Source organism: Monodon monoceros, unplaced genomic scaffold (assembly GCF_005190385.1).
Source record: "Monodon monoceros isolate NGI ecotype Baffin Bay Population unplaced genomic scaffold, NGI_Narwhal_1 Super_Scaffold_3, whole genome shotgun sequence".
Lineage (NCBI taxonomy): Eukaryota > Metazoa > Chordata > Mammalia > Artiodactyla > Monodontidae > Monodon > Monodon monoceros.
In genome coordinates this window covers 6154141-6276419 of record NW_021703780.1, presented here as the reverse complement: position 1 = coordinate 6276419, position 122279 = coordinate 6154141, and the positions used below count along the sequence as shown (strand labels likewise).

Below are 122279 nucleotides of genomic sequence, written 5' to 3'. Positions count from 1 at the left end.
AAGAAAGAAAGAAAGAAAGAAAGAAAGAAAGAAAGAAAGAAAGAAAGGAAGGAAGAAAGAAAGAAAGAAAGGGCATAAAAGAAAATAAAGTAAGATAAAATAAAAAGTTATTAAAATAAAAAATAATTATTAAGAAAAAAAAGATTTTTAAGTAAAAAAAAAACCCGGATAGAACCCTAGGACAAATGGTGAAAGCAAAGCTATACAGACAAAATCTCACACAGAAGCATACACATACACACTCACAAAAAGAGGAAAAGTGGAAAAAATCATAAATCTTGCTCTCAAAGCCCACCTCCTCAATTTGGGATGATTCGTTGTCTATTCAGGTATTCCACAGATGCAGGTACATCAAGTTGATTGTGGAGCTTTAATCCGCTGCTCCTGAGGCTGCTGGGAGAGATTTCCCTTTCTCTTTGTTCGCACAGCTCCCAGGGGTTCAGCTTTGGATCTGGCCCCGCCTCTGCGTGTAGGTCGCTGGAGGGCGTCTGTTCTTCGCTCAGACAGGACGGGGTTAAAGGAGCCGCTGATTCTGGGGCTCTGGCTCAGTCAGGGCGCGGGGGCGGGAGGGGCGCGGAGTGCAGGTCGAGCCTGCAGCGTCAGAGGCCGGCGTGACGTTGCACCAGCCTGAGGCGCGCCGTGCGTTCTCCCGGGGGAGTTGTCCCTGGATCCCGGGACCCTGGCAGTGGCGGGCTGCACAGGCTCCCGGGAGGGAGGTATGGACAGTGACCTGTGCTCGCACACAGGCTTCTTGGTGGCGGCAGCAGCAGGCTTAGCATCTCATGCCCGTCTCTGGGGTCCGCGCTGTTAGCCGCGGCTCGCGCCCGTCGTCTCTGGAGCTCCTTTAAGCAGCGCTCTTAATCCCCTCTCCTCGCGTACCAGGAAACAAAGAGGGAAGAAAAAGCCTCTTGCCTCTACGGCAGGTCCAGACTTTTCCCCGGACTCCCTCCCAGCTAGCCGTGGCGCACTAACCTAGAAAACTCTTTTGAAGAGGTTCACCACCAAGGAGTGCAAAGAAGTGGGGTGGTAACTAGAGAGAGGTCTAGTGTTAATGTAAGGTATTTGGTTTTTCCTTGGTTTTGTTTTGTTTTAAGATGGATGATAAATGACTTAATAGAGAGAGAAGAAATGACAATGCCAGACAGAGGGAACTATTCCCAACACTGTCTCTGGGTGAGTGAGAGAGGAGAGTTTCAGCGCATAGCAAGAGGCAGTATTCTTATTTTGAGCACAGAATAATTCCTCTCCTGCAACAGCGGAGATGCCTGGGAGTTTCTTTTCAACTTTTTACCATAAGGTGGCAGTAGACAGCTTCGTATAAACCCAACGAGCCTTAAAGAACACCTCTAGGAAAATGGCAAAAGTCGAAGCCAATTAAAAAAATAAAAAGTAAGACTCCCTCTGAAGGAGCACACTGCCCTCCAGCCTTCCAGCTTCTTCTTAAATAGCATCTTCTCTGGTCAGTCCTTCCCTGTCCAATCTCGCCCTAAGTAGGTCCGCAAGGCTTTCTGGAGGAGGTGATACCCAATCAGACCCAAAGGATGTGCGGTGCTCTCCGGGAAAGAGCATGGGGAAGGGTAAGTGCCAGGCAGTTACTCAGGCAACTACAACTGGAACTGATCTGAGAAGCAGGCTGAGGGCAGAAAGAGTAGGATGGTGGCAGGAATCTAGCCAAGAGATGCTTGCCCACCCTCCCCCCCACCCCTGGGACTACAGCAGGGCGGTAAATATAGAAAGGACAGGAGGGCTTAACACATACTTAGGAGGTAATAGGAAAGGGACACCCGGAGACTGGCTCTCAGGTCTCTATTGTAGGTGAACAGGAGGACGCTGGCGTGAAAAGGATGCAGACGACCAGAACGGGGGAGGCAGAGCCAATTTTGAGGAAAGGTGACGAGCATGGTTTGGGACAGTGGGGTCTGAAATATGTGGAGAGTTTTCAGGGAAGATGCGCAATTTTACACATAAACATGGTGCCTGGAAGAGAGGGCTAGGCGGAACTCAGTAATTATTGTGAACATTAGTTAAAATACAAGAGAACTGGTTACTGTCAACATAGTTAAAACCTAAGTATAAGTGACATCTGTTGGGCAGAGCCTATGTAATAAGAAGGAACATCAACACTGAGAACCATCAATACTTAAGGATGAGCAGAGGATGAAACACTCTCCAGAAGGAGAGTGTGGAGTGGGGATCCAGGCCGTAGTGAGTTTCAGAAAGGGAGGCTGTATTCATCTGCTAGGGCCGCCATAACAAGGTCCCACACACTGGGTGGCTGAAACGATAGAAATTTATTTTCTCATGTTTCTGGAAGCTAGAAGTCCAAAATCAAGTGGGTGGCAGAGTTGGTTTCATCTGAGGCCTCCTTGGCTTGTAGACGGCCGCCTTCTCCCTATGTCTTTACATGGTCTTCCCTCTGTGTCTGCGTCCTAATTTCCTTTTCTTATAAAGACACCAGTCATCTTGGGTTGGGGCTCACTTTCATGACCCCCTTTCTTTTAATTTTAAAAAAAATTCTATTGGAGTATAGTTGATTTACAAGGTTGTGTTATTTTCTGGTGTACAGTAAAGTGAATCAGTTATACATACACATATATCCACTTTTTGAAATGCCTCTTAAAAGTTCTTGTCTCCAAATAAATAAGTCACCATCTGAAGCACTAAGGGTTAGTACTTCAGTATATGAATTTGGGGGGACACAATTCAGACCGTCACAGTGGGTATGATAGAGTCAAACACAGCACAGAGACCCAGTAATTTAAAGATGCATAGTGTCCTTTGGGTTTGGTGATGCAGAAATCATGGTTGACCTCAGTGGTGCTTGCTAAAACCAGATGACAGTGGGTTATGGGAAGTTCTTCAATGGAAACAAATACTCTTTGGAGAAAAGTGGATAAAGGCATATCCCTAGAGAGTTTGGAAGAGGAATTATTAATATCTCTGCCTACTTCTTTCATTTGGGAAACAAGGTATTGATATAAGGATATTGGGTACCAAATAATTGAAATATTATGAATACTATGATCTCTAGAGTAGAATAATTTCATTTATTGAGCACTTACTATGTGCTAGAAAAATTCATTTTAATCCTCTCAACAAATCTGTGAGGTTGTGTTTGTTACCTTCATTAACAAGTTGAGGAACTGAGGCTCTGGGAGTTTAAGCAATTTGCCCATGAGGACACCACTTCAGATGGCCTAGCTGGGTCTCAAAGCTGTCTGAAAGCTCCAAAACCCTCGTCCTTACCCACTTCGTTATGTTGACTGTATTTAAAATAGACGGCAAATTTGAGACAGGTTATTTACTAAAAGTTTGTAAGTCATTTGCTTAGATCTTAGAATACATTTTCCCATGGAAATGTGATTGGTAGTGACTGGGTTCCCACCAGCCCACAAATGTATGTTTAAAGTATAATGTATGAAAAGATGCTTTTTATAAACTACCAACAAAAGAAACATCTATGGCTTTCTGCCATACTAATGATTAAATAAAACAGCAAAACAAGAGTATCACTGAGTAAGAAGTTTTTAAAAATTACCTTAAGTGGTAGGACTTGAAAATGTCAATTAGGAAGTAAGTAGGAGAAGGTTCTGGAGCGTTTTGTCTTTGAACATTTGGATTTGAAACCCAGTTTATCTTTATCGTGTCCAATTTACTTCAAACATATGGTTTCCCTCCACTTTCCTGAATTCAAGTCATTCATTGGCCACGATTGGGGAGTTTCTTAACCAATAAATGTAATTTTAAGATGGTTAGAAATTTTTCTTGAAAATTAGTTCATATTTGTAAAATTTAGAATAGTGCCTGGCACAAAGTAATTAGGTTATAAGTGCCGAGTACTCTTCTAGGTTCTTTGAATGTACTATATTAACTCATTTAATCCTTATTAACAATGCTACTGTTGTCCCTGGCTTATATTGGGGGAAATGGGGCCCCAGAGGCTAACGTATCCATTTGTTTGGTCAAACACCAGTTGAGATGTTGCCATAAAGGGTTTTTGTCTTTTTTTCTTAGATGTGACTTACATTTAAATTAGTAGACTTTGGGGAATTCCCTGGCGGTCCAGTGGTTAGGACTCACGCTTTCACTGCAGTGGCCCGGGTTCAATCCCTGGTCAGGGAACTAAAATCCTGCAAGCCATGTGGCACAGCCAAAAAAAAAAAAAATTACACCAGTAGACTTTGGATAAAGCAGATCACCCTCCATAATGTGGGTGGGGCTCTTCTGACCAGTTGAAGGCCATGAGAGCAAAGACTGAGGTTCCCTAGAAGCTGCCTCTAGACTGCAACAGAGAAATTCTACCTGAGTTTCCAGCCTTCAGACTCAAGACCGCATCCACTCTTGTGCATTTCCAGCCGGCCTGCCCAGCAGCTTTCAGACTTGCTAGCACCAAAAACCTGTAGAAGCCAATTCCTTAAAATAAATAAATCTCTCTCTCTCACATTATACCTCCCTCCTAGTGGTCTGTTTCTCTGTTATCTAGCCTGAGCACCCTGACGGCACACAGGTCATAAATATTGCCCAAGGTCAGCAATAAAGCTGTGAGAGTGAGAGGCAGACACAAAAGGGAAAGCTCAGCATGTGCGGCTCCCCTGCCTCAGGGGAGGACTCACGCGGAAGGGCTCCCACTGGCTCACTTGGACCCAGACAGCCTGGCTTCCGCAATGATGGCTTCTCTTGTTGCAGAGCACAGGCTTCAGTAGTGGCACGTGGGCTCAGTAGTTGCAGCACACGGGCTCTAGAGAGCACGCTCGGTAGTTGTGGCACGTGGGCTCAGTAGTTGTGGCTCGCGAGCTCTAAAGCACAGGCTCAGTAGTTGTGGCACACGGGCTTAGTTGCTCCGCAGCATGTGAGATCTTCCCGGACCAGGGCTCGAACCCGTGTCCTCTGAATTGGCACGCGGATTCTTAACCACTGCGCCGCCAGGGAAGCCCCTACTTTCATCTTTATTTCTTCCTCTCTCATGATTTTTGTCAGCTTCTTTGAGATATAATTTCTATACAATAAAATTCATCAATTTTAAGTATCCAGTGTGATGAGGTTTGACAACTGTACACAGTCATGGTACCAATCACCAAGCTCATGCCACAGAACGTTTCCAGCTCTCCCAAAAGCTCCCTCGTGCCCCTTTGCAGTCAATCCCCACCCCACTCCTGGCAAGCACTCTGCTTTCTGTTACTGTAGTTTTGCTTTGTGGAGAATTTCATATAGTGGAATCATACAGTACGTACTCTTTTCCACCTAAGCTGCTTTCACTTAGCATTATTCGTTTGAGCTTCATCCGTGGTTGCTTGTATCAATACTTCATTCAGTTTGCTGAGTGCTCTTCCAATGTCTAGATATACTAAATTTGGGTGCCATTTACCAGTGGCACATTTGGATTGATTCCAATTTTTGTCTATTGGCGTAAAGTTACTATGAGCAGTCAAGTACAGGCCTTGGTCTGGACATAACGTTTTCAGTCTTCTGGGTAAATACCTTAGAAGTGGGATTGCTGGATCATGTGGTAAGCGTATATTTAACTTTGTAAGAAACCACCAGACTGTGTTTCCAAAGTGGCTGTATATGATTTTTAACTTACGAGGGGAAGGGGGAAAAGAAGAGATATATCTTGCTATTGTTTAGGAAAGATCAAGCCCCCCAAAAGGCTTTAAAGGAGGAAAAGCAGTTTGGGATTAACAGTGGGGTCTTCTATGTGCTATTCCTTCCCAGGGATCACAAAATCCAGAGCTGACTGTACCTTGATTTCTGCAAATTAACATAACGCGAGATGGAATGACTACACTCAGACCTCAAATTCAAGTACACCAGAGAAAACGGATTCTGAAGTCTTTCTTTAGATCAAATTCATTTCGACTTGGTGCCCACATTCCCTGGGCTGGAGGAGAACTTGACCTCTATCCCTAGTAGGGCGCTCTTCCTGTCTACAGGGAAGTGAAAAGGTGGCAGGTCTTCGCTGGACCAAGGCAATGGGATGGGTCCTGCAGTGCTTGGTCACCAGCACCTCTGGGACAGCGAGTGACCAGTCCTCAGGTCACTTGACTGCACTGGAGAGTCACTAGGCTATTTTTGCTAATCTTAGAGGACTGATGACAGGAAGCCCCTGTTGGTCTAAGCAGATTCCAAATGTCAAGCGCCCTAATGCGCCTACGAAATTCTTGGGGCACGGGGACATTTGACAAGGCTGGGGATACTGTACCCTGCTCCCCTCTGAGACGTTGCCGCCCCTGAGAGCAGGACACAGTTCCCAAAGAGGTTTGTAAATGAAAAGCAGAAAGAAAATTTCTGGGCGATCAGGTCTCCTTTCCACCCAAGTAACCTCTAGCTACTTGGAGAGGAGAAAGAAAGCCACAAGGAAGGAAAACAAATACTACAAAACATCCTGCCAGAGTATCGTTTGTTAACATGGTTCATAGTAATTCCTGTTTTTAAAAGATGACAAGATGAACACACAAAACTACTAGAAATACTGCTGCCAAATGAAAAAGGATTAACCTTTTTCTCACATTCCGCCTTCGAGACGAAGACACGTTTTAGGAGACGCCCCGCCCCGCCCCGCCGAGTGGCCTTCAAATCGCTCCCCCAGAATCAGCCAGCTTCCTCAACCAGGCCTGGTGGAAGCCGAGGGGGGAGGCGAAGGCAGGCAGCCCCTCCTCAGAGCGGGGTGGCGTCATGTCCACGGCCACAGCAGACCGGGTGGGGCTACGGGGCTTCTCTCAATAGACTCGTCCTTTTAATCTCAGATGTTCAGCTTTTTCATGCAACAGAGAGTAGAAGCCAGACTCAGACGGAGACGATGACGAAACTACAGGTACCAGGATGGCGAGGCTGTGTCGTGCGGTGCAGGAGGCCAATCCAACTCCACGCTCACGGTGATGACTGGGACTCATGCTGGTGAGACTATCTCAACGGACAGTCACTACGTATCTCTGCCAACCATTGTGGATGGACGGCAGTGGGACCTCCCCTGGCCAAAGCGCTGGGTGTCATTCGCTGGAGCATCTGACTCCACTCAAACTGCTCGTGGTGAGGGAACCATCACCTCCATTTTGCCACATCCAGTGACAGTGCCCAGAGCGCGCCCCCCCAGAATCATCCAGGGACTCACCAGCTCGTCCCAGCAGATGCGTCCTTCCTCCTGGCACACCCTCTTCTCCTGGCTTCGTAATATGACCTGGTTTTCTGCCTTGTCTCTGGCCACTCTTCTCCCTTGCTGGCTCCCACCCCTACCAGACCTCTCAGTGGTGGCGTCTGTCAAGCTCAGCCCTCCCCGTCCACTGTCCTGACAGTCTCGTGTGTAGGTCACCTGCTGGAGGCACCGTCCCCTCCTGAGCAGCCTCTCTTCTGCCGCTCTACAGTTTGGATATCACCTGTATGATCTGTCCGGGTCTCACGTGCTCATTCCTCCCAGATACTGTTTCTGGGAGGGCGGAGTTAGGCGTTGCTGGGCAATAGGCCAGAGCTGCTCAGCTGTGTCTTGGATACTCATTTCTTACCTCGATTAACAGTCAGCTCTTTCCTTTGTTTATTGCAGCTGGGGATTTTTGCAGACTCTTATTATCCTTTGGTTGTTCACACTACTAGGTTTTAGAGGAAGGTTTTAAGATTGATTGAAATCGACAGAGGGAAGTCCAAAGGTCAGAAATCCAATGAACGTTTTTTTTGTTTTGTTTTAAAATCTCATTAGAAGAAGTATATGTTTCTGTTGTATCACGACAAGCCTAGCTATAATTTTCCTTTCCAGTCCTTATCACAGCTTATATTTATTATATGTATGTATTTGGGAAGTTATGTTTTAATTTCTTCTCCATCAGAAACTCCATCAAGGACCTACTACTGTACAGCACAGGGAACTATACTCGGTATTTTGTAATAGCCTGTAAGGGAAAAGAATCTGAAAAAGAATATATATGTATATAACTGAATCGCTGTGCTGTACACCGGGAATTAACACGACACTGTATATCAACTCTACGTCAATTAAAAAAAAAACAAAAAACTCCGTGAAGGCAAGTACTATATCTGCCTTGTGGCCTCAGTCATTATCAAACTGCCTGACATACGACAGGAGCGCATAAAGTATCTGCTGGGTGAATGAATTATTTCATCAGCCAATCAGTCAGGCAATCAATCTCCGACTTGGGCCAGGTTATCCCTTCTCACGCACAGTAGCAGTCAGTCACGCCCCTACTCTGACTCTGGGGAGTCTGTGTAAAGTTAGCCTTGACGGGCCTATTTGAATAGTAAGTACTTATGGTAGGCTGGATACTCTGCCACAGGCCAAGGTGAATGGATTTAAAGTTTGAATCCTTCACGGCTTTCTGTCCCCATGCAGCTTATAAACTAAGCGACAGCAGCTAATAAGTGCTAGATTAAAAATTTAGGCCGAAATATACTGTAGTACCCACAGAGAATGGGGTACGATTTGGCCTTAGAAAGGAAAGGAATTCCAACAGATGCCACAACACAGAGGAACCTTGAGGACGTTATGCTAAATGAGCCAGACCCGAGGGATAAACACTGTATGTTTCCACTTAAATTAGGGACCCAGAGTAGTCAAATTCAAAGACAGAAAGTAGAATGGTGGTTGTCAGGGGGTGAGGGGAGGGGGGCACGGGGAGTTATTTTTAACGGGTATAGAGTTTCAGTCTTGCAAGATGAAAACTGTGCTGAAGATGGATGGCGGTATGGTTGCCCAGCAATGTGAATACACTTATGCCACTGCACGGTACACTTAAAACTGGTTAAAACAGTAACACTTATACTTTACCACAATTAATCAAAAAACTTTAAAAAGCATAGCCCAAATGCTGTGGGAGCTCAGAGGAAAGGCTTCCGTGCCTCCCAAGAGGGTTCTGATGCCAGGTGCTAAGCCTAGTAGAGTCTTAACTAAGATCACGTGGGGGAGGGGGGCTTATGAGATTAATGAAAGATGGCGTAAAACGAGAAGGAAAATGTCTTCAAGTGTTTTTCGTGTGAAAGGACGTTTGGAAGCTCTCCCCGAGCAGGCTTCCAGTTTCTGAACGGCAATCTCAAATCTGCTCTTGTGTCTGGGCCACCACCTCCATTTCAACGGGGATCCCAGGACTCCTCAGTTGTCAAGGGATTCACCAGGCAGGACAGATCTGTTCAATTACGTTAGCTGCTTCCAAATCATGGGGTGCGGATTTTTCCCCCCATTTTTAAAAAGCAAATTTCATATTACTGCCAATTCCAATCAGCACTTAACCACACAATGATCTCAAATATCCCAACTGTTCCAAAAGGATGGAAACATTGACCCTGTACGTAGTTACGCGGCTCTGAGGCAAATGGGAAACACCAAATAAGGGATGCGTCAAGGGGAGTGATGGAGGCCTTGTGGGTCCCTTTATGAGAGCCAGGCTGTGGTGGGAAGCGTTATTTAAAGTCATCTCCGCGGACCCTGATAAACGCCGCTCTTACCTATCATCTCTTTTTGGCTTCCTCTCTCCCCCACCCGGCATGGGCCGTGGTTAGTTCCACCAAGATGGTGCTGGGTTTCCACAGCCGCAGGAGTTGGAGTGCCCTGGTTAAAGGGGCTGCCCCACTGGCGTGAACCACCAACACAGCTCGGTCACTCTGGACACTTCTCACAGCGAGGGAGCCGAAAGCCATCAGCGCCGATGGCTGCATCTGATTCCACAGCGCTCCAATGACGGGATTCCCTTTTAGCTCGTTTTTAGCGTTCAATGCCTCAAAAATACAATAAAAATTTCCTTCTAAAGCACTCAGTCCTATTAAGAAGCACAAAAGAAGTCACAGATTTACAACCTGATCAATTTCTTTAGATATAAAATCAACGTTATCATCTTTACTGACCTGGAAGTCTCTTTTTTCTCCTTTTTTAATACATCTAGGATAAAATCTGAGCACTTACCACTTTTCGTAACGGAGCAAAGGCTCCCTGTCTGACTTGCATAAAAGCCAACACTATGGCACCGGCTCTTGAGAAAAGAGCCTTCTTGTAAGCTTGGCCGACAAAGCCCTTAAATCCGTCCCCGTGACCCAGCGCTTGGGGCGAAATTTAAGGAGATAGGGGAATTTCAAACTTGGAAGCTGATTGGTTAGTTTTCAATCATTCCATATAAGGTACTCATGCTGTTGGAAGCCAGGTTTTCCTTATTGAAGGACCCCTTGCTTTGTAAAGGGCTCCAGTGGCAACGCTTCTTTCCTTTGAGTTCCAGGGACTGAAGGTTCTTGGTTCCTGAGTTCCCGTTTTGCACATGTGCAGTGCTGTCTCTAAAATAACTCAAGGTTTGATTAATCAACCTATTTAAGGAGCCAAGAACAGTTTAAGCTGGGCAATGTTTTACATGTTGTTTCACTTTTACATGGGAAAAAGCTTTTTTAAAAAAATTTATTTTATTGAAGTATAGTTGATTTACAGTGTTGTGTTAATTTCTACTATAAAGCAACGTGATTCAGTTATACATATATATTCATCTTTTATCAAATGAAAAAAGCTGGAAGGTTTGTTTCCCTCCTGTCTTTCCTTTGCCATTTGTGGCGCAGCAATCTTGGAGGTGCTGGGATCAGGGAGATAAGAAGGCAGCAGGCAGAGAAGAACCAAGCCTTCTAAGACTCTGCTGGTGATTGGCCTGTTTTTAAATAATTAGGAGACAGATTACTCTTCCCACAAACCGATCTCAGTATTGCCGAAAATAGCCAACCATTACCGTTCTTGATTAATGACTATTTCATCAGCCAAATATGGTACAGCACTCTTAAGTGGGCGAGCAGCCCGCCATGGTTCATTGAAAATATGTTTTTAAAATAGGTGATCCCTGTTTCATTTGATGCTGGATCAGTGGATGAGGAATTGAAGTACCACGAGTTACCACACAGCCAATGGGTACCCCAGAAGTTCGCACAACCTGAGCTGCCCCAAAGACTGTTGTGTTCTACAGCTCCCCAGCCAGCCTGGCAGGATGTCTGGGCATTGGAAGAAATGAGTGTACATTAATTTGTCCAAATCCCGTTGTTTTTAACAAATGCTTTTATCTGTGCATATGGGAATTCCGTTGTTCTAATAACCCAGGAACTTCTGAAAGCATACCTGGGTCAGGTGACTGAGCAACTCCAACTCTTGTGAGTTTCAGCTGCTCCTTGGAGATCTTTTCCTTCAAGTATCAATGCCTCCACCACTAATGTCTGCTGCTCCTAGACACCCAGATCCTTGCTTACTCTTAGCATAGCTGAGACAGGATGGTAAGAAATTTTTAAAAGATTACAATACAACATAGGGTCAAACAAAAGAGAACGTATAATTAGCAGAAAAACAGTTCAGCTTCAGGTAGAAAAACAGAGAGTGGAGTGAAGGTTACCAAGGGCGAGGGGGTGGGGGAAATGGGGGGATATTGGTCAAAGGGTACAAGCTTCCAGTTATAAGATTAACAGGTTCTGGGGATCTAATATGCAGCCTCGTGATTATAGCTAATAACACTGAAATACGGTTGAAATTTGCTAAAAGAGTAAATCTTAAATGCTCTCACTACAGAAACGAAATAGTAATTATTTGAGGGGATGGAGGTATGAGCCAGCGCTATGGTGGTATCCTTTTGCAATACATAAATGTATCAAATCAACACACTGTACACCTTAAACTTACACAACGTTATATGTCAATTATACCTCAATAGAGCTGGTAAAATATTTTTTTAATTTTTAAATTAAAAAAAATTTTAATGTTGGGTTAACCAAAAAGTTCATTCGGGGGCTTCCCTGGTGGCGCAGTGGTTGAGAGTCCGCCTGCCGATGCAGGGGACGCGGGTTCGTGCCCCGGTCCGGGAAGATCCCAGATGCCGCGGAGCGGCTGGGCCCGTGAGCCATGGCCGCTGAGCCTGCGCGTCCGGAGCCTGTGCTCCGCAGCGGGAGAGGCCACAACAGTGAGAGGCCCGCGTACCGCAAAAAAAAAAAAAAGTTCATTCGGGTTTTTCCATAACATCTTATAGAGGTAAGGACATTTTATCTCACGTATTAAGAAGTCCAGGTGTGGGGCTCTCCCAGGGTTAGTTTATTCAGTCTCAACAACGTCATCAGGAACCAAAGTTCTCCCCACCCTGCAGTCTTCAGCCTGTTGGTTCCTCTTCTTCTGTTGATTCCACTCGTGATCAGAAATGGTTACCAGAGCCAAGCATCACACTTCACACAGCCATGTGTTGAGGTAAAAAGTGCATTTTTCCCCCCCAAGATATCTCGTTTTAGAAGCAAGGAAAGCCTTTCCCAGGAAGCCCCCAGAGGACTGACTCTCATGTACCGTTGGCCAGAACCTGTGTCACATTTTCAGTCCTAAACCAATCACTAGAAAGAGGGATGAGATCACATGACTAGCTTAGACCAATGAGGATTTACCTCTGAGCTCAGGGAGGCCCTATCCCTGAGCACATGGGCTCTGTAAGCAAGAGAGAAAGGGTAAGGGATGGATTTAGATATGCAACAAATGGTGTCTGCTAAGCGACCTTAATGATCTCTAAGGGTCTTTGCAGCTCCAACACCCAGTCACTATGTGAAAAGGCAACATGAAATCCTGGCTAAGTAGTGCTCCTTATTTCTAATGTAATATGTCAGAGGACTTCTCTCTTTACACAAGGCTCAGATCTTCCACCAAGAATTTCAAAGTCATCAGATTCATTCAGGAGCCCAGCCCAGGACTGGTACTTAGCTCTATACTAAAAAAGGACACAGAGTCACTAACTAGGGTAACCGAGGATGGGCTGTGGTGACAAATTAATCCTGAACTATCAGTAACTTAACATAATGGAAATTTAGTTCTTCCTCACGGGGCACATCCAATGTGGTTCAGTAGAAGTCTCTGCAGTCACTCAGGAACCCAGGCTGACGGAGGCTGTACCATCTTGTGGTGCCACCATATTAACATAGCTTCAGCGTTTAATGGGACATGGAATATTCACACCTGCTCATAAGTGCCTCTGGTTGGAAGTGACACTTGTTCCCTCTGTTTACAGCCCATTGGCCAGAACTGGTGATATGGCGCTAGCAAAACTGTGAGCTATCGGGGAAGTCTTCCCACATGCCCAGGAAGTAGAGGAAAATCCTGTATGATGAGCACAGCCATCACACACACTTTCTATCGTGTACACTTTCCTTCTCTAATCGTCAGAATCTGGACACTCTACCTGAGCATTTCTAGGTTCTAGTTCTACACTGACAACTGAATTGCCTTTCAGCTTTTTTTTGCCAATCAGCCTTTCAGCTAAGGTCAAGTGTCTACATTGAGATCTGCCATTTGAATTATCAATGATTTTGTATTTATACCTGATGACTTAATACTTTTTAAAGCAAAAAGAAAGAAAAGAAACAAGAAAGAATGAATGAATGAAAGAACTCCTTCAGTTTTATTTGCATGTTGTTTTTTTCAAGTCACGAACATACCATGTGAGTAGATGACCAAAATAAATGGGCAGCAAACTGTGAAGCTGCAGTATCCATGAACAGAGTCTAGGACTGTAGTCAAATAATTGTATATTAAATAAGTCTAAGTTGACATATTCAAATACAATTAGTATTCGGCTCCATAGTAATAAGGCATAAAGGGTGGGCAGTCCATATAATTATAACTCATATTAATTCTAGGCAAACAGGGTTCTGAAACCAAGTCTCTGACACCATCTGGGTGTCCTGCAGCACAGTTCTGACGCTGACTACCTGGGGTGAGCATCGTACTCCACAGGCGTCAGGGCTGAGTCCACAATACAACCCTCACTTCAGACTCCAGCCACAAGTGGGGTCCCCAGGCCACCCGCACATCTGATCGATCAGCTATATGCATTTGGGGGGTTCCCACAACCCCCTCAGTCTCAATAATTTGCTAGAATGACTCACAGAGATCATTTAAAACTTTATTGTGATTACAGTATATTATAATATAAAGGATAAAATTCAGAAAGGGCCGAATGAAGAGATGCACAGGGCAGGGTCTGTGGGGTCTGGGGGAAAGCAGAGCTTCCATGGCGCCTCCTCGTGGAATCTGGTCATACCACCCTCCCAGCCACATGAGAGTGTTCACCAACCAGGAAGCTCCACCAAAACCGGTCTCCAAAGCTTTTATTGGAGCCTCATTACTATGCATGATTGATTAAGTCAATGGCCACATGACTGAACTCAATCTCTACCCCATCCCCACTCCCTGGAGGTCAGGCTGGCCCAAAGTTCCAACCTTCTAATCATGTGGTCTTTCTGGCGGCCAGTCGCCATCCTGAAGCTTTCTAGGGGCCCACCTTGCGTCGCCTCATTAGCATATCAAAGACACTCTTGTCTCAGGAAATTCCAAGCATTTTTGAGGCTTTGCCAGAAACTGAGGACAAAAACCAGGTATATGCTTTATTACAGCACACAAACAAAACTATATCTTCAATTTTTCTCTTCATGCTCTGTTAATTTTACAGTATTTCTAATCAGTGGTGACAATGATTGTTTTCCTAAGAGGATCAGAGACCCAAGACACATTATTGGGAAGGATCTTAGAAAGTCCCTTTTTTTAAACAGATAAGGAAACTAAGACTCAAGTTACATTACTTGCCTAAAGCCACAGCTGGTTGGTGAAAGAGTTGCGATTAAATCTTGAGTCTTCTTTTTTGAAATGTGGGCTTCACAGTCAACCATAACATCGCTCTCTTTTCTTTGGCCGAGCCACGCGGCTTGTGGGACCTTAGTTCCCCGACCTGCGATCAAACCAGGGCCCACGGCAGTGAAAGGGCCAAGCCCTAACCACTGGACCACCAGGGAAGTCCCAACCATAACATCTCTTAATGCCATGTAGCGAACACACATTTTTTGAGGGGTTCAACTCCTCCAATCCAGAGTTCCCTAGAAACCTACCTCCAGAGCCCAAAGTTAAGCTTCTCTTGGTCACATTTGGTACCAGCCCTCCATCCTCCAGCCCTAACTGGCCTGCAAGCCAAGGAAGGCACTCTCCCCACCCTCAGGCACAGGGTGGGGAAAAGATCCAGGCTCAGCTTCAGGGAGGATAGAAGGTTGGATTCACAGCGGTTTCCTAAAGCTGCGGAATCATGGTGGAGGGAGGGGACCTCCGTGCTCAGGTAGGGCAAGTACCAGGTCCCAGCTGGCTCTGAGAAGAGCTCTTTACTTCCTGATGTTCCAGCCCCCAACTTCCCATCCCCGTCTTTTCATGGAGGCAGAGAGATGACTGACAGAAGAAACCTCAGTCCCTGCTCCAGCCCTAGAATGACAAAGCAGGCTCAGAGCCAGACTAAACAAGGGTAGTATGATTACTGGGATATCAGAAAATCCCCCTCAAAAAAAAAGAAAAAACAACCTTCCCCCTCATCTGCATTCTGAGACTTTCAATTCCTTTAAGGTAAACAAATCCTTTCACTCTACGAGAGATACTTTCAAAATTTCAAAACCCAGCAGAGGGAATATATTTACGCAAACTCTCATTGGAGTGACTGACTGCTGCTATCCGATTTGGGGTTTTGTTTGCATTTCATTTTAAAGTCAGAGAGCATTAACAACCACAAGGGCACTGAGTACATTCAGTGCATCCCCAAATTATACATCGAGCAGATCACAGCAGCACTGCATGTGCTCGTACTTCATTGCTAATCCCTTGCTCCTGCTTATGGAGGAGATGTTTAGGAGAGCGGAGCGGGCTCTGGGGGGAGAGGCAGGAAATGTATATCAACTGTAAATTGACTAATAAGGTCTTGAATTGCCTAATAATCAAGAAGGATTTCCCAACTGCCTAATAATCAAGAATAACCAAGAATCCTCATATATCGTTGCCTTCTTCCCTGCAAGACCAAGGAATAAAGGAAGATATGAACTTCTAACATAAGAGTAAAACTCAATATCAAAATTATTCAGAAATGAACTCATCTAAACATGTTTTTAAAAGCAGAAACCTACCATTTTATTCACGTAGGTCTTTCATCAAAAGAAATCCTTTCTACTCATTATATACCCCTTCCCCTCTAAGAAATAAATGAAATAAAATTTCTTCTAGACAATTCCAGCCTCATGTTCCCCAAACCACTGATCAAACAATTGCCTCAAAGATCAGAATTTCTTAAGACCCTTGAAGGAGGATGAAATGTATTCAACCCTGACTGCGTTAAGCCAATGGATCGGGCGGGAGTTCTCCAAGGCTATGAACTAGGACCAGGCCGGCTTCATCAGAATCACCTGGGGGCTCCGTGACAATGAGAGTGGGGGGGCCTAGTATCTACATGTATAAATGTGCTGTGCTCCTGTTTGGGGCACTCCATTTGATCTGTAATATATCAAAATTGTTATTAAAAAACAATTGCCCTTCAAGGGATGCATAGCTTGTCTCAGCAAAACTGACTTTTTAAAAATTTTATGCATTTTTTCCTCAGAATAGTACATTCATCTAACACTTGGCCATCCTTAAATGGAAAGACCATAAAAAGAAACATTCACTAAGTATCTGTAATATGGCTAAACTCTGCACCAAACGGAAAATTCATAACTTTTGACCATGTTAGCCTTTAATTCCGGAACGAATGCCTTGTTTCCTTGCCAAATAGATATTAAAGAATGTTAGTACATCAAAAGAGTGATTATCTTAAAATGCTAATACTGGGAGTGAAAATAAAAGAGCAAAGACAAGTGCCATCTATCTCCCTTTTTATGTGCTAACAACACTCTCTAATGCAGACAAATAGATCCGTATAGTTATTCAATAAAACCACCAGGCTATGGGTCAGAAGAGCAGAGCAGCTACATAATTCACAGGGCCCTGAACAAAATAAAAATGCAGGGCCCCTTATTCAAAAAGCAGGAAAACAAAAAAGGCTTTTCCTTTCTTCCATGATCTCTCCTGACCTGTCATGGTGGGTTTTATTTGTTTTTAATGTCACGCTTCGACAGGCATGAGGATGGTCACAGATGGAGTGTCGGACACCCACCGGACACCCCCTCCCCTGGGGTAAATGTGCCCAAGCTCCCCCCGCCGAGCAGGGACGAGGAGTGGGGACTAACGACCATCCCTGGGAGGTGGGAGGTGGGAGGGGGAGATGCTTCGCCCCGTCACGTGCTCCATTATCCCATCTGACTGCACTCCCAAGACACAAATTCAAAGATAAATCATTAAGAATTCCAAGACGGCAAAAGCAGAGCATTGGATCCCAAGCCCAGGCTCCCTTCTGAGCACAGACCTGAGTGTGACATGTGAGAAGCGCCCCATAAGAGCCCCCAGGTTATAGGACTATGCTGCATGGTACTAGGACATCCAAAAATTTGTCAAAATAAAAGCTGCAGGATGCTGTCACTCATCTTAAAATACACACACGATTTATCATTCTTTTAGAAAAGAGAACAAAACCGAGGCTTTCTGATCGGGGGTGGGCAAATTATTTTACGTAAAGTGGCAGACAGTACACATTTTAGGCTTTGGAGGCCACAGCATCTCAGCCGCAACTACTCAGCTCTGCCCTTGTAGCTCCAACCCGGTCACAGACAATATGTAAACAAATGGGCATGACTGTGCTCTAAGAAACATTTTTTATAAGTGCTCAAACTTGGATTTGATATGATTTTCATGTGTCATGAAATATTATTCTTCTTTTGATTTTTTTTTTTTTTTTTGCCCAACCATTTAAAAATGTAAAAACCATTCTTAACTCAGCAGCTGAGCAAAAACAGGTGGCCAGCTGGACTTGACCTGTGGACTGTAGCTTGCCAACCCCTGCTTTAGAGTATAGTAGATTCAGTATGGAAAACTAAAGAAGCCTCTAATACTCCCTCAAATCTGTAAGTGTGTCATTTCAATAGCAGGGTCAAGAGAAGCAATATTTATGAGTATTCAGAAAAGGGATTGGGAATAAGAGTTAGGAAGCTTGGATTCTAGACCAGGTTCTGCTATGCACCAGCTAGTGCTATGGATTGAATTGTGTCCTTTCCAAAATGCATATGTTGAAACCCTAGCCCCCAGTGTGACTGTGTTTGGAGATAAGGCCTATAAGGAGGTAATTAAGGATAAATGAGGTCATAAGGGTGGGGCTCTGATCTGATAGGATTAGTGTCCTTATAAGAAGAGGCATACATAGAGGTGGTGTTTTAAGGTTTCCATAAAAAGTGAGAGCTGTAGTAACCAGGGAAGATTTCCAGGTGGGACTGAAAGGATGAACATGATTTCCTTTAAAGGAAAGAAGAAATTTAAGTCAGGAGGAAATGAATCGAATGTATTGGTGAAAAAGTCAAGAGGCCGGGGCTTCCCTGGTGGCGCAGTGGTTGAGAATCTGCCTGCCAATGCAGGGAACACGGGTTCGATCCCTGGTCCGGGAAGAACCCACATGCCGTGAAGCAACTAAGCCCGTGTGCCACAACTACTGAACCTGCGCTCTAGAGCCCACAAGCCACAGCTACTGAGCCCGCGTGCCACAACTACTGAAGCCCGCGCACCTAGAGCCCGTGCTCCGCAACAAGAGAAGCCACCGCAATGAGAAGCCCGCACACCGCAACGAAGAGTAGCCCCTGCTCGCCACAATTAGAGAGAAAGCCCACGTGCAGCAGCCAAGACCCAACACAGCCAAAAATAAAAATAAAAAATAAATTTAAAAAAAAACCAAAAAACCCACACACAGGTGCTTTAAACTGCCTTACAGAGTCAAAGAAGAACCCAGAGTCCTTCCAGATGGAAAAAAGTGAGACAGGAAAGCCTGCCATGACTTGTTAATAGGAAAGCCTCAGTGTTAGGTTCCTTCCCTGAAGGAAACTGGAATTGCTGTTAATTTTCTTAACGGTGTCTTTTGAGGAGCAAAAGTTTAATTTGATAAAATCCAACCGAGGGATTTTCTCTTTTATGGTTTATGCTTTCTGTGTCCTATTTAAGAAATTTTTGCCTAACCCAAGGTCACAGAGAATTTCTGCTATGTTCTCTCTTAGAAATTTTATACTTTAGCTCTTACATGTAAGTTTAGGGTTCACTTCAGGCTGTTTGTATATCGCTGAAGGTAGAATCCAAGGCTCACTGTGCTCCATGTGGATGTCCTGTTGTCCCAGCACCGTTTGCTGGTAGAACTACCCTTTCCTCATTCAATTACCTCAGTGGCTTGTCGAAAACCAACTGATCACATATCTGTGTATCTGTTTCTAGATTTTTTTTTTTTCTGTTCTATTCATCGACATGGCTACCCTGGTGCCAGTACCACTCGGTCTTAGTTACTGTAACTTTGTAATAAATCTTGAAATCAAGTAGTATAAGTGTTCCAACTTTATTCTTTTTCCTCCCTAAACTGTTCTCTTTCAGATCCACTGCATGTCCATATAAATTTTTAAGTCAATTTCTATCAAAAAAAAATACTGCTGGCATACTACAACATTGGGTGAACTTTGAGGTGAAGCGTGCCAGCTAAAAATTGGCACTTGCCGTCTGCCTCTACAAAAGCAACTACAGCCACTGACCTTCAACACGCCCTGGAAGGAGCTCAGGGTGGAGATCAGGAATGAGGCCCTCTGTGCTCCGAGAAAAACTGGCAGAACACGCCTTCAGATAGATATTTTCAGGAGAAGATTTCATGAGCCCACTTCTTGCATTTCCTCATATTTGGAAAAGCACTGAAGTCATTCATGGTGACATCTGCTCCTCGTGACCAGCAGCCAGCATCTGCCAGAGTCCCCTTCACTGAAATCACATATAACGCTGACCTCTCCCCCTACCTCTTTGGAGCAGTTTCTCAGAGCTATCTGAGATGCTCTCAGGCTATAGTCTTCATTTTGCCCCGAATAAAACTTAACGCACAACTCTCATGAGATTTTTTTGTTGACAAATAAGCCAAACACAAAAGGACAAACATTGCATGGTTCCACTTATGTGAGGTCCCTGGAATAGTCAGATTCATAGCGAGGGAAAGGAGAATGATAGTTGCCAGGGGCTGGGATGGGGCGGGATGGGGAGTGTTTAATGGAGACAGAGTCTCAGTTTGGGAAGCTGGAAAAGTTCTAGTGATGGACGGAGGTGACGGTTGTACAACAATGTGAATGTACTTACGGTCACTGAACTGTGCACTTAACACTGTTTAAAATGATATATTTTATGTTATGTATATTTTATCAGTTTTTAAAATGCATTATGCTTTCAAGAAAGAAAAAAAAAAAAGCCTGCTGGGAATGTACCGCAATTGCATTGAAACTTGTTCAATCTAGAGAGAACGGGTACCTTAAACATGTTATCTTCTCATCTGTGAGCATGGTGCTGTTACCAGACCAGGTTTGTTTGCCCGACACGCAGCCAGCCAAACGCTGAGATGCTGAGGTCTGCAGTGGAGAAGAGGTTTATTCACGAGGGGCCGGGAGAACAATTCAAATCCACCTCCCCGAAGGCCAGGGCTTGGGATACTTACAGGAGAAAGCTGAGGCATGGGGAGCGTGGGAAAGGTGACTGGCAAGAAAAAGGTGAGGTCATCGTGGTTATGCGCAGGCGCCACTAAGCTACAGGCTTCTCCATGGGACTCACACTCAGAAAACTGCAGCATCTACACGCTCTGAGCGTGGAGTTTTCAGCTCTCTGACGTCAAAAGGTCACCGATTGGACATTCACCCAAGTCCAGCTGGAGGGTCTCAAGGGTCCCAACCCATCTTAACCAGCTCGAACTTGAATTGGACGCAGCTGACACCAAGTTCCTGAAAACCAACTCGGGCAGACATCTTACTGTCCAGGCTACTTGATGCTTGGAAGGCAGGGAGTTTTTCTTAAAACCAGCTTGATCAGTGAAGGCAGTTACAGTTCATTATTTATTAAGCAAGCTACAGTTTAATGGGTCTAACTGATGAGCACCCTCAGTTTCAGCACCTCTTCATTTATGTCTTTAATTTCTCTCAGGAAGATTTGTGGTTTTCAGCATGCAGGTCTCACACACACTTTATTAAATTTCTTCCTATGTATTTTATGCTTATTGATGCTATTTCCAATTTTCATTACTAGCATATAAAAGTTATAATAGATTTTTATGAATTGACCTTGCTAAATTTATGAGTTCTAGTAGGGTTTTTTTTGGGTAAATCTCTACATAGGTGATTATGTCATCTGTGAATTAAGACAATTATTACTTCATCCTTTCCAATCTATACACATTTTCTTTCTTTCTATTGCATTATTGTACCAGTTAGGACCTCAGTACAATGTTGAATAGAAGTGGCAAGAGCAGACATCTTTGCCTTGCACCCAGTCATAGGAAAAATTATTCAATCCTTCACTTTAAAACATCTACAATGTTTTGTAGATGACCCTTTGCAAGGTGAGGCAGTTCCCTTCCCTTTCTAGTTTGCCGAGAGTGTCTTGTGTTTTTTAAGCCCTAAATAGGTATTAAACTTTATCATGTTTTCTCTGCATCTATGGAGGATCATATGGTTTTTCTTTAGCACATCAATATGGTAAATTACATTGACCGAGGTATGTTTCTTCTTGAGTAAACTTAGGTAATTTGTGTATTTCAAGGAATTTACCCATTTCATCTAAATTGTTGAATTTACTGGCATAATATTCCCTATCATTTTTAAAGTCTGTAGAATCTTTAGCAACACCTCCACAGTCATTCTTGATACTAATTTCTTTTTTTCCTCCTGGCTAGAGTCATCTGCCTAGAGGCTTATCAAGTTTATTCACCTTTCTGAAAAACTAGTTTTTGGTTTCTTTCACTCTATTGCTTTCCAGTTTCCTATTTCACTGATTTATGTTCTTTATTGTTTTCTTCCTTCTGCTTAATGTGGGCTTAACTCAATCTCTTTTTCTATCTAAGTTTACTCAAGAAGAAACAGATACCTTGAAATAGATTCAGTATATTAAATTCATAGATAAAAACCTTCCCACAAAGAACACTCCAGTCCCAGATGGCTTCACTGGTAAATTCTACCAAATACCTTTTAAAAAGGAATAGTATCAATTATTCACAATTCCAGATAAAAAAAGAGGAAGGAAACTTTCCCAGCCATCATTATCTTGATACCAAAACCCAGACAGACATTACAAGTAAACTACAGACCGATATACCTCATGAACGGAGACACCTTAACAAAAATTTGGCAAATTTTTGCAAACAAGTGAATCTAGCAAGACATTAAAGAAACACTATCCTATTTTCCCCCGATCCCACCACCCTATTCCTTTCCCCTTCTCTCTCTCCTACTAAAAGCCCACGTCCATCTTCTAGTTAGTAAAGTCATTGAAATCATAATGAAAAACAATATTATAAATTAAGTTATACTATATGAAACTGCTGATCATTCAAATGGATTTGACCTACAAAAGCAGCAATGTCATACGGCTCAACATTATGGTAACTCCAAAGTCCTTGTTTTTAAGACTTTTCAATCTGAATTTTATATACTTAGAAATTAAGTACAACGGCACTAATAGGGCTTCATACTGGCAAGCGACCCGTTGATTCTCACCTTATAAATTGGAGAGCTTCTTCCACACCTGAACCTAGCAGCCAATCTGATCTAAAACCAGTCAACCTTTCTGGCATTGTCAGTTACTTACTCACATAATCAAGGTTTCCTTTCTATTTGGAACCCACCTTGGAATCCTTAACCTGGGTTTCGCAGATACTGCTCTTCAGACATGAGATGTTTAACATTTAATGCCAAAGTTTCAACTGAACAATCTGGCATACAATAGACTATACTATACTACTAGCAACGAGAAGGAACAGACTACTGACACACACAACATGGATCAGTCTGTGAAGAGGCAAGTACTGTGTTGTAGCATTCCACTTACATGAATTCTAGAAAAGATGTATCTAATCAACAGTAACAAAAAGAAGATCTGTGGTTGTTTAGGGCTGGTGGTAGATAAACTGATTGGGACAAGGGGTATAAGGGAACTTCTGAGGGAGACGGAAATGTTCCCTATCTTGACTGAGATGAAGGATACATGGTGGGGGGGGGGGTGTAAGTTTGTCAAAACTCAATGAAATGTACACTTAAAATGAATGTATTTTACTGTATGTAAACAGTACCTCAATCAAATTTATTTACAAAAAACAAAACGACAGTATATTTTTAATTAACAAGTGAAACACAAATACTATCTTATTTTTAAAAAATTAATGCATAATGGATAAAGCTAAAGTTCCCTCTGACCACCCTCCCAATCCTGGTTTCCATCCTTTCTCTCTCCCATTTATACCTCCTCCCTCAAATAATCACTGTTGGGAGTTTGGGATGAGTTCTTCTGAACCTTTAAAAATATATTTACATACATATACAGCCAGAGAAGATGTACAGTATTGTTTTGTACACAGATATAACTTGTACATATGTTTCTGAAACTTGTTTATTTTCATTTAGCATGTCTCTGAGATCTATTCATGATAATACAGTTTATTTCTTTAAATCCAATATAGTAGTCTATCATGTGACTATACCACATTTTATTTAGCCAGGCCTTTCTGCTTCTGATGAATATTTGGGTTGTTTTTCCCTTTTACAGTTCACCCGTGGTTACCCCCTGGGGTGGCCACAGGGATCACAGGTGGTGCTCCAAGCGTTCTTTAGCCTTATCTGTAAGGTTTAATTTTTCTTTTTTATTTGCGGTTCGCGGGCCTCTCACTGTTGTGGCCTCTCCTGTTGCGGAGCACAGGCTCCGGACGCGCAGGCTCAGCGGCCATGGCTCACGGGCCCAGCCGCTCCGCGGCATGTGGGATCCTCCCGGACCGGGGCACGAACCCGTGTCCCCTGCATCGGCAGGTGGACTCTCAACCACTGCGCCACCAGGGAAGCCCAAGGTTAAATTTTTTACAGTAAGAATGCATTTATGTATTAGTTATGTAGTGTAAATATTCACTTTAATTAAACAATTTTCTGATACATAAATTATCAAAAAAAGAATGAGACAAAATCAGTAATAGGAGGCAATCATCCATTAAAATATAAGGAAAACAAATTTCTCGGGCATAATCAATGTACTCATGGTTTGAGATGTAAGTATTGGTTGAAAAATAATGATCTGAGCACTGAACAGTTCATATAAGCACATTCTCCTACTCAAAGCAATTATGATAAAAACATCAGCATACTGGTTACCATGGCATAAGCATAATTAATACACACACAAATACTTCGTTTATATTTTTTGCTTTCTTCTTTTATGACTATGATGTCTTTCCCCATCCCTGAAATGAAAGGGGTGAAAAAAAAAATTATAAATGACAGGCACTTTAATATCAAAGCTTTAAAATAATAATTCACAGTAATATACTGACATCAGATATAAACCAGAACAAGTTAAAACATGCCCTTAAAACTGATCAGTGACTTTTTTTAGGAGTAGATATAAAAAATGCATCATTAGAACTACAGGACAAAATTGAGACGGGGATAAGGAAAGCGGATTCTTTACCTGCGCTCTGCAGTTACACTTTAAAATTAACTCTGACTATATGTACCCGGTCGATGACCTGAGAGTTCATTGCAAACAGGATGCTGGAGTCATAGGAGGAGTTCAGATGTCTGATCTACTCACCCTGGCCCCCATCTCAACTCCCACAATTCATTCCCTCTCAAGGGTGGCCCTCAAAGACTAGCCTAGTGAGAAGTGTTTCCTGCTAATACTCAGTTTATCCTCTCTAAAGGAAGATTACTCATGTTTAGATTTTGAGGTTATCTAACATATGTAAGTCAATAGGGACTGACTGGACATGTCAAAAATTACTTAAGTGGAAGAAGCACTGACAACCAGAAGAAGTGAGACAGCACAATTTCTGATAGCTAATCAAGAGTTAACGTGTGCAGGGGCTTCCCTGGTGGTACAGTGGTCAAGAATCCGCCTGCCAATGCAGGGCACATGGGTTCGAGCCCTGGTCCGGGAAGATCCCACATGCCGCGGAGCAGCTACACCTGTGTGCCACAACTACTGAGCCTGTGCTCTAGAGCCCGCGAGCCACAACTACTGAGCCCGCACAACTACTAAAGCCCGTGCGCCTGGAGCCCGTGTTCTACAACAAGCCACCGCAGTGAGAAGCCTGCGCGCCGCAACGAAGAGTAGCCCCCGCTCGCTGCAACTAGAGGAAGCCTGCTCGCAGCAACAAAGACGCAATGCAGCCAAAAATAAATAAATAAAATATATTAAAAAAAAAGTTAACGTGTGCATAATTATCACAGATTATCATGCATTAAATGAATCAAAAGGGTTTACTAAGCAAATATTTCATTTTTATAAGAGAAGGACTAAATCATAGCTAGCTTTAACTCTATGAACTGAGTGATAATAAGATGAGCAAAATTTTTGAACCAGTAAGTCTTACTAATATCCTGATCGCCACTGGCCCTGGAGAGGTGTCACTTAAAAGCCTATTGCTAGGGCTTCCCTGGTGGCGCAGTGGTTGAGAGTCCGCCTGCCGATGCAAGGGACACGGGTTCGTGCCCCGGTCTGGGAAGATCCCACATGCCGCGGAGCGGCTGGGCCCGTGAGCCATGGTCGCTGAGCCTGCGCGTCCGGAGCCTGTGCTCCGCAACGGGAGAGGCCACAACAGTGAGAGGCCTGCGTACCGCAAAAAAAAAAAAGCCTATTGCTAGACAAGCACTGTGCAAATAATACTAAACAAGACATGGACCTGCTTTCAACGAGCTGAGTCTAGTAGAGAGAGAAATAACTTACGTTCAATAAAAAGTAGGTGCTGGGTAGAGTGGTAACAAAATGGGAAAGATCAGCTCTGTCTGAATGAGTGAAAAAGGCTTCATGGACATGACTAAGCTGGGTCTTAAAGGATGAGTTTACCGAAGGCTTAAAGGACTCCCCAGTGGCACAGTGGGTAAGACTCCGCGCTCCCAATGCAGGGGGGCCCCGGTTCGGTCCCTGGTCAGGGAACTAGATCCCATGTGCATGCCGCCACTAAGAGTTCGAATGGCAGCGAGCTGCAACTAAGGAGCCCACATGCCGAAACTAAGACTCAGTGCTACCAAACAAATAAATAAATAAATATTCAACAACAACAACAACCAGGCAGCAGGACACCAGGTGGAAAGGCACGGACGAGGCCCAGTGCGGATGGGAAGTTGTGAGGAGTCCGGGCTGGCCAGAGCAGAAGTTGTGTGGTTCACGGGGCAGGGGCAAATACAAGGTAGGTAGGCAGGCGCCCTGCTCCTGGAGGTGTCGAGAGCTGTTCCGAAGAACGTGAACTCTACCACTGAGGAGTTTTAAGAGATGCAAGTCCACTCTGGCAGTGGGGCGGGGATGGGTCCACGTGGGACAAGCCTACAGAGAGAACAATGAGGAACACAGCCATCGTTTTCCAGATGACAGCCTTAAGGACAGAGAGAGGAGGCGCATGTGAGGCATCTTCACACAAAACTGACGACTAGGACCAGACGGTAAGGAGTAAAAGGGAGCATGAGTCCTCGACTGCTGGCTTAGGTGAACAGATGATGGCCGTCCATGAACCAGGACAGGAGTACTGGCGGAAGAGGAGCAGACCAAGAAAAAGTCAAGTTCAGGCGTAGACCTGACAAATTTGAGATCCACGTAGACGCCCAGTAAGCAGCTGGATACAGGAACAGACCTCGGTCGATCTGAATTCACTATTTCAGTATTACTTTATATCTCCGCAGCTTTCAGAATTTTATCAGGAATACCAACAAGGGCAAAACTGACTGCCATTAAAGCTTAGACCTTCTCTCTGACTTTATAACATCCTTTATCTGATGAATTAGCAAGAGAAAGAAAGGATGAGAAAGAGAAACAAGAAAGGGAGGGAGGGACACAGAAAGGACTGAAGAAAGATCTAGGCAAACACCTTTTTAACATGGTTAACTTTCTACCTAGACATTACTTTCCCATCTCCTGGTGAGGAAACAAGTAATAAAAAAGGGAAACCGTACCGATCAGGCAGGTAGAGCTGTGGATATCTGAACTGAGACAGGATGAATGTTAAGAATCGTCATCAATTGTTTACTCTCCTCACCTTAATTTACTTACAAGCCATGTCCTCAGCATGGCCTATGACAGAAGGGCCTTTTGTTTCTCAAGCATCAACAATTCGACAGCGAATGACGCAGTGCCGGGCTTACCTCTCTTTCCTTCTTCTTGAGTCCCAGTGTTTGTCCTTCTCTTTGTTTCTTTTGCGTTTATGCGGGCTCCTACTCCGATCCCTTCTATGTCGTGAACACTCCGCCTCCAGGTAGCTTCCCCCAGACTGCCGTGAGTCTACTGAAGCCGACCGCCCTTCTTCATTCCTGAAACAGAAAGAACAGTAAACAGTTTTAACTATGGTCTCCAGTACAGACCAGCCTAAAGCTCAATATTCTGTATCAGACCAGTGACAGACAGAGACTAAATACGTATAACCCTGCACTCCAGATAAGAGGGCAGGCAAAGAAACTTAGCTCTTAATGGCATGTTTCACAACTGTGGTAAAATCAAGAACAGTAAGCGTTCTGATGAATTACGGCGTGCTACTAATGGTCTTGGAGGTGCTAAAATTCAGTTGAACAATTACAGGTGACAGAATAAAAACAGAACTATTTTCACCAACTGACGCACTGACATACTTCTCCGCATCATCGTCTGCATTCTCCTGCTCCTCCCGCCACTGGCTGCCGAGTTCCTCCATGTGCACGTTGATCACATCCCGAATCACCTACAGAGTTAAGTACCGAATTTCAGATAAGAGACCTGCTCAGGGACTTCGCTGGTGGCACCGTGGTTAAGAATCCGCCTGCCAATGCAGGGGAAACGGGTTCGAGCCCTGGTCCGGGAAAGTCCCACATGCCGTGGAGCAACTAAGCCCGTGCACCACAACTACTGAGCCTGTGCTCTAGAGCTCGCGAGCCACAACTATTGAGCCCATGTGCCACAATTACTGAAGCCCATGCACCTAGAGCCCATGCTCTGCAACAAGAGAAGCCACCGCAGTGAGAAGCCCTGTGCACCGCAACGAAGAGTAGCCCCCGCTCGCTGCAACCAGAGAAAGCCCGTGCGCAGCTACGAAGACCCAACGCAGCCAAAAATTAAATAAATAAATAAATTTATTAAAAAAAAAAAAAGTTAACCATAAAATTGTAAAGACCACTTAGTAACGACACTTATACTTGAGTTCAAGGTCATGAGACCAGAGAAGAAACAAGTGTTGAACCACCAAGGATTTGAGGGACTGTAAGACTCACTAGGGCGATGCCCAAGTAAGGTAAGTCTAAAACATGTACTTTAATTGTAAAAAGCACAGCATAAAACCAAGTGCTAAGCTGTCGGTACAGAGCATGAGTGCAGTAAGCCAGCAGATGGCTCAGAGCCATCAACACCTCATGGAAACAGTGAGTGGGCATCAAGTTTCTAAACAGCAAAACAAAAGGCACCGCAGATGAGACAGCATGTATTAGGATACTGAGGTAAGAATAAATACGTGTGATCAGATACACTTTAACAGACATGCTTGACTAAAGCAAAAGAAAACGCTTGGTAAAATGAGGCCAGATTATGGAAGGTCTCTAAAATCATAAAAGGAAGGAAGAAATAACATGGGAACAATTAGAGATTCAATGAGGAAATTATTTACAGTGTTTAGGCAAGGTGATTCATGTACCAAAAATTCATCAACTCTACCCACTAAATGACATCTGAAAATAAGTCTAGATATACATCAAGAGGTTAATGTACTTAAATTTTATAATATACATAAAATTATTTTATAATATAAATTACAAATAATTTATACCAAGACATTTCTTAAGCCCAAATGTTTAGTAAAGTACATGAACGCACACTAAAATTTCTGCCAAAAAAGATATTCACTGAACAATTTCTTTGTCCATAAGCATTATTTCAATTACTTCTCACAATAACCCTGCAGTCTGTATTACTGTAAAATGAAAACATCTGAATCTTGAAAAGCTCAAATAATTTGCCCAAGTCAAAGAGCCAATGATAAACTGCAGAATCAAAACTCAAGCCCAGGTCTGTCTAAAGCCAAAATCTATGTCCTCATCGTGATGTAATACCACTTTCTCAAAAGCAGTGTTTTTGTAAGACTGCACAACCTTTTTTTTTTTTTTTTTTTTTTTTTTTGCGGTACACAGGCCTCCTACTGTTGTGGCCTCTCCCGTTGCGGAGCACAGGCTCCGGACGCGCAGGCTCAGCGGCCATGGTTCACGGGCCCAGCCCCTCTGTGGCATGTGGGATCCTCCCAGACTGGGACATGAACCCTTGTCCCCTGCATCAGCAGGCGGACTCTCAACCACTGCGCCACCAGGGAAGCCCTGCACAGCCTCTTCATAGAAGGGCTTTGTACCCTGAAAAGCCTTTGTCTGGTAAAGGATGGGTCTGAGAGTGATGGAGCAAATACAAAGCAGGTGTGGCCACTGTGGAGCCACTTCCGCTCAGAAAACCTCTAAGGAACTGTGGAAATCCATGGGACAGAGGACAAGTATCTAAGGGAAATCTCTGTGTTCAACAAAGCTCCATACAATTATGCAAAACATACCTCAGTATATGATTTCTTGGTTATGTGAACATTCTTAGCTCTATAGGACTGGCGTCTTCTTTTATAATCTCTCACTTCTGCCAGGATTTCAAGGTAAGATTTTGGACTTTTTCGACTATTATCTAATAAAAGAACAAAATAAAATTATTACATCCTCAGAAGCTATAAATTCTTATGAATTAGTGGGAAGGAACACCATAATCATCCGATATTCCAACATGCTTTAATGTATTGTAATAATACAGCACTCAAAAATATTCTGAAAATTCTGTTATATAAGTGGACTAAGTTTTATATCGCTCCTTTTCTCTAACCATTAATGGAACATAACAGTGCTTAGGTACAGAGATTAAAGTAACAGCCCAGCTCAAGGAACATTCTTACAGAAGTAAGGTATGCTTAATGTAACAATCAGAGAGCAAAATTTCAAGTACTAAGTAAACATCTTAATATATACGTGAATGACAGATGATACAAAACCATCCTATTCCAAGTCAAAGTGGCCTGACAAGTCATCTTAATAACACTCAAAGGATGGAATGACAATTAAGAAATAGAAAACGATGATATTCGTCTCAAACCTTGATTGACTTTGGCAGCCAAGTCTACAAAGAGATCGCTGTCATTTTCAATAATTTGAGAATCTGACCGTTTTTTCTTTGTCTCCTCGATTACAAAATCATAGAGGGCAAGACGATCGGCTTGGGTTAGATCACAAACAAACCGTTTGTGATTCAGAGGAACTTCAACAGGCAATGAAGAATACATCCCTAGAGTAAAAATAAAATCACAAGGACAAACAATACATGAAGCTTTGTGGATTTATGATCTACTATACTTATCTTTAAACATGCGCTGTAATAATGCAACATTAAATTAACACAAGCAATCTGTTTTCATAGTAATCCCTAAACATACAAAACATCAATCTGTGTGATAACGGTCAACATTGACTCTATCCCGAATGCTACATCCACAGAATGTTTGCTGTTGTGGATGTTTGCTATTCTTTCCAACAACGTTAAGACAGATCCCATGAAGGCAGGCAGTAATAACCATGAGACAATTTGCTAAGAAAAAAAACTTTTAAAAGGCTACCCATACTGTAAAGGTAGATATTAACTTTCTTTCTGTCTGTATGCTTTTCCCCATAAAAGCTGGGGAAAAAATGTTTTTAATAGGTAATACACATTACAGTCCCTTTGAAGATAAATTATAGAAATATGGAAAATGTGTAAAAAATATCATTTTTTATGAGAGACATCAAGCTAGATGTTCCATAGTCAAAATACATCCCATTTGTGCAATGACTTGGAGCTAGGGACCAAGAAACAGTTAAGTAGCAGAAATCCCAAGAAAGACCAGAGAAAGACAGACTGAGACTAACCCTGATTTAATTTTCGGAAGCAGCAGCATATTGACTTCACCAAATTAAGTGAAAAACGTTAACAATACCCCCCCACCACCAAGGTCATAGAACTTTCTAAAATCTGCTCATTAATGAAAAAAAGTAAATACAATACCTTGATATGATGTATTAAACATTGAAGAAAATTTGTTTTGAGATTCAAATTTTCTCAAAGAAACAAAAAAATTACTGTAACTGTAAATAAAGCAATTTAAAATGATTCTTTCTAGACTTCATTATTCACAAATGCAAACAAAGAACATGAGCTACTAAAGGAAAGGAATCCTTTTAATGTTTGCTAGGTACCCTAAAGTAATAACTTAGGTTCACAGAACAATGTAAAATCAGTAGCTCTTCTCAAATACTTATATTTGATAAAGTTTAATCTCACTGACTTCCTAGGTAAAGAGGCAAAACAAAAATTCAAATGAGAGCACCCTATGAACTAAGCATTACAGCACAAGAAAAGAGATGACTTTACATTTGTCTACAAATTAAGAGGAGAGCTACACTGAATCTGAGTCCGTGGGGTAACAGCTACAGATAAGCACCTGTACTAGCAGAAGGCTTCTGAATTAGTGCGGAAGGAGGGTTCCCTCCTTTTCAATCAATCTTACTCTAATTCTGGTAGACGCTAGGGAAAGCCAGATGTTAAAACATTTAATTTTATAATATAAAAATGAGATGGCTTTGATAAACTGAATTTATCTGAATATAGGTTATATATTCTAGGAGAAAAATACAAAAGATTAGAAAACACTGATGTATTATAAACAAGCTCCATATAAACCTCTCTCTGCTCTTTTTAAACAAAGAAGTATAATTTCCTCCTTAAAATATTCTGGAGTTTTCTTTATTCATCTTAAATTTCTGTATGGTCAAGACTGATATTTAAATTCTTTGAAATTCAACTAAAATTCCAAATCAAGACTATAATATTGTGACAGTGATTAAGATAAAGTTTAGAAATTTGAGTGATACTTTTAAAAGGATATCATTTGCAAAAAGGATACTGCATATCTTTAAATAAGGAGTACATTCAGGTTCCTAATTCCTCTTTATACTCACCCCAATTACTGAAAAAGAAAAAGTACAGGAAAAGTTAAACAAGCTGCATTCAAATCATTCAGAACATAGATATTTCCGACAAAAAAAAAAAAATAAACACACTTTAATAAGCTTACATTTCCACAAAATGTAAAAGTTCAAACGCAAGTTTCTATACAATTTAGAGGTATATCTGAATGAGCTGTAATCATACTAATTCTGTGACCCTCTATCTACCTTTTTTATAGTAGTTTTTAAAAACTGTGGTAAAATATACACATGAAATTTACCATTTTAACCATTTTCGGGTGTACAGTTCAGTAGCACTTAGTACGTTCATACTGTCGTGCAACCATCATGTCTATCCGTCTCCAGAACTTTCTCATCATCCCAAACTGAAACTCTAATCTACTTTTTCAGTAACTTGAACTCTCTTTCTTCTGTGTTGGTCCTTTCTGCCAACACAGGGCATCTCAAGAAAATGTGTGAGATACAATATTAAATATTAATAATAAACATTAATATTAAATAATAATATATTTAACAATATTAAACATTAACTCGTGTTAAAGGTACAAATTCAGAATTTTGCGAAGAATTCATACAGAGTCAATTTCCTAACGCTGGAGATGAAGAAATGAGGTCCTTGGAAGTAAAACGATTTGCCAACATCGCACAAGTGGTAGGAACAGATCAGGTCTAGAGCCATAATCTCCTGTCTCTTTGGGGTTCTTTACCATAGTACACTGATGTTCAAATCATGGCCGCCACCCAAACAGATGCCATGAAATTGAAGCAGAGCAACTTGAATTTTTAATATTGAAGGAAAAAGATAAACCACCAACTATATAAAATGATTGTTTATGACTGAAATTAGTATCTTGGTTATAAAATTAACCAAAGTAACTATATCCGAAAATAAATAAGTAGATCTAATGGCTGTTCAAGCTTTGACAAAGATTAACGAATTGAGAACTCTGTACCTTGAGTTTAGACCTGACGTGACTGATGAAATGAAAACATAAAAAACTGACAATTTAGTACATAACAAACAAAACATTAATGAAATGGAAAATGTGAAACTATTAATGTTAGTTATTCTTCCTTCAAAGTAAACATCAATAAGAAAGTATTAAAGAGATTTTTGTCCTGGGGTGAAAAATTTTAGATGTGTAAGACATAAGTGCGCCACAAAAATTAATCTCTGTTGAGAAATTGCAGAACTCTACACAGATGAAAAAAAGTTTTAAAAAGAGGGTTACAGATCATATAACATGTTATTCTTAACAATGAAGTCTTAATTTAAGATAATACAAAAATTCAAAATCAAATAGAAGTTCCTCTTAACTATCTATTGAAAGAACTATTCATTCAAAGTAATTATTTGCTTTTGTAAAGAATTAAACTCAATGTGCAAATCTGCAAAATTCAGAACTTGGCTCTCAATCCAGCTTTCCTATATCATAGCAAAGGGGTGTTAATTCACTTCTGTGTGCCTCTATTTCTTCATCTAATATGAAAGAGCAAATACTTGTTCAACCTATCACAAGTTTGTTGTCAAAGGGAAATGAAATGAATAAGAGAGCTTTGAAAAATAAAAAAACTCTCTTCTCAAATATAAAAGCACTGAGAACCTTTAGAACAAGCACCCCAGAACTTTATCATCTCTATCAGACAGGATTTGTTTCCTGATCTGTAAAAAGCAGAAGCTGGATTAGATTATCTCCAAGTTCTCTTTCAACTCTAAAATAAATTCAGTAAATCTATCTAACTAGCTAAGGTCAAAAAAAGTCCTTTAACAAATAACCCCTCCAAAAAAAAAAAACAAAACCAAAATCCTTTACTTTTTTAATTGGTTCACTAACTGAACAGGGGTCAAAAAAGGCTTGACTGACTATAGCTCAGTAATCTCTTCAAATAAGATGAGAGTCAAATGTCTCCCTCAAAGAATAAAACCTGCAGTTTAGCACAAAAAGTACTAAATGGGATCTTCAAAACAGGAAATACAAGCAATATGCTTCTGGCTGTTCCGAGGAACCAATCTAATGCAGACTAAGAAGACTTCTTCCTTCTGCAGCCACAGGGCAACTGAGGGAGAAATGAAGCCCAGATACTGGCTTAGAACAACGGGATTAAGACCCTGAACATCAACACAGGAGAAAAGAAATCCTAACTATGGGCTAGTGAGTATCATTCAGCTAAAAAGAAGAGTGAGGGAGAAAAAGGTAAGATGTCCAGAGAAAGCTACCTTCAGGAGGCTTAAAGAAGTCAACTGAGAATTCTTATCAGAGCCAGTCAGCTTTGGCTGGATGGTCTACCTAGAGTCAGAAATCTGTTAACTCCATTTACTTGTTTTCTTCTATGATTTTGAAGGATTAAGGTTTCTTTCAATTTCCTAGAAGCTCAAACTTAAAAATTCTAACCTAGTCTCTGCTGAAGTTAAGTCCCAGGCAGAAACTCTTAAGCCAGCCTGGGCATGCAGGGATCCACAAACCCTCTGAAATTGTATATAAAACCGTTGTTTGTGCTTCACCGAGGAGTAGCTGTGGGGACAGATTAGCCCGAGCCTTTCCTCTTACGTTGCATTTCGACATTCCTACATTTAACACTGGGCTAATTCTCAAGAGAGAGGGGAAACGTCAGGGTGAGACAGTCTACTCAATGGGATTTATTTACTAAATAATCATAATTAAAAAAAAATTATCTACGAGGCAATCTCACCTATTAGGTAATTCCAAAGCATGAATCCCTAGCTAAAACAGTGTTCTGGTGAGATTGGTGTATCTCAGTGGAATATATCTAACAAACGAAGCTGACACCAAGCACTGAGTCTAATGTCAAATGTAAAACTTAGCCTTTCTCATAACTGTTCTCGTAAGATTTCTCTTGAAAATTAGTAACATGTGCTATGGAAGAAAAACAGTTTTATTAATTAGTTCAAACTTTGATGCCACTTACTTTGATTATAATAATCACCATCGTTTCCAACTGCATCTCTAGCTTGTTTAATTATCTGGAATTGTGAGTCCTTATCTGTCAAAAAAATCCATAAATACAATATGAATCGTCAGTGTCCACAATGAAATTAACTGGGTTCCAATCCAAGCTCCTTGGGCACATTGAGAAACCTTCCAGAATCTTAACACCCACAGTGCTGCCAAGGTACTCTGAATGCAGAATTCTTTCAGATCTACCTAGAATCCAGTAAGTAACCAGACTTCAAGCAATTCAGAAAACACGATAATCAAGCATGCAGCAGTAGCTGCTACAAATTTTATCAACCAGCATAATATCTAACACTTCGTGAATCCCAGCTAAGTGTCAGGCAGTATTCTAACCATATGACATATATCATTACATCATTTAATCCTCACAAGGGTGCCATTATCAGCATCCGCATTTTATAAAGAAATTCAGGCAACTAACAGGTTAATTACCTTACTGAAAGTCACACAACTATTAGTGACAAAATTACTTGACTCAGGGCATTCTGATTCCAAAGTCCAAGATTTTAACCTCTATGTATGCTGTGAACACTTGGAACACATTTCCATCCTCAGTTCTATCGTCAAATTACGTGTGTGGCCAGATTTTTGTTACAATCAAGAAGGAAGGCATCTGTCCTATTGTACAAAGCTTTGGAGGATTTTCATTGCCTATTATAAGCCTGGTCTCTAAATTTCAGATTGAGCAAACTAGTGTCACTATAGGAAATATCCTTCTTGGGACTTTCCTGGCAGTCCAGTGGTTAAGACTTCGCCTTCCAATACAGGGGGTGCGGGTTCGATTCCTGGTTGGGGAGCTAAGATCCCACATGCCTCGCAGCCAAAAAAATCAAGAGAACATAAAACAGAAGCAATATTGTAACAAATTCAATAAAGACTTTAAAAAACGTTCCACATCAAAAAAAAAAAAAATCTTAAAAAAAAAAAAAGAAAACCCTTCTTAATCAACCATAAGTATACTTATAAAGTCCATTCTTTTGATAATTCAAAAATGAAACATTAGGACTTCCCTGGTGGCACAGCATTTAAGAATCCGCATGCCAATGCAGGGCACACGGGTTCGGTCCCTAGACTGGGAAGATCCCACATGACAAGGAGCAACTAAGCCCGTGCGCCACAACTACAGAGCGCTCTAGAACCCACGAGCCGCAACTACTGAAGCCCACGCGCGTAGAGCCCGTGCTCCACAACTAGATAAGCCACTGCGACGAGAAGCCCGTGCACCGCAATGAAGAGCAGCCCCCGCTCGCCACAACTAGAGAAGGCCCGCGCACAGCAACGAAGACCCAATGCAGCCAAAAATAAATAAAAATAAATTAATTAAAAAAAAGAAATATCAATACCTATACAGGTACAGCTACACTAAGATATTTTTAAATTATATTAATACTTACTCAAGGTAACTGAAGGTATCTTCGCATTCTCATAGAAAAAGTCAGAATTATACATTTTACCCTAAACAATAAAAAAAACAAAATCTTAGTGTTTTTCAGTATCATATGACTATTTTAAGATTTGAGATAAACCAACAATAGATTAATATCATTTAAACATTTCTTGCAATAATTTGAAAAATGAGGCAAGTACCATTGCACCCCTCAAATGACTATCATTCTGTCAGAAAACATCACACTGTACCTTCCAAATACTGTGAATTTATTAAGGCATGAATTACACAACATACACATAACAGGTGTATGGTACCTCTTCTCCTTTGGTATAGCCCAGTTTCCTCAACCTACAAGATACCACGTGCTTTGCTAGAGACGACTTAGCCATGCGATGATTGGAATCATACGGGCATATGGCAACTTCATCCTGTAAAGATCAAACAGAAGCAAAGAAAAAAGGTACATAATTTTTAAGGAAATAATTATACCATCAAATGTTTTTATATCCTCTTCCGTAGGCCTCTCCCAACGCCCCTGTGTGAGTGTACACAGAAAAACAGAAAAAAAAAAAACCCTCCCTCATTCCCTCTCCCCCTTACAGTCTCTGCCCCTCTTCAACCCACCAAAGCCCAACTCTTGAAAGATGTGTTTACACTCACTGCCTGGACAACCTCACCTACCAATCAGCTAGTCTTTTTTCCTCCTAACGAACTCTGAAATCCTTCCACGTAATCCATGCCCACTGCCATGTCCCCATGCAGGAGATCATCACCTCCCTCCTGGGTTACAACGGCCACTGCCTAACTGCTCCCTCCACTTCCGGTCTGGCTGTTCTCCATTCTCCACACTGCAGCTAGCTTGAATCCCAGGCCTGCCACTTACTGACTGTATGAACTTAGTCAAGGTACTGAGCCTTACTTAGCCTCAGTTTCCTCATCTATAAAAGGGGTGTAACAGCAGGACCTCTCTCACAGAGCTATGAGTTTATACACATAAAGCAATTTGGACTGGACCTGGTAAATAGTAAGCATTCAATAAATATAAGCAATTATTATTTTATTAAAAGGCAAGTATAATCATGATATGCCTTGGCTTAAAATACTTCCATGCGGGGCTTCCCTGGTGGCGCAGTGGTTAAGAATCCTCCTGCCAATGCAGGGGACGCGGGTTCGAGCCCTGGTCCGGGAAGATCCCACATGCCGCGGAGCAACTAAGCCCGTGTGCCACAACTACTGAGCCTGCGCTCTAGAGCCCACGTGCAGCAAATACTGAGCCCACGAGCCACAACTACTGAAGCCCATGCACCTAGAGCCCGTGCTCCGCAACAAGAGAAGCCACCGCAATGAGAAGCCCACGCACAGCAACGAAGAGTAGCCCCTGCACGCCACAACTAGAGAAAGCCCATGTGGAGCAACAGAGACCCGACGCAATCAGAAATAAATAAATTAAAGAAAAAAACAAAAACTTCCATGCCTCCCCCACTGTTCTCATTAAGAAAAAAAAAAAAAATCCAGATTCTTTAACGCGGCTGACACAAGGATCTTTAAGGTCTGGCCCCTACTGACCATCATTCCCCTCCTTCCCCATAGCCTATGCTCTTAGCTATCCTTAACTACCGCAGGTTTCCTGATCTGCTCACCACACCCTTGTCTCTGGATTTCTACACATGCTGTTGATGCTTTCTCTGTGCTTCACTAGCTAATTCAGCTCACTTTCATTTATCAGCTTAGAATTCACTTTACCCAGGAAGTCCTGGCCATCCACTCACAGCCTACAATAACCGGCACTACAGCAATTCCAACCCAGCCTTCACAGACTTTATCACATTACAATGTAGCGGCTGATCTCTCTGTACTCCCCCTCATCACCACCACCAGCCGCTGAGCTCTGTGAGGAGGAACTGTGACGCTGTTCACTCAACTTCAGTATGAAAACACTCCAGCAGAAAAGTGAAGATTCACTGCCTATCTGGACTGCACCTGGTCTAGGAAGTATGAATGTCACTTACCAGGATGTTTAAGCCAGTTCCTCTCCTGAATATCAGACACTGGTTTTGCAAAGGTCAGATACACACCCACAGCCGATTGCCCGAATTTGGGAATTTCAGAGAGGAGTTTTAGAGCGGCAGCATACCAATTAAGCACAGGGACTCTCAGAGCAGAATGCCTGGGGGTTCAAATCCTAACTGCCACCTCTCAGCAATGTGTCCTGGGACAAAGTATCACCTCTTCTGGTTTGTTTCCTCATCTGTAAAAAGTGGCTAACGGTACCTACCTCATAGGGTAACTATGAATATTAAAGGAGGTAATTATAGTAAGTGGCATATACAAAGCTCTATTTAACTGTTACTAAAAGAAATCTAAATTTACTAAATCGCTGGGTAAACAGTGGTGTGGAAAGGCTTGGAAGGCCCCACTCAATGGAATTCACAGCTTCAAATATACCTCTAAACAAATAATAAAAGTGTTGCTGCTGTTTTCTCCTCTGGCCGGGCAGCACGCGGGATCTTAGTTCCCAGGCCTGGGGTTGAATTGAACCCGGGCCCCCTGCAGCGGAAGCGCGGAATCCTAACCACTGGACCGCCAGGGAATTCCCAAAAGTGTTTTTTCAAAATGGTAAACCCAGAAAGAATAGTCGACCGCATGAATAATGATGCCACACTGGAGCACTTCCCTTCCTCCCATCCCATTAAAAAGAAAAAAAAAAAAAAATCAGGATTGTTCACCCCAATACTCTTCCTAACGTCCAGGAGAGCTGCTAGTACCGACTCTAGGTTGACATCCTTTAATAATCGTGGAATCGGTGCACAGCCTGGAGGCTGAGAAAGATGACCTGCACTCCCAAGCCCTCCCGACACCGAGTCTGGTGCAAGTGCGGAATCCACGCGACAGATGACAGGGCAAGCCGCCGCCGCCTCCGCGAGCAGCACCCCGAGACCCGCCCGCTTATCTCCCAGTCACACCCCAGGCCGGCTATCCGCTCCGCTCTGCACCCGCCGCGATCCCTCGGCTCCTTAGGGCGAGGTTCCGCAGGGGTGCGCAGCCCGGGGGTGGGTGCGAGCAACCCGGGGGCGTCGGGCGCTGCAGGCCGGATCCCGCGCCTCCCACGGCCCTGCAGACGCGGGGCCGCGCCCGCCGCCAGGGGCTCCGCAGGCTGAGGGCCCCCGGGAGGCCCCCGCGCCCCTCACCTCGGCCGCCTCCTCCTCCCCGGGGTCCAGCCGGTCCAGGCTCCAGCCCAGGGACGCCGTCACCTCCTCCAGCGTCCGGCAGCAGCTCTCCACGAACTCGCTCAGCTCCTCCCGCAGCCGCCGCCGCTCCTCCACCGGGGGAGGATCGCCATCCATGGCCGCGGCACGACCACTTACCCGCCTGCCGGCCCGGAAGGAGTGGCCCAACTGCCGGCGGCGCGCGCGGGCCTCTGGGAGCTGTGGGCGGGGCCACGTAGCCACGTGACTGGATCCGCCAACAGGGAAGGGCCCCGGGAAGGGCGGAAGCTGTTCTGAGAAGTCTCTTCCGTCCCTTCCCGACGTCGCTTACCTTCGTAAGGCTCGCGGATGCCTTTGCACTTGGCCTTCCCTGAACGGCGTTCCCCGCCCCAATCTTTAAAAAAAAAAACAAAAACGCTTATATCTACAGAAAAGTTTAAAGAGTAGTACAATGAGCATTCGCATAGCCGTCCTCCAGTTCATTAACTGCTTAACATTTGGCCTCTCTTCCACCGTCTCCATACACACAGCCCCGCACACTTATTTTTGACGAATTATTTGAAAGTTGCGGATACTTCACCCCCACAGACGTCTGTATGCATCTCCCAAGAATAAGGCATAGCCCGACATAAGCATAATATATGATCAAACCTAGAAAATTAATGATTTCATAGTATCATCTAACATAATTCGTATTCAAATTTCCCGAGCTGCCTCCGAAATTCCTTTGATAGCCGTTTTATTATTTTTTTCAACCCATGAGCTATAATCGGCTCTTTTAATGCAGAACAGTCTCCTCCACTCTCCTCTGTAACTTGTCATTGAATTTTGTCCCGACTCCCCGCCAGTTGTCTGGTAGAATGTTCCTCCTTCTGGACGTGTTAGATCTTCCCCTTACGACTAGATTCAGTGTAAGCATTTTTTTGCAAGACGTGTGTACCTCTTTATCACACCTCATAGAGGACACATATCTTAGATTCTCCTGCTGTCAGTAATGCTAAATTTGATCACTCGGTAAAGACAGTGACTGCATGGCTCCATTGTAACTGTACATTTTCCTCTTGGTATTTGGTAAGTAATCTGAGGGATGCTACTTTGAGGCCATGTGAACGTCCCGTTCCCAGCAAACTCACACAATCCTTCACTGAATCTGTGATTACATTACTGATTACGTACCCGATGATTCTGTAACTCTGTCATGCTCCCACGTTTATTAGCTGCCATTCTTACCACGCCTTCATTTTTTCTATTGTTTGTTTCACTATGGAATCACGGTTTGGTTTTTTAAAAATCATTATTAAAGGTTTTTAAATTCGTTATTACATACTCCAATACCATCATAATTCTTGTTTTATAAGCAGAAAATGTTTGCAGAAATTATAAAGTGAATACAAAATACTGATATTTTTGAGAAAATTGAATTGGATCAAATCAATAATAAAAATTTTTCCATCGTTCCATGGACTTCTGAATAGTAAGATCACTGGTATTTGACATAGCCTAAATGATGCTGTCAACACAAAGTGAACAATGCAAGAGGCATTTACTAAAGACTATGAGTATTTGTTATATGGATTCAGCCCATTAATAATCAATGTCCATTTCCATCCTGTATCTTGGACTTAATTTTTTTTTAACCATCATAATTCTTGTTGATGCTCAAATGGTCCCAAGTTTGACCAGTGGAAACCACTATAACCACCTGTGTCTCTCTGACACATCCCTGTCAGTCCTCAAGTACTTCCCTGCTTTGATTAACCCAAGTTTACTCTGTACATTTCCTACCCAGGACCTGGAACCAGCCCTTTTGGTTTCCCCAAATGGTTTTAACTACCAGAATCTAATCCCTCTTATGTTTTTTTTTTTTTTCAAGCCTGATGCCAAATCTTTGCTTTCCTTTGCACTTGCTTCCATCAGGCAGTATACAGTGGAGTATACTTTTGTGAACTATTCTCAAAGGCAAATCGCACAGTTCTCACACACACACACAAATAAAGGTGATAATATGGAAACAGGCCAGTAGCTACAAGTGGATGTGTGGCGAGAAGCAGTCTATTCATACTCTGCCCACAGCATCCTTACTTTTTGTTTGCCATTACATAGTTTGCCAAGCCTCCTGGAAAATGTGAGTCTATTTTTGGGTGTGAAGTGATGACTGTTGTTGAAAATTTACATATACAGTTCCCTTTTCTGTGGACGTACAGTATACGTGAACCAGATCAAAACTCAGCCCAGGTCAAGTATGCCCTCTCTCCAGGATCCAGCTCTCTCATTTCTCAATTAATGACAACTGTGGCAGCAGCTTGGAGGGGGTGTACCATATCAACCTGAAGAACTCCTTTCCATTGATTCATGTTAATCTGTCCAATCACCATTTTCCTAAAGAGGTCTCCTGACCCCCGTTCTAGGTTAGGCTTCCATTCTGGGCTGAATTCTGTCCCCTCCAAAATTCAAAGTCCAAACCCCCAATGTGACTGTATTTGGAGAGGTAATTAAGGTTAAATGAGGTCATAAGGGTGGGGCCCTCATGTGACAGAACTAGTGTCCTTCTAAGTTGAGGAAGAGATGCCAGAGCTCCTTCACTGCCTGTTAGCCCGGAAGAGAGCTCTCACCAGAAACCAACCCTGGTGGCATCTACCTTGACCTTGGACTTCTGACCTCCAGAACTATAAGAAAATCAGTGTTTGTTTAAGCCACCGGGTCTGTGCTATCTCGTCACAGCAGCCCGAGCTAATGCAGCCTCCCAGCTCTGGCGTAAGGATCCTCCTTCATTTCCTTCAACATAGCATTTCCCAGGCACTTTCCTTCCTTTTAAACTACACGGGCTATTTTTGTACCAGGTACTTCTCCCATTAGATCCACAGCTTCTGGACCATGTGTGGCACACAGAACTCAATATTCAGTGAATGAAATTAATAACAAATCCTCCAAATTGGGAGGGGGCCAAGAGGAAGAAAAAGAGAGGCGAGGTAAGGAAGAAACGAGTGCTGTTTTCACCCTAAGTGCCAAAAGCCCCCCCCACCAATAAGTTAAGGATTATCTAGAGGATGATCGTTTTTGTTCTACACAATTAGCATTTCAGTTGTCTTCCTAGTTTCTACTGTACCATCAAATGTGTCTGATTGTATTAATATATGCTTCTATGAAAGTTGTCCCAGTCATTGTTTTACATGTGTCTTCTGTACCCATCCAGACTGTACGTGCCTTGAAGTCAGGGTCTTATAAACTCTACTGAATCCTCATTGCACCCAGCCCAATACTAGACATACCAGGCATTCAGTAAAGTACTATTAATTTAATAACAAATGTCCGAATTTCAAAAGTTTTCTTTGATCCAAAGAATAGGCTTATAGTTCGTTGTCCTTCAACAGAGAACCAAGAACTCTTCAGGAATCAGTTTCATAGATTCAAGGTCAATTCCCTTCTCTTTGGGGACAAAAATGCAACCATGTAGTTTAAGGCTACCCAAAATGGAATCTTAGCCACTTCATGTTTTTTAAAGGGTATGACAGTGACTTCTCCCCATGCTATTCACTGTCCAGAATAAGCCAGAAGTGGGTATTGACCTCTTGCCTGGCCTCCTTACACAGGCTTCTTTCAAGGACTCTACCCAGTACATAAATGTTGAAAAAACTACCTTCAGGAGACCAACTTCTAACAAGAACTCAGAACTAGAACAGTTTTTTAACGGTCTTCCTTAATAGATGTTTAGTAAACAGTTTCAGACCCATTTTACAATAAAAAGCTTCTGCTAAATGCCCTTGTGTGTAGGAACATATTATTAAATCAAAACGCAAAAACTTCAAACGTCTAAAACTTTATTGCCAGAATAGCAAACTTCATAAAGACACCTTTGAAAGTACATAGAAAATGACAAGCAAAATGAACAGAAGACTTTGACTAAAGGACAGCAAAGATTGCTACTATCATGCACGTACAGTCAAATTAATACCAAACCAAACAGGTACACTTAAGAGTATATGGGTCATGCAATCCAAGGAGACGCGTTCCAAAATGCTTGGGTTTGAGGGGGATTCTTTTTGTGGGGGGGGGGGAGCGGGGGGATAGGGTAATTTTCTCCTCATACAGAAAATGGAAATATTTAGATGAGATGCAGACTGATGACTACAAGGTCAATTTCATTTTTATCTCCAAGAACAGAAATCTGGGTTATAGGCCATAAGAAGTTCAAGAAGCATCACTCAAAAATCTAAAGACAGAAGAGAAGAAACAAACTCTAGATTCAATTTGTGTTTTCCTTACAACTGATTACTACTTCCTATACGCTACATCCAGTGTATGACATTGGTTCAGGTAAGCTAAGAAGATAAAAAGCCAGAACAGCCTTTACCATTTGATTCCCCCCGTGGCTACGTTTTCTTAAGCCTAGAAAGTTCTATCACTATCCTACAAGCACAAGGTTTTCTTTCTCTATTATTTAGTAAAGTGAAAATTCATATAAATGAAAGCCAAGGTCTAGCAACCATTTCCAACCGACTACTAGTGCCCAATAGAGCTGTTGCTAATGGAGTAGGAGTAGGTGTGGGAAGAATTCCCTGTTGCATCGAAGCTTCCTCTCCGGGACCCACTGCGGGAACCGGACCGGGAGCCAGAGCGGGAGCCGGAGCGGGAGCCTGGGGCAGAAGACATGTTATAAGGGCTGGGCAGGCCCTTGGAGGAGACCGAGGCGGCCTCCAGAAGGTGCAGGCCGGTGATGTCTTCCACCATGGAGCGATTCATGGCATCCTTATAGGATATTTTCAACTTGGTTTTGGGGCAGGTCAGGATCTTGCCGTAGTTGCTGGGGTCTTGCAGCCTCTGCGCTGCCCGGCCGTCGATGTACCCCTTTCTGATGGCTTCTTCCATGCTTATCCTCCCTTGCACCTCGGGGTCAACCAGGCCCCCCGTGAGGTACTGGAACTCCAGGAAGCGCTGGCCGGCCTCATAGGGGAGCCACTTTTCTTTCACTGCCTCTGCTGCCGACATCTTCTTCTTTCCCTTCACTCCTTCAAAGCCGAGGAAGGCTTTCTGAGCAGGTTTCAGCCTGGTGGCCATATCCTGGTCGATCAGGCCCTGGGAGACGGCATCCTGGAGGGGCAGCTTCTGCCCAGTGGTTGGGTGGATGATGCCGCCCGTGCAGGCCTGAGCCTCCAGAAGCCTCTGCCCAGTGATGCTGTCAACAATGCCCCGCTCTATCCCTTCCGTAATGGAGATCTTCTCCAGGTTTTCCGTGTCGAAGATGGCTGCAATGGGGCTTGATTCTTCCAGGGGTTCGGACAGAGACCTGCTCTTTATGGTTAAATTCCTGACGCTGGATACGGTGGAAATCTTGCTTAAGGACTCGTGTCGTGAGCTGCTGAAGACATCATCGCTGACGCCACTCCCGGTGCCACTGCTGTTGCCGACACCATTCTTCAAGGAGATCATATCAGCAAACTGAGTGAGGCTGAGGCTGCCGGACTTGTACTGGTCAAAGAACTTCCTGTCAATGAGGCCCCTGTCAATCGCATCTTGAACGTCATACTGACTGCCCGTCTTCCTGTCTACCAGGAGCACCCGGGTGGAGCCGTCTGATCCAGTGATGGTTATTTCTTCCCACTCGCACTCCTGCTCACACAGTTCTTTGAAGGTTTCGTAATCTATGAGGCCCTTCTTGTAGGCCTCCTGGACAGACATCTCCTTGTTGGTTTCCGGGTCAACTATGACCACTCTGCGCTTCCTGAGGGTATTCTTTTGGGATGTCTGCACCTGTTTCTTCTTTTCTTTCAGGGGCAGAAGACACAGCCCCGTTTCCTCATCCTTAATGCACCTTTCTTTCAGTTGCAGATACGTAAGGTTTTCTTCAGTGTTTGGGTCAAAGAATCCTTTTGTATCATCACTTGGATCCGAGAGAATCTCATTGAGCTCCTGATTGAAGTAGCCCCTCTTGTACGCTATGTCAACGGGCAGGCGGTGGCTTTCCTTCGGGTCGATGATCCCACCGGTTGCAATCTGTGCTTCCAACAAGCGAATGCCATGGCCCTTTTCGATGAGTTCCTTGTTCATGGCTTGGAACAAGGAGATGGTGTTTCCTGTTTCAGGGTCGTTGTAGCCGGTGACAGCTCGTTCCGCAGACAGGAGCTTCTCCTTGAACTCGATGCCCACCAGACCTCTTTTGTAGGCTTCCTCCACCGGTAACCTCAAGTTGCTAACAGGATCCACGATGAAGCCAGTAGCTGCTTGCGCTTCCAGGAGCTCCAGGGCAGTACCAGGTCGGACCAAGCCAATTTTCATGGCCTCGTAAATGCCAAGCTTCTGTTTTGTGGTCTCACTGTAGATGCCTGCGATGCAGCTTGAACCCTGAAGGAAATCCTTAATTCTCTCACCAACCTCATCATAAGAAATCTGACCTGATTCCAGTTCATTGACAGTGGACGGTCTCAATATACCGGAATCAACCAGCTCAGAGATGGGCACGGGTTGTCTGATTCCCTGGAAGGACATACTTCTCTTCTGTACTGACAGCAGCAGCAGACCAGTGTGTGGTTCGATTCTGCACCTTTCCCTCAGCTGCATGTAACTGACCTTCTTTTTGGTGACCGGATCCATGAAGTTCTTCTGACTATCTCGGGGATCGTTCAGGGACCGATACAGATCTCTGTCAATCAGCCCACGAGCCAAGGCTATATCTTTCGGCAAAAAGACGCTGTTCACAGGGTCCACCACACCCCCTGAAGCAATCTGGGCTTCCAGCAGACGCATTCCGATTTCCCGATCGAGCAAATTTTTCTTGATGGCTTCGGACACAGATACCGTCTTGCCTGAAAATGGGTCATCAAACCCAGTGACGGCTTTCTCTGCTGTGTATATCTGCTGGCGGTCATCGAAGTCGATGAGGTCCCGAGCTATGGCACTGTCAACAGTCAGCTTCTCGTTCCTGTGGGGATCAATTATACCACCAGTGGCTGCCTGGGCCTCCAGAAGCATGACTGTGGATTCTGGGGTGATCAATTTCTTTCTCTTGGCCTCTACCAAAGAGTATTTCTCCTTAAGGGAAGTGGAAACTCCAGCGATAGCGCCCGCTGCCCGAAGGAAAGGCTGGATCTCAGAAGCAACTTCTTCCACTGACTTTTTCCCCTTCAGCAGTTTGTCCAGGGTTGTTTTGTCAATCAGCTGGCACTCGTACAGCTGCAGCGCCGTCACCTTCTTCCTCAGTCCGTCAAACACCAGCTTCGAGGAGTCAACGGACCACTCGTACTCAGTCTGGGTCTCGCGGTGGGACCCATACGGGCGCTGCTTGAGTTTGTCGATCTCCCTCTGAAGCCGGGAGCGCTCTGTCTCCAGCTGGGACTGGGTCTCCCTGCTGGAATCCTCCAGCTTCCGCTGGCACCTCTCCTCGATCCTCTTGATCTCCGCCTGGAGTCTTTCAATCTCACTCCTAAGGCTATTCTTCTCTCTCTCGCTCTTTTCTCTTTCGGACTCTATCTTCCTAACAGTCTCCTCTTTGCGGGAACACTGCGTTTTCCACTGGTTCAGGTCGTTCTGGATCTGCTGTTTCTCACACTCCAGGCGCTGTTTCACCCTGCTTTCTGCCTCGAGGGTCACTTTGGCGTGATTCAGCTCATCCTCCAGCCTCTGCAGCCTGGCCTTGTCTTGCTCCAGAGCTTTGATTTTCACCAGGAGGCTCTCTCTCTCCTGCACCACCTGAGAGCACTGATTCTTGGATTCCTGAATCCTATTAGATGCCTAGAATGCAAAAAAAAGAAAGAAATGGGGAAAAATAATGATGTGATCATATCACAGGACCATTATCATTTAACTTCTTTTCCTATATTTTTTAAAAAAGTATATTTACTTATCGGCCCTTTTCTTTTCCTTGAGCATACTGTTAATTTTGTTATCTTACAAGTTCCTGAAAAAAATTCTGTAGATACATGTTGCCACTTTGATAAATGGCTTCTGTACTTTCTATATTTTTCCACAGAAGGAAATAGGAGCAGCTGTAGACCTGGCTTACCCTTAATAGTAATTACGGTTTGAACAGATATGGGGAGTTTTATTCCAGGTTATCCCACCTGCCGTACCCACATTTCACCTGTTACAGCTATACTCACATGTTTAATAAAGCAATACAAATCTACAGACATACGCACACCCCTCACCCAGCCCCACACAAATATTGTCTAAAGAAGTCAAACGTATTAGAAGTTAAAGAGGTTGAGTGTTTTAATTAGGGGTTAAAAGAAGAAAAGTCAAACAAAAAGAAACATATTAGGGCCACGATGAAAAGAGCAGAGAATAACGCATGCAGAAAAATCACATAAGCAAGCAAGAAAGCGATTTAAAAACTGCACAGAAAACCCATTTAATGTGGCTTTTATTTAGGAAAACTTCAATTACAAACGTTATGTCACAGCTCACAAAGAGCCACCTTCTAGAAAACAGAGTGGAACACTGAGAGGACGTGAGCTCAGATGTTACACCCCAGCCAAAGTTGGAAGAGCAGAGCCAAGTGCGGGTTACACAGGGACGGGCACTCGTTGTGGGAGTAGAAGAGGAGGGCAAATGGCACTGAAATTACCCTGAAGCAGCGTCTGGATTAGGACAGACAGCAGCACAGCATCAAAAAGAAAAGCGAAACGTATGCAAGCATCCAGCCCAGCAGCAAGAGCACAGCCCAGCTGGGAGGACCGTGGAGGGAATTAGTTGAGAGGAAGTGAAGCGGCGATCAAATATTTGTGAATACCTCTAATGCCTGCTTTTGGAATTTCTCAATTTCCTGTCTCAAATTTTCCCTCTCTCTCTGTAAATTATTAATCAGGCCCTGCAGCTCCAGGGTCCGGGTGTTGCTGATCTGCAGCTGGCTCCGGAGCTCCGAGATGGTGGCGTCTTTGTCGTGCTCAGCCCCGCTGCGGCCCTGCTGGAGGTCATCGTACTCCAGCCGGAGGTTCCGCAGTTCCCCCTCAAGCAGCAGGTGCTCCTTGGTGAGGTTCTCGGTCAGCGACTGCAGCCTCTCGATTTCAAGCCTGCTCTCGTTCAGGCTCCTGCTCTTGTCCTCAACGGCCTTCTGGAAATGCTCGCTCCGCCCCTGCGCCTGCCTGGCGTCCTCCCGCTCCTGCTGCAGCTGCCGCCGCAGGGCCTCGACCTGGGAGGCCAGCCCGCGCAGCTCGTCCTCGCTCCTCTGCTTCTCCCGCAGGTGGCCGTCCAGAGCGTCCCGCTGCTGCCGCAGCTCGTCCTCGCTCCTCTGTTTGACGATGGACGCCTGCTCCAGCTGCTGGGTCAGGCTGGTGACCTGGATCGCCTGCTCCTTCAGGGACCCCCGCAGGGTCTCCAGCTCCTCCTCTAGCTTCTTCCTCCTGCAGGAGTCCTCGGAGGCCGCCCGCTTCAGCCACACCAGCTCCTCCTCTGCCTTCTGCTTCTGCAGCTGCAGCTCCTTCAGGGAGCTCTGGCAGCGGGCGATGTCCTGGTCCCTGACGGCCCTCTCCTGGGACACCCGCTCGTAGTCCGTCCTCAGGCATATCAGCTCCTGTTCCTGCACCCTCAGTTTGCTGACCGTCTCCGTGGCACTGCTGCAGGCCTTCTGCAGCTCACACTGTGCCCTCTGCCACTTGGCCTTCTCATCCTCCAGACACTTCCGCTGCTTTGCTTCCGTCTCTGTCAGCTGCTTTAGCCTCTCTATCTCCTTGTTTTTATCCTGGATCGTCTTGGCGGCATCATCCAGAGACTGCCGGTACCGTGTGCTCTCTTCCATCCGCAACTGCGTGACCTGCTTCAGCTCCACCTCCAGCTGCTGTTTCCGCTGCGACATTTCCGAGCCCGCGGCCTTTTGCTGCTGGACGTTCTCTTCGACCCTCCTGAGGTTCTCCGTGGTCTGGGCTAGAGCGTTCTTCAGCTTTGTTACTTCTTCCGAGAGGCTCCGGTTTTCCTTGGTGAGGTTGTCTATCTGGGCTCGGTAGCCGCTGGTGTCCTCCTCCTTCTTCAGGGTGAGCTGGTGGATGGTCGTCTTGGTGATGTTGATCTCCGTCTCGAACTGGTTCTTTAAGCTAATGATTTCCTCATCATAATTGCTCCTTACCTTAGCCAGTTCATTCTCATATTCCCGACGGTGCTTGGCCTCCTCCTGAAACTCAGCTTTGAGTCTTTCGATCTCCTTGTTTTTGTCCTGGATGGTCTTGGCAGCCTCCTCCAGGGACTGCTTGTGCCTGGCGCTGTCCTCGGAGCGCTGCTGGATGACCTGCTTCAGCTCCATCTCCAGATGCTGCTTCTTCTGCAGCATCTCGGAGCCACAGGCCTTCTGCTGCAGGGCATCCTCTTCTGCCCGCCTCCGCTGCTCCGTGGTCTGCAGGATGCTGTCGGTGAGCCGGACAATCTCATCCTTCAGATCTCGATTCTCCTTCATGCATCTATCGAGCTTGTTTTGGAAGTTTTTGGAATCATCCTCTTTTTGCATGGATATCTCCTTGATGGTAGTCTTTGTGATGTTAATCTCTGTTTCGTACTTGTTCCTTAAATTACTCATCTCCTCATTATAGTGGTTTCTTACCTTTGCCAGCTCATTTTCATATTCTCGCTTCCGGGTACCCTCCTCCTGCAGAAGAACCCTCAACCTCTCTATCTCGAACTCCTTCTCCTTGATGGCTTTCTCAGACTCTATTTTCTGCCAGCCAAGGCTCTCCTTCTCGCTCTGCCTCGCTTTCTGCAGCTGGTCATAGTCGTTCTTCTGTTGATCAAACCTGTCTTCCATGGTTTTCCTGCTTCGCTTTTCATGCTCAATCTCGTAAGTCAGCCGGGTGATCTTCTCATTGAGCTCTTTGATTTGGCTGTAGCACTTGTCTAGATTTTGTTTGGCTGACTTGCCATCCAGCTCAGCCTGTCTCTTCAGCTCCTCCAGGCTCACGAGCTTTGCTTTGAACTGGGAACACTCCGCCTGGTATTTCTGCAGGTTCTGATCCAGGAATTTGTTCTTACTGCAGTTTTCAGAGTTGGCGTCTCGGGCCAGCCTGAGCTCCTCTTCCAAAACTTCAATCTTGGTATTTTTCAGCTGTGGAAGGGAAATCAGAAAGCGTGTTGAAAGAAAGATGCCTCACATCATAAGAAAGAAGTGGTACTTCCTCCCCCCAAGACCAACGTGCTTTCTCATTTCCTGTTACACACCTGCACACACACAGACAAGCACGCACACACGAGCACACATGTAGACACTGATACAAGGCAAGAGCTACTAGACAAAAAATTCAAGACATCTGTATTCTTGTCATAATTCTTCCGTCAACTGCTTGCGCGATCTTAGTAAGGGATCTACCCTCTCTGAGTTTCAGCTTCCTCATCCGTGAATGAGGGAATTTCTTCCAAGACCAAAAGCTTATGATCTCCTAAATTATGTTTCCTTTATTTCCAGGTATCAAGTAAGTTTCCATATAAACTCAATTCGAATACTAGAAATGAGGATTAAGTTAAACAACCATTCGACATGGAAAATTCAAATCCAGCTAGCCCTGGACGTTCTTCTTGATTTAACACAAAGAGAGAAAGAAAGCAAATTCCTTGACCAAACATTAAATGAAATTACTGGGGGTTATGGCAAGGTAAAATAGCTATAATTTTGAAAATACTACCTGAGTGCATTCCGAGCAGTGTACTGGAGAATAGGACTGACACCTGATTTATGAATAAACTATATCATACTAACTGTTTAGAGGAAATACAGTTTTGCCAATGAGTATGTCCAAATTCATGTTATAACGAGGCAGTAATAATTAAGTTCCATTCTATTTTCTTTTTTGATCCTCCAAGGAAATAAAGTAAGTTACCTTCAGATCTTCCAAACTCTTCAGCATCTCACTTAAGAATCTGTAATAGTCTCCAGACCTTGTGAGAAGTTCTATGTACCGAACATGCATATTTGCAGCCTTGGAGAAAAGAAGTGCAAGGAAAAATCAAAGGTCCTGCGTTCAAAAGAAGTCCTACGCAAGCTGACCAACTCTGTTTTCTAAAACGATCCAGTAGTGAAATTATATTTTAAAGAGTGAATTCCCTTCTTTCACCTGTGCTAATTCCAAAACCCAATAAAAGAATAAAGTACAATAAAACAAAGGGCCCAAAACCTTACACTTCATCCTCATCACTCCAGGGTGTTCCCCCTAAACCATCTGATGGGTGATGTTCTCTGACACCTTTGAGAAGAAGTTGTCTTTTAGAAATCAACTGGATATTTTCCACTCTTTAAATGTCCCCCTCACTAAACCCAGAATTTAAGCCCAGTTTCTGCAAAGATTCTAATGTATGAGCAATAGACCCAGACTTCTCACTGATCATTCCCTAAAATGCATTATGCTGATGACTTACACTAGAGAGAGGATAACCTATTAAACCTTTTTGAATGGATACCCTATGGCAAGAGATGAATTCAGGGAGGGTAGGAAAGACAGGGAAAAGAGAAGATGCAGAGGGAGGGGCGAGCTCTAAGAGATGGGTAATGACATATCTACCTCTTGCAGAATCATCCCAGAAGGAGACTGAACGATGGTTCTCTTGATAGGTATGTTCAGTAGAGTTTCCAGTCCTGAGGTGTATGACGCCAGCTGCAGTTCATAATCCTGCAGAATAATAATGTTTCAGAAAAACATACTTAATTGACTTAAAAGGAGTCACTGATGGCTACAGTTCCCAAGCTTTAAATCACCAAGCTGTACTTCTAACGTCCAACCCCAAAGGCCATCACGTGCTGCTAGTGTCCAAGCAACATATGACATTATTAAACCAAGCAGCACCACTTTATATGCAAAATGGAGATCTCTGCACACGCCACCAGTCTAAAGGATGAAGACCGGCCCATTCCCGTAGATACTGCCAATGTATAATCAATTCAAGCTAATGGATAACAGCATTTACAGTTTGTTCACGAGAGATTATATAAAAACCATAACCGTTGTCCTCAAGAAGTCTGTAATCTTTAAAGTGAATCAGAAAATAATGTAGCTAATAACATTCTTTTATTAAAAAAAGTATGGAACACTTCATGAATTTGCATGTCATCCCTGCACAAGGGCAGGCTAATAATCTCTGTATCGTTCGTTTTAATATATGTGCTGCCGAAGCAAACATGGTTAATAATATTCTTGATGAAACACCAACATTCTTTGTGAAACGTACAGACCTTAATTGAATTTGCACAAAGTTCGGCAAGTTTTTGTACTTCTTCTGATTTGTCTCGTTTGCCACTTATATCACTGTGCAAGTTCTATACAGAAAAGGAAATATTTACAAATGTTAAAATGTAGACATATTTAAAATAAATGTTTTTTTCATTCTTTAACCACTGTTACTTGTTTTTTTTTTTCCCTCAGTTTATGACTACACGTTCAGACCCCATAGTCTCACAGTTAAACCTTAGGAGATGAGCATGTTTTCTATTCAGAAAATAGAAGAAAGATCTTCAAGTTCTTATGATCTAAGAGGTTACTATCTGGCTGGCACTCTCTTCTGGTCCTATCACCTCAATTTATAAAGATACTTTACTATGACGGTCGTTACATTATTTCCATGTTCACAACTGCATTTCTTTGTAAATTTCTCAATTGCTTTTCCTCTGGACACTATTTAAGCATTCATAAAATGGACTAGTAATAGTAATTATTTATCATTTCATGAAAAGATACATGCATCCCCATGTTCACAGTGGCAGTATTTACAATAGCCAAGAAATGGAAACAACCTAAATGTCCATTGACAGATGAATGGATAAAGAAGATGTGGTATATAGACACAGCTGGAATACTACTCAGCCATAAAAAAGAGTGAAATAATGCCATTCGCAGCAACATAGATGGACCTAGAGATTATCATACTAGGGGCAGTAAGTCAGAAAGACAAAGACAAATACCATATAATATCACTTATCTGTGGAATCTAAAATATGACACAAACGAACTTATTTATGAAGCAGAAACAGACTCACAGACAGCAAGAACAGACTTGTGGTAGCCAAGGGTGGCAGGGGGAAAGGATGGACTGGGGGTTTGGGGTTAGCAGACGGAAACTATTATACACAGAATGGACAAACAACAAGGTCCTAGTGTGTAGCACAGGGAACTATATTCAATATCCTGTGATAAACCATAATGGAAAAGAATATGAGAAAGAATGTATATATATGTATAACTGAATCACCGTGCTGTACACCTGAAACTAACACAACACTGTAAATCAACTACACTTCAATAAAGTTTTTAAAAAACTTATCATTTTAAACCTAAGTACTGCTACGAAAACCAGAGGAAAACACAGGTTACACCCAGTGACATCTATGCAATGACAAATTGCCTTATACCTTCTGCTCATTCAAAAATTGCATGACCATGCTGGAATCTCCAAACTTCATGGATTCTAAGTTATCCTGGCAGCGTTTGGCATCACAGAGCCATTTGCAGAAAGTCTGATAGTTATCACGGTAATTCCTCAGTTGCTTGATTTGTTTCTCCAGGTCCCATAATCTGGGGCAAACAGAGATAATAAAATTATTAAATATCGCTATTGCTCTGCAAAAGTATTTAACGCAGAGTTACCCCATGACCCGGCAATTCCACCTGGCACATACTCAAGAGAACTGAAAACAGACATCCACACAAAAAATTATACATGAATGTTTGTAGCAACACTTTTCACGATAGCCAAAAACTGGGAGCAGCCCAAATGTCCATCAGTTGATGAAAGAATAAACACAATGTGGTCTAGCCATACAATGGAATATTATACAGTCATGAAAAGAAGTGAAGTACCGACACGTGCTACACCATGGAGCCATACAATGGAATATTATACAGTCATAAAAAGAAATGAAGTACTGACACGTGCTACACCATGGATAAACCTGGAAAACATTACGTTAAGTGAAAACAAATTCACAAAGGACCACATATTGTATCTTTCTATTCATAGGAAATGTCCAGAATAATTCACAAATCTATAGAGACAGCAAGTAGAATGGTGGTGGTTTGGGGCTGGACGGTTGGGAGGAAATGGGGAGGGACTGCCAGTGGATATGGGGTTTTTTTTTTAGGGTGATGAAAATGTTCTAAACTTAGACTGTGGTGATGGTTACACATTCTGAATATACTAAAAACCAGTGACTTGGACACTTTTGGTGGGTGGGTTATACGGCATGTGAATTATATATCAATAGAGATGTTTTTAAGAAGCACTGCTTGTAAAATAAACGATAAGCAAGATTCAGGAGATATTTTTAAACCCTCATTTGCAGTAAGGCATTTCTTTTGTGTAAGATTTAATTTTCACAAACTTTTGGAAAATGCTCCATCAAAGGAGCTACTCCTTCCAACAGTCATAATAGGAGTTTACAGGGCACAAAAGAACTTGATCAATGGCTTCCATTATTTCCCTAAGAACCTGAAGGGCCTCTGACACAGGTTGGTTCAAGCTCGGCTACTGGATGTACTCTCTTCCTGTTGTCAACAAAGGTGCCCACAGCCAGTGCGTGAAGAGAGCTCCCAGGATGCTGAACTTACACACAAAACAAAACCACTGTTTTTTACAGTGATGACTTCAAGCGACATTATCTTGGGAACAACCAAATGGGAAGAAAGTACGGAAGGAGGTTGGCACACCTGTAGTCTATCTGTTTATCGATTCTTTGCCAGCGATCTGTCAGCTGTGTGACTTTTTCACTGAACTTGCCCAGGTCCAGGTCGTACATTGGATACTGCTGTGAAGTCTGGGAGTAGATCTGCTGGGCTTTCTGCAATTCTGTCTTCATGGTGGCCAACAAGGACTTCTTCAAGTTCAAGTCGTTTTTAATTTTCTGTCACAGGAGGAAAAAAAAGTACAAATTAACCGCATTCCCGCTTGATGCTACACCGCAAGGAAAATATATCTACTGATTGCATATCCTATATTTGTGCCAGTGACCTAGTTCCTTGTGCCAACTCGGTTAAAAAAAAAAAAAAGGATTCGATGTGTAAATTAGTTTGAGAAATGCTACATATCACACTCCATTCCGTTCCTGAAAAATTATAAAATCTATTAACCTATTAAAGGTCCTGAGAAGTACTACAGTACCAGCTTAACTGTGGTTAACTCGCGTTCCCCAGACTAATCTCACCACAAACGGACTTTCTCACGTAGGTCCTGCCAACACGCTCTGGACAACAGTGCTCTAGAGATAACGGCTGATGTCAACCACGTGTGGCCAACGAAATCCAGTAATCCTCCAAACCCATGAAGACTTAGTGAGGCTCTACCACCGGGGGCTGAGTAGTCCTGTATTCTTTCCCATAAGCCGGTCCGCTCTCTGTTCAACCCTTCTCCTTACCTTCAGTCCGCAGCGGTAAGCTTCCACTTTATCCAGATCTAGGCAAACAGTCTCATCTTCAGTAAGCTTGGCTTCGTAAACCTTCAGCATGTCTTCCGTCTGGAGGATGGCCTGCAGGAGTGCTCTCACCACGCACAAGCTGTCGAGTGCCGAAGAGGCAAAAATAAAATTGCCGGCGACATAATTAGACTTGGAAACTCTCTCGGGCTCTCGCCACTCTTCGTAAAAGGGAACAATATGAAAGCAGATAAAAATTTACTCTGCTTATTTTATAAGTTACGGAGCAGTACATTTTTTCCCTCTTTTTTTTTTTTTCTTTCTTTCTTTTTTTTTTTTTTGCGGTACGTGGGCCTCTCACCATTGTGGCCCCTCCCGCTGCGGAGCACAGGCTCTGGACGCGCAGGCCCAGCGGCCACGGCTCACGGGCCCAGCCGCTCCGCGGCACGCGGGATCCTCCCTGACCGGGACACGAACCTGCGTCCCCTGCATCGGCAGGCGGACTCTCAACCACTACGCCACCAGGGAAGCCCTCATTTTTTCCCTCTTTCATGACTCAGAACACCATCTTGCATCAATGGAAGAATTCTAAGTTCTGGTCTTTAGAGGATGCCTTGGCTGGAAGAGACAGTGGAGTTCAGAACAATGGGATTGGCACCCTAGGCTGGAGGACCCTCTCTCAAAAGCACAGAAGAATGTGAGTGAGGCTCCAATGAAAAGAGAACCCATAAGGCAAGAGCTCCAGCAACCACCACATAATGCAAATGAAGTCTCAGAAAACGAAGCTTGAGAAAAGCCAAATATCTGAGATCAGTGTCAGTCGCGTTTACCTATTTAAGTAGCCGTCTGTGACGCCATTGATATTTTCCAGTTTCTGAAACAATCCGAATACCTCATTCTGCAAATAGCAATATTTTTCCGAACCTCTGAAGTTAGCCATCATGTCCTTCAGCTGGTTGAGAACTTGAGCAATTGCTTGAGAATCATTCTGTAAGCCCTGTCCGAAAAGAAGGGAAGCGCTTCTGATTTAGCTGTATGCTTCTCACCGTCATTCATGTCCTCAAAAGGCCCACGAAATGTGAACGACTCAAGTGAGAGTTGACCTTTCATGTCCTTCATCAGGGAGGCCTTACCAGCACTGGGTAAATGTGACCCTCTTCCTTAGAATATATACCTCGTAGATTCCAGCGCAGCGCCCGGGCCTGGCTGAGCGGAAGAGATCGCTGAGCTTGACACTGAAACACCTGGGCTGCAGTCCCAGCTCGGCCGATGCCTTGCAGCTCTTACCCCACCCCCTACTGTCTACAAGTAAGATCATTCTACCTGTCTAGCCCACATCATAGGCTGTTTCAGGCAGAAGCCAAATTAATGTTTGTGAAAACTTTCGAAATCTACAAAGCACTACATTGCAGAAAAGGAAAAACATTGCAGCCGGACTGAGTGGCCCACAAACTAACAGCAAAGGCGGTTTAATCCCCAGCCTGGTATCTTTCCACAGATTCGGCAGCATGGGAAAGAACAAAGGAAATTGTGCCAGAAGCCTCTTTTTTTGAAAATGAAGGTTTCTTGCCTATAAATATTTAAACCAGGAGGTCTTTTTTTACTACTTCACAGTTAAATATAAATATACCTAGAATCAAGCAAAACATTAATGGATACCTACCTTTAGCTCGTTTATTTTCACTGTGATGTGGTGCAAAGACCCTTGATCTGCCAGAAGGATGTTTTTAAGGGTCATTTTGCTCTCACAGAGCTCCATCTGCCTGCGAATCTTCTGGAGCTCCATCAGCAAGCACGTTTCCTGCTTGTCATTTTCTCTGTTGGTTTCAGTTACTTTATTATGGTTGACAGCTTGGCAGGAACCAAGATGAGTGATTTCAGTTGTGGTTACTGTAAAAATGTTAGGACCACAAAAATCAGAGACTTCTTGGCTAGAAGGGCGCAAGGCCTCAAGAAAACATCCATGCTGCATGAAAGTGTCGCTACTTCTTTTGATTTGGTTCTGAAAACCTAGCATCTCAATGACTTTTGATATACGATCTTTCAAAGAAGTGGTTCTGCAACTAGTTTTTGGCAAACTACGTACTTTCTTTTGAAAACGGCATGTATGGTGGTTACAAAGAAGGACTGGCTCTAAACCAACCTGTCTGTTGCTGCGGGTAGCCGGGGAGCTGTATGACCAGGGTCTGGTAGTGTTTCTGGGCATCCGTGAACTGGGTCTGTATTTTCCTCTTGTCATCATCTCCAAACATCTCTGAGCCTTGGCTGTCTCTGATGAAGTCTTGGTAGCGTAACTCAAGGTCAGATATTGTCTTCATGTAATCTTCCTGCCGCATCGTTTTCAGCTGGAAATAAACCAGGCGGGGAGTGTTTCTTGGCCCCAGAGCGTGGCCAAGAAAGCTTCCTGGGAAATGCACTACTACTCTAGTGGCGCTTGAGGCAACGCCCCTCAAAGACCCATTAAGGCAGAAAAGGTCTTTGATGATTTAGAGCTTGCGCCTAAGAACCAAAGCAGTGGGTTGTCAATTTTCTTCTTCCTATGGAATTTTCTTCCTCAAAGGAAATAGGACTCAGAAGCCCCAAATGTCAAGCAGATCACAGCAAAGCTGCTCCGACTGAAAAGAGTTAAAGGGGTAAAGGGAAGCCCCCAACTTACCCATTCCCTGCCCCTCTCCTCCCTGCTGTCCCTGTCATCCCAAAGGACTCCCTCACCTGGATTCTTGGGCCACTACCTGAAAACCACTGATCTAGGGTAACTAATGCTTCCAAGAATTCAACCCCACCTTTTACTTCTGTGCTATCCAGTCAATACCTATGCCCTCACTTTCCATTACATCTAAGGAGAGTGGGACCCTGAGTACCACAGGACCTCATGCCTTTCCCACAGGGGCTTCTGGCTTGTCCGGTAACTTTAATTAGTACTTCTGTTTGTCTCCTAACCGGCCGGGTGCGAATCCCTCCCATCCTGTGTTGGACGGACTAGGACCTCTAAGGAAGGCTCAGCCGACTCTCGTGTTGACACACAAAAGCATCAGCCACACAGCTAGGTTTGCCTGGTAGAAACCGCACGTCAGGGAGCAGCTGGGGGGCCCCTCCAGGCAGCGGGTGGTTCTGAGGACGTACCTTGGCGATGGTCATGGTCTTGATCTTCTCAATGTCGATCATGCAGTAGTGCCAGGACACCAGGCTCTTCATGTTGATGTAGAGCTGGTTCCACAGGGCCAGGATGGCTTCGTAGTACTGCTCGATCCTAGGAGGTGCAGAGGGAAAAAGCACACTAGCCCGGCTCTCCAAGTTCATCCCAAACGGGAAACCTGGCCACGCTCCCCCAATGGCACAGAAAACTCAAAGGAGAACTAACAGAGCAATGGGTGAATGGAGCATTTGCAAAACATTCAACATTTCAATGGATTTAGACTAATACCCAAAAGTACATTCTCCATGACCGACATGGGTTTCGATACATTGGAATCATTTCGGTCAAAACAGGCAGTACAATTTGTGGTCGTTGGCTTGTTTGTCAACAACTTTTTAATTAACGGAGGTCTGGCGCCGTGCAGGCAACAGTGAGAAATGGGTCTCGGGTCACAGAACGCCTGCTGGAGCTTGGACACGGGCTCACTGGGCTACTCTCACCCCACCCTGAGCGGGCTGAAGACTTCCATCATAAAAGGTTTGGAAAAATGTGCCCTAGACAATCTGTCAAATGAATGCGCCACCTACTGGTGGCCAAATACTGATGCCAAGTGCATTTTCTATTTGTGGCTACCGGCCAAACTACTGATGGTCTAAAAGGCAAAAGAATTTCAAAACAACGTCTTTAAAGTGCATGGCCAGAATGAGCTCCTCTACTGTCAGATATTCTTTTTCATCTTCCCAAGATAACCACAGTATCTGCAACAGAAAACCTCAAGACAAGGCAAAGGGACCTTCACCGGGTCCCCCTCTGGGGGGAGGTGACAGCAATAAGAAGCGGTACGTCTCGTATCAGCGTCTGCCCTATTTCTCCCCACCCGCCTTCATGTCACGGCCAGAAGGAAGTTCAAGACGTACTTGCTTGAGAGGTCCACGGCCAGAGTGTTGGGTGGAGGAATGATGAGGCCCACGGAGGGCACGACCATGTCCACGCCCCCCGGGCCAGTCACGTGCCACTTGCTCCGTTCGTTATTGTCCTTCAGGATACACTCGTCCCCTTTGTGGACGATTTTCTGCAAGGCAAGCAGCACCGTGTTTTGGCTTTATCCACGAGCCCACGTTTTTATCTTTTTGCTCAAGAACAGAAGCAGCAGCAGTGGTGATGTGCTGTTTCAGCTTTGCTCTTAGTATTTTTTGCCTCAATTGAAGCTGATCTTGACACAACCCAACATGACTGATGCTTTAAATAAGACAGGTGAGCCTACAAGGTGTGTCTGAAGGGAATTAGGTAGAGTGACTTTCCAGGGGACAGCCAGGGGAGTCCCCCGGTGAAGTGAGCCATCCTTCTGTAAAGCAAAAACTCACCCCCTGGCTTTTCTATTTTTGTGAGTTTGTGTTTTATATCGTAGATTTCAGTGCATGGGAGTCACTTGTCTCATTCATTTGCTCTTAAAATTGTTAAATAAAAACAAAAAAATTTTGGTATCAGGTCCCCAGAAAAATAACTTCCTAAATTAACTCCAGCATCTAAATAGCTTCTTTTCTAAATTAACTCTATATAGCTTCTTAAAATGGGTATTTAAAATATGCCAACTAAAATCTTAAATACTAAAATGTAACAAGTTTGACATGGAGGTATCTCAATCTCCCTTTAGATTTCTTACTTCTCTCCACCCAAGTTCTAAAACCATTTCTGCATGGTAGAATAAACTCCATTGTTTTATAATGTCCATCTCACCAACTCATCACATTTTTGATTTCTTAAGTCCTCCATAATTTTTATAAGAAAATAGAGCTGTGGGAATTACATAGCTAATGACTATAACCAAGTCACCTTCCTATAGAAATGTTTGTATTTACCACTGAGCGTACAGAACTGATGTGGCTCATTTAATGCATAAAATCCGCAATGACATTCCCTTTACATGCAGCATAATGGCCACGTCTCTCTTTTTTTTTTTTTAATTTCAGAAATTTAAAGAGGGATCACAGATGCTAATTGCATATTGGAAGAAAAGAAGGCTTCAGCCTTAAAACAGAATTAGAATAGTTTAAAAATAACTATTGTCCTACTTATTTGCAACTATCATGCAACTCAGAACAAAAACCACTGCATTTTTTTCAACAGCTTTTGCCACTTTGTATACAAAAGAAAGACATTTACTAGGGTGCTCACCGAAACCTAAATTAAATTCTGCCCTGGACAAAAATCCATCCGTGAAGAAAGGGAAAACTCTGGCAGCATTCTGACTAGCCGAGTACACACCTGGTCCTGTTTGTAGTCACAGAGAGCCCTGACGATAATGGGTTTATTGCTTCTGTAGTCCGGGTTCCGAGGTTTCAGCTGTACAATCCTCTTGGACTTGTTTACCAAGCTCTGCACCTGGCGCTTGTTTTCAAGGATTTTCTCCCATTCTTTCTGCAATTGCAAATAAAATCATACTCGAACACAGATACTCTCTGAAAGGGAGATAAGACCTTCAAATGGCATTACTATAGCTATCGTGACGTTACAAATTAGATACCGCTGTAGCCGCATTAGCTGTAACAAACCACCCATTCATCTGTCTGCAGGGGCCACAGGTACCTTTCATAAGAAGCCACTAGAGAGGCAACAGAGCCATGAATTCGGTGGGCGGGAAAGAACATCACTCTGCAAAAAGGCTATGCTGACAACATGTGAAGTACGCTCTTCCGAAGGGATTTTCACATTAAGTCGTCAGTGCTCTCTCCGGTTTTGTTCTGAGCACCCGTAACTACTGAAGCAGAAGTAACGTGCCACAGCAGCTGATCGGGCAAAGAAATGTATTTTGAGAAAAGCCCCTGACAATGAAGGCAACGCTTGCTTGAGCTTTGGGCACTCGTTGCTCTATAGAGCAATACAGATGCAGATAATCTGAATTGAGTCGGTGGGCGCATTTGTTTTATTCCCGGGTAAGGGCCGGGGTCTGAGACAGTACCTCTAGCACCTTGATCTGCTCCAGCAGACGCTGCAGGGGCATGGTCTTGTCACACAGGTACTTCTTCCTGACGCACTCTTGGAGGCCCTTCAGGTAGGCTTCCGTCGACTGGGCCTCTTCAAAAAACTGTTAAGGATGCGGGTCACCCCGTGTCAATTAAAAGCAACTCAACACGCAGCATCACCTACTATTTCAACTTCAAGGATTATCTTCCCTACGAGTCTATCTGATAGGTGGTTAAAGGAAAGAATTTGAGCAGAAAGTATATTAACTTATCTGAGAGCAAGAGGCTACTTGAATGATTGGTGACCAATCTGTGTTCCTCTAAACTAAAAACCAATAAATAGTTTTCACGCCAGAGTGTGAAGATTGTTTTCAGTGCTTTTTCAAACACATTCGGAAGAGAAGCTGTGAAGACCCAAAAGACAGTTAAATGATTACTAGGTATAAAAACCTGAAAGTAGGCAGCATTTTCTTTGAGATGAACATCAATGCATTTGGTGATCTGAAGAATCCAGCTCCACTGTGTCTGGAGAGTATCCATATATGCCTGAAACAAGAAAACAGCGGCTGTCTCTCCACCGTTCAGCCATAGAGAGGCCTCCATTATTTCATAGATAGGTGAGCCTGAATGAAAACCATGAAGCATTTTTTATCTAATTCCAAATCAAGCAAACTTTTTTCTAAAAATTGAAACCAGAATTTCCCAACAGGGCACTCTTGGTATGGTAGAAATTAAATTTTAAAACCAATTTTGGGAACTCCCTGGTGGTCCAGTGGTTAGGACTCAGCACTTTCACTGCCGTGGCCCCAGGTTCAATCCCTGGTCGGGGAACCAAGGTCCTGCTAGCTGGGTGGCCAAAAAACCCCAAAAAACAGCTTTAACAAATGGATATAATTAGGAGTATTAGTCAAAATATTCATCCAAATGGCATGGCTACTGACCAATCAAAACAGACCAGTCAGAACAGGGATAGCACTGGGGCATCAAGCCCTGTTCCTGTACCGCTGCTAGATCATGCGGAGGTCCAAGGTGAAACAGAGCAGGACACAATGGTCCTTGCCTCCCATGTCCTCAACCTGTCTTTTGTCTGTGAAAAAACTTTAGCCAAAGAATAAGTTTAATCAGAGAAGTGAGAAAATGCAGAAACAAAGGAACAGTCCAACAAGACTAAATAACAATAGTTTATTCATTAAACTTAGTCAAGGACCTTTAGTTCCTCCTCAAGGGCTATAGATAATATTCTGAACAATATCCTGTGAGCTGTCTAATAGATACTGAAACCCACACCAGGTGGAAGAAGTGAACTACATGATGACCAGACTGTACCCATGACATAAGCTGCCACAGTTCTAAGAACTGGCTTCAAAGAAATGGGGACAAACCGATCCTGGAACTAAAGACTAACTGCACTTAAAACAATCAAGGTGACGCTGATCAGACCACGGCATGACAAATTTTAAGATGACTGTCGGAGCTGACTGTGCTGTTTCGACAGGTAGCCCCCTACCCGCATCGATAAAAGCTCTTGGCCCCTGATTGTTAAATGGGGGGAGGTGGCCTTTGGACAGGTTGCCGGCATCCAAAATGAAGGACACTTTCCTTTCCACCAACCTTGCCTCTTTCTTAGCTTTTTTTTTTTTTTTTTTTTTTTTGCGGTACGCGGGCCTCTCACTGTTGTGGCCTGTCCTGTTGCGGAGCACAGGCTCCGGACGCGCAGGCTCAGCAGCCATGGCTCACGGGCCCAGCCGCTCCGCGGCATGTGGGATCTTCCCGGACCGGGGCACGAACCCGTGTCCCCTGCATCGGCAGGCGGACCCCCAACCACTGCGCCACCAGGGAAGACCTTCTGTTAGCTTTTGAGCAGCAAACAGCTGGACCGCCCCTACTTTCAGTTACAAAGGTACCTGCCATGAAGAGGGCCTGTGGGGGACGAAGGCGGTGATGCTTACCAACTGATACGGAAATATCTGGATTTTTTTAAACAATCAAAATGGTTATACCAGTGCTACCAGCTAATGTCAGCCTTGAGCACAGCCCAGAGATGGCAGTCTAGGGCAGAGGTCAGCAAACTACAGCCCAAGGGCCACATCCGGGCCACCACCGGCATTTATAAATAAAGTTTCACTGGCGCACGGCCACAACCATTCATCTACATGTTGCTATGGTTGCTTTCACACTACAATGGCAGAGTTAATTTCAACAGAGACCAAATGGCCTGCCAGTCTAAAATATTTATTATTTGGTCCTTTCCAGAAAAAGCTTGCCAACCCCCGGTCTAGGGTATTGATAAAATCAACTTGTCACGGCTTTATGCTGGGTCAGAACCACTCATCTGTATAGTCTTATTTTTTGAAAAGGGTCCCCTATTTTCCCCTGATAAGAATATAAATCTCACGAAGCCCACCTCAATTTTGTCTGAAGCTGGATGCTGACTGAGGACAAGTTGGTCACTTTCTTGTTTAAGCTTATTGAGCTCTTTTTCCTTAACTTCCAGCTGACTCATGCGTATCTGCGAATAAAAGAAAAACAAGTCCCGTAGAACAAGTCACCGGCAGCCTTCCATCCCTCCCGCCATTGTTAAAGGAAGTCAAACACGAAACTGCATTTTGGAAATGAACAATGTCAAAGAACTGCATTATGTGTTCCTCCAGAATCTTAGCATTTTTAAGACCAGAAAGGAGGTCTGAGATCATCCAGTAAGCAGCTGAGGCCGGACTGGTGACACGGCTTGTCTGAATTCACCCAGGTGAAGGGACAGAGCTACAACACACGGTGAGATTTTCTAATTCTCGGTTCTAAGCCACCACACTCTGCGGTACACACGCTCGAGGATGTCTGACCGAACCAATCTCACCCCGTCTGCTGTCTTCTGAGATGCTAAACCCTGCACTGCCTCTCTTAGGTCACAGAGAAGCCTTCAGAAAGGAATGGTTTTTCACGACCACCCCACTGAGACTGCATCACAGGTGGCCGATTAAAGGATCACAAGTGCTTTCAGCACCGCACGACTCCCGGGGCTTACAGAGAAGGCCTCCTGCTTCTGAGCGATGTCGGTGTTCCTGTCGCTCCAGTCGTACAGCAGTTCCTCCTCTTCACAATCATTGATCCACATGATCTCTTGGGACGTGGCCTGAATGATGTTCTGCAGCTGTCGCAGGTGGTCCATCCTCTCAAAGGATATTTTCTGCACAGGAAGGTCAAAGCAGCGTTAGGACAACAATATGCAAATGAATGATGCTCCCTGCAGACCCTCGGTGATCCCTTTTACCAACAAAAATCCCAAGAATCGGTCAAATGTTCATCTTTTGCATTCACTGATCAGCTGGCAGGTGAAAAGGACCCACCCAAACGCAGGATGAGTAAGGGGTCAATTTTAGATTCAAAGAAATAGCCTAATCCAGAAGGGTCTTGATTCAGACACTGGTGTTTGGCTTCAATAATTAGTTTTAGATTATACAGGGAAAATAGATTATTAAAAAAGATAAATCAAGCTTTTTCTGCCCTCTCCCACATCCCCAAAATTCAAGGTGCCATCACCTTGGAAAATAGCTGTGTCACCACTAGCCATGTTATTTAAATAGTATCACTGCCAACAAGGAAGTACTGGAAAAGTGAAGACAGGGTGACACAAATAGGCAGAAGAATGGAAATATCTCTTCTTATGAGTCAAGTAATTGATTCAGTCTGTCATAAAATGGTGATGATAGTCTGATAAACCTCTCTCTAAGGAAAACAAGTCTTACTTTTGCTTATACTTCCTAAAAAGGCTACAGTTCACAAGTGGAAAAGCTTTATGGCTTTAACTGCAAGTATTTAACAAGTGCTAATTATGTGACACTTAAACTTGCAAAAACTAAGTACTGTCTTCAGAAAAAAATTCTTTTCAAATTTCCTTCTAAAGGGAACACAGCAGTAGAAATAAAATCAGCATCTATAAGCCCCTTGGTATACTTCCAGGCACTTCCTGGGTCCTTAGGGATAACGCCAAGCAGGTGCTTTATCCCCAGGACCACATTTATACAACCGAATTGCACTGAACACAGAGCCTTCAGAAATAAGTCGTCTTACCAGCAGGTTTTCATACTCCTCCTCCAACTGGTAGATTGCAGATTTTTCACACTAGAAGAAGACCAACAGTGAGTAATTATTTAATTCCCCTTGAGGGTTTATATAGAAAGAACAGCCCTTCTAAATCTCCTTCTGTCAAATACATACTAACTTCAGATTCCCTGGTGGAAAGAAGAATTTGCTCTATGAAATCTTTCACCCACAGGGACCTTTCTCAGTTGATCTGGAGGCAAACCTCACTGGCCTGGTGGTGGCATCTCTAAAAGGAAAGGGCTCATCACTGTCGCTTAAAGAATCACTGTTAAACAAACTTTTAAAAGTTTGAAAATATCATTTAGGACTCCTCAGATCTTAGAGAAAAGAGGGAGAGATCTGATCAGATACTCAGGTAGACAAAAGTAGGCAAAAAAAAAAAAAAAAAAGGTGGAAAAAGTGGGGATGAGCATCTCCGGGCCATGTACAAAAGTCAGTGATTTACTTTTTTTTTTTTTTTTTTTTTTTTGTGATACGTGGGCCCCTCCCTGCTGCGGCCTCTCCCGTTGTGGAGCACAGGCTCCGGACGCGCAGGCTCAGCGGCCATGGCTCACGGGCCCAGCCGCTCTGTGGCAATGTGGGATCCTCCCAGACCGGGGCACGAACCCACGTCCCCTGCATCGGCAGGCGGACTCTCAACCACTGCGCCACGAGGGAAGCCCCAAAAGTCAGTGATTTAAATGGCACAAATGAACTTATCAACGAAACTGAAACAGACCCACAGACATAGAGAACAGATTTGTGGTTGCCAAGAGGGAGAGGGGTGGGAGAGGGCTGGAGGGGGAGTTTGGGATTAGCAGATGCAAACTAGTACATACAGCATGGATAAACAAGGTCCTACTATGGAGCACAGGGAACTATATTCAACATCTTGTGATAAACCGTAATGGAAAAGAATATGGAAAAGAATGTATATATATGTGTGTAACTGAGTCACTTTGCTGTACAGCAGAAATTAACCCAACATTGTAAATCAACTATACTTCAATTTTTAAAAAGTCAGTGATTTAAAGTGTAGAGATCAGGTGGCCAGGTACTTAAAATCAGATGAATATTTTACGCTGTAATCTTGGACCCAGCTTCAAGTCAGTCCTTTCAGCAAAGGAAAAATGTCAGGATGAGACACGATTTCCTTATTAGAAATACAGTTTAATTACCACATAGGAAAGGCTTCACCAAGGACTGCACCAAGGATTCACCAAAATAAAACTAGAGGATTGTCGCATTTTCTCTATTTGAAGAGATGGTCTGCTTTGTGCAGAAAAGAACTACCACCCCTCAAAACATGCATTTACCAGTGGCATAAACGAGTGTGTGTGTGTGTGTGTGTTTAGTCCTGGAGGGTTAGCACGATCCCTAGTCGGTCTTTCTGATTCCACATCCCCATTTATGAAATGGGATTTTTAAAAATTTCTAGGGAAGGATAAATTAGCAGTTTGGGATTAACAGATACACATTACTAGATATAAAACAGATAACCAACAAGGACCTACTGTATAGCACAGGGAACTATGCTGAATATTTTGTAACCTATAAGGGAAAAGAATCTGAAAAAGAACAGATATCTATGTATGTATAACTGAATCATTTTGCTGTACACCTGAAACTAAGACAACACTGTAAATCAACTATACTTCAATTTTTAAAAAAAATGCCAAGATTAAAAAAAAATGTTCCAGTCTGTTGGGGAAGAAATCCCAGACTCATGTTTCAGCCCAAACTGCCTGGGATCAACTAACTACAGCATCCTTCAGTACACTCCTGGAAGACTCTACAAGGAAATGTTCCGAAGTACCAGGTCGGCTTTAATCTTGTCCAGCTGCCAGCGGTAGTCCCCGATGGCGTTGTGGATGGTCCTGTGGCTGCTGATGTGCTGTTCCACCGAGGCCAGGTCCACGCCCCAGGTTATCATGTCCATCTCCGCCTGCCAAGGGAGAGAGAGCGGGCCCTTCAGTGTCTGACCCCCCTCACCTACAGCATCATCAGGGGTCGGGTACATACACAGGGACATACAGAGCTTCCACTGAGATACAACTGAAGCTGTAAACAGTCAATATTTTTGAAATGAAAAAAAAATTGTAAAGGCTTGGAATTCCCAAAAAGCTAGTGAGGGCTGCCCAACACAGTAATAAGTTGGGGGTCCCCTCAACTTATGTGTCCCTAGCTCAAGATGGGCTGAGGAGAGATGATTCCAAAATGAGATCCTTAAAACCTAGATCGTGTCCTCTAGATCTAAAGAAAAAAAATCTACCTGTGCACATGCAAGTGGCCTGTGTGTATATATAGCTGTGGGTGCACACCTATGTATGATACAATGTTATAAGATGCTGATAGACGTTTCAATATTCAGTTATTTTTAAATGTGCATTAATAATAGTTCATTAAGCTCAGTCAGGTACTACTTCCCAAGCTAAACAGTTGACCCAAGAGAAGTTTTCATGTTTATTTCTTTAAATTGTGTTGAGCAATGTGATTTTTGACTCTTTAAATCCAGAATTTAGCATTGCCTCTCGGGATGCAAAACTCCCTATGACCCATTTCAAAGAGAAGTTACAATATATACCCAATGCCTTCATTTCAATGAATGTTGGCAATATGAAGATGGTGGATTTATGTTAGCTTTTTAAAAATTAAATCTAACTTTCTAATTTGAGTCTCCACTACTTCAATTTAAGAATGCCACACAGTAAGAATCAAACATATTATTTCACAAGATTCGTACTGTGGCGAGTCTATTGTCTTTCTTTTGCATGAGCTCATGTAAATTTCCAAATCACCTGTGTCATCTCTCGGACATGCTGAGGGCAAACATTCCAGACTGGTATTGCAGCAAGAACATAACACACATTGTTCTAAGCCACATCCATGTTCTCGTGTACTTGGCGAGCCTTCAGAAAGGGCAGCCATCAGGACTCTGACCTTTCTCTCCTATGGCTCATTTCGACTTTAAAGCAGAAACAAGCGAGTACACTGGGAAATTAATGAGATGACCAGGCTCCCGATCCCACCTCTCATTACCAGCCAGGTGTACAGTATCTGCCCCATCCATCAGCAGAAACACAAATCAGGGAAACACAACCCTGGCCCAGAAGCTGTGTGACTGCGTACGGACTGTGCCTCTGGGGACACTTCTCCCTTATCACCTGGCCCTACAGCTCAGTCCCCTGGGAGTGAGGGGAAGAATGCAGGCTATGCTTAGGGGAAGAAGGGATAAGAGGAACGCCAGAGCAAACAAGCAGCAAGTGATAAAACTGCTTCTAATCCCTTTGAAACCCTGGGGGCTACCTGATCTGAAAAGCAGCGGCTCCTCAGTTGCATCTGTAAGAGGGGTGCACCCCACCCCCTCTCCCCGACCCCCCGCCATGACAGAAAACTGAGTCCACGCGATAATGCCGTTTTCCAAAATTTTTAAATGCTGAGCTACAAAAGATTCTTACAAAGCTACACCCAACGTGAATACAGAAAATGACAAATTATGAGCTGTCATGTTATAGAACTGTCACAGTGACTAAGAAGAAATGAGGGAATTTGCCATTTCATAAGTAATCTGGTTCAAAGGCTGTTTCACCTAACGTCTGTCACTGGTCACTGACCCTCCCCATGCAGTTCAAGCCCCATGAGCCTGGCCCAGCCTTCTCTGCTGGCTCCATTCCACAGGGACGGGAGTGCCAGCCCTCCCCCACTCCCATCTGAGCGGGGTTTTAGTACAGCTCATGCAGAAAAATTTAGCATTTGGCTGTATGTATCTTGTTTTCTTCAATAATATTCCTTTTCAGGGCTATGGGACATAAGCTTTGAACCTCATTTTCTGGCATGGTGCCAAAACATAGTAAATACTCCAGAAATGTGTGTTCAAAGATTAGAAGGGACTTGGGAAACATGCAAATAGGTTTGTATTTAGGTTTCTGGGATTACAACTGACTCTCCTCCTCTATAAACCCCACCTTCTTGTAAGTGCTATAAAGTCTTTATAATACGTGGGAGAAAAGGTTAACTGAATGAATGAATGCACACATGCATGTTTAGTTGCATAAGCCCTCACACTTGCCGAAGAACACCTACAAAAATCTTCAAGTGGCTGAGAAACTTCAGAACCACTGCTAAATTGGTCCAACAACAAGTGATAAAACCACTATCTCCAACAACGACAACTGCATCTCTGCACAACTGATCATTCTAACACGCCCAACTCCTCACGAGAAGGACAGCTCATCAGGATCGAGTTTTCATTACAAAATTCCCATCTACATTCATTACAGCACATAATTACTACATAAAACAACAAAACAATAATTAGCACTGAAACATCCTTTGTAGAAACTCCAGTTCTAGGGAAAGGCTCAGCACCTCTGGTGCCAGTATTTCACTTCTCTCCCGCATCAGTGATGTCATGATTGCACAAGACAACTGACACTTCAAAAATATAAGGTTAGGCAACCAACGAGCCCAAACCAGAAGGTCCAGTTTTACTGCGTGTCCAGCTCCTCCAATTTGTTAACATTTTAAATGAACCTCCACAATGTTCCCTTCTTCTCTCTTAAGTACCTCTCATTAACACCTGAAGAGCTCAGCGATGAAGTTTTTTAGCGCATGAACTCCCATAACAGATCTTCCAGCTGTGAACGGTGAGAACTAGATTTTCACCATCTACCAATTCAGTGATACGTGTTAGATATTACCTACGTGATAAAGTACGACTATAAAGCAATGAGGCTGGTTCCCTAAGCCACACGGGGAAGAAAAAAATCCCTGAATTTTCACTTATTTCAAAGTAAAAGAAGATGAGGAAATGCCGAAAACAGCAAGTGGTTGCTGTCAGCTGACGTCCCGACCCCCATCCCGCCAGGTCTGCACACCTGGCCAGGATCTCTGAGGACCAAGCTCCTCCCACCGGAAGCTGCTTACCCTCTGCTGCTGCATCCAGCCCAGACACTCGCTGGTGAGGCGCTTGGTGAGTTCATCCCACCCGGAGCCACTCTGGCAGGTGTACCCTCCACCTCCCTTGGAGCTGGCCCTTCGGACTCGAGGGACACTGATGGCTTTGTAAAGGGCTCGCATTTGCTCCTGGAGCTGCAGCAGTCTGAAAGGAAAGGAAAACAATCACACCACTGCCGGAAAACAGCCCATGAAACATGTCCTAGCCAAATGGCCCCCTCGGTGTCAGTACAGGGATCACAAATGTTTTACTCATAGATTTTTTTTTTTTCTTGATCACATGCAAAGCCTTAAATATTCTGACGCTCCAAGCCTGAAGCATCACAGCAAGTGTAACTGCCTTTGCCCAGCCTGGCAGCATCCTGCACCTTCTCACAAGTTCCACCCTGGGAATTTCCTAGGACCATGCGCCCTGGGTAGTGTGATCTCAAAATCAGACTACACACCTCTGCTTTAAACGGCATTTTCAACTCTATGAGTCTCATTTCTGTATGCATTAAACTGAGCTGGACTCAATTTTAGACTCTTCAAAGTCAATCGCTGTGCCAAAGGTCTTTGCTGCCCCCTAAGTGGAAGCACAGTGAACATCTCACAGCAAGCTCAACTCTTCAAAAGAAGCACGCCCTCTTGGGCAGGTCTGTTTAGTTCTTCGCATGGCAGCTTTGGGATTCCACAACAGATGAAGGTAGTGGGTTTAGTCAATTTGTATTAGAGACACATTAAGCTGCAAAATACCAAGCAAGGGAGCCCTTTCTGGGGAATATCTGTGCTTTCTTCAGGGAAGACCTGGGTCAGGGGATTCAGTGCAACTCCACGAGGCCTGCGGGCACCACGCTCGCTCTGCGGGCAATACCTTTTCTGATAAACATCACAGGGCTGGCCCATCTGCCGCATCTCTCTAATCAAGCTATCAGTAATTTCCATCTGATCGTTGGCCTGGGCAAAACACTCATCCAGTTCTCTGCTCTGCGCCAGCTGTATACCATCTCCGTACTTCAGTTCCTACAAGAAAGAAGTCACATGAAGGAAACACATAATACTGGAGAGAAAAGCTTCATGCGTATTACTAGAAGCAAAAGCTTCTGCTATAAACTTAAATGTTATAAGTCCCCTGCCCCGTTCCACGTAAGTGCAAAAAATCTCTAACTGAAAATTGTCTTATTAATTTGAAATAGGGAGGTAAATTAGGGAGATTCACGAAGCAAAATTTGTAGCCTATATTTTAAATTTTCAGACGCCTTTAAAAGCATATTCACAGAGTGCTGACCTTTCCCTTGCTTCAGCGTTAAATGCCTATCTTTCTTATTTTCACAGGACACTCATCTAACTGTAATTTCACTGTGATAAGAACACTGTACCAATGAGGTCTTTCACCGCTGTGGCCTTTCCCACTGCGGAGCACAGGCTCCGGACACGCAGGCTCAGAGGCCATGGCTCACGGGCCCAGCTGCTCTGCAGCATGTGGGATCCTCCCGGACCGGGGCACGAACCCGCGTCCCCCGCATCGGCAGGCGGACCCTCCACCACTGCGCCACCAGGGAAGCCCCCAGATGAGGTCTTTTTTACACACAAACTGAGCTCTTCCTGCAACTTGTGGGAGATAACTTTTTGGTTCTTAAAAAGAAAGCTGTCTAGTTGATTGTATTGAGCCAATCCATTTCCTGGTTTTGAGGATGGGTGATACTTAGTGAGATGGCCACCTTTGGGGGGAGCTGGGTGATGGATACTCGGAAAATATCATGGGTCCGTGCCTTCTAGGCCTGTTTCAATAAGATCCTAAGTTATCTCTGTAACATCAAGAAATACTGTGAGGCTTTCACGAATGTTACCATTTCCCCTCAATTTTCAGTTGCTTATTTATCCATATTTTGTAATGTTTCTCATGTAGAATTGTTCTCACAAGATGGTAAATTTTTCTGAAAAAAGACATTAAATTGATGGTGTACATCACAACCCATGACAATCCAGTGACATAAACATGTCAGGTTGCACCTCTAGGAAAAGAAAGCATTACAAAATCAGAGAAATGACAACAGGTTGTTGCAATTCCAAAAGGGTGTTAATCCGTAGTGTAAATATTTGTTGGGAAAAAAACTATGTGAAAACTGGTTCCCATTGTTAAGCCAACATTGCAAGTAAGTTAGGAAGATAGACATCCCGCTCTTGTCTGTTTTGATAAAAAGCATCTCTAAACACTAGGAGGGCGGGGAGAGAATGCACATGTCAGGGCTATGAGTCTAAGTTAACCAGGAGCAAAACCAGGTACAAAACCAGGTGTGGACAGTACTTTAGGGGAAAAAGAAAGCTTACCGGCTGCACGATCAGCTCGGCCCGCATCAAACAATCCGAGCAGTTCTGCAGAAGCTCCTGGATGGTGTTCTGGTTCTGCCTGGACATCGTTCCAGTTTGACTGATGAGCAAACACAAAGAAAGAAAATATGAAAATTTTTTTTCAATTTTGAACTAATTTTAAACTTTCAAAAAAGCTGCAAAAACAAGACAAAAACACTTCTGTAGGCCCTTCACCCAGACCGCCCAATTGTTCACACTGGTCATGTCTCTTTGTTCCCCTCCCCCCTGTATGTGTGTATATCTATTTATAGTATATATACATTTTTCTGAGCCATTTGAGAACAATCACGCTTCTTTATCCCAAAATATTCCAGCATGTATTTCCTAAGAACAAAGCCATTCCATTATATAACCACAGTACAATTACCAAAAGCAAGACATTTAAAAATGATGGAATACTATTTTCTAATCTACAGAACTTTTTCAAATTGTACTAACCTTCACACCAAGTTTTGTTTTGTTTTTGTTTTTTTCTGGTGTAAAATCTAATCCAGGAATATTCTTTTGAGTTGTGAAAACACATTTCCAGCATCTTCTCTGTCACCCCTCTCCCTTCATCCCACATCAATGCCATCACCAGTCCTGGGAAAGGTGGCATCAGACCCAGAGCTGCAGGGTTTCATTGACCAGTCTGGCTGAGCCAATTGTAGGAGACGAAAGAAAAGCTTATTCTGCAAAAATATTTTCTGCAACCAGAAAAAGCTGATAATGGTAAAGGAAGGATGGGGTAAAGAAAGTGATGGGAAATTTAAATATCTTTAATGCAAAAAGAAGCCACTTTTCCTTTCAGGATGACCCCAGAATATTATCCTGTACAATGATGCTCATCCACATGTGTATATCAAATGTAGCACTATTCTGGAAGACAGGTAGCAGAAACCTTAAAACGACCGTGGTATTTAAGAAGAATGTTGTAGATATTCTACATTTTAAAGAAAGAGATTATAGAAATTCAGTTTGCTCCAGATACAAGTAAAAAGAGTAATCTATCATAAAACAAGTCTTACTTTTTAATTTGCCAGGATACATTATGCTACAGCACAGCCCGCTACGGCTTAGTTTAAGAGAGATTTAAAGCACATTAAATTATTAACGTTCAGGAAAGGCCTTATGAATGTCCTACAAGAAAGCTGAGTTCCTCCAGGGCTTCTGAGCTACCAGCCAGGCTGGCTTGAGCTTTCAGATAAAACAGACGCCTGTTCAATGTACTGAACTTTCTTTTATGTGTGTCTGTGTCGGGAAGGGTGTCTGTGTGCGTTTTAAAGAAAGAATTTCCGGACTTCTCTGGTGGCGCAGTGGTTAAGAATCCGCCTGCCAATGCAGGAGACACGGGTCCTGGGGGCCTTCGAGCCCTGGTCCAGGAAGATCCCACATGCGGCGGAGCAACTAAACCCGTGCACCACAACTACCGAGCCTGTGCTCTAGAGCCCACGAGCCGCAACTACCGAGCCCGTGCTCTGCAACTAGAGAAAGCCCACGTGCAGCAACGAAGACCCAAAGCAGCCAAAAATAAATTAATTAATAATTTTTTTTTTCTAATTTTTATTTTATTTATTTATTTGCGCCAGGTCTTAGTTGCGGCATGCTTGTGGGATCTAGTTCCCTGGCCAGGGATCGAACCCAGGCCCCCTGCATTGGGAGCTCAGAGTCTTAAGCCCTGTGTCACCAGGGAAGTCCCAATAAATAAATTTTTTAAATAAATAAATAATGAAGAAAGAATTTCACTGTTTAAAAAAAACGTTTGAAAAGCACAGGCTGTACTAGGCAGAGATAGGGTAAAGTCACAAGAATGTGGGAAACTTCTCCCACCGCCCCTTGATTCTGCCTCATTTCACATCGGACAGGCGCTTTCTCTCTCTGCCAGCCAGGCTTCCCTGCAAGCCAGCCCTGGCTGAAAGTATGTGGGTGAGAAACCAGCTCTCCTGGGAACCAGTGCCAGATGAGGCCGCAGCTCCTCCAGGCAGGCCCTGGCACTGCCCACCCATCAACACCAGGGCACCGCACACCCCCACCCCCCCGCATGAATGCTGCCCTTCTCTGCCTGCCACTCAGAATCAGACAGGAAACCTGGCACACTTCTCGGATTGCTGAGATGTTAACAGGACTCCATCCGTTGTCAAAACTTGTGCAAAATTCCACTTGACTTAGAACACTTTCCAAAATGCACCCATTATAACAGGGAGGAAAGAAATTCAAGAGACAAAGGGAAAAAAAGAAAAAAGAGAGACAAAGGGAGAAATACAGAAACATCACTGAGAAGTCTAGGATGGGTAAGTAATTAGGGAGGTCCTGTGTAATTAGATTTGTTTTCTTTAATGAAGGGGCATGAGAGGCCCTTTCTTCTGAAACATTTAGTAATTCTGGTCAGCAGTTGGGTTCAGAGGGTGATTCCCACAGAGAATGCCAGTCCCTTGCATACAAAGGAAAGGGCTCTCTCTTAGCACAATGGAAAGTCAAGAGTTTCTGAAATGATTTAATAACGTGTGCTACTGTAAAAACTAACACAGTGAGTGCTAAGACAGAGGGAGATGGGGAAACTGGGTGAGGTGTATGAGAGCTCCCTCTATCTCTGCAGCTTTTCTATAATCCTAAAATTATTCCAGGATAAAAATGTACAAAAAATAAAAAAGAAGCAGAGAGGCCAAACTCACTTGTGAATGAAAGTTCCAAAGTGTATATACAAGTCTTTTAAAAATGAATTTATGACACTAAATTCATTTGCCAACAAAATATGAAACTCTTCAGCTCTTTTTACCCAACTACTAGAGTAGTTAGTTACATGACACTTAGAAATGAACTAAGGAAAAAGAGGTGAGGCAACTAAACGCTGGCTTAAAATATTGGTGGACTTGCACTTAAAAAACAAAAAGGTAAAAAAAAACAAAACCAAAAAAACACCAAAACGGTAACTTCATATGCTGTTAATGATACTGAAAAGAATTATTCATGCTTCACCAACAGACCTGCCTATGTTCACCATACACGCCCTTGATAGCCACTAAAACCCTATGTGTTTGCCTTGGCATTTTAGGAATAGATTAACAACCGTCTGCACAAAAATCTAATCTTTCTAAAAGTCAAAAGAAAGTAAAAAGAAAGAAAAGCTAAAGTGTTAGAACAATGTAATGAAGAATCTTTGGTATTGTGATTTGTCCGTAGGAAAGTATGATCTAATTAACCAAATTTCCTTAGGCACAACTTTTCAAGACTGTGTCTGGTCCTTAAAGCAAGATCTACATATCCCGTTTGTCATCTGTAAGCATCTCACTTCAGTCTGAACATCCTTGGGAAACAGACCATCAAATCGAGCAGGTGGAAGGACAACTCAGGCCCCTGAGGTTTATTGATGAGAAAAGAGAATCCACCTTCACATTTCAGCTTGCTTGTCTCCGCCCAGTGAAGGATGCACACAGAAATGACTGTACTTAAATCAAGAAGGAAGTGTCCATGGCGAGGATTTCGACTCACTAGACACTCACTCAGATGCTGTGCAGGGCTGGACCCTTCAGCAGGAGAGCCAGGAGAGCATGCCTCAGGGAACACGGGCATTTTGTGTGTCATTCAGAACTTTTTAAGTCAAAAATCATATTTTTTCACATAATTTTAGGTCTTTTGTCTTTTACCTCAGAAATATTCTAGATCTCAGTTTTCTCATCTTTTGGGCTAGGTGCTATCTAAGATTTCCTTAGCTTCTTTGATCTGTAACTTTATTTTATGAGACCACCAAACTCACTCCTCCTACTGAAAATAATCTAAAAGTCTATGTTCTGTGTAAAGGTAGTGAAGTTTCCTCTTCATACAGTGCCATTTGGGAAAATGCAAAATTCCATCATATAGGAAGAAATCATTTTAAAATAAATACTTATTTAACAAGCATATAAGGACTTTAAAAATCCCTAGCCTCAAAGAAATTTTCAACACTGGTACGTATTGGTATTAGGGGTGCAGAGATTTTAAACCATGTTAGGAATTGAACTAACGAGGTCAGAGTTCAATTTTTAAGTCCCATTTCCGTGTCATGGAAGATGAAAGAAGTCATGCAAAAAAAAAAAAAGAAGAAGAAAGAAAGAAAAGAAAGTTCATTTGGGTCAAATCAATCAAAAAATATTGACTTCTAAACTAAAATTAATAGCTGGCCTTGAAAAAATAACATTTGTCCTTAAAAGTCTTGAACTTTTCTGAAATCTTCTCTTATTTTCAAACTTACAAAGACAAATTATTCATACAACAAAGAACCTGCCTACACTTTTTTTGAAAATTCATTCTAAAACTTGTTTAAACAAGTAAGGGTTCCAACAGTTTACATAAAGATCCCTTCATCAGAGGTTAAAAGGAAAACATGGTCTGGTCCACATGAACGTGTGAACAGTATTAAAGAGCTTTCGATGTTTTATTTTACTACCTCCAAATAACGTCTTTTCTTAAAAAAAATAAGACCCCAAAATTAACTGTGAAGCCACTAGTTTCACACTTTTCCCAAGAATATTATAGACAAAAATACAAGACAAATACTTTGAAGAGAGTCTTGAAGCATTACAAGATATTTTTTAATAGTTACTCTCCTTGCTTTATAAAAGTCATTTTACAATCATCTATTCTGTTCATTAGACACTTGGCTGGTGCCACGTAACTCTGGATTTCTTTTTGTATGTACACGGGGTTGGCCAAAAAGTTCGTAAGAGTCTATGGAAAAACCAGAAGGAACTTTTTGGCCAACCCAATACTTTCTCTCCCATTGGGTTCCTTCTTTCCTTCCTTCCTCTTTCCTTTGCCCCTTCTCTCTCTCTCTCTCCCACTCTCTCTCTCTTCTTTTGGTTCATTCCATCAACATAAGGTCCTGGATGTGTGCCGGAAATTATGTCTCACGTGTATTCGGATTCATGGAATATGATAATTATGTAATGCATTAATATTGATCTTAAAACTTATTTGCATTCATATTGATCTAAAACCTATCTGCTGAGCTCCTTACAATGTCTAAAACATGTTCCATATGTTATTTTGAGTTTCTTTAAAAGATCTTAAGTAAAAAGAAAAACATCCATGGAGTTTGTAAAAAAAAAAAAAATTTACGTCTTCATTTAAGGACAATACCCTACCTCCAAGACTCACTAAACACATCAGTGGAAATGTCACGTATCAGAAGTTACACACCAAGTGCTTCCGCCTCCATAGAGTTTTCCTGGCACATCTCTGCCCTCCTTCCGCACGAATTATTTACACACCTGTCTGCCCACACCTGGAGAGCAAAGTCTCACACCTTAGTCACTTTCGGCTCCTACGTGCACCTAACAGCACAGAGTTCCTCACCCAGAAGGTCCTTAACGTATGTTTGTTTGGTTTAGGAAAGTAGAAGAAAAACAAAGGCAAATCGAAGACTGATACGAAGATATTACTACTCATTACCCTGATTTCCAAAGCTCAATCAGGTAGCGCATCTACTGCACCCCAATTCCCCATCAATAGTGGAAAAAAAAAAAGGGGGCTTCCCTGGTGGCGCAGTGGTTGAGAGTCCGCCTGCCGATGCAGGGGACGCGGGTTCGTGCCCCGGTCCGGGAAGATCCCACATGCCGCGGAGCGGCTGGGCCCGTGAGCCATGGCCGCTGAGCCTGCGCGTCCGGAGCCTGTGCTCCGCAGGCGGAGGGGCCACAGCAGTGAGAGGCCCGCGTACCGCCAAAAAAAAAAAAAAGGTTTTCTCTATCAATTTTAGGAAGAAGGCCTCCTCTGGACCTTCATCTTGTCCTCACCCAGGAGCTTTGGAAGCGGTACTCTAATAAAAGTTCCACTGCCTTTCCATGTTTGCTATTTTCACAGTTTTTGGTGGCTTGGGTGGGGGCCGGGGAGGGCAACCTGATCACAGATCATTAACTTCATAAAGAGTTTGGGGTCCACCCCGTTCTCAGCCACTTCCGGCTGGACAGCCTGTGACACGGAGCAAGTTAGTAGACTCGCGGGGCCTAGGGTTTCTGCAGGAACACAGTCACCTCTCGGGGCTGGCCTGATGTTGAGAGAAGCAGCCAGTGAGGTCTGTAAAGCCCGGCATAAACTAAATCCTCGCTGCGAGATCGTTCGTACAGGGGAAGCTGCTGTTGTGACATGATTCTTAGATTTTGCTTTTATTTTTCATTTGGTGTTTTTTGCCCCAGTTCATGATTTTGCAGTTCACAATTTTAAGGATATCCTGCAAAAGCACACTGGAGGTGGAGTGAGAAGTGAAAAAAAGGAAAGAAGAAGAAATGATGATTGGGTATTAAGTGTGAGGCATTTGAGACTTTCTCAGGTAATTTTTAATTCCTAAAATTATCTACGAGACCTAAAAAAGGTTTGAGACAATTCAAAGACAGAGATACATTTTAACTGCGTGAAAGACATCTTTTGAAGGGATAAGAAAATTCAGAAAAAGATGCTTTCCTTTCCTTTCTTAAATGGGGATGAATATTTGACCCTTACAAATTCAAGGCCAAAACAGGGATTTCTGTTTTGAATTCCTTCCCTACGTGAAAACTTACATTCATTCTGATGCCTAAAAAAAATCATTTACAAGTTATCTGGTTATCCACCAAGAAGCCAACTCCTTTTTAATTTTTTTCAGGTACCTTACGAAGCAAGGGATATTACGTTTGCATGTCACACATTTGAATTCCAGGCAAAAACTCAGACCTATGGCCTGCAGCCTCTCACTCTGGTGTCCTCATTTTCATGAAATGTAGATTTCACATTCCTGAGGTCTCTGAAGGTCCTGGACCCTCCCAGCCCAAGGTGCTGGTGGTAAGGTGCACGTGATGGGGCTGCCCTGGCATTTTATGGCATGCTGAGGCTTGGGGTCCGTGGGGCAGTGGCTTCAATATCAGAACCACCCCTGCCCATTTTCCCAGGAGGGCCAGAGGGAGACGGAGAAAAAGCAAAGGGCGGGGCGGCAGGGCCCCAGGCACCAAGGCCTCGGGACTGAGGCGCTTCTTCCAGAACCTTTGAAAAGTCTGGAAAGACTGGCTGGCTGAGGGCTGAGTTAAGACTCCCCAAGACACACCCAAACCCTCCTCAGCTCCACCCGAAGATGTCAGCGTGGAGGCATCAGCACTTTTTTGTCTTTCCCAAGACATTTCAGGCACCTGGACAACAATGCAGTTACGCCCATGTTTACAGAAAAGATTAACTACTTGCTGGAAGCTGCTCTGTAGACGTGCCTGACATTCAGTGGGCTTAACGCAGCAACCCACTGTGCTTCATTCCTCAGCAGATGGAAGCTCTACAGGAGTGTGAATGCAAGAACACAATGGCTATGAAATATTTCCCAGGAATGCAACAATTTAAAAAGAAGTAAAAACTCCTATTGGATAGAAGAGTTTACAAGAAGAGGTGAATTCTAATAACTAAAGTTAGATCTTTTCTTGCACCATCGTGGTATACTGGATTCAAATGCAGCTCAATTACTAACTTAGCTGCTTGACATAAGCCAAGTCATCTAACTCTTTTAACCTCAGTTTCCCACCTGTGAAATGGGAAGTTTGTCATGAGGCTTGAGATAACAATATACCTGGCACATGGTGGGTGTTGGCCAGGCAATGGTAACTATTATTAACCACTAGATCTGATGTTTGTATAAAATATATAACCTACTCAAACTTAGTCACTATGTAAGTGTTACTACTGCCATATATTAAGCTACACTGAATCTTACTTTGCTATCGTTTCCCAGAAAAATATTTAGAATAACCATTCTGAGTCAGCCAACTCTAAGCCTGTTTTCTCACTCTCCCTTGCCTCTCTGATCCAGTTCTGAGCTGAAGCTGTCACTCCATCACATCTACCTCCTGTCCCACTGCCACCAACCTCGACCAGACTTTCATCACCTCCCTCCTTCACTGGTACAACTGCTTCCTTAAGGCAACCCCTCCCACACACTGCTGGCCACAGCAATAATCCTATGGCCCCCTGCGTCGGTCTTATCTCTCTGCTCCTTCAAAGGAGACCTTCACTGGCTCGGATGAGACCTGCAAGGGTTCCCCTGTGCCTAACCCTAACCCACCACTGTGGATTCGAGATCTCCCAGGTTCTGGCCCCAGCCCGTCCTTCCTCCTTCCGTCTCACTGTTTCCCCACTTAAGCGAATGCTCCAAAAGGAGACCACTCTCTAGGCCTTGAAGTTGCGCCTGCTTTTCCACTTCTCACACTTTTCTCGTGCTCTTCTCTCCTTCAGGTGCACTCCCTGCCCACTCTCTTTACCAACTGAAATTCTCCAAAGTCCAAGTCAACACCACTTCCTTTATAATAAAGTCTTACTAGTGCCGCCACTACAGATGTTATCTTGTCCCCTTACGAAGCCTCTGAGTCATGGGTACCGCTCCTGTGCATTATCCGTTTGTATTATAGTACTCATGTACTTATCTTCCTCTAAAGAGCATTTGCTCCCTTCCAGAAGTCTTTGTATTTTCACCTTTGAATCTCCCCAACATCTAACACACAGCAGACGCTCAGGAAACATTGGCTGAATGAATGAATGAATACATGGACTTGAGGTACTTTCATCCTGTAAGTACAGGGCTGTCCAGTCTCCTACACAAGTACATGGTTTAAATGCACAGGAGGGCACAGAGGGCAGAGGGAGGAGCCCCTGATTCTCATGCCAGCTCGGCCATGGTGGACTCCGGGATTTGGGGCAAGTCTTAATTTGTCTCTAAAGTGGAAAAGGGAGGTTTCTGTCCTCCTCAGGACCCCCTTCCACTCTAAAATTAAATGTAAATGCGCCTGTTTAACTTCATGCTGAGAAACAGGCTTCTTTTAAAAGGTAGTTTAAAGCAAACTTTAAAATAGGTATCAAATAGTGATCACACATATTTCGCTTTGGAAATCAAGAGTTCTGGAGAAATGTAAGCATTACCATTTTATGCACATATTTCTGAGGCTTAGTGACTGTATTTGGCTTCTAATCCTAAAAATTCCACACTTGGATCAGCGGAAGATCTAACTGGGGGACTTTGTCACTTGGCCACCAAATTTCACTACAGATTTGTAATTTCTTTTAACTACAGGAATAAGACCAGTGTAATTCTGCCATCATTGAAAACAATATAGCATCTCATACAAGAAAAATCCAAAGTTTAAATTTTCAAAAATAAACATCTTAAATTATCAAGCACGAAACATGTGCCAAACTTTAACATATCAAGAAAAGCAGCGGAAAAAGGTAAATAAAGTAGTTGCAGATCCCATGCAGGGTAAAACAAAGACACAAAAGACAGGTGGGGGAACGAGGGATAATCGGAGTGAGAAATATCCGGTCCTAAACAGTGACAAGTGTTACTAAATAAAGGACAGACAAAGGCAAGAGGCTGTAAAGTCACTTTCAAAGGAAAAATAAGATTTGGGCTCTGTACACACTCAAATTAGCTTATTTAGGGAAGGGCTAAATACACACATTGATCATTAAAAAAATCACCAATCTGATTCAACCAATAAAGTGGGAGTTTTAGAAATAAAGGAGTTTAGATGCAACCAGTCGCTTTCATACTGGTTTTTTAGGGGGTTTTTTTTTTTTTTTTTGGTTTTGTCGCTTTAAAAACAAAACACCTCTATTTAGAAAAGCTTTCGGTCAGAAAAGTGCTTTTAAAATCCTTCATCATCATTCACTTAGCAGCGGGCAGTCGAGTCAGAGCTGCCATCCTGCTTCTGCCAAGTGCGTGCCAGGGCCAAACAAATCCTTCCGCACAAGACGCTAAAAACCCTAGGAAAACAGGTGCGGCGCGGGCCCCGACCCTCTCCAGTCAGTCGCCCTTATTTTAAAATGCAGACCTCAGCGTTTGCTGGCTACTGTGTATTGTGACAACGCTTCGTTTCTAAGGGCAAGTAGCACCAGCGCAGGCCGGGGCAGGCCTGGGGAAACTCCAGTACCTGGATCCAGAAAGAACGCCGGCCACATGTTGACTCAAGCCCCCAGCCTGCCGCCCCGCGGCCCTGGCAGCTCGACAGCAACGCGCAGAAAAACAACCTCCCTCCAAGTTAGGTCACTTTTCACTAGAGTCTCTTTCCCCTTCCCGGGGAGATGTTAAAACTTGACAGGTTTATCAACAGCCTTTAGGTTGGAAAAACCGAACACAAGAAATGATGCTATACTAGGAGAAAACATCAAGCCTCGCCCAAATTTAACGTTCGGTGAAGCATCCTTATAAACCGGGTATCTTTATGCAGTTCATTAACCCAGGTATTAATTACAAATTTACTTCTACAAGAAGCCAAGGGAGTGAAATATTCCATTAACAGCCATGTTTATTGTCAACTTAAAACATAGGGACGCTAAGATAACAGAAGCATATTCAAAGAAAAAGGAACAAAAAAACCACTTGGTTCATAAATGCAGGAAAGAAGCAACCTTGCAAATTCTGACTTGGATATAAATGTGTGGATTCAAAAGCATGTGCTTTCCAAATACTGCAAGACTGGGAGGGAAAAGTAAAGTTTCAGATTTAAATGGTTGGCCAACTTTTCAAACAAACTTAAAAACCAAAGTGTAAAACGAGCAAAAATTTTTCCCCAGTCTCCCTAATGGTTTGGCGTATTTTTTCCTGGAAACCCCCAGGTGCATTTTGTTCATTAAAGAAAGAGCTCCAAGATTGAGACAATTCTTTGCTAGCTCAGAAAGAGAAAATAAATGTTCAAGGTGCTCCGGGAAGATAAAGAAATGAATAAATCGAAGCAGAAAGCAGGTTGCAAGTCGAGTAGTCCGTCCCGGCCCCCAAAACTGCTGGCAAAACAAAAAACCCCTGGAGTGTATTCAGTTTGCTCCTCCCCAGCCTAAGGCCACAAGGCTAGGTCGACAAAGTTCTGGAACTCAGGCCTCTTCCCCCGAAGCCCTACAAGGGAAGGACTTGCAGGGGGCGGGAAAGGGGGGTGAGAGCCGCAAAATTCTCACGGCTCACGTGGGAGAGTCCGGCTCCGGGGACCGGGTAAAGGTACGTTCATTATCTTTCTCCACCCGAACCCGATTGACCTCCCCCTCCCCAACCTGGGTTTCTCGGATGATTCGGAGAGGCAGACCCCGCCCTCTTCCCAGGGCGCCCCCAGCATCGCGGGCCAGCCGGGATGGTACGCGGAGCCTCCCCGCCACGGGCCCCTGCCCGCGCTATCCCGCTCAGAGCGCAAGACCCTGCGCCCGCGCTCTGCCACCGAGACACTGAGGCTGTTCCTCGGATGCTTTTTAAAAACCGGAAAACAAAGGGCGCAGGCGCGGGGCCACAGGTGTGCTCGCTGGCGGGGGCCGCCGCGCGGCTGATCCGGGATGGGGGGACAGGCAGCCGCTCCTGCCGGGAAACTTGGTTTGGGTAGCAGGCGAGGCCGAGGCGGGGCCTTCTCGACCCGCGACCCCGAGCTGCCGGGACGCGCAGCCTCTGCACAAAAGCCCCCGGGTGGCCGAGCAGCCCAGGCGCCGCTGCGGACGTGGTCTCGGGGTGACCACGAGCTTGCGATGAGCCACTAGCCAAAGCCGAGAGCCACGTCCACCCTGGCCACCCGACAGGCCGGAGGCCCCGCTCCCCTCGCTGTTTTACTTTTGGTTACAGTTCGAGAGGTTAGGTTTAGTGGTCGCAGCCACGCCCGCCTGACCTCCCACCTGCGGCCCGGGACAAAGGCGAGGCCTCTATGGGGACAGTCCCGGATACAGCCGGGACCCCCGCCGTCCGCCGCGCCCTGCCTGCACCCTCGCTGGCTGGCCTCGGGCCCCGGCACGCAGGAAGAGCGAAGGGGGGCCCGAGTCCCCGCCGGCAGCGAAGGAGACGCTCCTCTGCGGGTTGGCGCACATGCCCACCCGGTCTGCGCGGCGCGCCGGGACACTCGGTCTTGCCCCAGCGCGAACAGGAAATGCGTGCATGACCTCGGACAAAGTGACTGTCCCCTTTCTGGACCTGAGCTTCCTCGTCGGTCAGAGGTCGACGGTCCCTCCCGGTCCCAGGGTGCTAGGGGAGTGTAGAGACCCCGGCCCACCAGCCCACGCACACCGCGCGCTCCGGGTCGGCCTGGTACCCACCAGTAGCCGTCCGAGTTGTGGTCGGTGACCGTGCAGCGCCGGGAGTAGTACATCCTGCTGGTGCCCCCACCACCGCTGCTGCCGCCCCCGCCCCCGCCGCCGGTCATCTCGCAGCGCAGGTCGGGGCCGGACTCGGCGCGGGTCATGCGGCCCAGCGTGTTGATCCGCGGGCTGGAGCCTCCGTTGCAGCTCATGTTGGCTGGCACTCGGAGCGCCGCTCAGCGCCGAGGCGGACGCGAGGGCGGGCCGGCTCGGAGAGAGCGAGGGGCTCCCAGGAGAGGCCCAAACCGGGGACTGGGGTGGGGGCGCAGAAGGATCGCGAGGACGCGCCTCTCCACCGCGGCCGTTCTGGACACTGCGAGCGCGGAACGGCGGGCGGGCGTCGGGCGTCGGGCGCCGGGGACAGCGACGGGCCGGGAGTGGAAGGGGGAGCGAGGGCTGAGGCTCTCAGGGCGGCGAGGACGCAGAGGAGCAGGGCCGTGGCGGGGTGGTGGTGTTGGTCGGCTGGGGCTCGAGTCTCCTCCCCGCTGGCACCGGACGCTGCCGAAGCCACACCTGGCCGGTTTTTTCCCAGGGCGGGGTGCGACCGCCGCGCCTCCCCGCACCATCGGGTGTCACCGACTCGCACCGGCCGCCCCTCCCCACCTGCGCCACCGGCTCCGCCCTCCGCGCCGGGGCCTGAGTAACATGCAAGGGGCGGAGGCCCGGCACCCGCGCGCCCCCAGCGCGCGGCCGGCCGAGGGGTGGACATGCGCTGGCCGGGGCGTGCGCTCAGCGCGTCGCCGCCGTAGCCAGGAAAGCAGGGCCCCAGCTTTTGAGGATTTCTACGGCCCCCGGGTGGAAATAGGCTAAAAAATAAGTCATTCGATTGGACAGTTACTTACTAAACTTTTACTTCTGCTTATCCCTGAAAACGGTGCCAGCCAAGCTTTGGCTAGAAACAGTTGAGGAGAGAATGCTTAGATGATGAGGTTTTGTTCGGAGACTCTTTTTGAATTTTCTTTTATTCCAGTAATTCAGAAGATTGCCTCAGAAGTATGTTTTCCGACGTGTAAAACTATTTTTACCCAGAACCACCGCTTTCTGGAGAAGTCTTCACCGTAAATAACTAATTTCTTTAGCATGAAGATAAAGAGGAATCCACTACAGTCAGTTCCCATAGGGTACCATGAAACTATAAATTGCAGTGTCTTTTATTTTGCCTGGTGACGGTCAGTCATCTTAAACGAGAAATGGCAAAGACTTCCACCCCAGACCGCTTCCAAATTTTATTTTAAAACCTTGGGGGCTTCCCTGGTGGCGCAGTGGTTGGGAGTCCGGCTGCCGATGCGGGGGACGCGGGTTCGTGCCCCGGTCCGGGAAGATCCCACATGCCGCCAAGCGGCTGGGCCCGTGGGCCATGGCCGCTGGGCCTGCGCGTCCGGAGCCTGTGCTCCGCGGCGGGAGGGGCCGCGGCGGTGAGAGGCCCGAGTACCAAAAAAACAAAAACAAAAAAACCTTGGGACCACTCCTCTCTTGCGTGCCCCTGAGCACCTTCTCCCCGGACCCATCCCTTTTGAAACAGCTTTTCCCACAAGTCAGTGGTGGTGGCCTTCCTGGGACTTCAGTCTACCTGAGAGCAGCAGAGAACCCTGAACAGAGATCATCCACTGGGTACAGTTGAGTAACTCAGAGCCAGAACATTCCAGCCACCTGATCTAGGGCCCCTCCCAATTAGTGGCTGCCTGCGAACAACACCGCAGTCTCTGTGACTCGGGTTTAGATCCAGACCCAGTCACAACATCCATAAAAAGCTGTTTTTATAATTTGGAAAAACTGTTCAATTACTCTTTAATAAACACCATTTAAAGATCTTTATAATAAACATTTGTCATCTCCCTAAACAATGACAGTTAACTCACTTTCTTATACAGTATATTTCTGAAATGTTTATAAACTGAAAAGAACAAAACTCAAACTATATTTGCATGTTGTAAAGGGAGTGGAGGGAGTTCTCTAAAAGGTCCCAGATTATAGCACCCCAAGTTACACCTCAAATTTTAGGCAGAAATCTTTAACAAAATGTCATTTTTCTCTACAATGGTCCACAGAGTTGACCAGCCTAAATCCAAGGAGTCAAAGATACCATGAGAGGAAAGTTTACCACTGTTAGCACTCAATAATTCCCATCATTTTCTGTTTCCTCTTCTGGTAAAGGCTAATGGGATAAAGTGTTCAAATGATTTCACAAGCGCTGATGCATAGACAAGAATGGCGTTTCTTCTGAAATCGAATCAGTGGCTGGAAGTCAGCATCTGCACCAATGGCCCAGATATTCATGGGTCGGCGGAGGGGAAGCCGTTTGGGGTGTCAGTCCCTAATATGCAAAATACTTCTATGCACCTCATTTGTTCAGCAAGTAGTTATAACCTCCTATACAGAAGGACCAATGCTAGACTTTGGAATATACACAGAATGTCCTTGAAAACATTATAGTAAAACTTCAATTTTAAAAATTCAGGGATTCCTTCAGTCCAATGATGTGTAAATAGAAGGTCATACAATTGCACAGTAGAATTCTCCTTAAACACAGCACACATCTGTGAGCCACCTCCCAGTGGTGGCGAAAGCTGTGCTCAGCCAAGGGGTCCCTCTGAGAGCTCCCACTGGGTAGTCAGGAGCCCAGGCACTCACAGACCTAAACATCACCCAGACCCGCAGAGCTGTTTACAAAACGGGTAGAGGTGAAGAGCACAGCCCACCGATGACACATTTCTGGCTGCCCGTTGCTTCCCGGCCTACCTTGCTGCTTCCTGTTCTTAAGATGTTCCCAAGAAGGCGACCGACTTCCAGCTAGCCAAACATGCCGGGTCTGGGAAGACCACGACTTTCATTTACCTTCCTCTAAGGAAGACAGGAGGATGAAATAAAAGATCGACATGACAGATGGGATCCAGACATACATGCATTCGTTGTCTAAATTGACTGTCTCACAAGAGGCCCCCCAGTGAAGGATGGGGATCAGAAGACCATCCACTGATATAACTGCTGCAGTTTACTTGGGAAGAGCTCCATCTCCTCAGGCGCTAGATGGAAATAATACTTGTCCTGCCAACTTTCCAGACCTACAGTGAGGATCAAGTGAGATAAAATATGTGAACATTCTTGGAAACATATAAAGCAATGGCACCACTCATTAAACCAAAAGCTCTTTGCTGGGTGTGAAATTTTTAGCTCTAGTGCTTCTGTCTTTATGTGACTCGGTATAACTCCCCCTTGGAGACATTTAACATTCATTCAAGCAGTTATTAAGCATCTACTGTGTCACACAGCAGGCTCACTGCCGGTCACTCTCTGTAGGAAAACAAATAATTGCAATATAATGTTAGGTCTGCTGTTAAAAAGGTAGGTCTTCAGAGTTGTGGGGCACAGCAGAGGGGTTGAAAAGTAGCTTTTTTCTTACAACTAGGTTTATACAGTTTAGAGTCCAAGGTCTGGCAAAGTCCTCGCTAGCTGACCTAAGGTCAGCTATTTTTTCCCTACCACTTGTAGATACCTATCCTTGTACTTTTAGAGACACATCACTGACAAGTCACTTTCTCTCTGGCTGAACTTAAAAATGACCTTGCAGTGAGGAAAGAGGCATCAGTTGTATCCTGAACATATTTTTTAAATGAAACAGAGCACCTTGATTTCAGTGAGATTAAGAAGAATCATTTACTTGCTCAGAATCCTATGGGAAATCTCTCCTATCTCTTTGTTGGTAACTGATAATGCTTTACCATAGAAAAGATTTACAGCCCGTGAGCTAAAATACCTGTTCTGCTGGCCAGGGAAGCAGTATTATTTTTTCTTTTACCTTTTTTTCTTTGGCTTCACCGTGCAGCTTGCGGGATCTTAGCTCCCCGACTAAGGGATCGAACACAGGCCCCAGCAGTGAAAGCGCCAAGTTCTAACCACTGGACTGCCAGGGAATTTCCAGGGAAGTAGTGTTTTAACAAATTAGAACTACAGACACTAGGATTGGAATTGTAAAAATAAATAAATATATATATTTTTTACTTCCTTATTTTTCCATTTGTATGAATAAATTAGAATCTTTCAGAAATCATAAAATCTGTGTTCTCAATATTATAAAAATACGATTGATCTCTCCTAAAGTTGTTGAAACTATTCAAAACTTTGAATGAAGAAAGCAGTTTCATAAACCACAGAAATTCCATTTCAGAAATGGGAAAGTGTTTGTGAAATATATACATTAGCCCAGAACTCTCTTTATTTTCCTTGGTTCAAGCGTCCTTCAGGGACAGAAGAATTTCTGTTTGTAGTAGTTTTTCGTTTTTGCCAGAGAAAGGTGATTAACTTTTCAGAAATTGAATAGCTGAAAGAAACATCTCAAATACATTTTCTGTTTCTGTACTGATGAGTTGTTCCATTGTTTTGGCACAGATAATATCCAATAAATCATGCTATCCTTTGTGGGGTTTTTTAAAATTTTTTTAAATATGGGGTGGTTAGTTGTTTGGGTTTTTTTTTTTTTTTTAATATATTTATTTATTTATTTATTTTTGGCTGTGTTGGGTCTTCGCTGCTGTGCACGGGCTTTCTCTAGTTGCGGCGAGTGGGGGCTACTCTTCGTTGCAGTGCGCGGTCTTCTCATTGCGGTGGCTTCTCATTGCAGAGCACGCGCGGGCTCTACGTGCGTGGGCTTCAGTAGTTGCGGCACGTGGGCTCAGTAGTTGTGGCTTAGCAGTTGTGGTGCACGGGCTTAGCTGCTCCGCGGCATGTGGGATCTTCCCGGACCAGGGCTCGAACCCGTGTCTCCTGCATTGGCAGGTGGATTCTCGACCACTGCGCCACCAGGGAAGCCCTGTGGTTTTTTGTTTTTTTTTAATAGACTTTAAAAAATTTTTTTAATTTATTTTTGGCTGCGTTGGGTCTTCGTTGCTGCGTGCAGGCTTTCTCTAGTTGCCGCGAGCAGGGACTGCCGTTGGTTGAGGTGCGCTGGCTTCTCATTGTGGTGGCTTCTCTTTGTTGCAGAGCACGGGCTGTAGACCATGGGCTTCAGTAGCTGCAGTGCGTGGGCTCAGTAGTTGTGGCACACGGGCTTAGTTGCTCCACGGCATGTAGGATCTTCCCGGACCAGGGCTCGAACATGTGCATTGGCAGGCAGATTCTTAACCACTGCACTACCAGGGAAGTCCATCCTTTGTGTTCTGAGTATGTTTTTTGACTACATTTAATTGGATAGCATAGATATTGGAGATTCATCTATACTTTCCTGCCAGATCTTCTTTTTCATTAAGAGCCCAAGTTTGCAAGATAGGGAGGCTGGAAGTTAAGGGCGTGGATGATGGCATGTACAGGTACGGGCTACACAGAAGACACCTACACCCTTAGCCAAGTGACTTCTAACCCACCAAGCTAAACAATAACTCACCTTAATTTTGTTGGGCAAGCACACAGTCACTGAATAGCCAAATAAGCTAGCCTTTAAAATATACTCTCAAAGGAATTTTTTAAGCTTATGCTTGTGAGGGACTGTCATTGTGAGTAGATTGTCCTTCTGCCACGTTGGGATTGGAACACGTACTCAAATTTCTATAAAGTCAGATACACATTACTGCTGGTAAACCCTGTTATCAGCCAGTACCACATGGATGTATATTGTGCTAAGAGCTCCATGAAGAAAATTATGAATTGCTATTCAGCCTTCACCGAAAGAATTAAAAATTTATATTCCATAAAGAATTTCAGAAAAGAAAGCTGCCTTCAAGAACTTTTATACGAATTGTTTTCAAAACATTGAGAGTCTTGGAACTCCTTCTACCAATGAAACCCAGTAGCTAAAACAGATCATGGTGGGGGGGCAGGGGGCAGACTGGTTGTACCCTGCTGGGAGCCCAGGGCCCACCCACTGCACCCGGGCTCTGGAGCATTTCCCTGACGGAAGAGCCGTATAAACCAAAAGCCACATTTTAATAAAAGAAAATAGCGAGTCCCAGAAAGGTTAAGAAACTTCCCTGAGTTAATGATTGGTATTAATTTGAAACCAAGAAACTATCTGATCAATTGTTATTTTCCTACACTAGACACATAGGATGTCTGGAAACACAGTGACTATAAAGTAATCAGCATGCTTTGCAGAAGGTACATCAAGAAAAACTACTCTTATTATTATTTGTTTTTTGTTTGTTGTTTTTTTTTTTGCGGTACGCGGGTCTCTCACTGTTGTGGCCTCTCCCGTTGCGGAGCACAGGCTCCGGACGCACAGGCTCAGCGGCCATGGCTCACGGGCGCAGCCGCTCCGCGGCATGTGGGATCTTCCCGGACCAGGGCACGAACCCGTGTCCCCTGCAACGGCAGGCAGACTCTCAACCACTGCGCCACCAGGGAAGCCCTGTTTGTTTTTTTAAAAAGGCTTTTTGAAAGTGGCAAGGGGCAGATGCTGGAGGTTTCCATACAAGCGATCCACCCCTCTTCTAGAATTTTCACATTAATGGCAAACAGCAGCCCCTGTGGATGGGTAGCAAGTGGGCGAGGGCGAGGCAGGGCTGGAGGGGGGAGCAATCCTTCATGGAAGGCAGCTACAACCATCACCAAACGGTGTTTAGGAAAACAGTCCTGCCCCAAAGGGTGCAGGCAAGTCCTTGTAGGGTCTTCCCAGCGATCCTTCCTTAGCCCTAGCTTCCCTTTAGCAAGAGCTGGGTTCAAGAAAAAGTCATGCAAAATCAAGAGGAGAGTACAGAGGATTGTTTCTTCTGCTGTAAATCAATGCCCTTGACAACAAATCTAACTTGATTTGGTTTGTGCGTTGTTTTCTTTTTTAATGATTTGTAGTATTTAAACTGAAACATTTAAACCTTGCTGACATCAGCCAGAAACGTTTCACATTCAGGAAAAAGTTATAGCACAGTTCCGAAGCAGTTTCAGCAAACCTTGAAGCTGTTCTGTCTTGCAGAGGTGGGTGTGGAGAGCTACACTTTATTCTCTATTCTCGTTAAACCTGCCTGACGGCCCCTGGGAGTTGTGACTGCTTACAGTTTGGCTCCAGGCAGAATCTAGGAAAGCATCTGTAGTCTTTTCCCACCCAGGCACTCAGAAGAGATGTCAGCTATCATCTCTAAACAAGCTTTTATTTTCCTTTACTGAATAAGGAAAAAAAAAATTTAAGGATTTAAAACTGGAATTACTGTGTTCTTAAAACGAAAATCAGTATTCCTATTTAATGTACCCCTGAGAAAAAATGTTAATACACAAAAGGAGGGTTTTTAAACCTCTTTTTTAACTACAGAGGGACTTGGCTTATAAGAGGGACTTAATATTAAATACATATTACCATAAAAGGGGAAATGGACAGTAACACAATCATAGTAGTGGACAGTGGACACCAGTGGACAGATCATCCAAAATGAAAATAAATAAGGAAACACAAGCTTTAAATGATACATTAAACAAGATGGACTAAATTTATATTTATAGGACACTCCATCCAAAAACAACAGAATACACTTTCTTCTCAAGTGCTCATGGAACATTCTCCAGGATACATCATATCTTGGGTCACAAATCAAGCCTTGGTAAACTTAAGAAAATTGAAATTGTATTGAGTACATTTTCCAACCACAATGCTATGAGACTAGGTATCAATTACAGGAAAAAAACTGTACAAACGCATGGAGGCTAAACAATACACTACTAAATAACCAAGAGATCACTGAAGAAATCAAAGAGGAAATCAAAAAATACCTAGAAACAAATGACAATGAAAACACGACGACCCAAAACCTACAGGATGCAGCAAAAGCAGTTCTAAGAAGGAAGTTTATAGCTATACAAGCCTACCTCAAGAAACAAGAAACATCTCAAATAAACAACCTAACCTAACACCTAAAGCAATTAGAGAAAGAAGAACAAAAAAACCCAAAGTTAGCAGAAGGAAAGAAAACATAAAGATCAGATCAGAAATAAATGAAAAAGAAATGAAGGAAACAAGAGCAAAGATCAATAAAACTAAAAGCTGGTTCTTTGAGAAGATAAACAAAATTGATAAACCGTTAGCCAGACTCATCAAGAAAAAAAGGGAAAAGACTAAAATCAAACAGAATTAGAAATGAAAACGGAGAAGTAACAAGTGACACTACAGAAATACAAAGGATCATGAGAGATTACTATAAGCAACTCTATGCCAATAAAATGGACAACCTGGAAGAAATGGACAAATTCTTAGAAAAGCACAACCTTCCGAGACTGAACCAGGAAGAAATAGAAAATATAAACAGACCAATCACAAGCACTGAAATTGAAACTGTGAATTAAAAATCTTCCAACAAACAAAAGCCCAGGACCACATGGCTTCACAGGCGAATTCCATCAAACATTTAGAGAAGAGCTAACACCTATCCTTCTCAAACTCTTCCAAAATATAGCAGAGGGAGGAACACTCCCAAATTCATTCTACGAGGCCACCATCACCATGATACCAAAACCAGACAAAGATGTCACAAAGAAAGAAAACTACAGGCCAATATCACTGATGAACATAGATGCAAAAATCCTCAACAAAATACTAGCAAACAGAATCCAACAGCACATTAAAAGGATAATACACCATGACCAAGTGGGGTTTAACCCAGGAATGCAAGGATGCTTCGATATATGCAAATCAGGCTTACCTGGTGGTGCAGTGGTTGAGAGTCTGCCTGCCGATGCAGGGGACACGGTTCGTGCCCTGGTCCGGGAAGATCCCACATGCTGCAGAGTGGCTACGCCCGTGAGCCATGGCTGCTGAGCCTGCGCGTGCGGAGCCTGTGCTCCGCAACGGGAGAGGCCACAACAGTGAGAGGCCCGCGTACCACAAAAAAAAAAAAAAGAAAGAAAAAAAAAGTACGATGAGGTATCACCTCACACCAGTCAGAATGGCCATCATCAAAAAATCTACAAACAGTAAATGCTGGAGAGGGTGTGGAGAAAAGGGAACCCTCTTGCACTGCTGGTGGGAATGCAAATTAATACAGCCACTATGGAGAACAGTATGGAGGTTCCTTAAAAAACTAAAAATAAAACTAACATATGACCCAGCAATCCCACTACTGGGCGTATACCCTGAGAAAACCATAATTCAAAAAAAGTCATGTACCACAATGTTCATTGCAGCACTATTTACAATAGCCAGGACATGGAAGCAACCTAAGTGTCCATAGACAGATGAATGGATAAAGAAGATGTGGCACGTATATACGATGGAATATTACTCAGCCATAAAAAGAAACAAAACTGACTTATTTGTACTGAGGTGGATGGACCTAGAGTCTGTCATACAGAGTGAAGTAAGTCAGAAAGAGAAAAACAAATACCATATGCTAACACATATATATGGAATCTAAAAAAAAAAAAAGGTTCTGAAGAACGTAGGGGCAGGACACAGACATAGAGAGTGGACTTGAGGACACGGGGAGGGGGAAGTGTAACCTGGGACGAAGTGAGAGAGTGGCATGGACATATATACACTACCAAATGTAAAATAGATAGCTAGTGGGAAGCAGCCACATAGCACAGGGAGATCAGCTTCTTGCTTTGTGACCACCTAGAGGGGTGGGATAGGGAGTGTGGGAGGGAGACGCAAGAGGGAGGGGATATGGGGACATATGTATATGTATAACTGATTCACTTTGTTATACAGCAGAAACTAACACACCACTGTAAAGCAATTATACTCCAATAAAGATGTTTAAATAAATAAATAAATAAGACAAAAAAATACATCTTGATCTCAGAGCTATCATTAAAGATAAATGTTGGGGCTTCCCTGGTGGCGCAGTGGTTGAGAGTCCGCCTGCCGATGCAGGGGACACGGGTTTGTGCCCCGGTCCGGGAGGATCCCGCATGCCGCGGAGCGGCTGGACCCGTGAGCCATGGCCGCTGAGCCTGCGTCCGGAGCCTGTGCTCCGCAACGGGAGAGGCCACAACAGTGAGAGGCCCGCGTACGGCAAAAATAAATAAATAAATAAATAAATGTTAAAAAAATGGGTGTGTAAATCTAAAATTTTTAGACATTTAAAGAAAATGGGTGTGTTTATATAGACAGAAGGCAAAATGTAAAGTTAAAAAAGGCAATTTTTAAGCCATATATATATATATATATATATATATATATAGTACGGTCAGTTGTTTTATATTAAAAGTTATGTGTTATAAGAGACATACTATCTAAGGCATAGATGTTATCGATGAAGACCTATTTTTTAGAATAGACATTTCTAATACTAGTTCTTTTAAATAGAGCTATGCAATTCTTAAAGAAAAAGATAGCTTTTGTACCTAGTTTTGAAAATGAGAATGAGATCCCTAACAGCTGAATGTTAAAAACCTGATATTTATCAGTATGAGAAAAATAATTATAATCCAATTCATTTGTACAGGAACTGACAAGGTTTTTTTTTTAATTGTGAAAAAAATACACATAACATAAAATTCACTCTTTACACTGTTTTTAAGTGTACAGTTCAGTGGCATTAAGTACATTCACAAAGTTGTACAACTATCACCACCACCCATCTCCAGAACTTTTCCATCATCTCAAACAGAGACTGTACACATTAAAGACTAACAAATCTCTCCCCCTACCCATCCCCAGCCCCTGGGAACTTCTACTGTCTGTCTCTATAAATGTGACTATGCTAGGTACCGTATATAAGTGGAATCACACAGTATTTGTTATTTTGTATTTGTCTTGTTTCACTGAGCACAATGTCTTTAAGCTTCATCCATGTTGTAGCGTGTGACAGAATTTCATCCTTTCAAGGCTGAATAATATTCCACAGTATATCCACTGCACATTTGGTTTATCCACTCATCAGTTGATGGACATTTGGGTTGCTTCCACCTTTTGGACACGGTGAATAATGCTGCTGTGTTGTGTTTTTTTTAAGTAGTAAAATTATTATAGACTTTTCCTTTAGAACTTCCACTCCTCCCAGAGTTAATAACTGTGTTTCTTTTTTTTTTTTGCTTTGGCTTAGTTGTTGGTAATTATCATTAATTTATTCCCGAACTCTTCCTGAGTTGAGTAAATCTCTTCACAACACAAACATTCGTATCAGGTATTCTGTGAGTTTCGTCTGCTTGAGGAAATCCCTCCCGGTTGGGGGATGAGGGTGGGTGAAATGCGTGAAGGGGCCACAAGATATAATCTTCTAGTTATAAAATAAGTAAGTCATGGGGGTGGAATGCACAGCTTGGTGACTATACTTAGTAATCCTGTATTGTATATTTGAATGTTGCTAACAAAAACAGACATAATAGATCAATGGGACAGAATAGAGAGCCCAGAAGTAAACCCACACATTTACAGTCAACTAATCTTCGACAAAGCAGGCAGAATATATGATGGAGAAAAGACAGTCTCTTCAGCAAGTGGTATTAGAAAAGCTGGACAGCCCTCTGTAAATCAGTGAAGTTAGAACACACCCTCACACCATGCACAGAAATGAACTCAAAGTGGTTTAAAGACTTAAATATAAGACATGACACCATAAAACTCCTAGAAGAGTTTCTAGGAGGCAAAACATTCTCTGTCATAAATCATAGCAATATTTTCTTAGAGCAGTCTCCCAAGGCAAAAGAAATAAAGGCAAAAATAAACAAATGGGACCCAATCAAACTTAAAAGCTTTTGCACAGCAAAGGAAACCACAAACAGAACAAAAAGACATTTCTACAGAATGGGAGAAAATATTTCCAAATGATGTGACTGACAAGGGGTTAATTTCCAAAGTATACAAACAGCTTATACAACTCAATATCAAAAAACCCAAGCAACCTATTCAAAAAATGGGCAGAAGACATACATATGGTCAACAGGCACATTAAAAGATGCTGAGCATCACTAGTTATTAGAGAAATGCAAATCAAAACTACAGTGAGGTATCACCTCATACCAGTTAGAAGGGCCAAAAATTTACAAACAATAAATGCTGCTGGAGAGGGTGTGGAGAAAAGGGAGCCCTCCTGCACTGTTGGTGGGAATGTAAACTGGTGCAACCACTATGGAAAGCAGTATGGCGGTTCCTTAAAAAACTAAAAATAGAGTTATCTCATTATCCAGCAATCCCACTCCTGGGCATATATCCAGAAAAGAAAAACATATCATTCGAAAAGAGACATGCATGCGCCCCAGTGTTTAGCAGCACTATTTAAAATAGCCAAGAGGGCTTCCCTGGTGGCGCAGTTGTTGAGAGTCCGCCTGCCAAGACAGGGGACACGGGTTCGTGCCCCGGTGCGGGAGGATCCCATGTGCAGCAGAGCGGCTGGGCCCGTGAGCCATGGCCACTGAGCCTGCGCGTCCGGAGCCTGTGCTCCGCGACGGGAGAGGCCACAGCAGTGAGCGGCCCGCGTATCACAAAAAAAAAAAAAAAAAAATAGCCAAGACATGGAAGCAAACTAAATGTCCATCAACAGACGAGTGGATAAAGAAGATGTGGTACATACATACAATGGAATATTGCTCAGCCATAAAAAAAGAATGAAATACTGCCATTTGCAGCAACTTGGATGGACCTAGAGATTATCATACTAATTAAAGTAAGTCAGAGAAAGACAAATATCATATGATAATATCAAATATCATATGATATCACTTATATGTGGAATCTAAAAAATAATACAGGGACTTCCCTGGTGGCGCAGTGGTTAAGAATCCACCTGCCAATGCAGGGGACACGGGTTCGATCCCTGGTCTGAGAAGATCTCACATGCCTCAGAGCAACTAAGCCCGTGCGTCACAACTACTGAGCCCACGCTCTAGAGCCTGCGAGCCACAACTACTTAGCCCATGCACTTAGAGCCTGTGCTCCGCAACAAGAGAAGCCATTGCAATGAGAAGCCTGCGCACCGCAACAAAGAGTAGCCCCCGCTCGCCACAACTTGAGAAAGCCTGCAGGTAGGAAAGAAGACCCAGCGCAGCCAAAAATAAATAAATAAATGAATTAATTAATTAAAAAGAGAGAACTACAAAAAAAATTAAAATAAATACAAATGAATTTATTTACAAAACTGAAACAGACTCACAGACATAGAAAAAAACTTATGGTTACCAAAGGGGAAGGAGGGGAATAAATTAGGAGTATGGGATTAACAGATACATACTATTATATATAAAATAGATAAACAACAGGATTTACTATACAGGACAGGGAGCTATAGTCATTATCTTATAATAACCTATAATCAAAAAGAATCTGAAAAACACATACATATATATAAAACTGAATCATATTGCTCTACATCTGAAACTAACACAGTATTGTAAATCAACTATACTTCAATTAGAAAAAAAAAGGTGCTAAAAGTAAATCAAAATTCTTCATCACAAGAAGAAAAATTTTTAACTAGGCACAACAACCTATTGTGATCATTTCACAGTATATACAAATATCGAATCATTATGTTGTATGCCTGAAACTAATATAATGTTATATGTCAATTTTACCTCAAAAATATATTAATTTTTTAAAAAAAGATATTGCAGCCTCAAGAACAAAGAGAGAAAGAAAGAAAGAAAAAAGTAAGAAAGAAAGAGAGAAAGAGAGAGAGAGGGAGGGAGGAAGGAAGGAAGGAAGAAAGGGGGAAAGGGAGAAAGAAATCCTCCCTAGAATCTTCTGACTTGCTCTAATCTGAGCCCATTGCTCTCCAGACCTGCTTCTCCACTGTTGATGTGGAAGTTTCCTCCATCTTCCCACTAAGGGTTCCCGTTGCCTGTTGAGTGTTGGTTGGACATTGTCTTCTGTTTGTGGAGTTGCCATTGAGAGGTCAAAAGCCACTCTGGTTCTTTGTACATTTTATGAAACCTTCAGTAATCAGGATGTTCTACCATTTCTAGAACATAAAACTTGTGGGGGAGAGGGTTCAACCTAAACACCCTTCTTGCTTGGTCCCCAGTGCAGGAGAAAACAAGTATATTAGGGGTGGCAGAGAGTTCCTGTGGTAGATCAGCAGTCAGTAAACATGGCGGTTATGGGAAGAAAAGGAAAAGTGGGTTGTTTTTTATTAATGTAATAAATATGGTAAATGAATGAATGAATTCCCCTTAAGAATAGGAGAAAGGAAGTCCCCTTCCCTCCCTCCTTCCTCCCTCCCTCCCTCCCTCCCTCTCTCTCTCTCTTTTTCTTTCTTTCTTTCTTTCTCTCTCTCTTTCTTTCCTTCTTTCTCTTTCTCTCTCTGTCTCTCTTTCATCTGTATCCCTTTCCAGAAATGGTTCCTTCATCTGGAAGAATAATTTCCCCCACAGAGAGTCAGATCTCTTTCCTGAAAATGAAACACACACAGGCAGCCTGCTCCACCTGCTTCCTCCTAGTCAAGTGAAAGTGGAGTGACAGGGGGAGGTCCACCAGGCCAGCCCAGGTGACAGAGGAGGAGTGACCACATCTGGCTCCATCCCACCAGGCTTCAGCTGTGCTCTCCACCGCTGGGGGAACTGTCCAGCTCCTTCCTCCATCTCTCTCAGTCTGTCGGCCCTGTGTCCCACCGCCAATGGGCTCCCACGGCACCTCATCCAATTCACCTTTCTCCTTGCAACTTCAGCAATTTAGCTGCTCAGTTCAGTTTCACATTTCTTGGGTTAATCCATTTCTGCTACCCACCCTAATATAACCACTGTTTATCTTTCCAAGTCGCCAAGAGAAAAAAACCCAGCCTAGACCTCAAATCACCTTTACTGCTTGTCTCCATTGATGCCACATGCTCCACACTCCTTGGGGATCCAACCCTCCGATTTCAGCATGTCTCCTCTCCAGCTAAACATTCACCTGCCATGATTTTTATTTTTTATTTATTTATTTAGTTAATTAATTAATTTTTGGCTGCATTGGGTCTTCGTTGCTGCGTGCGGGCTTTCTCTAGTTGTGGCAAGCCGGGGCTACTCTTCATTGGGGTGCACGGGCTTCTCATTGTGGTGGCTTCTCTTGTTATGGAGCACAGGCTCAGTAGTCGTGGCACGCGGGCTCAGGAGTTGTGGCACACAGGTGTAGCTGCTCCGTGGCATGTGGGATCTTCCCGGAGCAGGGCTCGAACCCGTGTCTCCTGCATTGGCAGGTGGATTCCTAACCACTGCGCCACCAGGGAAGTCCATGCCATGACTTTTAAAATGTCATCTTGTATATTTCAAAATCGTCAGTATGCGTGGTGGTAAATGGTTTAAATGACCACATTAAGAATTCATAGAGAATAGAAAAGACACTGCGACAGCTATGCCCTCCTTAATCATTCCTTTATCTCTCTTTATTTCCTTGGTTGTTATACTGGTCAGGGACTTGACCATGTCCTGCTTAGAATGAATTGTCCGGTCCCTTTCCCAGCTCCACACCACACGCCAGCACCAGACTAACCTTTGGAAAGGTTCTCTCCTCATATCATTCACCGTCTCAAAATCTCACTGACTCCCCACTGGCAGCTCCCCAGCCTGGCATCCAAAGCCCTCCACAACTGTGTCCCAATCTACCCTCTACTCACACTGCGCTTTCCTGCCTCTGTACTTTTGATCCATGCCCCTCCCCCCACTGCAACACTCTCCCACCTTCTCCGTACATCTGCTAGATTCACCTTGAGCCTTGCTTCTCCGTGAGACCCTCCCAGGTCACCAAAGCCCATGGTTCATTTCTTAAATTCATCCAACCATCTATCCATCCTTCCTTCCATCTTTTCATTCAGCAAACATTTTTTTTTTAGTACCTATTATGAGTCAGGCATTGCGCTGAGTTCTGGGGAAGCATAAATAAATGTCATGCTTTCCATGCTGATGGGATTGACAGTCCATCATTTAGTTTGCACACACCTTGTACCAGATGTAGTACAAGGCATTTAAAACACGTTGTTATAAATTATCTTCACAGTAACACTGTGAGGGAGGCATTAAATTACTGATGTTATTGACAGTAGAACAGAGGCTCAGTGGGGTCAGGTTATCTGTCCATGGTTACTCCGACGGTAATTAGCAGCGTCTATAACAACCTGCCCTGATGCCCGGGCTCCTGGGTGACACTCCTTCTCACCTCTCCCCCCACCTCTTTCTCTTTCCCCTCTTCCCACTCTTTCCTCTGAATTCAAAGCATTTGGTAATTGATCAAACACTGTATGTTTTCTCTTTGCATTTTCTTAACTTTAATTTTTTGTGTGCTTGTATTTCCCCAATTAGATTTGTAAATGTCAAGAGAGAGGGTAAGTTGGAAAAGGATGCAGTTAAGAATATTGCGACTTTTACAGAAAAGGATTCATATATTCCAGTTGTAACAGCTTTGTAATGTCAACACCTCAATATTTTACGCAACTAGAAGTCATTCATGAGTTAAACATAGATCACTAACACTTTCAAACAGTGACCCCCAAACTTTTAAATTGTGAGGACCATTTTATTATTAAAAATTGCAAATCTGCTCATAAACAAAGTTATGCTTCTTTTAGCAACCAGTGGAGGAAAGAACGTAGTGACAAACACTGCCGTGCATTTAACGATACCTTGAAACAAATTTGTACTTTATGAAATCACAAGCACATATTCCTACTTTTGAAAAATAGTAGATGTAGGTGTAAAACATGATGTATGTGGTTATAGATGACGCAAACCATGACGAAACTCTTCACCTCCTCAGGCATGCACGTCCCAGAGACTAGAAACCACTGATCTGTGAGTTTGCTGACCCTGAGCTAAGAGTGGGCAGGACGATGGCACCTTGTAAAGGGGCATTTGTCCCTTCTGAGTCCAGAATTCTCTTTGGGGTGGAATGTTAATGTAGGGCAGAGCTCTGACATTTCTCTCTCTTCCACACTCAACAAGAATACAAAGTGGGGGCTTGCGGGGTTGGGGGCCGGTGTCTCACCTCACAGATTACACAATGTAATTACTACAGGTGTTAATGGCATTTACAGTAGTGGGTTCAGTGGGATGAATTTAAATACAATTGAGGGAGTTCATTTTACCTGCCTCTTTCCTCTCCGCAGTCCAAGCCTCAGAGGAATCTGAGCTGGCAGATACGAGGTCGGTCAAAGTTGGAAGTGAGCCAACGGTCAACTGCTAAGAGGATGTTTGCCACGGGAAGGAGAGAATCACCCCCCACCCCTGTGCCCTTGGGTGAACCTTATATTGTCACTCTTCTTTGTGACATGGCCATGAGCTTGCAGGAAATCATTTGAAGCAAAAAACTGACAACTTATTGCACAGCTCGAAAAGGCTATTCATTGTAAAGCAATTATACTCCAATAAAGATGTTAAAAAAAAAAGAAAAGGCTATTCAATATGTTTTTCATACACCTACCGAATACTTCCTTGAAGAAGCCTAGAGATCCTTCTGACATGAGACTTTAAACCTCACAGCAATGCACAGACGTCGGTGGTGACTCTCACTCTTGCAGTAGAGCTAAAAGGACAGGGGCAGCCTAAATGTCAGTCAGCTGTTACTCCCAGGAAGAGAAGCCCCCCGCCACGAAACACTGCAATGCATTGCTGTTAATTAACTGGCAAAGAGATTGGGTTTAGTTTAAAAAGTGATAATGATTTGGATTCATGACAATCTAACCAATCCAGAGTTTGTTGTGATTTATTCTAGAGAAATATGCACAATACTATATTATCTTTAACCCAAAATGCATTTAGAGTTCTTATTATGTACATGGCATAATTAAAAGCAGTAATATTTTATTTTAGGAAATTAGGTGTTTCTTGAACTCTGAAGGTGAAATCTATAAATACTCTATTTGGGCTCCCAAGTCTCCCCGGGTGTGAAGAACAGACCTCCCCCTTGGAAAATTCAGCCTCTAACACAATGCCTGGCACATAAAAGGGCTCAGGAAATAAAATAATGAATGAGTTAATAAACAAGATGCCTGTGGTTTCAGCAAACAAATGTATAAACACAGACACCCTCATTCAAGGAAAACTCAGGCTCGACCCTCAGGCTGATCATCAAAAAGCCACACAGGTTAATAGTTGGTTTTACTATCGTTTTCCCCTTCCAAGTCTGGATTCCTTAGTCTTTACATCAAAAGCACAAGTAGAAAAGGAATCCTCCAAGGTTGTACATCGCTTTTGTGTGATAAATAGTAAAATCAATTCAGGACTTCTCTGGTGGTGCAGTGGTTAAGAATCTGCCTGCCAATGCAGGGGACACAGGTTCAATCCCTGGTCGGGGAAGATCCCACATGCCGCGGAGCAACTCAGCCCGTGCTCTACAACTACTGAGCCTGTGCTCTAGAGCCTGCGAGCCACAACTACTGAGCCTACATGCCACAACTACTGAAGCCTGTGCACCTAGAGCCCATGCTCCACAACAAGAGAAGCCACCGCAATGAGAAGCCCGTGCACCGCAACGAACTAGAGAAAGACCAGGTGCAGCAACAAAGACCCAACGCAGCCAAAAATAAATAAATTTATTTTTTAAAAGTGGGGCTACGCTTACTGCAGAGCCCAAAACGATCGGCCAGATAAAAGTCTAGGCTCTGCAGGTCATATGGTCATCTAGCCTGTACTTTCCTAAATGTTTTCTTCTCCGGTATCATTAAAGGCCTTATTCACCTCCTGGTAAACAATGAATACAGATTAGTGGTCATTAATCAAGGTCTTGGGTCACTTAATGAGATGGCTCAGTTGGTGTTTTCTATTGGGCTGAGCACCTGATGGGTCATCAGGGTGACCAGGTCGAGCACAGCTGCATTCTAGCCATGTTCTGTCTCAGAAGGATATGCCCCTCTCGTTCTCTACCCGCACTTATGGCTGAAGAAAGCAAAACACATGGGAACACAGGGGCCATATCCGTGCCTATTAGGCCTTCAGATTTGCCTGCCCTCCCCCGCCCCATGAGGCCTGCCATCCAGCACCCCTCTTTCACTGGCATCGGTGTCAGGACTGTAAGAGCCATTAGCTCCCAAAGCCTTCACTACCAGCATCCACCCTTTACCTTGTTTTCCCCAATCCCGAGAATCGGCGGAAGAGACAAGTAATTCCCATTTACGGAAAAAAAAACTCTAAAAGGCTTTTTATTATTTTTCATACTCCCAAGTAAAAGTCTTTGCAGCACTGCATGAAAAAGCAGTGAGATTTTCAAGTTAAATGTATCTGCATTCCACAAGAGCACCCCCAGCTCACAGAGACAGTTCCACCTCTATCCCTAATAAGTGTCGGATTCTGAGCAAGATTTCATGAATAAAAAGGAGTTCTGGTGCTTTTACAAGTTTGACAACAGGAGTCCCAGCAGCTCGGGAGTGGCAAGAGTGGCAATGTCCAGCCACTCAGCTCTGCGAAGGCTCTTGCTGTGCTGTCCCCACAAACACCCAGGTGCACTCCACCCCAGCCTCTGCCAAGATGCCCAGGAGAGACAGCAGTTCAGCTCAAAAGGCAGTAGAGCTGGCCCTCTGTATCCGTGGTTCCACATCTGCAGATTCAACCAACCACAGATCAAAAATAAAATTATTCTTTTAATTCAAGAAAGTTCCCCAGAACAAAACTTGAATTTGCCATCCAACAACTATTTACAAAACAGTTGCTTTGTATTTACAGCTATTTACATAACATTTACATTGTATTAGGTATTAAAAGTCATCTAGTAGTTAAAAAAAAAGTCATCTAGAAATGATTTAAAGTACACAGGGGGATATGCGTAGGTTATATGCAAATACTACACCACTTTACATAAGGGACTTGAGCATCTGTGGGTTTTGGCATTTCCAGGGGTCCTGGAATGAATCTCCCTGATACTGAGCCCAAGGAGAGACCCACCAAATGTCATCCAAATCTGATCCTGCAAACAGTGATGTGAAAAAAAAAAAAAAATCATGCAGACAAAAGGAAAAGCGGATGCGAAAGGAAAACGAGCCAAAGTGACCAACCAAGAAATGAAAGAAGACGCACCTGCAGAAATACAGCTGATAAGGAAAGGCCAGCCTCTGTGGAGCAGGGGAGAAAGAAGCCGAATCTGATCAACATAAAGGGAGTCTCACCAGCTGTCCCGGTGCCCCCCTTCTTGTACAGTCCAGAGGAATTGTTCTATCAACTATTTTGTAAATGCAAGATTTTAATTGTTCTAGAAATACACTTTTAAGAAGTAGGATACCCACTCTGCCTTAAAAATTTTTTTATAAGTATAAATACATTTTTTAAGAAGTGAGTTCATCGGCTGGTTGGTTGTTTTCAGTACCACCAAAAATTAATGAAATATCAATTTAAAGGAGGCTTTGATCATAGGCTGGGGCTGGGGGGAGAGTGTGTTGGCAGTTTTTAATGTAACAAGAAGCATAGCCAAATGGCAATTGGAAGTCATAATCACGCATTTAACTTGTTGTAAACATTTTCTATGACTTACTTTATCTCCTTGTTGTCTTTTGGTGGAATTATGTATAAAACTGTTCCCTGACCCTTGCTCTTCCTAATAGAATTGGGCGCTCTCTGTGACAACTTTGTTCTCAACCCAACTTTTCCTAATAATGCTGTTAAAGTGCTGTGAAAAATTGGAAAATTTTGAGCATGTAGTGTATATGATATTAAATGATGACCTAGTAGAATTTTAGTTAACAAGTTATCAATGTTTTAAAATCATGGTCTATATTTTTCCAGCTGTATTGAGATATAACTGACAATAACACTGTGTGAGTTTAAGGTGTACAATGTGCTGATTTGATACATGCATATGTATCAAAATGATTATCACAGTAGGGTTAGTTAACACCTCTATCACCTTGTATAATTGTGTGTGTGTGTGTGTGTGTGTGTGTGTGTGTGTGTGTGTGGTAAGAATATTGAAGATCTAGTCTCTTAATAACTTTCAAGTATATAATACAGTACTGTTAACTATAGTCACTATGCTGTACATTACGTCCCCAGAACTTATTCATCTTATAACTGGAGTTTGTACTCTTTGACTAACATCTCCCCATTACCCCCACTCCTTAGCTACTGGTAATCACCTCTCTGCTCTGTTTCTATGTCTGTTTTTTTAAGATTCCACAGATAAGTGAGATGATACAATATTTGTCTGTCTGACTTATTGCACTTAGCAGAATGCCCTCAAAGTCCTTGCAGAACCTCTTTTTAAGAACAATTTGTCTCCAAATTTTAAGCTGGAAAGTCAATAGAATAACTGGAAAAAAATTATATAGCTTTTAAATTTTTCAATGCTTGCATTAAGAACTATATAGAAATTGATCATCATGCATATATACTGCTCACCAAATGAAAACCAGTAAAACATCAATTAAAGAGGAAAGAAAGTCTGAAAACACAAGGCCTGGTAGAAATCATAGGTAGAGAGACAGGGGCTCCCGACCCAGAGAGGTTCTGTAACTTGTCTGACATCACAGAGCAAGACATGAGTCATGCCTTCAGGGTCCGACCCGCCCAGCCCAGGGTTGTGTCCATTACCCCACGTGGCTTCCTTGAGGCAACTCATCACCGTACAGTCATGCATGGCTTGCAAAGCCAAAGAGCCAAAAATGGGTTCAAATCTAGATTTTCTCATTTGCTAGGTTGCCGATGGCAGTGATTCCCAACCCACACTGTGTATCAGGTCATCTGAAGGAGCTAGGAAAGAAATACAGTTTCTCGGACTCCTTTTCCAGAGAGCCCGACTCATTCGTTCTCGGGTGGGGCCCAGGCATTTTAATTTTTAGAGAAACATCGTCAGGTGCAGCTAACTAGATGAAAATCAGTGCTCCACGGCTCTGGTTCTCCCCCCTGGGCACCCACTGGAGTCACTCGGGGGAGCTTTAAAAGCTACATGCCTAAAAAAAAAAAAAAATCTACATGCCTGAGTCCCATCTTCAGAGAGGCTGATTCACCTAGTCTGAGGCTCAGTCTCAGCACAAAAGCAGGTGACTCCATCGTGTAGCCAGGGATGAGAACCAGTGCTCATGGGCTCCTTGAACCAAGAAGCTCTAGTCTAAGTTATCTCCCAAGGAAGTTTTAGGGACCTGATCATTGCCATTCCTAAAATTCCAGAGCTGTCAAAGCGCAATAAAGGCTTGCTGATAGACTTGTCTAAGGAGGCTCGATGTTAATGGACAGGTGAGAAGGAAAGGGCAAGCTTAAGAAATAACGAGCGTTTAGTATGAAAAGGTCCCAGGGGTATGTTATGCAGTCAGTCAAGCAAACATTACGACGTTATTTTACAAACGCACAGGTGGCACTTTGGGGGGCAGTAGAGGCTACTCTCCAAAGCCTGGCATCTCCTTATTTCCGAGGATATTTCGAGAGTGGAAATGAGCAAATTCCACCCACCTTAACTAATTCCTATCACAGGCAGAATCACTCTTGACCGAGTCTAATGGCAATCCTGCCACAAGGCTCTGGAGAACGGGATAATTCATTTACCAGATGCTGTGCCCCGTAGGTGAGCAACAAAGGATGTTACAATGAAGGCTATGACCCACCAATGGGAATTCATACCATAGAAGAGCTATTTTCCTGAGTGACTAAGAAAACTGATTTCCCCATTAAACGTTATTTAGCAAGAATGATAAGTGAACAAGTAGGCTAGCAAAGCTGTCTAGGCTGCATAAGCCACATCTGGAATAAACATGGTGGGGAAGACACTTATCAGCCTATTAACAGGGCCTATCTTGGCATGGAGGGACTATGGTGATTTTTATTGTCTCCTTTATATTTTTCTATCTTTCCTAAATGTTTTATCAAGTATTACTCTTTTAAAAAATTATTTATTTTTGGCTGCATCAGGTCTTAGTTGCAGCATGCGCGATCTTTCGTTGTGGCATGCGGGCTTCTCTCTAGTTGTGGCACGATGGCTCTCTAGTTGTGGCGCATGGGCTTAGTTGCCCCATGGCATGTGGGATCCTAGTTGCCTGACCAGGGATTGAACCCGCATCCCCTGCGTTGGAAGGCGGATTCTCAACCACTGCACCACCAGGGAAGTCCCCTAGAGTAGGTTCTTATACATTTGTTGAACAAGTGAATTTCCTCTCAAAGAAGAATGGTAGCACTTTATAACGATAACATATGTTTATTTACATGGAGCCATTTTCAAAGCATGTGAGACTTGCAGCTCCAAATGGGACCCCCAGAACGGCAGAACTGACATCTCTTGGGAATTTCTTAGAAATTCAGTATCTTAGCCTCCTGCTTCCTCCCTCTGTTCCCTCCCCCTACACACACCCCACTGAATCAGTTTTAATAAAATCCCCAGGCAACTCTCATGCCGTTCAACTTTGAGAAGGATTGGTCTAGAGCATCGTCCCTCAACCTTGGCTGCACTTTAGGAATCAATGGGGACTCCAAAATACAGATGCCTGGGTTCCAGCCCCCAAGAGTCTGATTTAATCAGTCTGAGAACCAGAATTCTTAAAAATGCCCCCAGTGTGCAGCCAGGGATAAGAACCATTTGCACAGCATCCTAGCTTGAGAGCTTCAAAACTAACTCCTGCAGTATTTTGTAAGCCAGTGTCTCACCTACACAGTGATTTCTCTCCTCTTTACTACTCAACCTTCCCTTATCGTATTACTTTTCCTCTTCCAAAAAATACCTCCTAGTTTCCTTTGTCAATAAATGTTTATTGAGCATCTAGAATTTGCATAAACACAAAACCTGTTCTTAAACTTCCTTTTGCAGTAAATTATCTAAATGCTCTTTCTTGGGCTCGTTCTTCATGAATCCTTTTTTTTTAAAATAAATTTATTTATTTGTTTATTGGCTGCATTGGATCTTCACTGCTGTGCAGGGGCTTTCTCTAGTTGCGGTGAGAGGGGGCTACTCTTTGTTGCTGTGTGCGGGCTTCTCATTGCGGGGTCTTCTCCTTGTTGTGGAGCACAAGCTCTAGGCACGTGGGCTCAATAGTTGTGGCTCGCGGGCTCTAGAGCGCAGGCTCAGTAGTTGTGGCACACGGGCTTAAGTTGCTCCGCGGCATGTGGGATCTTCCCAGACCAGGGCTCGAACCTGTGTCCCCTGCATTGGCAGGCAGATTCTTAACCACTGCACCACCAGGGAAGTCCCTGAATCCTCTTTTCTAATTTTGTAAGCATTCATTGGTGCCACTATAACTATGGGTTATTATTTCCTGAAACAGGAAAAGAAAATTAATTATGTTTTGTCCAGTTTTAAAATAACTTAAGCATATATACACACTACTATATATAAAATAGATAACCAACAAGGACCTACTGTATAGCACAGGGAGCTATACTCAGTATTTTGCAATAGCCTATAAGGGAAAAGAATCTGGAAAAGAATCTCTCTATATATACGTACACACACATATATAAAACTGAATCACTGTGCTGTACACCTGAAATCAACACATTGTAAATCAACTATACTTCAATAAAATAAAATAAAATGAACAGTTAGTAAAAAAACAACTTAAGGATTATTTTGAGCCACAGAGACATCAAAAGCTGATTGTATTTAAAAGGAACTCTATGCTGTCCTTTAGCCTGTATAAATGTATCAGTGTCCTGTTTTCTCATCCTAACTGTAACAGCTAACAGAGGGCGTGCAGTGGCCCCGGCACTGTGCTCCATGTAGTACTGTGTTCATTATCTCAGTGAATCCACCCAACAGCACTATGAGGCACGTTCTACTGTGTTTTGTCTTTGTTTATTTTTGGCCTCACCACAGGCATGTGGGATCTTAGTTCCCGGACCGGGGGTGGAACCTGTGCCCCCTGCAGTGGAAGCACAGAGTCCTAACCACTGGACCACCAGGGAAGTCTCGAGGTACATTATATTGTTATCCCTACTTTTTGATGAGAAACTAGCGGCACAAAGAAGTTCAGTAACTTGCCCAGGGTCACCCAGCTTGTCTCCTGACCACAGGATGGAAACCCAGGCAGTCAGACTCAGAACCTGCTAGTAAGTGTTTTGCTGTTTGTTCTGTGAAGGACAGTGTTTGTTCTTGTTCTAAGCCATGTGATGACATGGCTTAGGATCCCAGCACGTGGGGGAGCCTCTCATTCTGTCAGAATTTTCCACCGATAACTGAGTGCATCTTTTTCTGAACCTTTTTCACACTTCAATCTGTGGCTTATAAAGCTGTTTCCCAGGTATAACTCATTGTGAAGTTTAAAAGGATTTCATGATTGGGCAAATTTCTTCTGAAGGTTGAACAAAATAAGAAACAAGTTCTGACTAATATGGTGAAGGTGTAAATAAAGAAGCCTTGAATGGTTTATAAAGAAACTTTCCCCTCCTAACCAAATGCAATTTTACATGTCAATATCTCTATTGTAAAAAAAAAGATAAACGTAATAGATGTAGCCTCTAGTCAGCAGTGTGTGTGTGTGTGTAAAGTTAAAGGTAAGAATGTTTAAAAATGCCAAATTGTATACAAAAGGCAACCTTCTTTTCTGGGCTTCCTCTATAATCATACTTTTTTTTTTTGGCTGCACCGTGCAGCTTGTAGGATCTTAGTTCCCTGACCAGGGATTGAGCCCCGGCCCTCGGCAGTGAAAGCACGGAGTCCTAACCACTGGACCACCAGGGAAGTCCCTATGACCATCCAGTCTTAATGGCTCTTTTCTCTCCTCCACCTCTCAGCTGGGAAGTGATTTCTTTTAACCCCTTCTGGGTATTCTGGAGCAGGATTTCCCAGCCTTGGCCCTATTGACATTTTAGCCTGGAGAACACTTTGTGGTGAGGCTGTCCTGAACATTGTAGGACGTTTCGCAGCATCCCTGGTCTACCCACCAGATGCCAGTAGCACCTCCGCCCTCCTGTACACCCCCAACACCCCGGCGCCAACTGTGACAAACAGAAATGTTTTCAGATGTGGTTGCAAGTCCCCTGGGGGTGCAGAGCAGAAGGGTGAAATCCCCACCTCACTGCCCCTCCCAATTAAGAACAAGTATTCTGGAACTATTCGCTGGAACTGCAATACCACACATGCATATTTTGCCATACTTCATCCCTAAATACCAACTCAAAGATCTCAAGCCTCCATGGTAACTCTCCCCAGCGTTTTCACCTGCTTTTCTCCTTGCCCTTGCCTTCTTGGGCCTGCGTCAGATCACTTCCCAGGCACTCCGCAGGGGGCAGCATGCGGGCGGCTGCAGCAGGGAGCACAGGACGGACTTAGAGGGTTCCTGTGATTCTTGGGGTGTGGGGCTGGAGGGGCTCTGCCGTTGCTGCTGCCCTAACTACAGACCTGACTCACTCCTGCAGGCCTTGCTCTGAGGCTCACGTGGACACCACTGTAACACCTCCGACGTGATTCCAGCAGTTCCTCATAGAAAACAAATGTCTGACGGTGTCAGTGAACGCAAAACATCTCTGCCCTAAATGCAGTCTGCCTAAGGTTAAAGCAAGACTCCGATATATTAACGGAAAAGACAAATTTTAGAATACATGAAATAAATATGCTGACTAGAGATGTTAGCTTGTCTGTACTCCACGTGGGTCTTAATGGTGCTTGCATTTACGGATGTAAATACGTGTGGTGGGAAATTATTGTTTTATTTTTGAGATCAAGTTAAAAAGGACACGTTAAACAAGACTGCCCATGGCCGGCTTCTAGCTGACCTTCCAGCGTGATGCCCGAAGCCTCAACCATACAATAGCTACCACTATTGAGCACTTAGTATCCGCCAAACTCTGTGCCAAGTGCCCTACCTGAATCGTCTCATTCAAACCCTCCAACAGCCCTAGAAGTGCGTCATTATCAACTCCAGTTTACAGATGACAAAACCTCATGCTTGGTCAAGTAATTTGACCACGCTCATATTTCTGGCAAACCATGAAACAGGGATTCAGACCCATAGGTCTGTCCCCAAGGTGTGTGTGTGTGTGTGAGTGTGTGTGTGAATAGATTAATCATGGTAAAACAAAGATATCATAAAATTGTCCACTTTCACCATTCTTAAGTGTCCAGTTCAGTGGCAGTAAGTACATTCACATTGTTGTACAGCCAGCACCTCCATCCATCTCCAGGACTTCTTCATCTTCCCAAACTGAAGCTCTGTCCCCATTAAACACTAACTCCCCCTCTCCCTCCCCCAGCCCTTCTTCTTTCTGTCTCTGTGAATTTGACCACTCTGGGCACTTCATATAAATGGAATCATGCAGTATTTATCTTTTTGTGGCTGGCTTACTTCACTTAGAAGAATGTTGTCAAGGCCCATCTATGTTGTGGCATGTGTTAGAATTTCCTTCCTTTTTAAGGCCAAATAATATTCCATAGTACGTATAGACCACATTTCGTTTATCCATTCACCTAGTGATGGCCACTTGGGATACATCCACCTTTTGGCTATTGTGAATAATGCTGCTGTGAGCATGGGAGTACAAATATCTCTTTGAGATCCTGCCTTCTTTGGGGTATATATCCAGCAATGGGATTGTTGGGTCATACGGTAATTCCATGTTTAATTTTTTGAGGAACCGCCATCCTGTTTTCCACAGGGGCTGAACCATTTTACACTCCCACTAACAGTGCGCCGGGATTCCAATTATCCACGTGTCTGCCAATACTTGTTTAGGGGTTTGGGATTTTTTTGATAGCAGCCCTCCTGATGGATGTGAGGTGTGTCCCTGAAACCCATACCAAGTCTTTCCCTTCTAGAATTTTTCTTCTTAAAAAGAAAAGGCTTAATGGCTCTTTTCTCTCCTCCTCCTCTCAGCTGGGAAGTTGAGGATCCACGCCCATTCCATCCCTCTCTGCCCTCAGCTTGGTTTCTTTAGGTTGGCAGCGTGGAATCAAATAAAGCCTCCCCCTCGCTCTAGCCCCCGGCCTGCTTGATGTCAAAGTATGCTTCCCCCTCTTTTCTCTTTTCTACACTCTCAGGATTCTCTGTAAACGCTCCGGAAACATTTAGAAAAGAAAATAAATCATGTTTCAGGAGAGATCAGCCAATTTTAACTCCATTCATTTTAATGGGAATGCTCTTTCAGGAGACCTGCTCGGACTTGATCACGGGAGCTTGGTGTAGGCAAATTCTCTGCCCGCCCTTCAGAACCTGGGCAGAGGGTGTGGCTCCCAGGCGGGCGGGAGGGTGACTCACAGCGGCTCACCTCTCAGCGGCGGGGGGCTCCACCCTGGGCGTGCCGTGCTGTCCTCCTCCCTGTCTTCCCTCCGTGGGCTTCAGCCTCCCAGGCCTTCCTTGCTTCCAGGCTCCCTGGGAAGCTGGGGCTGGAAAAACATGGTGATGAATCACAGCCCCTCTGACCACTCCAGGGAAGGCAGCAGCAGCTCCAGAATGACTCGTGGAGAATCAGGACCCAAGCTCCCAGCTCAGAAGCCGTGACAGTTTCAGAGCAAATTATTGTTCAAAGGTCTCCTGACCAGAGCTGCTCGCACCAGAAGGAGGACCACTGCCAACCTGGACCAAAGCAAGCCAGCTCCAATCAGGACGCCGATGGCCTTAATGTGGTCAGCAAGTGCAGTCAATTAGGCTTGGGTGCATGCTGACAAGTTAAAAAGCACCCACAGTTGGTTGTTGGGAACGAAACTGGTGCAGCCGCTGTGGAGAACAGCATGCAGCTTCCTTAAAAAACTAAAAAGAGAGTTACCATATGTCCAGCAATCCTACCCCTGGGCATATATCTGGACAAAATTCAAATTTGAAAAGATACACGCACCCCTATGTTCACAGCAGCACTATTTACAATAGCCAAGACATGGAAGCAACCTAAAAGTCCATCGACAGATGAATGGATAAAGAAGATGTGGCACATATATACAATGGAATATTACTCAGCCATAAAAAGGATGAAATAATGCCATTTGCAGCAACATGGATGGACCTAGAGATTGTCATACTAAGTGAAGTAAGACAGAGAAAGACAAATGTCATATATCACTTATATGTCAAATCTAAAAAAGTGATACAAATGAACTTATTTACACAACAGAAACAGATGCACAGACATAGAAAACAGATTTATGGTTACCGAAGGGGAAAGGCGGAGGGGGGGATAAATTAGGAGTTTGGGATTAACAGATACACACCACTATATAAAAGAGATAAACATTGGGGCTTCCCTGGTGGCGCAGTGGTTGAGAGTCCGCCTGCCGATGCAGGGGACGGGTTCGTGCCCCGGTCCGAGAGGATCCCACATGCCACAGAGCAGCTGGGCCCGTGAGCCATGGCCGCTGAGCCTGCGCGTCCAGAGCCTGCGCTCCGCAACGGAAGAGGTCACAACAGTGAGAGGCCCCCGTACCGCAAAAAAAAAAAAAAAAAAAAAGATAAACAAGAACTTCCTGTGTAGTACAGGGAACTATACTCAGTATCTTGTAGTAACCTATAATGGAAAAGAATCTGAAAAAGAATATATATATGTAAAACTAAATCACTTTGCTGGACACCTGAAACTAACACAACATTGTAAATCAATTACTTCAATAGAAAAAATAAAAAATAATCACCCAGTGTTGGAATCATAGACTCGTAGCATTTTAGGGCTGAAGGGGATTTTCAATCTATAACATCAAAGAATTTCAGGATAAAAATAATGTGCAGTATTGATCTTACCCAGAGTCGTGATGGAACTGGCTTACACTGTCTCCTCAGAACCAACTGTTAAATTTCCAGGAAATGTGTGAACCAGTTAATTTCAAGTTGGTAGCTTGAAACGGGCCTTTGGTGGGATCCTCACGCCACAGAAATTGACAAACACTCCAAATCAGGGCTTCCCTCTCTCCCCCTCCTCCACCAAGAACTGGGTGTTTAGAAATTTACTAGAACATCATTGATCTTACACAAGCCTTTTATTTATAGATAAGAAAACTGAGCCCCAGAGAGGGGAAATGACTCATCTAGGGTCACACTATAAATTAGTGTCAGAATTCAGAATCCAAATCCTTTCTGTCCTGGTCCAGTGAATGGCTACCTAAAGCGCAGCCCTGTTACCCACAGCCCAGCGTCCTGCCAAAAAATAGAGCCATGTTAGAGGGTGTAATTGCAGTAAAAACAGGGAGTGAGAGGTGAATAGCTATCTTGAAAACAGGTTCTCAGGGGAAGAGATTGCTCACTATGAGGCCCACCCTGGAATTTGCTCTAATAGTTTAAGCTGAGGGATGAGCACTGTTTTTGTCATATTTGTGTGGAATGCAACAGGAAGACTTGGACACAACGGTGTATTTGTGATATCGTCAACAAGAAGAGGCTTGGTTGCCCTTAAAAAAAAAGAGGAGGGAATTCCCTGGCGGTCCAGTGGTTAGGACTCTGCGCTTTCACTGCCGAGGGCCTGGGTTCAATCCCACATCAGGATACTAAGATCCCGCAAGCTGCTCAGTGTGGCCAAAAAACAAAATTAAGTTAAAGTTTAAAAAAAGAAAAAGAAAAAAATGTGGCATGTTTGGAAAACTTGGGATAAACAGATTGACCACAAGTAAGAAGAAACTAAGATTCGTAGCCTGAAAAATCCATCATTTTGGCTGCATTACCAGACTTGCTCTACTGTTTCCTGTGATGCACGTGGCTCCCAAACAAAAGCAAACGGACTTTGATGCTCACACCTTTATCCACAGTGTGACTTTCCTGTCCTTTCACAGCTGAACTCAGAGCCCTGGTTTAGGACTTTTATGGGCAAAAGGAGAGAACACATGGCCAGCCATAAGCCAGAAGAGCAGGCAAGGGAAGGACAGATGCAGGAGGTATAAACCCAGACTGGGAGGAATATTCCAACTGGGTCTCAAGAGCTGGGCTCAGAAAGGCAGAGCCCCGCCCCCCCTCGCTGCAGAGGGCAGGCAGCCTGGGAGAAACAGAGAGGCCTCTGCTTCTTCCTGGTTTAAGCACCCACCAGTGACAGCAGAGCAGGGACTGGGCAGCCCCACTGCACAGGATGAAGGAAAGAGGAAACGGTATACTTCCAAAGCAGGAGGGAAGAGGCGAACATCTCTAAGGCGCTGTGGATTCCTTTCCCTCCACGCTCCCTCTGTAACCCCCTGCGGTTGCTCCGGTCAACCCAGCCTCACTACTGATACGCTCTTCCAAAAATCACTGCCGCCGTCTCATCATTTTCCAGAGGCTCCTCCATCCCGGCTCCCGGGGGCCACCGTCGTACTCACTCCCTCTGACTCTGAGAGCAATGCCCTCCACTCTCACACCCCCCCACCCCACCCTTCATCGCTCTGCCTATGTGAGGCTGCAGAGCCGTCACCTCTTTAACCTATGATTGTCCTCTCAGCCCTGAGGATAGCCACGGTCTCACCTGAAGAGTGACGTGACTCCTGGTGTCACTGGTGGCAGGACAAGAGGTCCCTCACGATGGGCAAAGGAAAAGAGAACTCAGGTCCTGGGTGGGCAGCCCTCCCGCCCAGACTCCAGATGCCAGCTGTAAAGTCAGGGGTGCCTGTGTGAGGGGTGCAGACGGGAGCCAGTCACGTGGAAATATCCAATCCTTGGAAGGAGGATGCCCGGCAAGGACCCCCTTTGAGGCTGGGGTGTGGAGAACCCTGCTCTCCTTTGGGATGAAATCCAGGAAGCTGGCTGTGCTGGATTAGAACCATATACCTTGCAAATCTGATATTCACTGTATCGTTTCTGTTCTCTGTTTAGTACTTGGAAAAGTCTTTTTTTAATTTAAGTTTCAGTATGTCACAGCAGTAGTAAGAAGAAAAAGGGAAAGGGTTGTATCTACTCTTTGGCCAAAATATGATAGAAGTGGCAGCATGCTACATCATCCAGGTTCTGGGTTTTGAAGCAATTTTTTATTTCTGTCACCTCCTCTTTGAAATGCCTCTTCCAGACTTCCGAGCCTCTCACCTGCCCTAATTCTCCTGCACCTGCCTTTGGGGTCACCTTTCCCCCTTCTCCTCCTCCCCTAAGGGGGCTCTTTCCCAAAGGGACGCTCTGTGCCCTTCTGCCTGCCTCTTCACTCTGCCCTCACAAGGTCATCTGCTGTCAAGACTTCAGCTGCGACCTCCACGAGGATGATCCCAAACGTTTATCTCTAGTCTTGACCTTTCTCCAGACCAATTTCAACCTTCTCCTGGGCCACACTGCCTGGACAGGTGATTGCTGTCATAAACCAACATTTCCAAAACGGAATTTCTTTCTTTCAACCCAAGCCCCCAAATTTCAGAATGACCTTGGACAACCTCTCCATTCTTCAGCCTCACATCTAGTTACCAAAGCCTATCGACTCCATGTCCACTGATCTCTCTACCACGCCCGCCCTCTTCTTTCCAGCACCCGTGTCCCCACCCAACCCAGGCTGCATCACCTCTTCCCTGCACTGTTGCAAAGCGCCCTGACCTGGGCTCCCCACTTCCAGGCTCTATAACCACTTGAAATCAACCAGGTCAACCCTGACAGCTTTCCCTTCATCAAGCCCAGGCGAGGATGTCTTCTCCTCTGCCTGAAACACCTTGCTCTGCTTGCGTTCAAGGACACAGATGGTGCCCCTTCCCCAAAGTCTACCACTGCCTCTCCCCAAACACTACCTGCAGGCCTGTTTCTTCTCCCTAGAAAGCTTTTCCTTGCAATGTCACCTGCCCAAAGCTCTTTTCTCCTAATCCAAAATCTGCTTCAAATGACACGGCCCGCTTGGATTCTTCTCTGATACCCTCACCCAGGTTGCCTCACTGTCTTGCCCCAGAGTGTGGCAGGGCTCCGTGTGGTACCCACCGCTTTGCCCTGTATCACAGCATCGCCTGTGCTCCCTCTTCCTTTCCCCACCTTAGCGATGCCTCTATCTCTCACTGTCCGAGCCAGAAACTTGGAAATGACTCCACATTCCTTCTTCTCCCTCATTCAACACTCAAGTCCTCTCAAATCTGCGTCTGAAATCTCTCTCAACCTTCCTCGCAGGCGGTAGCTCAGGCCATCCTCATCCCGGGAGCAGGGACGGGACTTCCCAAGCAGCACTGCGACAGGCAGCCCCAATCTCTACCCTGCTCGCTACCTGTGTGACCTCGGGGAGGTTACTCAGCTTTCAGCTTTTCTGAGCCTCAGTTTCCTCATCTGCAAAAGGGGTTCAAAAAAAAAAACTCTCCAAAATTTTATACACAAACACACACCGAGAGAAACTAGCAAAAGCCAGACACAAAAGGCCACATGTTGTGTGATTTCATTTACACGAAATATTGATTACAATCAGAACTCTACCCAGTCAATGCGGGTCCTCGGTTTTCTCATCTATATGATGAGGTTAGATCAACTGACCTCTAAAGTCATACTGAGTTCTGTTTTTTGGTTCCTTATTTATAAAAATGACTGTTAGATAGGCTGATGGAAGAGAACCCATATAGCAATCCCTGGGGAGGGTGTGGTGGTCCCTCCATTTCAGCGGCACTGAGATAGAGTGGGGATGACCCTGGAGGTTTGGATTCTTCTGCTGGTTTGAGCATTTACCTTGGGAATGATTTTAGGGGTCATTAAATCCTCCAGGCCTTTGTTTTTTGTTTTTATTTATTTACTTATTTATTTGGTTGCACCAGGTCTTCTTAGTTGCAGTAGGTCAGCTCCTTAGTTGCAGCTCGCGGGCTCTTTTAGTTGTGCCTTACCAGCTCCTTAGTTGCAGCACGTGGGCTCCTTAGTTGCGGCAGGTGGACTCCTTAGTTGCGGCTCACCAACAACTTAGTTGTGGCATGTGATCTCTTAGTTGCAGCATGCATGTGGGACCTAGTTCCCTGACCAGGGATCAAACCCAGGCCCCCTGCATTGGGAGCGTGGAGTCTTATCCACTGCACCAGTAGGGAAGTCCCCAGGCCTTTGTTTTTGCATCTCTAAAATCTGGGAGTTCCAGGAGGTGGCTTCTGTGGTCCTTCCCATAGAAAGTGTGAGTTCCAACCCATCTTCACTTTCTGAAGGCAACCTATATTCACTCACGTTATAGATTCTAGGAGTTTTAATAAAATTAATGTCATTAATGTTTTCCTGTTAAAAAGACTGGGGGAAGGGCTTCCCTGGTGGCGCAGTGGTTGAGAGTCCGCCTGCTGATGCAGGGGACACGGGTTCAAGCCCTGGTGGGGGAGGATCCCACATGCCACGGAGCAACTAAGCCCGTGTGCCACAACTACTGAGCCTGTGCTCTAGAGCCCGCGAGCCACAACTACTGAGTCCGTGAGCCACAACTACTGAAGCCCACGTGCCTAGAGCCCGTGCTCTGCAACAAGAGAAGCCACTGCAATGAGAAGCCCGCACACTGCAACGAAGAGTAGCCCCCGCTCACCACAACTAGAGAAAGCCCGTGCGCAGCAAGGAAGACCCAAAGCAGCCAAAGATACATAAATAAAATAAATAAATTTATTTTTAAAAAAAGTCTTATGATCTGGGGAAACAAGACAATGCACAAAAGCAGATTACTGAATAATTGGCCTAGACGTCATAATTGGAAGAGAGAAAATCCTGATGGCTGGATGGTCAGAGAAGAGGCACAAAAGGCTGAGTGGGTCAGGCTGGAGGAGCAGACGCATGAGGGAATCGGGGGGAGTGAGCGTGTGAGGGGAGGTGGCTGCCATTGACCAAGGCCTGGCAAAGGTGCCTGTGTTAGTCTACGGGGGCTGCCGTAACAAAGTACCTCAGACTTGGTGGCTTTAACAATAGGAAAGTATTTTCTCACAGTTCCAGGGGCTGGAAGTCCAAGATCAAGGTGTGGGCAGGGCTGGTTTCCCCTGAGGCCTCTTCCCTCTGTGTGTGTCTGTGTCCTGACCTCACTTCCTCTTCTTCTACGGACATCAGTCTTATTGGATTAGAGTCTCTCCTACTGACCTCGTTTTAACTAACTTACCTCTCTAAAGACCCTAATTCCAAATACAGTCACATTCTGAGGTCCTGGGGGTTAAGACTTTACTATATGAATTTTGAAGGGATACAGTTCAGCCCACCATGCTGCCTACACCTGAAGTGTAATAAATGGTGAGAAAATGAAAAACTGAATGAGTGAAGCAAATTGTGTTTGCTTTGTTTGTGGAAACGCTGGGAAGTTAGTGGGACACTTACAGTAGGAAAGATCATGGAGGGCCTTGAGCACTGGAGAGAGAAGTCCAGCTCAAGCTCTAAGACACTGGAGCAAAGGAATGCATAGTGGTTGATACTGTTGCGGGCACATTAGAAGGCGCTGGTTTGCCTTGTGGGTTGGAGCAGAGGTGAGGCTGGAGGCAGGGAGGTCAGATGAGAGGCTAATTCAGTCATTCCAGGTGTGGGGTCACAAGGGCCTTGACCAGGGTGGTGGCCACAGAATAAAAGCTGGAGACGGATGGGTGTGCCTGGTGGTTGTTCCAGGCACCTGCACCAGCTGATGCAACTGTGAGGACCACATTCCACCTTCACCTTGAGAACAATGAGTCCTCTAGAAACTGGAAGGACAGCGGTTACCAAAGCCATGTAAGGTGAGCTCATAAGTCCAGAGACACCAATGATTCCAGATAATTCCTTTTGATTCAAGGCCCACTCAATTTGTTTGGCCCCGCCCTGGCTCTGCAGCTGGGTGCTCTCTCCTCTACAGGATGGGTGGGTTACACTAGAACAGATTCTTCTTGATTCACAGAGGCATTAAACTCACTTCCACTGTGCCTTGGATTTTGTTGTCATCTCCCTGCATCACATCACTTACACCTACCAGGCTGTCCTCTCTCCTCTTCCCTATTTCTGAAAATCCTCTCCATCTTTAAAGTCCCAGTTTATACACAGCCTTGTCCACACAGCCCTTCGTGATTATTACTGTTCAGGTGGCACTCTCCCTTGGCTGAATCCTAATCACACATACTTATACCATAAAATCCACCAGGATATTAAATAATGTATTATGACAATGCTCAAGATGCTTGGAACATTCATGCAAACTCCCCCAGGAGATTCTAAACTCCTTGAGGTTATAAATTTGGGACTTCTTACGTATTTATTACCTGCCAGATCCAGTACATACTAGGTGCTCAAGAAATTAATGCTGAGACAGTAGCCAACACCCCAGAAGTCCATGGAGGTTTTTCCCTTGGCCCAGGAAATGGGGTTAGTAACAAAAGTAGTAGAGATAAAATTTAAGCATATTATTTCAATCCATAGAAATAGCCTTTAAGTCACAACTGCACCAGCTCTCCCCTTACTTCCTTAATACAGCTCAAAAAAGCATCAGCCCCAAGGCAGAGGAGTCCTTATACCTCCAAAAGGAGCTTCGTGGGTCGAAACACAAAGCTGACTTATCCTCACATGCATAATGTTGATAAAAGGGTTGAGCGACTGACTCTTGGCAGTCCACATCCAAGGAGATGATTAACCTGTCCTTGGAGGCAGGTAGGACCAACGCCTGTGATAAGGATCATACAGAGGGCCTGAGGGGAGCTGGTGCCAGGGCAAACTTTGGGGTGGAACACTGCTGTTTGAATACTACTTATAAGAAGAGGACAAAGGGGAGTTGGCAGGTATTTTTGCAGAAAGGTAAAAGCCGATCCTCAAATGCATACGGAATTGCAAGGGGCCCCAAGTACCCAAAAGAATCTTGAGAAAGAAGAACAAAGTTGGAAGACTCATAATTCCCAATTTCAAAACTTACCACAAAGCTACAGTAATCAAAACAGTGTGGTACTGGCATAAAAATAGACATATAGCCCAATGGGATAGGATAAGAGACTTGAGATAAATTCATGTGTCTGTGGTCAAATAATTTTCAACAAGGGTGCCAAGTCCATTCAATGGGTGAAGTCTTTTTAACAAATGATGCTGGGAAAACTGGATATCCACATGCAAAAGAGTGAAGTCAGTCCCCTATTTTACACTATATACAAAAATCAAGTCAAATGGATCAATGACCTAAATATCAAATCTAAAACCATAAAACCCTTAGAAGAAAACACAGGGGTAAGTCTTCATGACCTTGGATTTGGCAATGAATTCTTAGATATGACACCAAAAGCACAAGCAACAAAAGAAAAAAAAAGATAAATCAGACTTCAAAATTAAAAACTTTCATGCACCAAAAGACATTATCAAGAAACTGAAAAGATAACCTGTAGAATGGAAGAAAATATTTGCAGGTCAAATACCTGATAAAGGTTTAATATCCAAAATATATAAAGAACTTCAATGCCCAACAGCAAGAAGACAAATGACAAAACTTAAGAAATGGGCAAAGGATTT

The 122279-nt window shown here is 44.1% G+C and overlaps 2 protein-coding genes and 2 non-coding genes across 5 annotated transcripts; 1 reads left to right on the top strand and 3 right to left on the bottom strand.

The window, feature by feature from the left end:
- Positions 1-22990: 22990 nt before the first annotated feature.
- SNRNP48 (small nuclear ribonucleoprotein U11/U12 subunit 48) lies at positions 22991-39676 on the bottom strand. The gene is made up of 9 exons (XM_029244255.1): positions 39480-39676; positions 36606-36719; positions 36296-36356; positions 34855-34929; positions 30023-30211; positions 29442-29563; positions 27514-27602; positions 27034-27198; positions 22991-24140 (listed from the first exon to the last, which is right to left on the bottom strand). Exons 1-9 carry the CDS (start codon positions 39633-39635, stop codon positions 24092-24094), a joined length of 1020 nt encoding a protein of 339 aa, XP_029100088.1. The 5' UTR covers positions 39636-39676; the 3' UTR covers positions 22991-24091.
- Positions 39677-43298: 3622 nt separating this feature from the next.
- On the bottom strand, positions 43299-85496 carry DSP (desmoplakin). 2 transcript variants are annotated; one of them, XM_029244440.1, is made up of 24 exons: positions 85303-85496; positions 73246-73345; positions 71789-71937; positions 70906-71080; positions 67796-67924; positions 65968-66018; positions 64922-65083; positions 64304-64408; positions 62350-62445; positions 61896-62021; positions 61202-61354; positions 59854-60008; positions 58924-59050; positions 57944-58145; positions 57464-57690; positions 56631-56797; positions 55804-55942; positions 55100-55293; positions 53806-53968; positions 52633-52716; positions 51965-52072; positions 51287-51385; positions 48223-50517; positions 43299-47222 (listed from the first exon to the last, which is right to left on the bottom strand). In XM_029244440.1, exons 1-24 carry the CDS (start codon positions 85494-85496, stop codon positions 43998-44000), a joined length of 8625 nt encoding a protein of 2874 aa, XP_029100273.1. In that variant the 3' UTR covers positions 43299-43997. The 2 variants fall into 2 exon arrangements, with proteins under 2 accessions (XP_029100273.1, XP_029100274.1); XM_029244441.1 differs by having other exon boundaries at positions 50020-50517.
- LOC114908171 lies at positions 52477-52578 on the bottom strand. Its single transcript, XR_003796868.1, has one exon. It is a non-coding gene; the product is annotated as a U6 spliceosomal RNA (small nuclear RNA).
- Positions 62658-62730, top strand: TRNAE-UUC. The gene has a single exon. It is a non-coding gene; the product is annotated as a tRNA-Glu (tRNA).
- Positions 85497-122279: the final 36783 nt, after the last annotated feature.

Coding starts and splice junctions, on each gene's coding strand:
- DSP (XM_029244440.1), bottom strand. CDS start 85,496: ATGAGCTGCAACGGAGGCTCCAGCCCGCGGATCAACACGCTGGGCCGC. Junction 73,346..85,302: donor CACAACTCGGACGGCTACTG/GTGGGTACCAGG, acceptor TTTGCTCATCAG/TCAAACTGGAACGATGTCCA. Junction 52,717..53,805: donor AATTTTTGAATGAGCAGAAG/GTATAAGGCAAT, acceptor TTTTCTGTATAG/AACTTGCACAGTGATATAAG.
- SNRNP48 (XM_029244255.1), bottom strand. CDS start 39,635: ATGGATGGCGATCCTCCCCCGGTGGAGGAGCGGCGGCGGCTGCGGGAG. Junction 36,720..39,479: donor GGGAGGAGGAGGCGGCCGAG/GTGAGGGGCGCG, acceptor TGATCTTTACAG/GATGAAGTTGCCATATGCCC. Junction 29,564..30,022: donor GGCTGCCAAAGTCAATCAAG/GTTTGAGACGAA, acceptor TTCTTTTATTAG/ATAATAGTCGAAAAAGTCCA.